Source organism: Oryzias latipes, chromosome 19 (genome assembly GCF_002234675.1).
Source record: "Oryzias latipes chromosome 19, ASM223467v1".
Classification (NCBI taxonomy): domain Eukaryota; kingdom Metazoa; phylum Chordata; class Actinopteri; order Beloniformes; family Adrianichthyidae; genus Oryzias; species Oryzias latipes.
The window spans coordinates 4,683,219-4,796,831 of NC_019877.2; the positions used below are offsets into that span (position 1 = coordinate 4,683,219).

The 113,613-nt window shown below is 39.2% G+C and overlaps 6 protein-coding genes and 1 long non-coding RNA gene across 9 annotated transcripts in view; all 7 read left to right on the forward strand.

The window, feature by feature from the left end:
• LOC111946448 (leucine-rich repeat-containing protein 3B-like) overlaps positions 1-815 on the forward strand; it is a 5,875-nt gene extending 5,060 nt beyond the window's left edge. The window contains exon 2 of the mRNA XM_023949775.1: positions 1-815. This exon is cut by the window's left edge and continues 667 nt beyond it. Coding sequence (XP_023805543.1) covers positions 1-209 — 209 coding nt within the window. The 3' untranslated portion in view covers positions 210-815.
• Positions 816-8,922: 8,107 nt separating this feature from the next.
• On the forward strand, positions 8,923-27,796 carry gpam (glycerol-3-phosphate acyltransferase, mitochondrial). The gene is made up of 21 exons (XM_023949385.1): positions 8,923-9,122; positions 12,808-12,946; positions 13,105-13,224; positions 13,456-13,529; positions 16,574-16,687; positions 16,909-17,052; positions 17,149-17,248; positions 17,368-17,504; positions 17,801-17,900; positions 18,606-18,818; positions 18,989-19,102; positions 19,740-19,825; positions 21,362-21,468; positions 22,962-23,032; positions 24,179-24,446; positions 24,541-24,698; positions 25,557-25,634; positions 25,713-25,850; positions 25,943-26,132; positions 26,225-26,283; positions 26,362-27,796. Exons 2-21 carry the CDS (start codon positions 12,863-12,865, stop codon positions 26,476-26,478), a joined length of 2,472 nt encoding a protein of 823 aa, XP_023805153.1. The 5' UTR covers positions 8,923-9,122; positions 12,808-12,862; the 3' UTR covers positions 26,479-27,796.
• A 108-nt stretch (positions 27,797-27,904) lies between these two features.
• LOC101174465 (FERM domain-containing protein 6) lies at positions 27,905-34,964 on the forward strand. 2 transcript variants are annotated; one of them, XM_023949387.1, is made up of 13 exons: positions 27,905-29,512; positions 30,149-30,239; positions 30,376-30,455; positions 30,533-30,591; positions 30,671-30,863; positions 30,933-31,088; positions 31,923-31,988; positions 32,083-32,151; positions 32,242-32,416; positions 32,530-32,652; positions 33,804-33,926; positions 34,001-34,023; positions 34,101-34,964. In XM_023949387.1, exons 1-13 carry the CDS (start codon positions 29,441-29,443, stop codon positions 34,140-34,142), a joined length of 1,272 nt encoding a protein of 423 aa, XP_023805155.1. In that variant the 5' UTR covers positions 27,905-29,440; the 3' UTR covers positions 34,143-34,964. The 2 variants fall into 2 exon arrangements, with proteins under 2 accessions (XP_023805155.1, XP_023805154.1); XM_023949386.1 differs by having other exon boundaries at positions 34,001-34,964.
• Positions 34,965-35,113: 149 nt separating this feature from the next.
• Positions 35,114-48,664, forward strand: ghdc (GH3 domain containing). The gene is made up of 11 exons (XM_004080236.4): positions 35,114-35,354; positions 35,513-35,803; positions 36,519-36,715; positions 36,778-36,972; positions 37,050-37,169; positions 43,718-44,015; positions 44,159-44,348; positions 46,777-46,848; positions 47,552-47,685; positions 47,767-47,855; positions 47,947-48,664. Exons 1-11 carry the CDS (start codon positions 35,270-35,272, stop codon positions 48,166-48,168), a joined length of 1,893 nt encoding a protein of 630 aa, XP_004080284.2. The 5' UTR covers positions 35,114-35,269; the 3' UTR covers positions 48,169-48,664.
• Positions 48,665-50,891: 2,227 nt separating this feature from the next.
• LOC101174955 (potassium voltage-gated channel subfamily H member 4) lies at positions 50,892-100,053 on the forward strand. 2 transcript variants are annotated; one of them, XM_011487937.3, is made up of 16 exons: positions 50,892-52,138; positions 63,753-63,986; positions 68,468-68,599; positions 68,959-69,092; positions 76,410-76,650; positions 78,643-78,800; positions 80,919-81,120; positions 81,860-82,054; positions 83,714-83,913; positions 84,141-84,390; positions 84,472-84,686; positions 92,592-92,630; positions 93,141-93,511; positions 95,007-95,098; positions 96,768-96,844; positions 98,224-100,053. In XM_011487937.3, exons 1-16 carry the CDS (start codon positions 52,063-52,065, stop codon positions 99,178-99,180), a joined length of 3,573 nt encoding a protein of 1,190 aa, XP_011486239.1. In that variant the 5' UTR covers positions 50,892-52,062; the 3' UTR covers positions 99,181-100,053. The 2 variants fall into 2 exon arrangements, with proteins under 2 accessions (XP_011486239.1, XP_004080285.1); XM_004080237.4 differs by having other exon boundaries at positions 93,144-93,511.
• Positions 100,054-102,170: 2,117 nt separating this feature from the next.
• LOC105358628 lies at positions 102,171-103,313 on the forward strand. The gene is made up of 4 exons (XR_912204.3): positions 102,171-102,293; positions 102,400-102,484; positions 102,570-102,680; positions 103,139-103,313. It is a non-coding gene; the product is annotated as an uncharacterized LOC105358628 (long non-coding RNA).
• Positions 103,314-104,975: 1,662 nt separating this feature from the next.
• On the forward strand, positions 104,976-107,128 carry LOC101170404. The gene is made up of 3 exons (XM_004085855.4): positions 104,976-105,070; positions 106,027-106,544; positions 106,611-107,128. Exons 2-3 carry the CDS (start codon positions 106,055-106,057, stop codon positions 107,027-107,029), a joined length of 909 nt encoding a protein of 302 aa, XP_004085903.4. The 5' UTR covers positions 104,976-105,070; positions 106,027-106,054; the 3' UTR covers positions 107,030-107,128.
• Positions 107,129-113,613: the final 6,485 nt, after the last annotated feature.

Sequence of the window (113,613 nt, forward strand, 5' to 3'; positions counted from 1 at the left end):
ACATTGACTTATGCGTAGTGATGAAGAAGACTACAGATGTTGCCATGCTGGTTGTAATGTTTGGCTGGTTTACGATGGTCATCTCCTATCTGGTTTACTACGTGAGGGCTAATCAAGAGGACGCCCGCAGACATCTGGAGTATCTGAAGTCTTTGCCCAACCGGCAGGGCAGGTCAGAGGAGTCTTCCACCATAAGCACTGTGGTTTAGCGCTAATATAACAACACATGTTACTGAAATTGTATCTCATAATGATGGGGCTTGCGACGCGGCCTGTACTTACACGGCCACCATCGGTGTCACCCAAGACGGAAACAAGTTCCTGCAGCGGAAGCTCCAGCATTTGCAACTTGTTCAGATGAATAATTCATCTTTCAACAGACCATCAAGACTTTTTTTTCCTTAGTTGATGGCCTAAGCTAGTAAAAGCAGTGGTGTGTTTCTGGTGAGTATGGGACACAAATGGGATTCATCCGGTGGTGCGTGCACTTTGATGCACCAACAGAGACAAGACACAGCTGTATGAACACCAGAGGAACGAGCTTCATGTACAAATGCCTTTTCTATTAATAAAATCCCTATGATATGCACACAAATGGTTTAAGTGAACTTAAGTTTTGCATGGACTCTTTTGAACGAGTCTGTTTATAGAATTGAGTCCACTTCCTCCTGGAGAGAAAAGCACAGGAATTCAGTTTTTCATGAAGGGGCTGTGTGTTTGATACTAACCCATCAGGCACAGCATGTCTATTAGATTACTCATACATCTATTGCAGATATCTACTGGACATCTCTGATTTTATTACTCTATAAGAGGCTTAAACTCAAACTCAAACTTTATTTATTTATATAGCGCCTTTCATTTCAATTAAAAACACAAAGCGCTTTGCATAAAAGCAGATAAAACAGTCATAAAAACCAAAGATTGTTAAAAACAGCAAACAAAGGACAATCACACAAAGATGGGACCCCTCCCTCACCCCCCAACCCCCCAACCCACCCACCCACACCCCACCTACCCAGTTCCCCCCGTAGAACCCTGAACAGAACCAAAGAACTGCAGCTTAAAGAAGGTCTGGCTTGGTACTGCTGCGAGGAAACGATATGATGGGGATCCATTTATTCCAAGGCCCAGCCCGACCACAGGGGTCAGTACCACAGCCCCCGCCCAGCACAGAGCAGCCCAGGGCCCACTCCATGGCTATTAGACCACAGAGCGGGAACCCAGCCCGCCCAACGAGAACGGGCACTGCAACAGCAACAGCACCCCCTACAGGTCAAGCCGGTGGTGCCCCAGAAAAGTGGATCCCCAAGAGGAAACACTGGAGTTAAAAACATCAGAATAAAAATGATCATAAAATAACAACAATAAAAATAGAAAAAAAGATAAAAAAAATAAATAAAATAAGATTTAACAATTTTAGTAATTAAAAAATAAAATACGTAAACTGATTAAAACATAACCTACGTATCATTGGTAAAATAACAATAAAAAGAATAGCATATTAAAAACAGAGATAATAATAGTCCTTACAAATAAATAAATAAATGAATAAATACGTAAATAAATAAATTAATTAATAAATAGATAGATAAAAAATAAAAAGACATAGGAAATGTTCAAAGTCATTTAAAAGCCAATAGAGTTGGCTTTTAACCAATAGAGTTCTCAAAAAGATCTGCATACCAGAGTCTTCTATACACCTACTTGTAGCCATCTAATTTTGGAATATTTTACAGTACTTTTTTAAAAAACATTTAGCCGGTTTAGCTCGTGCTGGTTTGCAGCGCCTTCTGTCCGTGAAACCAGGGTTTGACTCTGGGCTGCTCCCTGTTCCCTTCTCTACTTCTGTGCCAGTCCCAAGCCCGGTTGCTTTGAGAGGGTTGCGTCAGGAAGGGCATCCAGCGTAAAACATTGCCAACTTTACCATGCGACTCGTTCGCTGTGGCGACCCCTGATGGGAAAAGCCAAAAGGGAAACAACAACTTCAGATAAAATAAAACTCTGCAATTTTTAATGCTTTTTGGGGTCACAGGGTTGCTGGAGCCAACCCAGCTACTGCTGGTCACCTGCTTGTTGCAGGGCCACCTAAGGACAACTTAAAAATACCAATTAAACTAGGAAGCATATTTTTGGACTAAGGGAGGAAGCCGGAATCTCTGGAGAAACCGCCCACACATGCACGAGGAGAACATGCAAACTCCACACAGAAATCTCCCAGCTGGGATTTGAGGCGGGACCTTCTAACTGTGAGGCAAGAGTGCCAGCCACTGCACCACTGCACCACTGAGCAGCTCACAATTCTATTTAGTCAAGACCTTTAGCATTGCGAAACTTGCTTTCTCCCATTATCGCAAAAAAAAAAAAACTTTTTAAACTATTGACTCTAAGAGTTACTGTTTTTCTCATTTTAAGCCTTAATAATTGTTTGTTTTTTACAATCCTGGACACTTTCGTGTTGGGGTAATTTGTACAATTTTTGCTTCTGGTTGATGATGTCAGGCACCATCTTGTCTGGTCCTCTAAAGCCTAAAACCACCATTTAAGCACCTTCTAAATTATTCTTTATGTTATTTAATCGCTCTATTTAATTACCCTCCTCAAGAAAAACGGTGGCTTATTTACAGCATGCAAGGGATGATGGGACACAATTAACTTTAGGAAAGTGTTCTGCAGGAGATCTAGTGATGTGCAATAGTCCTCTATGAGTCAATGTCTACTGGATGAATAAGGCTCATCTATAGCTGTGAACATCTAAATAACCATGATTTATATATCTAATGGACACGTCCGTTTACAAGAAAAAGATACATGTCTTATAAAAAGATCAGAAACCTTCAGAACTAGGAAGTTTAAAAAAAAAGAAAGTGGTTATTAGTCACCAGATTGTGGGGGTTGGTGCATTTCATGACCAGACAAAGATGTTGATTTTCAATTTCCCAACACCTCCAAAGAACAGGATGCCTTTGAATCTCCTCGGATTATATCATCAGTCAAGGCCTTTAAACAGGACGGAATGGAGGTGAAATCGAATTGGTATCACACACAGCTCCTAGATGGACTCATTTCTCTCAGAAAATCCCAACTCCACCTGAATAATGTAATTTGATGTTTGAGACCAGGGAAAGGGTTTTTCAACAAGTGTTGCACCTATGCTTCATACACCATCGCCTGCAGAGCCAATGCAAACAAATAAGTTATTCATGATGAGCACGAGGAACGCTGGTGCTGAAAGTCTTGGACGGCACCCATCTTCTCGAGTGACCCAGATTTGGCAGAGAAATTAGGAGAGGATACCACAGGGGATCGTCTGCCACCGTCTTTCCTGCCTGAGTTGCACTTGTTACTTTAAAGCACTTTCCAAATGGCCTTAAGCTGCTGGCAGAGGGTCCAGAAGAGTCACAATGCATTAGGATGGCACAACTCAAAGCAGCGTACCGCTCCTTTCACAGCTTGGGTCCCAGCTTTTTAGGCTTTAAGTGTTATGTGACAAGCAGGGATGATTTAAATGATGTGAGTTCAGGTTGGTGCCTAATGTGGTAGCTTATCAAGATAATAGGAAAATGCTCGTTTAAAATCAGAGGAGGGGCAGCAATTCTATAATGTTTTCATTTTGTTTCACATCTGAACTTAACTTATTTTCTTGAATATCTTCTTACCAGAACGTTCAGTAAATATTTTTTTAATCAGCCAAAAACTACTGTTCCCAGGGCCCCACCAATTCACATTTGGTGTAATTGAAAAGCTCCAAATGTCCTATGTAGAAAAGAAAGGGAGTTAATTCAGTTGTATGCAGTAGTTGGACTATAATCAAAAGTTTAGAAATGTTCTCTACAGAGGACACATTTACTTCGCTGGTAATCAGGACGATAAACAGATATAGTAAAAGATCATTGCATTACTTTTTAAACTAATCTGCGACATAAGTTTTAATTTTGTACAGGAATAATCTGCGTCTTTCTTTTTGGTTTCTTCTCCAACTCAATTTTTTTCCTTTTTTTTTGCACTATTCAATTCAATTCAATTCAATTTTGTTTGTAAAGCCCAAATTCACACCAACAGTCGTCTCGATGGGCTTCGTATAGGTAATTGAAAAAGTTAAACATAAAATCAAAAGGATCATGAATACATAGAATTCAATAGGACAATACTAAATTGAACTAATTAAACAGCCTAAACTAAACTGGACATCCCTGCCCTTAGACCCCCCTTCGCAGTAAGGAAACACTCCTAAAAAAAACGGACTAGTTAAAATAGCACAAATGCAGGTTTAAAAGCAGGCTGAACGCAACTTTCAGTTTGTGTCAGTTTAGTTAGGTTTTCATTTCTTTAAATGTCGTAATAAATGTCCATTTAGGTTGCCATAGAGTGAAATAAAATGCCTCAAACAGTCTAGTTGGCTTAGAGTGCTTTAGTGCATTTCACTTCAATACATGACTTATGACGTGATGACAAGGGCTCACAGAAAGAAGGCCGGCTGGGGTACCTGAAACAGAACATCAACGGGGGACCTTTCTGTGTGGAGTTTGGATGTTCTCCCCGTGCAGGCGTGGGTTTTCATCATAGGTTCATTGGTTACTCTAAATTGTCCCTAGGTGTGAATGTGAGTGTGCATGGGTGTATGGTTTGTGGCCCTGCGACAGACTGGCGTCCTGTCTAGGATGTCCACTGCCTTTGCCCATGAGTGGCAGGGATAGGCTCCGGTAGCCCCGAGATATAATCCTATATCTCATAGAAAATGTAAATATCACTAAGTTTTATTTTGTGGATGTCATCAAAGAGTTATAGGAAAACACCTTACTTTTAAAAAACTTTTGCATTTTTTGTGAATTCTTTGATGTAGTGGACTTTACAGGGTTAAAACTAAATCTAGATCCAGACGGGATTTCAAATAAGGAGAATAAAATCTCATAAGGCAGGAAAAGTGTAATGTAAAAAGAGATGTATTATGAATTACTGTGTGACACCTTTGTTACTCATTCCTTAAAGTCCCACTGATCATCTTTTGATCTATTTAAATCAAATCATATTTATGCCGTTTTTTTTGCCAAATAATTTTCTGGGACATTGCAGAGCAGCAGGAGTTCACTAGAAATTTGGCTCTGAGTTGTGGGTGGGACTGTTGGTGCAGAGCAACCCCACCCCCCTTCCCTTCCCCATTGCCAAGGCCTTGGAGCAAGGAGCTCGTGGAACGCCCAGGGTTTTTTCTACGTCACAAATACAATCATTTTCAAGCAGCGTTTTTTTTGTCTGCTCCTGACTCAGAATGGTTTGATTCAGGAAATACTCAGAAATACTAATTTTAGCTTAATTTTTGCATAAAAGTCCTCCATCATTAGAGAAATGCAAGAAAAACATGTTAGAATCATCAAAAACACAATTTTCTAAGGAGTGGATCTTTAAATAAAACAGCTCAAAGTTCTACTTTTTGAGTTTGCCAACAGAAAACAAACTGTTGGTCTTGAGAAAGCTGAGGTGCGGCTCCCGTGACGAGCAGGAGGATCCGCCACACTGAAAAATAGATGGTAAACCTCTCTCTGACATTTCCTGCCACACACAGCTTTCCCCACTTTTCGTCCCTCGGATCCTCACATTCTCTGCTCCTCCACAAGAGGAGATAAACCGAAAACTAGCAGCAGATGAGCGTGTCAGTGTTTACTTCTGCTGATGTGAGTGAGCCCTTTCTTTTGTTCAGCAGTATGTACGACAGGTGTGTGTGAATGGCCGGAGCGAGGGTGCCGGTAATGTGACGCCTCTGCTGCAGCATGCATAAATGTCACTGAGGTTAATTTAAATTTCAGGCCAGCTCAGCTTGCTCCACCTGCTGTCTTGGACACGCTACACTGGTGTGAGCATTGCAACTGCTGGGTAATGGGACACAAAGTGGGGGATAAGGTAACACATCCAATCCCGCAGAGAACAGGCCAGTTTAGGGTTGCAGGTGAAAATGTTGCCGTGCTTGGAGGCCACAAACAAGAGAAGCCTCTGCCAATGTTCTCTGAGAGGATCAGGAATTCTGTTTCTCCTTCAAACAACAGGATTGATGTGAAAACAAATTGTGTGTCTTTGATGACTTCAAGTTAAGTAGAAACTAGACAACCATTTTGATATGATAATAGCCTGCCTAAACCAACTTTCAGACAATTCTTCACTTGAGAGGTTTCAACGCTCTTAAAGTAAATTTGTCACCTCTTTTATTCATTTCACCTTGTTTTAATCATTCCTGGTGGAAACAAAAGTGGGATAGACAAAGAGGAAAGCTTTTTATTCTTAAGTTTCCAACCACTTGGACGCACGAAGAAAATCATTTATATTAATTCACCAAAAATCCAGGATATGACAAATATTGAGCAAAAAAAAAGTTTTCTATAAGATTTTTATATGAGGTTTTAAAAACTGTATGATTGATGGCAAAATCAGAAAACTTGGAGTTTTCCCCCAAAAACGTTTTTTTTTATATGAAGTAAAATGAATATAATCAAGAATTGAATTTAATATGTAAAAACAAGCCTGATCAAATATTCTGTCAATGCAAAGAGTACATTTTCATAAGAAGTGAATTGTCTGCTACAACACACTGCTATTTAATCCAAATGAAATAAATACACTGGCTGGTTTAGAAAAATATTCATTGATTCGTTCATTTTCTTAACCGTTTTTTCCCTTTCAGGGTCACGGGGCTGCTGGAGCCTATCCCGACCACTTGTGGGCGAAGGCAGGGGACAACCTGGACAGGTCGCCGGTCTGTCGCAGGGTTAGAAAAATATACTGATGCTATTTTTAAACTGACTGTAAACAATAAAAAAGCACTTTTAAAGTTTCTTGATGTGCTTTTTTGCTGGATAAACCTGCGGAGCAATTGAAAAATGTCTTTCACTCTTTGGGTCAAAACACATTTAAATGGCAGTAGCCAAACTTCCTCCCTTTCTAAGTCCAAAAACAACAAGGTAAAGTTTGTTTATAATGCCCTGTTAAAAAGTCTGCTCATAACTTTATTTTTAAGTTATTTTTTTCCTACATATTTTTGTCACATGAGACAAACAAAAAATATTTCAATAAAAACAACTTAACAGTCTCACGCAGAAGCAAAACTTTTATGACACTAAAAATTTCTGATGAAAGGTTACAGGTTACATTTCTTGTTCAATTAATTAAGTCAATCTTAATAGTGGCATTCTTTAAAGCCAAACTCGACTTTAAACCACATGAAGTGGCCACAGTGCCACCTAGTGGACAAAAGTATGTAACATTTGAACGCCCTACGGTGGCCGAGAAGGACACTGACATCTTACAAAATTCACTTTTAGAGGGTAACATGGCTCTCTAGGCTGTTTACAAGAATAAATCAACAAAACCACTGCCTTAGAATGCAAAAAAGAAAAAAAATATTTGTAACAAAAACAACAATTTATTGACTGAATGATTTATTTAAAAAAGCGTTTATTACTAAGGTCAAGCTTGAATAATCCAAGCTCTACTATTATTTACAACATACTTCTTAAAATAGCCAACCGTTGCTAAAATAAACCTTCATACATACATAAAATGACTGACAACGCATAAAACATAAATTACTTTAATTAACTTAGTTAACTAAAGCAAAAACAACAGACCAGAATAAGTAAGGAGACAAAATAACAAAATAAAGTCACACAAACCTTTAACTTATTTATCCTCCTGACTGCTAGCAATGCAAGTTTGTTCTCTGTAGAGGACATTTCCAATGCTGAATATCAACCACTAAAAACTCTTTTTCCTATCAACAGAGCACATTTTGGGCTTTTAAAATGATACTAAATGTGAAAAGGTCAGGCTCTCTGAACTTTTTGTTTGATTTAAAAGAAATTTGGCTGAACTCTTTTTTGTCAAGAGGTCATGAATTGATTGACAACACCACTTGTTTGGAATAATTATCAAAAGTAAAAGAAAAAATGGTATAAATCAGCAAAAAAAATGTCTACTATAAACACAAACAGAATCACAGGGGATGCATCTGAGATGAGTAACCTTGTAAAAGGTAAAAGATCCTTTAGCTAACATACAAACATTACTAAAAATATATGCACATGAATCCTTTTAAAACTGATCAACTCTTGTTTGACACAATAACAAGTAAAACCTTAACTTCAGGGTGACTTGAAAAATTGAAATTGAAAATTGTAAATTGAAAACTTGAGCCAAATAATAAATTGTAACTTGAATTTCCATATGTTTATAACAGAAACTGAAAGAAGTTCTGGTACCCGGTTTTAGTTCTCTTCAGAAAATTTGTGTTTGTTTCAAAAATACAGTTTAAAGCTTTTTTGGCCATAACAAAATTAAAAAAAAGAATTTATGTTCATAAATTAAAGCATTTCAACAATAAAACACATTCACTTCACACAATTAACCATACATATTGTAACATAATTAACTAAATGTTGTCTTTTCATTTTACAGCCAATTTAAGAACAAACCACCCCACCGTAAACCATATGATACAAAAATGTATTTCAAAGAAGAAATTGGGTGCAAATGTTAGGTGCAATAACAAAAATGAAACCAATAATAAATAAACGAAAGAACAATTTTAAAACAAGAACATCTGACCCAACTAGTCCAAAGAGTTCAGAGCTTTTTTAAAAGATTTTAATAAAATAAAAATAATTCAAACATTCGTGATAAATAAATAAATAAAAAAATTGTTTATGTCACTAGCATAAAAAACTACTTTTTTTTATCTTTTTTTTTTTTTTACTTTTTTTTATCTTGAAGCATTCCATTTTTGCAGGAAGTCGTCAACTTATCTTGGAATGAGTTGTGGGGACTTTCTTTGCCCACACAAAACATTAATTTGAAAAACCGTGCCTATGGAGTAAGTTAACTTCCGGTGTAGGAGAACAACATCCGCTTGCGCGCGGGGTCGTTCCGCCATTTCTTCCCCGCAGTCAAGCATCATTGGCTCTCGGCTGGAGAAGGCTGGCTTTCAAGCAAGTGACGGCTCACCGCAGTGTCAAAGCGCTGTGCCGCTCCGTCCTCTGTCTGCTCGTCACTATTACAGCAGAGTTCAGCTCGCCAGCGGTCACGATTTTTGTCGATTAGCTTATTCCTGAGACACGAATCTGCGTAACATGAAACTGAAGGTAAGCGATATTTTAATTTTAGCAAGTCAAGCTAACGGTGATGCTAGCCGGCTCAGCGGCGGAGGAATGGATACATTTTTGCAGCCAATGGCAATGCGGCTCGCGTGCTGATATGATATGGTGCCAGTTTTTTACTGTAACACGAAATTACATGACGTTTTTAATAAAGTTATATAGAAGTTTATGAAATAGCACAACGTCACCCTTGTATAATTTTAGAAATATTGATATAAGAGTGCCCTTTGTGACAAGCTTGATATGCTAGTACTATCTTGTTAAATAAGTTAACTCGCTTCCTTGTTTTAGTTCATGACAGGCCGAACCAACTTTTTTTTTTTTTTAAGTTCAGTTCTGAAATAAGCCTGGCAGGACGCCACAAGGCAAGCCGCGACATATTATAACCGTTCAGGGCAGGCAGCGTTGATGATCTCTCTCTTGAAGTGCAGCTTTTCATGATCCGGCCACGGTGAAGATGTGTTTAGCCTGTGCTGAACAAAACAAAGTCAAAGCAGAGAAGAGAGAAAAAAAAGAGACAACAGGCTTCCCTGGTTTGTGCTTTTGTCTACTGGTATTCTGCACAGCCCATCTGTCACAAAGACTAGTCTAGTTTGACCTGGTTAGTTCAAACAGAATGCGGAGTGTCAGACAGATTAACCTAAATGTGAACTCTGGGAGCTAAAAGTATTGGTAGCATATCATCCACGTGTTTACAGTAAATCACAATATTAAAAAAATATGTTAATATTGTTTTTAATTTACACTATCTTGACCTTTTGTGTTCCAAAGTGAGATAACTAATTCACATCATCATAAAAGACATGCAACAGTTTTAACCCTAGATTTCAGTTAAATAAGTCAAACATATTTTTATTTTGAAAATACGTAATTGATCTATTACATCCACTAGGTTTTCTTCTGAAACAGTTTCTTGCTCTTTTTTTTTAAAATAAAACTGTTTTTCTACTTGTCTTTATTTGAATAATTCATTACTTCACTTCTTTGTTCACTTTAAACCACTAGTTGTGTTGATAAAGGTTTTTTTCGTGAGCAAATAAAATATTTAGTCGAATCATGAACTTAAAACTAAATCAAGTTTTGAATTTTAAATCAACTTGATTCTGTAGTTTGGCTTTGATACCCAACCCCACTAGATATATTTAGCTTCCTTTGCTTTAAAGACCCATTCTGAAATTTGACATTTAAAAGACCTCTGGGAAAACTTTAAATATGATTAAAAGATGGTCAGAGTGGCACTTTCATGTTTTTCTTAATCTGACACGAAAGACAACAAAAAATTGTTTTTTAAAATAAAACTAAAATGATAGCTATGCTACATCTCCTTATGACTCAAATCTAACTTTTTTCTCTCATTTATCGGGGTCTAAAAAAATAAAAATAACAATTGAAGACACTGCTGTAGTCCCTGACGCTGTTCACAGTCAAGTTTTCCTGATCTGTGTTTATATGATTTGTTACCACGACGTTTAACTAATCATTTTTACAAAAAACAAACCAGGGAATACAGTTAAATATCTCACCAGCGTTCGAAATAAGCGGTCATCCTGTTGTCCGAGACGACCAGATTTCACGGAGGACAACCAAAAATGAACCTGATGGTTGTCCGTGTGACATCCTGGTCTTTTATTTAACACTTTGGTATTTTTCGACTATTTTTCAAAGTTTTTGGGAAACCGACCTCCGACTTTTTAAGATAAAACCGAGTGTACACGAACGATCTCGCGTGACTTCCGAACGAACCGAAGACATCGCAGAATGACAACATTGCACCTGCATGTCTTGTTTAAAAGATCAGGGATATGAGTCTTTACTGCTACTGCAGCACACAATGTAAACATTGTATCATTTACACAGGTGTTTATTTAAAATAGATGTTATATCATATTATAACTTTTCATCACATATAAACATTACTTTATATTTGGAATGCTGTACTAGTCCCAAGTGTTCTAAATGTTAAAAATACTCATTAGGTTACAGTGTTGGTTAATGTAATCAAATTTCTGATATATTATAGGGTAAGATAAAGTATTTTCATTTGATCGTGACAGTATTTGATTTACATGGCAATACTTTGTGTAACCAGATGCTTCAATATTTAGTAAAATGGTTGTTTTGAATATTTAAAGAGTTTTTTTAAATGTCCATCATAAGAGGCAGTTGATATTAGATGTATAGAAGAAATAAAGATGTAATTACTGACATCTGAGTAGGTTTTGTTGCTGTTGAATATTGGTATCAAAGGACAACCAAATATTACATTTTTTTTCCTTATTTCTAACGCTGCTCACAGAATTTACATTTCCTAACTCCTCTCCTCCTTCTTTGCTGTGTAAACAATGTATTATCTCTTTGTTCCTTTTAAAAAGTTTATTATGACATTTTGACATTTAATATGTCAAAATGATAGACCTGTTTATCCTGTACAGTATGCTTTCTAAGGAACCGAAAAAAAACTTTGATATCACTTGATAATTGCATCAAACATTATGAAATCTTTGGAAAACTTGGATAAATCCATTCCACTCCAATCATCTTTTGATTTTTCTTATTTTTCAAATGGTTTATTTCAAGCAATCAAGGAATAATGCACAAAGCAATACAATACACATTCATACATTTTCAAAGTGTTTTTAGTGGTCTTTTAAATATGATTGCTGTTTTTAGCCAAATAAAAACCTGTGTAGTTTTCTAGGACATAGTTTCTGCAGAGTGGCAGGAGTTTTCTTCAGAAATTTGCTTCTCAATTGTGGGCGGGACCGTTGGTGCTAGATTTGGTGGTAGTTTGTGACAGAGTTTAGAGCCAGATTCTAGTTCAGACGAGGAAAACAACGACGTTTGTGGATCTAGTCGTCTACATTAGATTCACCAGAACGGACTCATTGGCTTCGCTGAGCGTATTTTCTACACGATAAATACAATGTTTTTCAGACGGCCATTCTTTTTTGTCTGCTCCTGATTTACAACAATTGAAGTAGAGAAAATACTCAAATACAATCTTATCTTATCTATCTTAATACATGTCATTCATCATCAGAAAAAGCCATAAGAACACGTTTAAAACACCAAAACACCATGGCTGTGTCCAAATTCCCACCCTCTCCCTAACTACAAAAAATCTAAATAGTATGGGACTATTTAGTGCTTTGGATTTTAAAAGCAATTCAGACACCATTACTGCTTTTTTTTCCTAAACAGGAATATGACGTCACTGATGTCGCAACATGATACAAGCATTTTATGACAACTATTTGAAAATCCACAGTGTTCTGATGATTAAAATGTTGATAGTTTATTAAAAAAAAAAATACATTTAAACACATTTTATTCTGCAACACTGTTCAGATGCAATGCATTGTGGTCTATATTCGCCAAATTCAGGGAGCAGTAATGCACACTGGTTTTTCACAGAGACTTCTGGGAAATTTGTAGGGGCCTGAATTTTGGACATTGGACTTTAGAGAAGATTTGTTTCCAAAGTCAGATGAGTAATCTTGTTTAATGTTTATAACATGAGTTTTAGTGATTTTTTTTTTAATTTTATTTTAACCCAAACACAAAGCAGCTTTTGACTTGTGAATATAAAGAAATGTGCAGACTTCCTCCTTAAGTGGATGTCCAGGTACTTGAATATTTAAAATCCTGATATTCTGATTGTTTTTAACAGAGCGTCAGCAATTGATGTGTGTGATCGAGCCGGAGTGGAAATTGAGGCCGAGACGATGGAGCTGTCGGATGGCTTGTTGCTGCAAGTCAGCAGTGGAGAGCAGTGGTGCAGCCGCTGGAAGCACCCCGTTGAAGAGTCTGTAAGTCAACAACGTCAATTAACTCTCATAACGTCTTTCATCTGCCGCATCAGCAACATTCGTGTTAAAAGATGAAAGGCAATGGTCTCAAGTTCCCTTTGGTGTGCTATCTGTTTTTCTTAATTGCGTTTTTCTTCTTCTTGTGCGTCTGTTTGAAGGACCGCAGCACCAGCCCCTCAGTTCTGCGCTCGGTCGCCAGCTCCTGGAAGGACGGCCTGTTAAACAGAAAACGGCCCTTTGTGGGCCGATGCTGCTACTCCTGTACTCCACAAAGCTGGGTAAGATCACTCCACCATGGCTAATCTCTAATCTGAAATCAGTAACTAAATCAATTCTAAAAAAAAATCCATAGTTATGTTAAAAAAAAACGAAAAAAGTAACCAGAAACTATGAAAATAATGCATGGGAGCAAAAATGTGAAAGATCTGTGGTTTAAATTGATAAGATATAAGAAGACATTTAACACAAAGACCAAACAAAAACTAATAAGTATCTTCTTTTCTTTGTAGGAACAGCTTTTCAATCCAAGCATCCCATCTCTGGGACTTCGCAATGTCATCTACATCAATGAGACGCATACTAGGTAAACAGAAAGAATCTACTTCCTCCTGCAAAATGTCACTTCTAGAGGATTTCTCTTTAAAGTAAACCAAGAGCCTGGAAAGTGGAACAATATTTTTTTTTTAAATGCAGCTGCTGGATCTTTAAACATCATCATAAATGGCGTTAAGTCCACAGGACGGCTGTGTGAAATAATGAAAGCAACAACAGTTGAATAATTTAAAATGTTAATGAAGACCAAACATGCTCCCAGTGACGGATCTTCCATTTACATTTGGTAAAATGCCATAATATATCAATAGTAAAAGAGCTAAACATGTTCAGGTGTTTGTTCTTTTTTAGTAAAGAAGATAATATATGCTAGTTTCTTTTTTGTTTTTTTGTTCATTTTGGATTAATTGTGGCCAAAAAAATATTAATTATAAATAAATACATAAATAATTTAATTAATAATATTTATTAAAAATAAATTATTTATGTATTTTTATTTAATTAAAAAAACTTGCCAAATTTTCCTTTCATGGATTCTTTATGGTTAAGGTTTTCAAATCGTTTTTATAAGTGTTTTATTTGGGACTAGAATGTATTTTTTGTTCCAGGAACTCAAACACATCATATATTTATTTTACTTCTCTCTGCTTCTACACCACCAAGTCGCTTCTGATTGGTTCCCTTGATCAACAGGGACGACCTTTTTGCTGTGTCATGGCTGTCTTCTATTTTTATTTATTTTTTTACCCCATGGGGATGGATGCTAACCATCTCTCATTAAATGGAAATACAGATGAGGATGTGTAAACTGTACAGCTGGGGTTATTTCACCTGGTATATAGAATAAGTGCTGTAAAAATCTCCATATAAAAATACAGATAGCCTATTGAAGGCCATTTCTTTCTTTTCTTGACATAAAAAGAAGTAGAAACGGTTTTTCTTTACTTGAGAAAATGTCAATGTTTTATCAGACCGGTGCAGGATGGGTAACCAGCATAAAGTAGAAATACAGAGAAGCAATGCTTGATAATTACAACATTTTGCACATCTTTTTGTGTTCATCTGACAATATTACCCATGGACTAAAGAAACTTTCATTCACTGCTGCCATATATAAATATCATTTGGCAATAAAAAGCAAACGATATTAGAAATTAAAATATTGTGGGGGAGAAAATTGTTGGTTATTTCAAAAAAGTGTAACTCATTAAAAATGTTAACTAAACTTTACTGTGTCAGAAAGTTATAGTATAACATCAGACCAATCAAAAAATTATTATTATGTTTTTAGTACAGTTCTCCGGCTCCTGTAAACTAATTTCATTTTCTCTCTCATTACTTGGTTGGTCGTCCTTTGACATACATTAGTGCAGTGTTTTTCAACCAGTGTGCCGCGGCACACTAGTGTGCCGTGGGAGATGGTCAAGTGCGCCGTGGAGAAATTGCCCTCATTAACTGATCTAAAAACATTTTCCATCTCCAGGAAATCAGCTCTTTGTTCATCCAAACAGGCCCTGATAAAACACTGAGTAGTTAGGAATATAAAAGATCTTAAAATTACTTTTTCTTTGTGTTTATTTAATTCTATTAAGGACATTTTGATAAGAATCACGGTACCGCGATTTAGCTGCAGCTATAACTGTGTAAGGAAAAGTCCCGCCCCTTTAACTGTCTCCGCCAATCATTCTTGAAGACTTAATCACATGTCATCAGTCTGACCAATCAGAAGTGGTTAAAGTCTTCACTTCCTTGTTCTTAATTCTGCTGATAAAGTCGCTCAGTTCTAACAAAAATACCAGCTAGAGCTCGTCTTTAGCTGGTGGTTCATCTCTTAGAAAAAAACAGCCGCAACTTCCTGCTTTTTCTGCCACAATTATCACAAAAATCCACGTGCGCGCGCGGGGGGGGGGGGGGGGGGGCTGTCGATCAATACAGACCATGAATTTCTGCTTCGTTTTTTTTGGATGCTGGTGTGCCGCGGGATTTTTGTCAGGGTTAAAGTGTGCCGTGGCTCAAAAAAGGTTGAAAAACACTGCATTAGTGTGTCAAAGCAAAGAGTCAATCAGCATAGATGAGCTGCCTTCAGGTCATTTGCATTGTTTGCTCTGATGTTCGTCATCTTCGCCCATTGATTTGATGGAGTTCAGGTCAGGCGAATCTGATGGTCAACCAGCATCATCGTGGTCATCAAAGCAGCGTTCTTTTAACGGTGTGGGCAGCTGCCAAGTCCTTCTGGAAAATAAAAATCAGCATCTTCATCATTGACTGTACATAAGAACTGGACTGCTGGACTCCTCCCCCTCACATTCCAAACAGGAAGTACCCACAAGCCAACATCCTATAGACTTCTATAGAGAAATAAACAGCCATTACTTATTCATTCTATTTGTTAAAAAAACATTTTTTGCTCTGCTACCTTATTTTTAAATGTTCTTGCTAATCTTCATTTGTTGTGCAAGTTATTGAAGTTATAAACTGGCCAATCAGATGTATCAGTAAAAGAATGTGGTGCCTTCTGGCCCAGACATCCGACATTCAAAATTTCAGATTTCAAGTAGCCTGCTTTCAAGTGGGAGGGGCATGGATTTCTTCACTCCTGATTGGCCAGGATGATAGCCATAGAAACATTGACTCAGACCGACGTGAAACAATCGTTGCTCACTGGCTCCAACATATCTCGTATCGTGAGAAAATGCAGACTCAATTGACTTCATTTGGTTAGAGCCAGAAGTAGACCATTTTCTATGGGTGATCTCACTCAGTCCAGTTCTCATTTACAGTCAAATATTTTCGTGCAGTTCGTCAGCAGAGGAACACGAGTTGATCTAGAAGTTCTAGTCCTGTGTGTACTGTTGTTAAGTCTTGTGATGAAACATTTTTAGTGTATTGCATTTTTTTTCTCCATGTACCTTTATGAGATCTGGATGATTCCACTGTTCTGCCTTGTTGGAGATTAGTTCATCCCAGTCCGACCTTCTGTGGCTGAAGGCAAATTTACTCTCACTAATGGAACAAACTTGTATTCTTTTCCGTTTAGTTTCTAATCTTTATCGCTGTGGGTTTCTTCCATCGCAGACAACGAGGCTGGTTGGCCCGCAGACTGAGTTATGTGCTGTTTGTCACAGAGAGGGACGTCCACAAGGACATGTTCACCAGGAACGTTGTTGACAATGTGTTGAACAGCAGCAGGTAGGTGTCAACGTGACATTTAAAGAGACTTTCAAAATATTTACAATCACTGCTGATTTTTCTTTTTGGGAGGAAAAAAAACCCCTCTGCAGGGCTGATGGGGAAAACCGCTTCTGAGGAAAAATGATAGTGATTCAGCTGTAGAGCCTAAGGGGAAGAAAGGAGGAAGCAAATGACATATTTGAGATGGTTGTTAAAAGCTCTGGTTTTATTGATGGCAGGGTGGAGACGGCTATTCTAAAATCAGCTGCAGATGTGGAATCTGTCAAGCCGGGTTATGAGTACAAAGCTGTCAACAAAGTGAAGCAGAAAGCCAGGAACGTCCTCCAAGAGATGGTGGCCAACATTTCTCCAGCTTTTATCAGGTGTCATTGCCTTTACATTCCCAGGAAATCGTCATTTGTTAATCTAGTGTGTGTGTAAATATAAAACCTTTTTTATTTTAACTCGATCTGGTTTAGGCTGACAGGGTGGGTTCTACTGAGGCTGTTTAATGGCTTCTTCTGGAGCATTCAGATCCATAAAGGACAGCTGGAAATGGTCAAGAAGGCAGCAACAGAGGTCAGTAGCAGCTAAACAGACAGCCCCGTTGGACATCTCATGCATATTCAGTGCACTTTTATGGTCATTTCTTAAGTTTTGACCAATCCTTATTGTTTTTTTTTTCTTCTTTTTTTCAGCAAAATGTACCCATGATCTTCCTCCCTGTTCACAAATCCCACATTGACTATCTGCTCATCACTCTAATTCTGTTCTGTCACAACATCAAAGCTCCACACATTGCTGCTGGAAACAACCTGAGCATCCCCGTCCTCAGGTAAGAAGACATCAGGCCTTTCAGGAAGTTTCATCTACAAGATACTTCAGATAAAAAATAGAACCTTTTTTATTTTATTTTTTCATTTTCATTTTTTTCAAGCTTATTTCTCATCTCATATTGTAGTTACTTTTAAGACTAAAAGTATCTCAATAAGTTAAACATGTCATTTATAAAAAGAAATCAGAAATGACAAGATTTTCATAATTTTATATATTTTTGTAGCTTCAAAAATAAGTACAGTACTTTTAAAAGATTTCCTAAATTTTTTGTTTTTTTGTTTTATGTTCCTGCAGTGTCCTCATCCGAAAACTTGGCGGCTTCTTTATAAGGCGGAGAATGGAGGAGACGGAGGACGGGAAGAAGGATGTTTTGTACAGATCTCTTCTGCATTCTGTAAGACCTGCTTCTTTCTGTTCAGTGTCTTTTATTTATTTTTATTTTTAGATGGGGTCAATACTCGTCACACATTTAAAAAAAAACAAAAAACTTTTGACCATTTCTTTCTCTATATCTGCTGTTACATTCTGATCCCCCCCTCCCCCCATTATTCTTGCAACAAAATTAAGCATTTGTGTCAAGAATCCTTGGAAGAAATTGGTTGCATTTCTAATAGGTTTAGCAAAGCTTTAAGGCTAATTAAAAAAAAAATTTAAGCCAACTTTTGTAAAATTAATAATTACTCTATGTTCCTTTTCTGCTGTAACCAAGAATAAAACTCTTGTTTTGCTAAGAATTTATATAAAATTTGGGTCCATTGGGTCAAAATGTGTCACTGAAGCATGTTGGCCTCCCTAATGAGAATATTAGTTATGTTCTTGTGTTGCTAACTTTTAATTGGTCCCACACATTTGTTGTATTTTAGGCCTAACCTCCTCAACCAAACATGAACATTTAAAACAGTTTCTAATAGGTTAAAAAAGGCATTCATTTAGCCTTGTTGACAATGTTGGAAATGAATAATAAAGTTACATTGAACAGAGTCTAGACCGCATTAATTCATTTGACAGCAATAAGGCAGTGAAACCCATCTGTACTTACTACAAAAAAACCTCAAGTGAAAAATCAAACCTTTTTGTAATTTCGGTGTGTTTCTCGCAGTACGTAGAGGAACTGATGAAGCAGCAGCAGTTTTTGGAGGTTTACTTGGAAGGCACTCGCTCCCGCAGTGGAAAGCCGTCCACTGCTCGTGCTGGCATGCTGTCCATCGTTGTTGACACTTTGTGCACCGGCGCCATCGGAGACGTGCTGGTGGTGCCAGTTGGCATCTCCTATGATCGGATCATTGAGGGAAACTACAACAGTGAACAGCTGGTGAGCTTTCAGATGACTTTTGTCAGTCAGATGTCTCTGTACTTTGGGAAAATATGAGTTATGTTGAATCATTTTTTTCTTAGAGATATAAATCTTGGGTGTGTTGTCATAGATTCTTTTAATATTTTAATCTGGATACACTTTAACTTCTTAACTTCCTCATTCCTTAGGGAAAACCCAAGAAGAACGAGAGCTGGTGGGGAATAGCATGTGGAGTTTTCCGAATGCTCCGAAAAAACTACGGTTGTGTTCGTGTTGATTTTAACCAACCATTTTCTCTAAAGGTATTTGATAACTTTATTAGAAAGTTTTTCTTTTAACTTATTTTACATCAGAGTTGTACCCTGCGGCAGGAAATTACACATGATTTTCAAATGATCTTAACCTTTCTGTCTGATTATGCAATCATCGGAATCTGAAGCCAAGAAAAGCAGCTTTGCGCTACTTTTACGCACAGTTGCTTTTTTATCGCAACTATTTGGCCGTTAACACAATATAACCTGATTCCAACAGATTCTAAAGCTGAGAAAAGCAACTTTGCGCTATTATGCGGAACTACTGAAAGAATTACGACGACTATCCTTTCACCGTTTAGGTAATTAGCATAAACCAAAGAGATTCTGAAGCTGAGAATAGTATCTTTGCATATCGACACAAAGCTGCTTTTCTCATCCTTTAGAATCAGTTTGAACTACGTTAATTGCGTTAAAGGTTGAAGAGTTAGGATAACTCAAAGAACATCAACACTTCATCTACTGAGTTAAAGGGTTAATTGCAGGGGTTTTCTTATGGTTTAAAAATTAAAATGGATTTTATAATTAATGTTTTTTAGTTCTATTAAACTTTAAAAATGTTTTTATGACTCAGAGGTTCTGGAAAATCCCCACAAAGATTAATTTTTTTGGGTTTGTTCATCTGCAGGAGTACCTGGACACCCAGAGAAACCGTCATCTTCCACCACCGCTATCCCTGGAGAACACTTTGATGCCCACCATTATCTCTGAACAGTGAGTGTCTGAGCGTGAGGGATCTCCTCAGCCCAGATGTTCCTCAGTGTTAAAGGCGACAGGGTTCATGGACCGGCTGGCCTCGCCCTTCCTGCTGCCTCACAGCAGTGTCGGTCATCTGACATCGGAGAACGGGTCTTGATTTTCCTGCTGGCGGGGGTCATTTTAGTTCAGAGCTGTCCCTTTAATAAAGCGACGACGCTTCAAGGGTGTTTTCTCTGGAGCAGCTGCTCTCTCTGGGGTTGCACACTCCAACCGGCTATTATCAGAGGGGAATAAAAAGAACAGCACTTCTTTCTGGCCTTGAATACCAATTCAACACTTGCAGCCTTTTCTGGTCCTTGAATGTGGTTTTAGGTTTGAGATAGGCTGAAGCACAAGGCTGTGATCCTGGAAATAAAAAATAAAAGCAGCTTTAGGATTTCATTCTTTTTAAAATTAATGTTGACATGTGGAAAATGTTATCTCCATGCTGGATTAGTGTTTGTTTAAGTGACTTCTGGTGGAGAAAGGTCAATTCTGTCTAGACTTGTAATCTTTGATGCATCAGAATCCCAATGAAACACAGATTGTCAGTTTCCTGTTTCGTAACTCATCATTCACCTTCTTTCCCACCCAGTTTCCAGCCAGAAATGTGTTTGAGTAAAGTGGTTGCCGGTAACTGCACGCCCTCAAACCTGCTGTTTTGAAATCAATTCCAAATAATCAGTTGAAAATGTTTATTTTTCCTCATACTTGTGGTATTTAGACCTAAATCTTATGTCTGCTTTACGGGGTGGAGTGTTCTTTAGTCAAAATATGCAACAAAGAAAAAGATAAAAACCTTTTAGGTTGAATCTAAATTAGTTTTAAGTCAATATCAGTCACTTTTTGTAGTGGGAATGATCATAATTGGTACTCTAATTATGATGTGCAGCAAGCCTTAATTGCAAAATCCAGAGTGTTTTGGCATTTTTTCTTTCTTACTGAGCCGTTAGTGAACACTTAAAAACTCAACAAAATTCGTACGCACCTTTTACCACGTAAAAAAACCAACCGATTTTTCGACATAGCGATAGACCGCCACCCAAATATGATGACCTCACAACGGGCAAACCTGTAAAAAAAAGAAAAAAAAGAATGCTGCCAACATTTCTTATGAGGCTCCAAAATTTTTTAAACCACATAATGAAATAAAACACAAAGAAGTTTTAAAATTATTATGGGATGGCCACAGCAATGTTTTGGCTATGTGTGATATTTTGCGATTTTTGGCTTTGACGTCATGAAGAAGCCACCATTTTTATATTTATATAACTGGTATAATGCTGCTCGCAGCTTTAATTAATCTTATTTTTAAAGTCCACTTATTGCGTTGATATTTCAACATAAGCAACTAAAAGGTGGCTCACTATCTATACTTTTTATCCATCACAGAAATAAATAAAGAATAAAGAAAGAAAAAAAGAATAAAAGGAACAAAAAAAGCAATGGCCTGTTTTTGTCTTCAAATTAAAAGCTTTGATAAATCAGGTTTTGTTGTGGTTTGGTTTCCAGGCCGGAGCTGTTTGAAGGGCAGGAAGAAGAACAGGCCGACAGAGAACTGCCTGAAGAGATCTATCGACGACAGCTCATCAACAACCTGGCCAAGCACGTGCTCTTCAGTGAGAAACCTACACACTCTCCACCTGCTTCAAACAATATTCACGCCTAAACCAGTCGCTTTAATTCACACACATCTAGTCATCGTCCTGCACTGACTTGGACTACCTGAAGGTTGAAGGTTCGACTCCGGTTAACATAAACTAGTGATGAATACTCATCATATTGAAGCTATAACAACCATTTTGAAAGAAAGTAATTTTTAACTACATTTTTTATATAGAGATATGAATTGCATTATCAAAAATAAAGGTACAGTCACCAAACTTTCTTACATGACTAATTATCACCCATTTTGCTAGTTAATAGATTTTTTTCTAGTTGGTAGTTGATCTATTTTTGCTTAATTATCTAAGCTTCCTCACAGAAGTGCTCTTTTTAAGTGTTCAACCATAAAATAAAGTGAATGAAAAACAAATATAAAAAAACCTTGAACTGTTTATTACATTTTTTTAAATGTTTTACAAATGTATCAGGCCAGTATCTGCAAATGTTTGTAATCAAATGAATTGGATTGGGGCCAAAAAAACTTGATCAGGCTTAACTACCCTCTTGACCGTAAAACTTTACAAAATAGGAGAAAGCTATAAGTTTAAATTTCCAAACATCAAGCACAAAACCATAACCTGAAGAAGCCTCCTGATAAGAAACGTCTGACTTCTTAACCAAACTTTAGTTGTGGTTAACTTACTATTTTCTTTCTTCACTTATTAAGATCTCAGTAAATAATCTACAATTACTTTTCATTGAAAGCACTGGAGGTCATTTTTATTTCCTTCTGCTCTGAGCACAACAGTCTCCTTTCATCCTCTGCTTAAAGGTGCTCCTGTTCACCAGGAAAGCACCAATGAAACGCTATCCTCCTTTCTTCCATTAGCTGAAATCCAACACACAGCGCAGCATCAGCCCATCTGCATCCGTCAGGGCGCTTTGCCCCCGAGTAACACGGAAAACAAACCAGTTCTTCCCAGCTCATTCAGCTGCATTCTCCTACAGCCGGCTTTTTCCTTTTTTTTTTTTCTTTCTCTCTACACGCAGCCAATTACAGAGCCTTCTGCTGGATGGCATGTTGTTTTCAGCCAATAGGGAGAGGGGGAGGATGGAAGCCTGAGAGAGGAAGAATGCAGTACCGGTTTAGGTGTACAATAATCTTTCGGAACTCAGGGACGCACTGTGCTTGAGATGTCCTCCAGTAACCTTTCTACTAAAAGCCTGGCTTTTTATCAACCCAATGTGCGTCCATTTCCGGTTAAATCAGTAAAACATTTTGGTAAAGAATGGTCCTACATGAATACATTTTGTGACTAGATAGAACACTACAATTGTTTTTTATCTTTCTGTGTAAAAGCAGATGACACAAGGGACTTTTATTAACAATTAAAATGTTAATTTCTTTATTCATCTTCATCCAACGTTACATTAAACATATTAAATCTAAAAACAGTTCATTCCTGATCTATCATTGCATCACAGTTTGTTTCTCATCTCCCCTCAGCGGCTAACAAGTCGTCCTCGATCATGTCTACTCACATCGTGGCCTGCCTGCTGCTGTACAGACACCGACAGGTAAGAAAGGCGTTTTCTTTTGTCATCCTCCGCCCACACATCCAGTGTAATATTTTCTTTATGCCTGCCTGTGCAGAACTTATAGCTGATGCGTTTCTCCTGCCTGAAGGTGACTTCATGGTGGACAAAAACTGCTGCCTTCTAAGACAGTGTGTGCAAAATAAACTGCATAAGTAAGGCTTTCCAGAAGATGTTGCTGCATTTCTTTTTTCTAAAGTGTTCCCAGTGGTCTTATGATAATGCTTTTTTTTTTTCCTGTAATGTTTTTAGAACATAGTTTCTGCAGAGCGCCAGGAGTTCATTAGAACTATGCCTCTATAAGTTGTGGGCAGGACTGTTGGCACAAAGAAAGGTGCATTTCTATCGAACTCCTGCCGCTCTGCAGAAACTATGTTTTAGAAAACAATCAGGTTTTTTGGGGGAATTTTAGCCCAAAACGGCGTAAATGATAATTAAAAGACCACTGAGAACGCTTTGAAAATAGATCAAAAGATGATCAGAGTGGGTCTTAAAGTAAAAAAAAAAAAAGACAATTATTATAACTGAACAAAAGGAAGCCATAAAATACATTTTATAGACGGATCTTTTTTAAAAATAAAGTTAAAATATTCAAAGTGATTCATAGCACAACATTATTTAGCAAACTGCCTCAGAACATTGTCTTTCTTTTAAATCTATGTGATTTATTCTTAGAAATAATTCATGCTTTCTTATGTAACCTTATCCTTAATGTAGTATGTGACCTTATTTTGGATTAGATGTGTTTACAGGATTTAATTTTTTCAGGATAAGATCAAATTGTTGGCGTGAATGTAAACAATAGCTTGTCTCATTTTCTGAGATATCCAGCCTTTCAAGGTCATGAGGCTCTGAGATACAAAATGTTTCTGCATAGAAGCTGAAATCTGACCTATTTCTGCATTTAGATGTCCCTTATTTTGTTTCCTACTTTCTTTTTCCCCCACCATTTTTTCAAACCTTTGTAACTGTGGTCTGCTGCCCTCTACAGGCGCTTTGCTGCCACTACATGAACAGGGAAAACAGTTTATCATGAAAATGTTACAGTGGTCTTATTTTGAAAGATTAATTCATTTAAATATGGTTTATGTTTGAAAATTAAATTGTTGATCTTCACGCATCCTCCAGGGTGTGGTGCTTTCCAAGCTGGTGGAAGACTTCTTCAACATGAAGGAGGAGATCTTGTCTCGGGACTTTGACCTGGGCTTCTCGGGGAACTCTGAGGACGTGGTCATGCGGGCCCTCCACCTCCTGGAAAACTGCATCAATGTAACCAGCAGCTCCAGCGGCAACGGCGAGTTTACCATCGCACCGGGCCAAACGGTGCCGGCGCTGTTTGAGCTCAACTTCTACAGCAACTGCCTCTTTCACGTCTTTATTTCTGACGCAGTTATTGGTGAGTTGAACAAATCGGATTCAAAAACACATTTTGTATTACTACTTTCTTTTGTGTTTTAAATTCACACACTTTTCTTCATTTTTGCCTCCAGCCTGCAGCATCCTGTCTCTGCAGAGGGAGCTAAAGTTGGAGTCCAATTCTCATAACCTGAACGAAGATCCTTATGTCTTCCCCCTGGGTCAGGAGAGGCTCATACGCAAAGCTGCTGGGCTTGCTCATTTTCTCATAAATGAGGTGGCCGTAGCACCAGTAAGTCCTTGAACCCTGTCGCCCCTTGCCCCCAGGCTGCTGACGGGTAGCGGTACAGAGCCACAGAGAAATAAAACACGACCTACATTTTCTTTTTGGAAAACTACATCCGACTCTTACTTGAAGCGTGTCGATTCGCTCAGTGGGTCACGTGTTGAAAATCCAACCGCTACTTTGTCAAAGCGGTTACACCCACTGCTAAAGTGAAACCCCTGAGCTAGTAAAGTTAAAGACCAAAACGTATTTGGAAAGTTTCTTTTAGCAGAGCCAGAGAGGAAACAGAAGAAGAGCCTTCGACTTCAAAATAAAAGCCATTTAGCAGACAAAAACCAGGAGTCTTTACTTCAAACATGGATTAATTGTGACTGTTCCTACACCCCATAATAATAGTGCAGAACATTCAGCAGCTGGCTGTCTAATATTGCAAAGATGTTGCTAATAAAGTTGTTCAAACGGTGGATTCATGTTTATAACTATGTTAAGCAAATACCTGTTTTAGGGACGGTTTTTCTTTATTCATCCATCACACCTAAAAGTTGGACGTGGCTGAAGTTGGGGTTTGACTTTTTTTATAGCCTTCCCTTTGACAGTTATTGGAACATCTATATACATTTTAATAGTTCCTACACGATATCTAGCATACAAATAAAGTTTAAGGCAGCTGCAGATATTTTACAGATACAAAATGAAGATAAACTGGAGACTTGAAAAAAACTATAAACATTTCCTGTGTGAAAGTTTTTCTGTTAAAAAAATAAAGCTTCAACTCTCCTTCGCTTAAACTGCATTTATCTGCATATTTACTTGAAGAACTTGTGCTGTAATGTCAACATTTGCCTTTTATTCTGTGTTTCTCAGCCTTGTCAGACAATTTACCAGGTTTTCCACGACGCAGTGACCCGGCTGATCCAGTATGGAGTCCTCTATGTGGCAGAGGTGACGTAAATGACATCAAATGTGAAAATCTAAAGTCCCAAAGTAGCCTTTATTATATTCTATGTATATGGTTACCAGGAGGATCAGGAAGAACTGAGCCCCAGCCCCGCAGAGGAACCATGGCCCAAGAAGTTTTCAGAACCGCTCTCCTGGAGAAGTGACGAAGAAGATGAGGACAGTGACTTCGGAGAGGAGCAAAGAGACCGCTACCTAAAGGTTTTTATCTCATTTTCATACCATTTAAAAAAAAAAAAATGGTATGACATCACTCGACATTTCTGATATGACGCGTGTTCTTTGGCCGCCAGGTGAGCACCTCTGCAGAGCATCAGGAGTTCTTCCTCTTCCTTCAGAGGCTGCTCAGCCCGGTTCTGGAGGCTTACAGCGGAGCTGCCATTTTTGTGCACAGTCTGAGTGAGCCCATGTCAGAGTCTGACTTCACCCAGAAGCTCTTCAGATACCTGCTCACACGCACAGAGAGAGGAGTGGCTGCCTATGGTAATAAAACATCTGCTTTCAATCGCAGTGTGTTAAGAACATTTCATGTGTTTGTTCTCTTTTGTACTTTTTTTTTTTTTTTTACTTTATAGGTGAAAGCGCGACTCATTATCTAGTTAAGAACACGGTGAAGACTTTCAAAGAGCTTGGGGTAAACTTCTCTTTAACCGTAAGTGGAGTTTTAAGGTGGATTTTACATGTTCATGGTGCGTTTGTGATCGTTTTGCAGGTCCTGAAGGAGAGAAAAGAGGACAAAGTGACGACTCTGGAGCTCAGCAGCACTTTCATACCTCAGGCCAATCGGAACAAACTCCTGCAGTACATCTTAGGCTTCAGTCTGCTGTGATCCAGACCCCCACCCCCTTTCACAAAGGGCTCCTACTGGTTACTCCTAAACAACCCCAGGTGCTACACTGTGGATCCATTTTACCAGGAAGTGCCTTCACGTCAAAGCCGCTAACTGTTAGCCGCTAGGTTGGGAGAAACTTGAAGGCAGTCTTTTGAGTCTCTGATGAACGCACATCGGAGCGCCACGCTGACGAAAACACTCGCGCATCATTTCTAACTAGAAACCGCCAATACGTGCACATCAACTCTCTAAATTAGACTTAAACGACGACATACAAGCAATTGATGTTTAAAATCAAACATATCTACTGTTCTAACAAGATTTCTGACTCTTTGTGCAAATTATTTTGAAAAGCCAACTAATTAGCAAATGTTTCTGGAACTGTAGAGACTCTGTTATGAAGCACTTATTCTTTTTACTCGTCTCAACTCAGTGAAAGCATTTTTTCTTCTCTTATTCCAGTTCCAGATTGAGAAGTTCACTTTCTAATTTGGTAATTTTCCACAAAAACCGACAAACCTACAAATTTAGTTGAACAAATCCAGCTCAAAATTCCTGCTGCTATAGATCTGTGTTACGGAAGCGTCCAATACTTTTTTATCTTTTTATTTTCTTTTATTTTTTTATCAGCTACATCTGACTTTATTGTGATGAGTTTTAGAGACAAACAAACTTGAGCAGACCAGAGAAAAAGGCAATGATTTATGTTCAAATGAACTGGGAAACGATGCAAAAAAAATTAATGAGAAAATTTCAAAACGAAAGATTTTTTTCTGACTTTTAACATTTTTTTTAAAAATGCGCCAGTGTTTTTTAATTTATTTTTTTTATTAAGGGCACTCAAGTACAACACACTAGAAGATTATGTAGCTCACAGCTTTTTAGCTACAGCTGAATTTACCATACAGTGCATAGGTTACAAAAGCCAGTTGTTTTAAAGCGCATGTAAATACACGTGTGACGCATTTTTAACTATCTGACTGAAAAAAACAAAAAAGTGGATTTTCCTCCAAATTCCTCTATACGGCACACCTTGCTAACGTTAGCAAAGCGTTTTGGTTCGAAAATATTTACTAACCTAAATCAGTATTTGGCCTTCAGAGGCCCAGCACTAGAATTAGATGCTCACAACAACAGCCTTCACTTTTTAATGAATGTTACATCTCACTGCTCTTAAACGCCACAGCCAGGACATCAATGTGCACCTATACGACAAAGATCCACTCTGATTACCTTTTAATTTATTTTCAAAGGGTTCCCAGTGGTCTTTTAATTATCAGCATGACGTTTTTGACCCAAATCAAAAAACCTGTGTCGTTTCCTAGGACATAGGTTCTGCAGAGCAGAACTACTTTTTTTTCACCTGCTCCTCATTCACAACCACTGGAATAAAGAAATAGTCAGAAATGCACTTTAAAAGCCTAATTTTCTTTTATATACGTCCTCCATCATCAGAAAAATTCCACAAGAAACATGTGAAAAACGCCAAAAAAGAAGATTTTCACCAGAGTGGGTCTTTAATGGAAATGCAGAACAAATAATCGCTTTGATCCGGTAAATAAAAGTTTAACAAAGTGTGCAGTAAGCAGATGAAAAATGCATTTAAATGTGAACTGTGAAATGTGAAATTTCATAACTTCTTTCTTACAAAATATGCTAACAAAGTCGAGCTACAAATGAACAAATGTTGTTTTTTTTAATAGTAAACATCAAGCCTGAACATAATAAATCAAAAAGCAGAGCAGTACAACAACAAAGTGGGATCATACAGTACAAGCGCATTCACCAACAAAATGTTTTTATCTGTTATTTCGAGCCAGTTTTCTTCCATAATAAAAAATAATTGTAATAAATGAGAGTTTTGGGAGAATTTGAACTTGAATGTAAATGTCCATTTGGAATCAAGAGGTTTGAGTGAATAAAAAGAAAGTGTGACGGTCCTGAAAAGGAGGAGGAGGTGGTGTTGTGTAAGCAAACACAAATGCTGCTGTTTGCAGTCAGTTTGAATGTTTAGTTTTGAATTCATGTGGAATTGTACGAACTTTTTTGTGCCTGTATATGTTGACGTAATTTATCAGAAGTTACTTATAGCCCCCATTTGAGGAATAGTTTACGAAGGAGGGCTGCAGCATGTGGAAGAGTGAAACATGTTGGGTCTGAAAGCAGAAAGTTCCTGAGAACGCATCAAGATTTAGAACTTTTTTTCTGAGCCCGCAGCCTCACAGAGGTGTGGACTTCCAGCGAAACCTCTCCTCGTACTGCACTGCACGCTCTTCTGGCTGCCTTCAATCATCCACAAGGTTACCTGTCAATCTGAGCGACGCCGTGCAGTTTCGTTTCATAGAAACATATTTTTGTGTTACATTTATTTCTGAAAAATCAGTGTGTGTAATTGTAGAAATCTGTCGGTACAAATGATTTTTTTTGTTTTAAATCCATGGTTACTGAAGCTGCATTAACACCCCACCATGTACTGATGTGAAAACATGCCTGTGTCTGGGGAGCAGGTGCCTTTTTTTAAGCATTGTAGTTCTGTTTGTGTGTGTTTTTTGTTTCATATTTGTGCATGATAACAACTGTTTTATGTTGCATCCTAAAGAACTCTTTAGATTGTAACTTAAAGTAAATATGATGTGTTTTAAGAGGAATTCACCCGCTACTGAAAGAAAAAAAGAAAAGAAAAAAGCTTTGGGGGCAAAGCACAGTGGGCATCATTAGATATTTTTAAATAAATTAATAATAGATTAACAATGGTTGTGTCTTTTATTCACTTCTTTTTATTGATCTCTTAATGTTTATTCACTGACACGGTTCAGTTGTAAAGTTTGAAATCTTTGTCCCGGTGTGATGAGCTCAGTCAGGAGTTGGTAGGTGTCTGGAGGAGGAGGAGGAGGAGGAGGAGGAAGGTCTTCATGTCTAAGGAGGTGTGAGACTCAGACAAACGAACGCTTTCAAAAGAATGGCAGCGAAAAAGACTCGACACGTTTGTGTCCTCCTACCGGACAAGCAGCATCTAGACTGCACTGTGGGGGTGAGTAGACAACCATTTAATGATATTAAGTTCAGATTTTCACATTTTATTTTATTTTTATAAGAGTTTATAAAGTTTGGTAAAGGAAAACTGTAAAAATTGCTCAAAAATCATAATGAATGTGGAAGTTGTTAGGCTAACATGTTAATAAATGTAATTAAAAAACCAAAAGACAGAAATTATTGGTGCACAATTCAGTTGAGTCAGGTACTACAAAAAGAGTTCTTAAAGAAGCATTGTACCTATAAAGTATTACATGTTAATTAAAAGTAAATTAGAAAGATGGATTAAAAAAAATACTTTAAAATTGTTGTGTGATTTCTTTTTTTTTTAAGGGTAACAAGGTAAAAAATTTCATTAAAAAATAAGACAATTCAAATGGGTCAATCACTGCTATGAGTGTTTTTTAAAGAAACATTTTTTTAGTACTAATGAATTAATCTTAATTTAAAGTAACCCCCCCCCCAAAAAAAAACAACAACAACAAATTGTATAAATAGAAAAAAAAATCTTGTAAAATCAGGAAGAAAAATGCGCTCGTTATAAATACAGTTTGATTTGCTTTGAACTTGGTATTAAATCAGTCATTTCAGCATTTGTGGGTTGTATATTTTGTGTTTTTGCTGCTACTTTCAGGTCAAAGCCAGAGGTCGGGAGGTGTGGACCAGTATCCTGAGACAGCTGGGGGTCGGGGACCTCCAAGTGTTTGCTTTGGCTGTTCTCAGAGGTAGAAACGGGAGCTCCAGAGAAAATGTTTTCCTTTGTTAACTTCGGAATGCTGGGAATTGGGGAGGATTTGTATTCAAGGAAGAGGAAGCAGGGATGATTATTGTACCTGACAGATTCTTTTTTTCTTTTTGAAGATAATGAATACATCTTTGTTGATTTGGATGAAAGGCTAACCAAGTATTTCTGCAAGAGGTGGACCAGAGAGTCACCAATGGTTTGCGGATCCTTTTTTACATAAAATAATGATTATGATAATAAATGAGCACAAGTCTTTACTGTTTGTCCTTTTAGGTCCCTTACATTTTATTTTTAAGAATCAAATTTTATGTGGAAAGTGGCCTGTTATTAATGTAAGTTTATATGACATATTTTTTTAGATAGTTTAAATTGGGTGAAATTGCACATTAGGAGGCTTTTGGCTTGTTTCAGGAGCAGCAGAGTGCAGCAGCTGTACTATGCAGAGCTGAGGCAGAAGCTGTTGCTTTCACAGAGTCATCATGAAGAAGCTCTGTTCTTCCTGCTGGCAGCTTTGGCCCTCCAAGCTGAGGTTGGAGATCACAGAGAGACAAATGATGAAGACTTCCATCACTACTTTCTGCCTGAAGATTACTTCCCTTCCTGGGTAAGAACTCTCACAGATAGACAAAAAGATCAGAAAAAGTGACACAAATGTGGGATTTTTTTGTGTCAGCTCATTAAGCGCAGAGGGAGGGACTACGTTCTTCAGAACGTTGGGCTGCTGCACGCCGAGCTGAGGGGTGAGGCGAGCAGCCGAGCCGTCCTGCGCTTCATTAGAGAGGCCAACCGCCTGCAGGACGCCGCTTTGACGCTCTACAGGATGAGACAGGTCGGACCATGTAGATTTTGACCCCAAAATGTATAAACATAAACATTTTTATGTCCCACATTTGTTGTTTTCGTAATCCTTCTTTCTTATTACACCTTGGAGTAAACATTTCACCCCGTCACATACTCAAAACTCACCCGCCTATTACCTGGAGAAAAGGACTTTTTTGACTTTTTTTTTTTTTTGGCCGGTCCTTAGAAAACGATGACATCACGTCAATTTTTAAAAATCCACAGACACACATATCGGGGATATTCAAAGGGAGTTATACAATTATTATGGGATGGCCATCAAATTTACGACTTGGTGGCCATATTTTCACCAATGTGAAATTTGGCAATTTTCACTTTTTTGCACAATACGAAAACATAAATGATTTATTTATTTATTGTTTGGATCTTCACAAAATTTCACACGCAGTTTGTCAGTTGAAGTTTACCTTTGACCTTTGACCTCAGGAAAAGACCACCATCTTTGATTAGGAAAAAAAAAAGTTTTACGTAAATCTAGATATTTAAACTCTAGGAATTTTGATCACTCGCCTCCTATCACTGGGACAGAAAAGCCGCCATTTTGAAAAATCTTTTTTTTTTAAATTGATATTTTCATGAATTTGTCATGCGTAGCTCTGACCAGGCAGAGGGGGAGAGTGAAAGGGCCTGAAGCAGTCATTTAGCCAGTGAGGGCAAGTAAAAATGGGCAATATGGGTGGCAAGGGCAGTGATGGATATTGTCTGTGGGCCATCCAGTGCTCACAGCTTTAATGTATCCATTTTCTTCTGGCTGTGGGTTTTTTAAAATGCTGTTTTCTTTTGTCTCTCATATTACCTGTAGAACAAAAAGAGCAGAAAAAGCTCAATTTTTCTTGGTGTGGCAATGACAGGAGTCCATATTTATCAAGTGGGTCCTTCAAACTTTGTATTTGCATTAATATATACAAAAGTTTTACCTTGAAAAGAATTGCTTTTCCTGTTTTATGATCTGATTTTTACAGGAAATCAATGGGATTCATCAGATTCTTCTGGACTTTTCCTGGAACGATATTGACTCCTTGACGTTTCAGGTAGTTTTCATCTTTTTGAAGCTGGTGAAAGTATTTGATCATAGATTTAAAGGTACTCTTGGTTTTTTTTTCTTGACTGTTGATCTTCAGGGAAGCAAGTTTGAAATCGTCTCATCCGCCTCTCTGTGCATCCCCAAGCTAGTGTATCACTCTCCCTCTGCTTTCCACTCCAAACACATCCTGATGCATATCAGAGACAGCCACCGGCTGCACTTCAGCACCAGAGAGGCCGCCATCTACGTTCAACATTTGGAAGACATGGAGGGTTGATCACTTCTCTGCCTTCATTTATTCCAGCATTTCTTGGAATTCAAACTTTGGCTCGTCCTCAGATGTGTTGATCTGAGTTTCGTCGTCTTCTCATGTGTGTCTCCCCAGCCGGCTGCTGTTACAGAGAGTCCTACATCTGTGACACGACGGCCTTGAAGCAGAGACTTCAGAACATCCTGTCCTCCATGTCTGACTGTAGCGCTGCAGAGGAGGATGAAGGCACTCCTTCCGGTAAGATTTAAGCCGATGCTAGCAAAACACAAGGAAGAATTGGTTTGTTTAACTTGAATCAGAGTTTTAGCCAATAGGAGAACTGGACTGAGTGAGTGAGACGTCACTCACCGAAAACTGTTCACTTCCTACTCAGTCGCCATTTTTTTTTTGCAATGGAGACGCCGTCATGCTTCAGTCAGATGACATCATTAAAGCAGTGATTGATCCAAGTCGGTCTAGGTCAACATTTCTATGGCAACCACTCTCGCCAATTAGGAGTGAGATTGATGGAAGGCCACACCCCTTCCACTCGAAAGCGGCCTTAGGAGAATCTGTCAAATATTTTGATTGTATGTTGAGGCATCTGATTGGTCAGTTTATAACTTGAATAAGCTGCACTAAAGAAAAAAAATATTATGAAAAAAGTTTAGATTTGCAAGAACATGTTAAAAAAAGGTAGTATAGCCATTTATTTCCCAATAGACGTCTGTGGGACTTTTCCTGTTTGGAACGTCAGGGGGAAAGGGTCTGTCAATCAAGTTCTCATATACAGTCAGTGGTTGTAACAAAGTGTCTCCAGCTTAATTTTTAGCATGAGTCCCAAAGGCCAAGTTCCATGACCTGGGTTTAGTCAGTGGAAGAACTCGCCTTCTACTGCCAACCAAAGCACAATTTTCTCCAGGTGGTGAGGTATCCCACCTGGGAGGAGGTATCCCACCCACGCCATGTCTTTGGGCTGGACCTGACCGGGACCTGTGAATAGAATCCCGGCCTTCAGATGCTGGCCTGTGAGCCCCAACCCCAGACCTGGCTCTCAAACCCCTCCACCCCCTTAGGGTGGCACTCCTTAAGAGTGAGAAATGTGATCACACAGAGAGAGCTCGGAATAGAGCCCCCGAATCAAGTGGGAATCTGAATCAAATGTCTCCTGGGACGCCTCCCTGGGGTGTCCCACTGGCCATAGACAGCAGGGAAGACCCCGGACACGCTGGAGAGACCACATCTGTCGACTGGCGTCCGAATGCCTCGTGGTCCCCCCAGATGAGCTGGAGGAAGTGGCCGTGGAAAAAGATGCCCACGACTCGGTTCCAGATGAGGCAAAGCAAATGGGTGGATTATTTATAACCATACATTTTGTTGTGTTTTGTTGTCATTTGTCCACCTGCCAGAAGCGAAGCTGTGGATGGATGAAGAATTTGTTGATGACCCTGCTGATGTGCCGTGGTTGGCTGAGGTGCTGTTTGGCGTGTCAGTGGACGGGCCTTTGGTGCTGACCTCGTCCTGCTGGGCAGGTTAGTCTGAATAGAGACCATCTAAGCAAGCCTGTTGTGTGTAGGTGTAACCTGATGTTTTTCTCCTGTACCAGCTGTCACAGCAGAAATGAAACAGGTGAGCAGAACCAGATCCCTGCTTGAGAGCTCTGACTCTGATCCTTCATCACATGCCTGACAGTTTTCTGTGTTCAGGTTCTGTGGAGGAGGGCTGGGGAAGCGGCGTCTGTGGACTAACTACAAAGGATTCATCCTAGTTTTAAATATTGTCATGCAGAAGCTGAAGTTCTGACATTTAACAAACACGGAAACATTTTCAAATCAATTTTTTCTGTTTTGTTTTGAAAACCATGAGCTTGATTGTTTTTAACATCAAGCTCTGAGTAAAGTTTTTTTTTAATTTTCCAATTTAAGAACTGGATTATGATCAAAATAAAGGCAAGTAAAGCTAAGTAAAGCATAATAGAGGTGGGATTATAGAAATTTGCTTCCTCCCACGCCTTTAAAGCCATTATTTAAATATATTTAACAAACTTAATATTTGATGGATTAAATGTGTCAAGTACTGCATGTAAGTGCTTATATGTCTATAAGTATAATTGATAAGAATATCTACTTTTACTTTTTATTTTTCCAATCAAATTATAACTAATAATCTTACGAAAATTAAATATATCTCTGTATAGATGTATAATTCTTTTGTTTGCCTCCTTAAGGTTTTTGTTTATTAGTTTTGTTTTGATTTCTTGAAATAAACCAATTCCAACAAACAGAATCTATGTTAAAAACTGGTTGGAAAAAAATGTGATTGTAAAAAAGTAAAATTTTGTTTTAAATTTACAAAGATAAATATAAAGTTGGAAAAGGACCATTTATTTATTTTTGATCAAACCGTATTCTGTTCTAATAAATGGCATAAATGGAATCCATTTTAAAAGAAAAATGGAGCAAGAATTATACATGAAAACAATTTATACAACCTGTAGTAACAAATGGTGCACAAAAACATGTAAGTCAAGCTCATTCAAATAAATCTTTACAATTTGTTTTGCTACATATTTCATGTCGATATCGTTTTTTCAATGTTTTGTGAAGATGAACTCATCAAAATAAAGATTTATCTATATATCTTTGCATCAAACTTTATTAAAACACATTATTTTCCCGTTGACGTCACCACTTGAAAAACCAATCAGTGTTCGTTTTGATCCCAACACGGAAGTAGCCCGTGTTGTTGTGGCAGTGAGATCCATCCTCCGTTAAACAGCCACAATGCGTGTTATTTAGGGTTTTAACAGTAAAAGACAGCAGTTCTGGTTCTTTCATATTATTAGTTTATGATAAAATCCCATTGCGTGTCGTAAATGAGTTTTCCGTGGATCTACGCGGCCCTTGCGTTTGGTTTTGCGGTTTTTTCGGTTGCCATTGCCGTAAATGGAAACAATTTGGGTAAGTGGTCTGGTTAAAATAATGAAAATAGACAAATGAAAATGTCCAAGACTTGCTTCCTGTCTAAGTTGATGTAACTGAGCAGTACCGTTAGCCGCTAGCGCCCTCTTGCGGTGGCTACATGACATTTCTGGTGATATAATGTAGATTTTTTGCAGCCATGCCACCGGCTGCACCCGCAGTTGTCGGCGTTTGCGCTCTGACCGGGATGTTTCTGCTGTGGAGAGACATCAGCTCAAAGCTGAAAGGAGACCAGCGGACGTGGGGCAGCCTGCTGGGTCAGTATGCGGCCGTGAAGGCCGTGGGGCTGCTGGGGAGGCGGCAGAGGAGGAAGCTGGACCTCGACACCGTCAAGGTGAAGGAGGCGCAGGAGGAGACGCTGTTGAAGCGGCTGCGTAAAAACGCAGACACATGTTATGGAAGACAGTACAACTTCAGCTCCATAAAAGGTGGGAGTCAAATGGTTTTATTTAGATCTCATCTCCAAGCCTTCCTCTTTCCGTAATTCACAACATTTACAACTTTTTTTTTTTTAAGTTGTCACTAAAAAAGTCCCAAGTGAAATATAAATTACAAATATAAATTAGGTTGTATTTGCATTATAGAATTCCCATCTTACTGATGCTGCTGCACAAAATGAGTAAAGACAATAAAATGAGAGTTTGTTCCTTTCATGTCTTACACGCCCCTCAATCTCAATTCATAAATAAACTTTTTTTCGTCTTTTTTTTTCTAAAATGGCTGCTTTTAAGTTATTTCCATAGCAACCACTTTATTTTCTGGTCATATATTAAATTTACACAATAGTCGAGTGAAAAAAATGTTCGAGCAACAGGAAAACGCCACGCTGACGCCGTTCCAAATCTACAAATGTTAAAAACATTTTTTCTAAAGTAGTGCCCCAATGATGCTCAAGGAGTTGGAAGGCGATAGATCAACATCCTTGAGAGGAGTTTACATTTGTGGAATGTACTATAAAAATGTGTTCTTTTAAACTTTATGAAGGTCAAAGGTCAACAAAACTTCAGTTGTGGTTTTAAACTTAACCTGGTGGAGTGTGTTGGAAATTTTGTGAAGATCACTCAAATCAAACTTTCCCATATTGTGGAAAAAAAATGCGGGACAGAATCGGATACTGTTTGTTTGTCTGTTGTATGTCGTCAGACTCTGAGGCCTTCCGGGCTCTTCACCCTATAACCACGTATGAGCACTACCGAGAACTCATCCAGCGCATTGCAGCCGGGGAGCAGAAGGTGATCATTGCGGAGAGGCCGCTGATCCTGGCTATGACCTCTGGGACGTCCGGACCCAGCGCCATGCTGCTCAGCACCAAGGCCACAAACGCAGAGTTCTTCCTCCAGGTGAAGTCACTTCTTCATCTAGAACTTTCACATGTTCCTGGTAACAACAGTTTTTCCTCCAGGGGGTGGCTGTGTGCTTAGATGTCATGCGAGAAGCCTTTCCTGAGACGGACAGCCTTCAGCGCACCGCCAAACTCTTCTACACTCCCACGTTTCGCCAATCGGAGGCTGGCATTCCCATCGGACCAAACTCCTCCACGCCGGCGTCTTCCCGCCACATGCTCAACCTTTACACCACTCCGGCTCCGGCCTTTGAGGTGCGAGAAGGAGCGGACAGCTGCTCGGCCTCTTGGCTCCTGTTCTTCTTTCAGGAAAATCCTCTCTGCCCCCTCAGGTTCCCAGTGAGAAGGACACCCTATACCTGCACCTCCTGTTCGCTCTGAAGGATCCCACTGTGGGAACTCTGGAGTCCAACTTTGCCTCCACGGTTTTTTACGCTTTCGCTGCCCTTCAGGTACACAACTGCAAAAAATCTATCCACGTTATAGTTTGAAAAGAGCCCCACTGTGAAAATGGATCAAAAGATGATCAAAGTGTTCCCAGTGTTTTTTTTTAAAGTTCTGATCATACCTGTTTTAGCCAAAATCAAAAACCCGTGTCGTTTTCTAGGAAATTGTTTCTTAAAGAAAGTTTCTAGCTTCATTTCTTGCTTTTACTCAAAGTTTTTTGCATTAACAAGACATTTGGGTTCAGGAGCACGCCATGACTTCATTGGGTGTTTTTGTGGAGATTTAATATAGAGGAACACAAATTCATACAATCAGAATCCAGCACTTGGTAACTACAGCAGGTTATATCATGTGTGGCAAATTTTCCTTAAATATGAATTTCAATCCAGCGAAATCTATGGTTTTTTTTGTTTTTTTTTTTAACAGCAGTTTTCAAGTTTTTCAAAAATGTAAAAGTTGCATTCACATCGCTTTAGGCAAAGTGTATGGAGTGATTTTTGAGCCATCATTCTAAGTGCAACACTGAGCATGAAACTTAAAATATTTTGCTCTTGAAATTCAAAAATAAGTGCAATCCCAACAATTTTCACTCGAGAGAAATTCTCTCTTTTCTGCACTCGTAGCAGAAAAATGTGCAAATAAAGCCAGCCAATCACAAACATGGACATGAAAGTTGATGCTGAGTGGTCAGAAATTCTTCCAAGCATCAACTCATTTCTCAACAATATAAACCTGCCCAAGTTAAACGAAGATCAAATCACAAATTTAGACTCTCCGCTCTCGTTGTCTGAGCTTCATGAAGCTCTGTCACTTATGCCTAACAGCAAAGCACCAGGACCCGACGGCTTTCCTGCAGAGTTTTATAAGGAATTCTGGGAACAACTGGCACCAACGTTTTATAAAACGGTAAAATTCATCAATGAAAGCCAATCTCTACCACCTAACATGAACTCTGCCAACATTATCCTTCTTCTAAAACCAGACAAAGACCCCACGAGTCCTTCCAGCTATCGCCCCATTTCTTTAATTAATGCAGATGTAAAAATTATCTGCAAAGCACTAGCACAGAGAATAGAAAAAGTCACTCCTCACATAATTCACTTTGATCAAACTGGATTCATCAAAGGCAGACACTCGGATGACAATGTCCGCAGACTCGTTAACATAATAGACTTTGCCACCATCAAAAACCAGGAAATGACCATACTATCATTGGATGCTGAAAAAGCCTTTGATAGAGTAAACTGGAAGTTCCTCATTGCTGCCCTCCATAAGTTTGGGTTTGGAGAATCATTCATCAATTGGATCAAAATATTATATCACAACCCCAATGCATCAGTTAGAACTAATAAACAGACTTCCAATAGGTTTTTTCTTGGAAGAGGAACTAGACAGGGTTGCCCACTCTCCCCCTCTCTTTTTGCAATATTTATCGAGCCTCTAGCCGCAGCAATAAGACAGAATGAGAATATTAAAGGAATTAAAACCAAACACAGCCATCATAAAATTAGTCTCTATGCAGATGACATATTACTGTTTTTAAGTAATATACATTCTGTAAATGAAACGGCAACAATCATTAATGAATTCTCTTCTATATCAGACTATTCCATTAATTGGAATAAATCTGTTTTATTACCACTGAACAGTAACGCGGAGCAAGGACTCACAATACCAGTTAAATCAGGCAATATAAAATATCTAGGTATTTATTTTTCCCCCAAAATATCAGAACTGGTGCAGCTAAACTACACCCCATTACTGAAAAACATACAGGACGATCTAACACGCTGGACCAACCTGCCTTTGTCCCTTATGGGCAAGGTAGCCACGGTTAAAATGAAAATCTTACCCAAAGTTAATTATCTCTTCTCAATGATTCCCACACAACCGCCATTAAAATGGTTCAAAACATTAGACTCATCCATATCAAGCTTTTTATGGAACAATAAACCTGCAAGAATTAGTCTAAAAACTTTAAAATCTGCAAAAAGCTGTGGAGGATTAGAATTACCTAACTTCCACAATTACTTTCTTGCAAATAGATTACAATATATCTTAAAATGGTTAAAAAATAATCCAGAAACCAACTCATGGCTAGACTTGGAACAGGCGTTATGTGGAAAGATCAACCTGTCAGATCTTCCATTTATTAGCCAAATAGTTAAAAAACAGGATTGTTTCAAAAGTATTAATATAAATGCCACTTTAACAGCCTGGTGGGAATTTCTCAAAATATCAAAATCATCAATTCAACCGTGTAACATGACACCAATCTGGAACAACCCAGACATCCTCATAAACAAAAAAATTATCCACTTCCCAGCCTGGCAAGCAGGGGGCATAAAACAACTAGAGCACATAATTATTGATAGAAGATTCATAACTCCCCAGGAACTTCAAGACAAACATGGAATATATAACTTCTTGGAATATCAGCAACTTAAATCAATTATTACTAAAAAGTTTAAATACAGAGACAACGATTTAAAGCTACCAGATGTAGTTACCACTCTGATTAATTTCTCAATGAATAAAACTCTCTCCAAAATATACAAACTTTTATGTAATTTAGATAACAATATTTCACTTCCGACAACAAAATGGGATGCAGATTTGAGCATCAGCACAGATGAAAGCTTTTGGTCAGAACTTTGTCTAAACACCTTTAAAATGACAAAAAGTCCAAATCTGCAGCTAATCCATTTCAAAACTCTTCACAGAATTTACTACACTGGACAGAGGATGTTCAAGATGGGTCTCAGCAACTCAGACATTTGTCAGCACTGTGACAGTAATCTACCCGATAATTACATGCATGCACTATGGTTCTGCACGCCTGTCCAGGCTCTCTGGCGGCAGGTATGTGCCGATCTATCAGTCTGGCTTAAGGTTTCAATCACAGCTTCACCGTCACTTTGTGTGCTTGGTGACATGAGTGCCATCGATGTTGAAGGAGGATTAGGTTCTATCATTTTCATAACTCTTTGCATTGCTAAAAAAACTATTTTAATAAATTGGAAAAGCAAGAAAAATATAAATATAAGTCAACACAGAAATCTGCTGCTTGATCATATCAGCTTGGAAAAAATGTCAGCCCAAGGTTCAAGTAACTTTGAAAGAATTCAGTCTCTCTGGTCTCCCATGGCTAACTCCATGACTTAGGGGGTGGGGGGGGCCTGGTCGTCGCTGCTCCTTGCCCTTCTGCCGTAGGCCGGGGTGGGGGTCGGGGCCTCCGGGGCCTGGCGGGGGGTGGTGGGGGCTCCGTTGGTCGGGGGGTCGGGTCCGGCGCCTGGGTGGGGCGGGCTGGGGCGCTGCGTGGTCCTCTGGGCTTGGGTGTGGGGGTGCGTGGTGGGGGGGTGGGGTGGTGGTCTGGCTTGGCTTGGGGGGGTGGTCCCTTTGCCTGTGCTGGGGGGGGTTGGCGGGGGGCGCTGCCTGGGGGGGGGGCCCAGCGGCGCTGGATGGGCTTCCCATCTACACCTGGGGCTGGGATCGGCCCTTCCCTGGCTCTGGGGCGGGACGGGGCAACCCTCTTGGGGCCCCCGGTCGCTCCGGGTGTCATCCGCTTCGGCTGCGGGGTCTGGGGGGGGGTGGGGTGGGGGGTCTTGTCGGCCCTGTCCTGTGGGGGGGCATTCTGGGGGAGGGGGGGGGGCCACTATTGATACGGGGCAGGGGGGGTTGACGGGTCGGGGTCTCCGCTGAGGCCATCGGCGGTTTCCCCGGCCGGTTGGCTGCCTCGGCCCCGTCGAGGCCTGACCAGAGCTCTTCTAGGGCCGGCGTTTGGGGGTGGGGGCCGGGGCTTGCTCCGGGGGGGGCCAACGCTTTCTGGCTCCTCTCTCTCTGTGTGGGGGGGGTGGTGCTGGGCCTGGGGTGTCGGCGCCTCCGGGGGTGGGGCCCCTGGGCTGGGTGGGCCTGGCCCCCTTGTTGGGGGGGGGGCGGGGGACGGCTGTTTGACCACCGGGGGACAGTCTATCAGCTGTCCCCAACTTACCCCCTTCCTCATATAACCTCATAATAGGATGAGGGGGTGGGGGGCTTAGCCTGCGATGGGCCTTGGGGGGGGGTTACAAGGCAGTGGCCCCCCTCCTATGGTTGCCGTATGGAGTGGGCCCCCCCTCTTTCGGTTTTATTTGCACCTTAGACATGTAGGGCCCTTGGTAGGGGGGGTGCTTGGACATCACTGCCAGCAAGCAGCAGATGTCCTCCTAGCACCCTACCCGCCAATTTTAACCGCACCTTAGACATTTAGGGCCCCTTGGTGGGGAGGGTGAGGGGACGTCACTGTGAGTAATCAGGAGATGTCCCCTTAGTGCCCTACCCGCCAATTTTAACTGCACCCCCCCTTAGTACATACACCCCTCCCCCCTCAATATATACATCCCAACATAAACGCACACACATGCACACACACACTCTCTCAAACACACATACACGCACACACATTTTGCAAGGAAGGTGGGACCTGGGACCATCTGTCCCCTGCCTCTTCCCTGGTGGGGGGTACGGGCCCCTTTGCAACGGCGGCCGTGTCCCCGGGGTGCCGGCTTCCTGGGCCCGGCGGTGCTCTCTCCGCGCGGTGGGGGGGTTCACATTACATCTGAGCCGGGGGTGTTCGTGTCCCTGGGGGGTGGGTTCTGGTCCTCGCTCCTGAGTGCTGGGCCCCGCCAAATTTCCAACTGTGGCCGAGCCTGGTCGGGCCATATTTACAACACCCCTTGTGGGCCCTCCTTTTTCCCCGGGGTTCCCCCCTCCTGGGCGGGGGCGGCGGGCCCCTGCCTCGCTCTTCCCTGGACCAACCGTGGGCCGGGCGGATGGCTGCCTGGAGTGCGGAGCGGGTCTCCCTTGGGGGGTCCTGGCTCGTACCTGGGGTTGGGGCGGGGGGATGCCCGGAACTCCTGGGTGGTGGTGGGGTGCTCGTCTGGGGCTGTGGGCGTCCTTCTCCGGTGGTGCCCTGCGTTGGGTTCTCCCGGCGCGGCGGGGGGGCTGCTCTCCTGGTCGGGCTGGGGCGGCGCTCTCTTTCCCTCCGTGCCTCCCTGCTCTCTGGCTCTGGGGGCCTTGCGGCGGCCCTGCTGGCCCTGGCCTGGGTGGCGGGCTTGGTCGCCCGGGCGGTGGTTGTTCCCTGTCGGTTCCCGTGTGGCGTTGGGGGGATTCCGGCTGCCGCTGCTGGTGCGGTGGGGGTCTTGGGGTGGGGATGGCTGGGCACTCTCCCTCCTTCTTTTCACGTTCCACCATCCATTTTAGAAGAACATAAACACTCACCTGGGCACAGGTGTTAGCTCACCTTTGTACTAACAGTTTGCATGACTGAATGACTGAAATATTTCACATTAGTTGGATTTAAGGCATAAGTATGCGTGTGAACACTATCTGTTTTGTGTACATGTCGACAGGTGGACATTTTTGCAACTAACAGGTGTGTTTATAACATTTGAGTGTGTGTGTGGACAGGCTCCGCCCTTTTTGTACTACATTTGAACCTTACCGTAATGATTAACAACCAGTAAACTTGTTGCTTTATGCTGCTTCATGGTCTTACCCCCCTTCCCCTCCTGTTTTCACCCTCCTACCCCCCCCTCTCTCTAACATCCCTCTCTCTTCTTCCCCTCTTTCCTTTTCCGTCCGGTCCAACACCAAAGATTTTCAGACATGTTTGAAATTAATAAAGGTTGGCCTCAATTACAAAAGGGGTTTATTCAGGCATACCTTTGGTTTGTCTGAAGATTAATAACCCCTCTTGTTAAAGTAAAATATGTCCAACCCAAGAGGCCCTCAGCTCTCATCTGACTGCCCAGTTGTTGGACAGGACAAGTTAAAAAAAAAAAAAAAAAAAAAAAAAAAAAAAAAGAAATTCTTCCAATCAGCTCGTATACTGGATCCAGTTTGTGTGCGATTGGAAGAATTCCTGACCAATCAATATCATGTCAAGTGCAAAATCCTTTTTTACCGCACAACATTTTTACACCCAAAACAGTGATTGTTGCACTTCCACTTTCACTGAAAAGTTCACGTTAAGGTGCGGTTCGGGCTTCCGGGTTAAAAAATCTTGGATTTAGACAAATTTCTGCAACCTTTTTCGTGCTCCACGTACAAAATGTGCGGCCAATGAACGCTCGCTGCAAGTTAAACCAACTTTGACCAATCAGGGACTCCCATTTGGTAGCAGAATCGCATCTCTTAATTCACGGAAGTGCCATTCATTAGAAAATTGGTCATGGAGTAGAAATGAATAATTGCGGTTTGGGTTAAATTATATTAAGTCTTTCATATGTTGGAATAAAGCTGTGAAAGAAAAAACCTGGAGGTAGATTGAAGACATTTGCACTGCTTGGACATTTCGGACCAAGGCTCTTCCAACTGTAGGTGGCGGACATGCGCTAGTAAACAATAGAAAAAGAAGAAGAAGCCCCTCCCTGCTCGTCTAGTGTGAACACCGAGGTCTATACTTGTGCTCAAGAACCCGCGTTTGTCACGTTCTTGTCCGTAGCTTTAAAGAATTGAAATCTGAAGTGCGAATAAACTGCTAGAAACCCAGAATTCTCCCTGACCCACTCAGGAGCGCTGGCAGGAGCTGGTGGAGGATGTTCACAGCGGCACAATCAGCAGCTCTTTGTCTCTGGAGCCCAAAGTGAGGACCAGCCTGGAAGCTCTCATGAAGCCAGACCCCCAGAGAGCTGCACAGCTGCAATCCCACTTCCAGGGGGGCTTCAGCGGGATCGCCAAGCGCCTGTGGCCGCATCTTCACCTGGTGCTGGCGGTGGACTCGGGGTCGAATCAGATTTACGGGGAAATGCTCAGGGAGCACTACTGCAAAGGGGTTCCTTTCTACTCACCCTTTTATGCAGCAACTGAAGGTAAGAACATCCATCACAGCTAAACTATGGGCACAAAACTCTAAATTATTAGTAAAGTAAGTCAAATTAGTCCCGTTTTAACTGTAGCCAGATTTTCATTTGAGCTGATATCGAGCACATTGGTGCGTGTGCGCCTCCTGCAGGTCTGATAGGGGTGAACCTCTGGCCTCAGGAGTCCAGGAGACGGTACCTGCTGTGTCCACGTTCCATGTTCTGCGAGTTCCTGCCAGAGAGCAGCCTGGAGGAGGAGACGCCACGAACTCTGCTGATGGAGCAGGTGAAGCAAGGAGAGAGCTACGAGCTCGTCATCACCAACGCCTCGGGACTCTACAGGTCAGCCAATGAGAATTCATTAAAAAAAAAAACTTTTTTTTTTTAGATTTAAACAGTTGAATTTTAAAATAAAATGAGTGACTGCTGTTAAATCTCTGACTACAGACCGTGTAGAGTCAGACAGAACAGGCAGGAGAAGAAAAATGTGGTTCACAAACTTTTGTTCTCAGTAAAACTATCGTAATTGCCGGACTCCAAGCCCCTACTTTTAACCCTGCTGCTTAAACAATCGTGCAGCTAATTTATAGATTTTTTTTCGGGGTTATTCTGATGGAACAGATGGACGCCTGAGGGGCGGGGGTCCTGCCGAGCAGCTTTGAGATCAGCGTAATAAAACTACGTCTAACATAAATGTAACATTCTGTGATTTTAATGAACGAAAGGGAGATTATGGTCATTATTTGTTGTTTCTGGACAAAAGCGATGTTTTATTTTAAAAAGTTAGGCGGAAGATGATCATAAATCAGACGGCTTTAGCTTAAGGTGGAGGACCCGCTGTGGCAGGTGGAGCAGAGCTGTCAGGAATCCAATAAGGAGGAATGTTGCAGCGGGAAAGTCCTGCAGGAGGAGAGCTGTTCACCCTGAATACAGAGTCGGACACGCCTCCACCTGTTGGTCGTGTAAACATCCCTTGTTACAGCACGGACATTCGGGGCTTATAGAGAAGTGTGGCCTATATTTGTACAATAATAAATTTAGTTGGTGGGGCTTATATTCATGTTTGCTTTATAGTCAAGAAATCACGGTATTTTAAAAGTAAAATTTAGCTTCGACTTGAAAAAAAAAAACTCAGTAAAACCATAAAATATTTAAGAAGTTCTGTTAAAAATAGATCTTTTAGTGCATTTTCTTTTTCCCCATGATGGAGGAAATGCAGACCGACTTCCTGAACTGACCTGGCTCCGCCTCCATCAGTTTTCAAACCAACTTAAACAGGAAGTCTGCTGTAAAAAGCAAATCAACATCTGGCTTCAGAAGCTCGGTGGTTAGGTTTTCATCAATAAAACCGGATTCTGTTATCTTGAGTTTGTTTTAAGACGTTGACACCACAGAACTGGAAACTAATCTCAATTGAGGCAAATCGACAAACGACCTCACACACAAGTAAAGCAGTTACCAGGTTTTATTAACTTTAGCTTTAGCCTTTTCTAAGACATTCAAGTTAACCAAAAGAGGTTTTTAGGACACGTTAACACAGGGGTCGGGAACCTATGGCTCGCGAGCCATATATGGCTCTTTTGATGGTCACATGTGGCTCGCAGACAAATCTTTAATTATACTTTTTTTTTCATTAGACCAGTCCTTCTCGGGCGCGATGCGATGCCAGAGGCGCGCAGTAGTAGCGGTGCTTAGAGAGAGAAATCTGCGCCAGCGCTATCAGTTACTATTATCTATTATTTCACAGAGTTTGTACCAGCTGGAAACCTGTGAATTGCCGTGCCTAAAACTACGCGCTCCCGTCTCTGAGGAAGAGCGCGCAGTTGCGGGGACGGGATGTGTGAGGGAGAAACCAGGGGGGTGGGGCTGAGGTGTTGTGGGGACAGGCAGCAGGTGAATCGCGCAGGGATTGTAAAAACGTAAAACCCGCTTCCCGTCACTCACTGCAGTGTGAGTATATGTTTGTCTCCACGTCTGCATGTGAGCGTCTGCCTCACATCTACAGAACATTCAGACCTACGATGACGTTTAAAGTCTCAACGCCTGCGTGAAGCAGAAACTTACCACGTATCAACCAGACTAGACCATCAGCAAAACTACCACGAGAAATACTCATCATTTATTAGCAACAGAATAACAATGTTATTAAAAAGAATCCACAGACTTATTGTACTTTAAAAATGTTGAAATTAAATCAAATGCACACATTCATTTGTATATTTAGTTTTAAACAAATTGTCGCGGACTGAGTTGGATGGCTGTTGGGCCGCGTTAAAAGTTCTGGAGTTCATGGAACGCATCGATCAAGCAGAGATCTGATTGGCCCTCAGTTCTGTCGCTCAGCCTGTTGTTAGGTAATCTGGACCAATGGGGTTCAGCTATGGGCCGAATAAGGGAAATAGGAGGGCTGCAGCGGGAGGGGGGAATATAAAGTTGGGAGAAGCGCTCTCATGTCGGCGGGAGAGATTCAGGAGTTGATGAATTAATTGAACGGCGTTTGTTGCGGTCTGCAGTAATCGGAATAAAGAACTTTAAAAGAGGTTAAGTCTCCGTGCCTCAGTGTGGGGAAGGGACACTACATTATTGTATGGCTCTTTCGAAATTACATTTCAAAATATGTGGCATTTATGGCTCTCTTGGCCAAAAAGGTTCCCGACCCCTGCGTTAACACAACAGAGCGGTTTGAGATGCAGTTTCACTGAATTCAGACAAAATGAGCTTCATGATTCATGAACTCATGATTATTTCATTTTTTATTATTTTCTTACAGATATCGCATGGGTGATGTTGTGAAAGTTGTTGGATTCTACAACCAGTGTCCCATGGTGGAGTTTCAGTACAGGTACCATCACTGTGCAGAGCTGGTCTGAGGTGGAGGCAGTCCTGGGGTGTTGAATTAAAAAAACAACTGAATTATTTCAATAAAAGTAATATTTACTCTAGAATAAGTAAGGGAGTAAAGGGAGGCGTGAACCGTCTGAGGCGAAGCATTAAGGCATTATCTCGCTGATACCTCGGTCACTTATGAAAGAAAGGAATATTAAATCAATTATTAGAACTTTAATCTTCTTATTTTGTAGGTTTACGTTTTTTTTCACAAGAAGTGAGCTATTTAATATGCTGTGTGACATGTCGTCATGGGAACCGCTGCATCCAGGGAAGTGATTTAGGAGACAAACGTCCAGATTTGTTATGCGAAGCGTCATTCCAGAGGGAAAGTTCAGCTCTTGTTTTTGTCCAGACGATGAAGAAAAAGTTTGCTTCAAAAGAAACAAAAGTCATTTCATCGCTTTGATTGAAGAATTATCCACCATTAATGAATAAATGTTTATCATCAAGCAAACAACTTCTTTCCTTAATTACTAATACGATCAATTATGAACATGTATTCACTTTGTGTCGAGAAATAAAGGAAGCAGGACAGAAAGACGGACTTTTTTAAAATGAAAGGCGACATTTAAAACTGTTTTAAGAACTGAAATAAACATATTTTTGGCAGTGATGCGTTTCCCTAAATGTAGATCTTGTTCCCTCTGTCCCGTAAGACGCGGTCAGATGCTGAGCGTTCGAGGGGAGAAGGTGTCTGAGGCGCTGTTCCTCGGTGCGTTGAAGAAAGCTGTGGATCAGTGGCCTGGAGCTCAGCTGGTTGACTACTCCTGTGCTGAGAGCGGCATCTTGGGTAAAAAACCAAACAAAAACTGTACTTTGATTCCAGATTTTAAGTGAGATTTTTCGAATGTTCTTGGTTTTCTGGTTGCAGGAGACTCGATGGGCGGCTCAGACCCTCATTATCAGGTGTTCGTAGAGCTCAAAGGTGTGAGGAATCTAACCGAAGAGCAGCGTCATAAGGTTAGGGGAACAGCCTCCATTTTTTCCCCCTTTTTTAAGGAAATCCTTCCTTTCTCTTGGTGCCATTGCTGCGTCTTCTCCTCCCTTTCAGCTGGACGTTTGCCTGCAGCAGGACTCGGCGGTGTACAGATCTTTCCGCATTAAAGGCAGCATCGGTCCGATGAGGGTGCAGCTGGTGGCGGACGGAGCATTTAGGGAACTCCGCAAGCGGATGATGGAGCACAGCATGACGTCACCCAACACATTTAAAATGCAACGAGTGCTGCGCAGGAAAGAGTTTGTGGACTTCCTACTTGGAAAAACGGTGTCCTGAAACCCATAAAACACCAGATTTACAGATTTGGACATCATTATGCCGTGCCTATGAAGCACGAGAAAAATATTTTGTAATTATAGCGAAAAATTTCTTCTGAAAAGTTGATAAGGATTCACATAATGATGGACATAATGTCAGCGGCTCAAGAAAAAACGAAACATTTTTTGATGTTGTTACGAGCCACGCCCCCATCTGAGGACAAACAATAAACAAAAGCTAAAAAAGTTTTAAAACTTTTGTTTTAAATTTATTTCTGTTTATGTAAGTTTTTAGAGTGAACGCCACCTAGTGGCTATATGGTCAACTGGCCTGGTTCCACTTGAACATTGAGGGTGAACGTTTTTTTTATAAATATGCAATTAAATTATTTTATCAAATAAATTTATTGAATGATGTGAGGAAAATGTATTTTCATTGCAGGTTTGTAGTTTAAACTTGTGATGTAATTTTGTTTTTTTTAACAAATACTGTAATACATGTTTTGACTTTCATATTTATTGCTCTGTTTTATTCTTGTCCAATTTCTTGGAAAGCATAATATTAATTAATATAAACTCACATTAAAATGGATTATCTAAAAAGCAGAGGTTCACACACCTGTAATAGCACGATGCACCACTAGGTGGCACCAGTATGACATAAAACAATTTCATTTCCCAGGGATTTTCTTTTAATTCTTAAGGTATAAATTACATTTTTTTTAAAACAAAATTTCGTAGAAAATCATTTTTAAATGAGATATTTAACATTTGTTTATTTTTATGGGGAAAACCCCCTGCAAATAAACATTATTTTAAATGTATTTCATGAAGAAAGTTGAGCAAAAAGTAAAAAATGAAGCTGTAACGTTATATTTCAGCAAAGATTTCTCACTTTTTTCCACTGTAGCATTGGATTGGTTTGGGGAAGTCGGGGCTGCTTTCTCCGTGGGTTTGTTGAGGTTTGGGTGTTCTTAATCAAGAGCAGAAATGCTGCAGGCGTCGCAAATCAGCACTAAAATACTAAAAATTACTGTTGGATTTCGTTGAAAAATGAAATCAAAACAACCCCCCGCCATTTTTTTCCATGCTCTCCAAGTAAAGAACTAATGTTGGGCTTAGCATGTCACCCTGCTTGCTGCAGTCATTTTTATTTCAAGCTGGATTACCTTCACTGATTACTTGTTGATTCATTTCACTTTTTCAATTGAAAAGCCATAAAAAAAGTCTCTTTCCTCCGCTATTGAACGTCAAGCTTCTTTTTTGTGTTTTCTCTAAAATGACACAAAATGGATCTTTGTTTCAGCAAAGTTTGCCTGAATAATGTCGCAAAGTGAACTCCTTCTTTACTTTTCTACCTGAATTACTGTAGTGTATTTATTTTATTAACTTGTAGATTGTCACACTTTTCATTTTCTGACTGCCGTAAAGAATCCCTCATCATCAGGTTTCTTGATGTAGCTCACAATATTTAATATTTAATGGCAATCACATTAATTTAATTAATAGTCTGGGGTCATCTTACAGAATCGAGACACTTTGAATGAGATCTGCTGAATTTTGTCTTCACTGTTTGTTTTTCTACGTTTATTTAATCCAAATCCAAACGCTTTCACTTCTACAGATATTTGCTGCTTTATCACTGATTAGCCTTCCGGTTTGTTCATCTTTACACATATTTTCCGTGTTATGTTCATCTGTTTTTACGAAAGTAATAAAAACAAAACAAAACTATTTTTCTATTGCAGCCTTATACTTAATGTTCCCTTTGCCTTTTAAAAATGATAACTTTTACTTACAAAAGGGACATTTTGAAGCTTAATTAATTAGTTCTTAAACCGATGTGAAAGATGTTGCTGATGAACTTGAGCTATATATATATATATATATATATATATATATATATATATATATATATATATATATATAGTGTCTGAATACAAAACTATGATTTCAGAGTATTAAAATTTTTTAGAAACCTAAAATTGTTCCAAATAGTAGTCCTGATGTTTTCACTGTACACGACTTTTTTGTCGTTTTGAAATAGTCAAAGTTACACTTTTTAAAATCAGATTGAAAACAAAAACGTGGCATGAAAACATACTTTTCTTTTGCTAAATCTTTTTTTAGACGGTGAAGCTGCAACAGAATCTTCTAGATTTTAACCGCCCAACTTTTTAAGATTTAAAAAAAAATATAGATATGACAAAATATGCAGTTTTCTGTTATCTCTTAAATTCCAGAAAAATAATTTTAAATAAATTTCTGTTGCAAACATGATTCTAATTCAAAATGAAATTACATTATTGTACTTTTGGTTTATTTGCTGGACAAATCAAATGCAAATACTGTCATTAACTGAAAAAAATGTTACTAAAAACATTTCCTTTTTAAAATTTCATGGGTGAGACTGGAAAAGCTATCAAACTTTAAGAAAGACATAATTTTGGGCTGTTATGATGTCAACATGGTCCAATTTTTTTTGTTTTTTGGAGGGATTTACATATTCTTGAATTGAATAGATGAACTCCAAATCAAATATTGAACACTTTTACCATGGATTAATGCAATATGGTCATATATCAAACTAAAAACTCAATTTTAGCAAATGTAAAGTAAAGTCTAGCTCATGTTTACATTTTCTTGGTTTTTTTATGGCTATATATAAGATCTGTGTACAATTACATTTTTTTTGTCTCTTCTCATGACGTCATAGTCATACAAATAAGGGCTTTCACACTTTTGTTGTATATGTGGTTATATATAAATCTGCACTGTTCACTACTTTTCATCAAACTTCTTCCTTTTTTGGCACAATATCGCCACCAGAGGTGAAAGTTGAAACTGCAGCCTCCATAAATAAACCTAAAATGTGATGGCCAGCAAAAATCCACAATTAACTGAAGAAATAAAAAAAAAAAATTAAAGTTTCCAAAAACATAAAATAAAATACAAAAAATTTAAGGATGAATGAACGGTGTCCTGCTTGTGCCGGTCCCAAGAATGGTTAATGTAGAAAAAAAAAGACGATTGCATTCACATTTCAGAGAAATGTCTTTTTGAGGGATTAGGAACCATTTTCTCAAACAATCAAGTGAAAGGGTTGAAACATACATTTGAAAAGCAGCCAATCCAGCTAAAAAACCTTAAAACCCTTTGGTTAAGTCAGGAAAAACAGTTTTAAAAAGGAAGATTTAGCACTTCATCATACCTGCAATAAGAAAGCTGAATATAATGAATATAAATTAACCCACCTTAGTAAACATAAATGTCTGATTGACGTACAGACAATCCACAGAGACACTGCAGGGTGTCAGATGCTCCAAAAAAATAAAAAAATAAACTACCTTTCTCTGCCTGTCTTCTTCTCTACAGCCTCGGCACAGAACAGGTCCCCAGAGAGAATGCCAGCGTCTCATTGGCTGACACGTTACAGGACTGGATGGGAGAGAGATAGAGTAGCGAGGGGGCGAAAAAGCTCAAGAAGATGCAACTACTGTGCCGTGGCAGTAGTATCACACCTCACGGAGCGTCAGGATGCTAGAGCTTGGTCTCATTTGGGATGGAAACAAAAGCTCCTGTGTGCTGCTGCTGCTGCTGCTGCTGGGATCAGCTCTGTGACTGAAAGATGCAGACGAGCAGCAGCCGTGCCGGCTGGTCTCAGGATCTCACCCAAACTTGATGTCTTCAGAACAGAGCAGCCGATTTCATTTTCTGGATCTGCACAGAGAGAATTTGCACAAAGGGGAAGGGGGGGGGTTCATGTACTGTAAATGTGCAACTCTCTGCTTTGTACCAGCCTGTCACCCATAAAGTCTCCCACACCGGCTGAGACACCCTGGAAGCTTCCAGCCGTGCTTCTGAGATGGTGTGAAAAGCAGCCAGCCTTTGGCTGCCCCACTTCTGGGTCAAGATGCCCGTCATGAAGGGCCTCCTGGCCCCACAAAACACCTTCCTGGACACCATTGCCACACGCTTTGATGGCACCCGTAAGTACCAGAAGATGATCTGAGTTTCTTTTTTTTTGGGCACATTTATTTCGGGGGGGAAAATGTAAATTAGTGAAACTTTTACTACTAAAAATCAATATTTAATAAACACTTAGATATTTAGTGATCAAAACATTTGTAGCATTAACTAAAAAAAGGTGATTTTTTTTTTTAAAGGACTTTTCCTCGCGGTTTGTCTCCTTAAAGCTCGCCGCTCCACTCTGCCAGACCTGCTTGTCCTCTGTTTCTTGTTTTGTACTTTTTGGCTCCTCATGGGAGGTTGTATCTCACCGCAGAACGATGCCGTGGAGACGTCTGTGTTTGTTTAACCTGTCCTCCCTCAGCTGACTGAGAGTCAAACATTGTTCTAAAACCAGAGTTTTAGTCACACCTGGGGAGGAAAACGGAGCAGTTGAAAGTAGAGCATGCAGTTAGGGGTTTGACAGGTGAGCTGTGACCTTTAAGATCCTAAAGCAGACTAACACACGGCTCTCGATGAGCTGTGAACAAGCTTGGTTGGAGGTGAAAAACGGTCGTGTTTTTGTATTTTTTGGCTCGTCAAGGTCAACAATTCAGCAGAAAATGCACCAAAAAAATGGAAGTGTTTTTGGTCTGTATTATAAAAATTCTGCAGAAAGAATATATTTTCTCAATTGTTTACCCAAGTGGATCCACTTTTGTGAGCAGGTCTAGACGAACAAGTGGAGAAACAAATGCAAAATATCCTGGAAATGCAGATGCAAAGATGAAACTAATAAGAGAACGCAGTCTTTTTGTGTATTAAAAACTGCACACACACAGGCTGGTGAGCACCTAAAACCGTTTCTTCAATCAAGATGAAGTTGGTGCAATAAATGCAATTTTTATGTCCTGCATTAGTCCTGGAGTGCAGGCACCAGATTGGTTTAGCAATTCTTCTCATTTCTTTTTATGTGCCTTTGAGTGAAAATGTCACCCCACCATATACGTCATGGATATTCAAAGGAAGTTTTGAAATTATTATGGGATTGCCACAGACCCAAGGCTTGGTGGCCATGTTGTAGCAAAGTGTAAAATTTGCCAATTAGTAAGTTTTCCCATAAGGTGGTCATACGAAAGTCTTTTTAAAATTTCACGCACTGCCAGGTTCTAACCACAACTGAAGTTTGGTTGACCTTTGATCTTGATAAGATAAAAAGTAACTCCTTGAGCATCATTGGGAACTCGCAGCGTACTGTGAAAATTTAAAACATGAAACGTTAGTTCAAACTGAATGAAACGATACGGCATATGATAGGAACGTTTTAGGAATGTGGGAGCAGTTACGGTAACAAAAAACCTCTGTTGCCAAGGAAATCCAAAAGTTTACTTTTGCAGATTCTTCTCAAACTTACACAGACCTGTGCATCTCACCCAGATGACCAAAAAACGAAATGGTTGCTATGGAGATAAAACTATTATAGAAGCTGCCATTTTGAAAAATAGTCGCTGAACAATCTGAACAGAGAGGCAAAATGAAGGGCAGGTGCACAAGAAGATAATGGGCGTGAGGCGAGGGTGGGTAGTGCCTGCAGACCCCTACAGTTCATTCCAGTTTAGCTTATATATTATATTTTATTTATTTTTTATCTGTAGCTGAATTGCTTCACTTTTACACAGAGTGCAATCTGACTCATCAGTTTTGTTTATAATATTGTTTATTAAACTTTAGATTTTCCTTCAAATGCAAAACATCCATAATTTATGCATTAAAACGTTTTATAAAATAAAATAATCACTTTTTAAACAAGTAGAACCAACTACACTTTATGGATGATTTATTTATTTATTTTACAAAATGTGCAAATGCTTTTCAAGCCAAGTTTTATTTTATTTATTTTATGTGGTTTCTTTTTTGGATGAACATGATGCTGCCACACTTAAACTGTTTAACATGCACCAATGAAAATCAACATTCCTATACAGTATTTATATTACGTTACATATTTTTCCAGGTATTTCAAATTTATTTTTATCTAGTTTTATTTCCTTAAAATCTAACTTTTCTCTGAATATCCGCGTTGTGAATTCCATAGCCTCGTGTCTTAGTTGCAGGTGAAGCTGCATTGCATGCGGTTCTGCATCACAGATGTTTTTGAGTTCAAGATGCACTCGATCCTCCTCATGCATGTTCAGCTTTGTGATGTTTGCATTTGTTCAGGGTGCATTTTTCTACAAAAAACATTCAAATCTTTAGTCAAATAAAGAATCCCATCTTCATTTATTTATACGTATTATGCCTTAGTATTAAAATATATATATTTCATAGTTCTGGTTAAAAGACACCTAGAACCTACAGCAGATGTTGATTCAGACGTGGGCGAAAAACACTTGATTAAAACGCAACAATATTTATACGCAGAAACACTTAAAGAAACTCTAGAATCTGTTTCAAATGCTTAAAAGGGTTTGTTGACAGTATATGAAAGGCCAAATGCTGGTTCAGGGTAATGCAGAAGCTTTATTTAAAAGGTGGATAGAGAATGCGGATCAGCGATCCTTACTTCTGCAGTTTGAAGAACAATATGAACCAAAAATGTATTGTTTTAGCACCAAAGCTTTAAAAAAGAAACAATGACAAAATAAAAGATTGATACAAGGCTGTGAATTAATAGACATCAAAAACAAAAAGTTTTAGCCCTAATTGTATTCGATATTTATTTATGATTGTACTTTGATGTCCCTTGGGACATCAAACCCTGGGAATGCGAAGGAATTGAATTAAAGTGAATTATTTTTGGCTTAATCTTTTCTCTGAAATCTACACTGCAAAAACAGGCCCCTTAAAAATAAGTCACAACTTCTTTAAAAAAAAGTCTGTCGCACCAATGATTTTTTTCTTTTCTTAAAACAATTCTAGTCACGAAGACATGTATTTTCTTAAACCATGATAAAGGTACTAGGATGCTAATTTGACAAAAAATGGTGTAAAAAGATTTTGAACTACACAAAAAAATCTTAATCAATTCTAAATTTAACACTTAGCACTTTTAGAACATAAATCTATGTTTTTGCTTCCAAAAATATTGACAGTGCAGTCTTTTTTTTTACTTTAATAGAAACTTTTCAAAATTTAGCTTTTTGAGTTTTAAATCGAGTTTTTCTAATGTCAAAAGTATGGAGCAAACTGGTTTAATTTTTTCTCCCAGATCCTAGCTCTTAATGACAGATAAACTTTATTGCGGAGTCGTAGTTCATAAAGCAACAAAAACACACATGCACCAACAACAAACTTGTTATCCTTTCAGTAAACACTCATGTTTCCACAGCTGTGATGTATATTGTTTGACACTATTTGCTCTGTTAGTGAGCAATACAATAATTATATTTACAGAAGCATTCAGGTGACACAAATTTATACGTTCGATTTCTCAAAACAGCCTGCAGTGTGCTGGCTTGGGACAACACAAAAAGCTCACTAGCATAAGTCTAAAATCATCGTTGTGAGTCACTTTTAGTCTCTGAAGGCGGCCAATGAGCCACAAATTCTTGACCTTTGATTTTGAGAAAAACTTGGAAAGGTGTAGAGTAAAGAAGTTAAAACAACTTGGTCAAATGTACTGAATGTCTAAAAACAAGTTTGAAACCTTTGCAAGGATCAAATAGTTTGCATTGTGTGTTATTGAAGTTGCTCACATGTTGCGGCATCTCAGCCCTGTGGCAGTTGTTGTTCAAGCTCTGGAGCCGAGCCAGCACCGCTGCAAGCGACAGCCTGCTGTTGTACAGAGCTACGTCACACTTCAATAAATAAAGAAGTTTGTTTTGATCCTAATCTAAATATCCCAGTGATCTGTAATTCTCCAGTGGGAGCTTAAAAAACGGAGAGGTTGTTGTTAACAGCGTGACACACGTATTTGCGGTTCTCAGAGCCACCATAAGGCTGTGGCTCCTCGAGGAGTGGCACGCTGCCCATTCTCAAAATAGCTTCCTTCCTGTTGCCCCGGTGACCGGGTCCCACCACTTGACGTGAAGGATGCTGGAACACTTGGGCCCTTTTAGAAAAGGGTTGTCCACTGAACACAAAACCCTTGAACTTGCTTTATAATCAAGCACTTTTAGACAACAGCTGGTCTCTTGTTTCGGAAAGGCACAGTGGCTTTCCGCCTCAGTGCCATCAGTCTGTCAGGCTTATCAACCTCCTTTTTTTGTTGTTTTAGGCTCTAATGGATTTGTGAAAAAAAAAACTTTAACATTATTTGGCATTTTAGAATGTCAATCAAGCCAGTCATTGTTCAATTAGCACTAAAAGACATTGCAAAAAAAACCTAAAAAACATGATTTAAATGTGATATCTTTACACATAAATGACAAGTCCTGCTTGTCTTCATCATATTTACATTATTAACCCTTTGATAGGGATGTACATAATTGAATTTTCAATATTGTCGAAATCTATTGAACTTTAAAACAACATTGTTAAAATTAAACTGGTGCAATTTTAGGTTTGTTGCATCTTAAATCTCATTTTTCTGTCAGAAAATCAATAATTTACGGGTCCCAGCACTACAGTTTCTAGGACTACAGTTTCTAGATTGTGAATGGCTGAATCATTTTAAAAGGCGTAAATATGTGGCAAAACATTTTACATTCAGGGCCACGTTGGGGTTGAGATCTGGAGACTTACTAGGCCACTCCAGGACCTTGAAAGCTTCCTACGAAGCCACGCCTTCGTTACCTGAGCAGGGTGTTTGTGATGGTTGTCATGTTTAAAGACCCAGCCATGTTTCATCTTCAATGCCCTACCTGATGGAAGGAGGTTTTCACTCAAAATCTAACCATACATGGCCCCATCGTTCTTTCCTTTACACGGATCAGCCGTCCTGGTCCCTTTGCTGAAAAACAGCTCCAAAGCATGATGCTTCCACCCGCATGCTTTACAGTGGATGTGGTGTTCTTTGGATGAAGCTCAGCATTCTTTCTCATCCAAATGCACCGAGTAGAGTTCTTACCAAAAGTTCCATTTTGGTTTCATCTGTCCATAGGAAATTCTCCCAATCCTCTTCTGGATCATCCGAATGCTCTCTAGCAAACAATAGACAGGCACTGAATTTACTGAATGCACTGAATTAAGCGGCAGGACACGCCTGGCACTGCAGGATTGAATCCCTGGCAGCGTGGTGTGTTACTGATGGTAGTCTTTTTTACTTTGGTCCCAGCTCTCTGCAGGTCATTCACTAGATCCCCCGTGTGGTTCTTGGATTTTTGCTCACAATTCTTATAATTATTTTGACCCCACGGGGTGAGATCTTGCAGGGAGTCCCAGATGGAGGGACATTGTCAGTGGTCCTGTATGTCTTCCATTTCCTAATAATTTCTCCCACAGTTGATTTCTTCGCACCAAGCTGCTTACTTATTGCTGATTCAGTTGTCCAAACCTGGTGCAGGTCATCAATTTGGTTTCAATGTTTTTTTTATTTTGTTTTTTTCCCCCATTTTGCCTCTGATATACAGTACACCTATGATGAAAATAACAGGCCTCTCTCATCTTTTAAGTGAAAAACTTGCACAATTGGGGGGCAGACTAATTTCTTCTTTTTTTTTTTGCCCCACAGTACATTGGTCTGGTATCTCATTTGTTTCCTCATTTGTTTCCATTTAAATCTTATTCCCCAACGTACCCTGTTGCACCCCCACACAATTCAAATTCGTATTCAGAAAAATTTACAAATCTAAACTGGTTTATTTTATTGTATGTCTTTGTTTTTTGGCATGTGAAGAATTCTGCTGTGTTTGCAGCAGAAACAAAACAAGCTGCTTGCATGTTGTGCTTGTTTCCCGTCTTAAAAGATCTGCATCAGTTTAGGCTGCAAGTGTGAGATGAGGAGAGGTTCTTTATTAGATTAAAACAAAGCAGGAACATTTAATTCTCAGAAATAATGTGTATTTTACACATAAGTCCATGGGTTTTGATGAATCGTTAGGAAAAAATTGTTTTTAAATTTTTAAAAGGCAAAATTTCCCCAACTTTGCTAAAGTTCTCACATTTCTTTTTTGTGTTTCAGCATTCTCTTTTAGCAAAACAGTTGTTTATACTTCTAGTAAAAAGTTCTAATCCGATCCATTTTTAAATCCATTTTTTAAAAAGCTGTTGGCGTGCAGCAACCCCACCCTCCCTTCCCATCCCCGTTGCTGAGAGCTAAAAGCGAAAAGCTTGTGGCCCGCCCAATATATTTTCTACATAACAAATGAGATGAAATTTTTTCATCTGCTCCTATTTAACAATGATTTGAATAAAACAAATGCAATTTTAAGCTTGTTCTTCTTTATAAATGTCTTCCATCAACAGAAAATGCCACAAGAACACATTTAAAAACGGCCAAAACACAATTTTTACTGGAGTGGGTCTTTGAATATTAAAATCTATTTATGTCTTCAAATAACTTTATTTTTTCTATACTAATTGAGTTATTTTGACTAATTTAACACTACAGTCAGTTAAATGCTACAAATACATATTTATTTCTTCTATTACAATACAAATCACCCGAGACATAAAGGTTAATTCCTCATAGACTACGCTTATACCGCTTGCTCTGCGTTTGACCTTCACTTTTATAGAGGAGAAAGTGATTGCAGTGGGATTTTAATTTAATACTTCTTGGACTGTGGAAAATTGTGGCGCTAAATCATGATCTGCAATCAAGATGTCACAACAGGTTATCAGAAACCTTTGACTGAGCATTTTGTCCTGTTCTATGAATGTAGAAGAACCTGATTTGTCTTTTCCTTCCCCGTTTTGCACGTAAACAGTTGTTTGGATGTTTGCCGACTCTCATTGTGACACAAAAGCTCAGTTTGTGTTGTGCGTTCATGCCTGGCCTGTGCATCCATTCCTACCTCCCATGGCTCATTCTAACCCCCCCCAAAAACAAACACATAGGTGGTTTTTCTCACAGCGGCGCTGCCCTGTGGGGCAACGCAACCACAAAGCAGCTGCAGGCAAAGATAAGAAGCTGGTTTATTTTCTCCCTCAACCCTTCTGTTAAAAGGCTACCAAAGAACCTGAATGGGGGGGGGGGGGCACTCTGAAAGATTTGGGACTCATTGTTGCTCAGCTGATGAGAGGCTTCCTAAGTCCTGCAGACCATACCTTTTATTTTAGGAAATCAACATTTCTGTAGCTGCATTTTCACTTTTAAAAATATTTTTTTTTAAAGATTTTTGAAATGATTTCTGAGTTTTTTTTTGAAAAACCTCTAAAATCCTCACGCGAGTGCTGTTGAGACAGGAGAAGTCGAACTTTCAGGTTTGCACCTTGCATGGCAGCTTTGATCCCATTGGAATGATTATTTAGGTGAGTGGGCGCGAAGCTTTCTGCAGTGGAAAACAGAGCAAAGATTTCAGTTTCGTTGCTGGACTCACTTCTGTTTCCACTCAGCTATAAAGTAAACATTTTCTCTGTAAATTTAAAGGAATTGAAAGCAATCAGCACAGATTCTAACAAGTTACTTTTTGCAAGTCTAAGTTAAAGGTCATAAAATCTGGATGCCAACAGTCCTTTTTACAAGTCTTCTTTGAAGATATTATTGGTGACAGAAACTCGTAGGTGTCACGTTGTTAGACCCCCTGAAGTTGTGTTTTTGTTTTTTTTAAGCTGTTCTCGTGGCATTTTTCTGATCATGAAGATCAAAATTGCATTTCTGAATATTGCTTTATTGAAATTGTTGTGAATCAGGAGCATATGAAACACGCTGTTTGAAAAAAGATTGTTAACAGTATGCCGGGCGGACCACGAGCTCCCTGCTCCGCTCCATTCTGATGCATCCACTTCCAGACAAATAGAACCATGTGCATCTTTGTTTTGCTCGTCTGACCTGACATCTGGCCCAAAACTGTACGGCTGGATAGCTACAATACTGCTCGTCATTTTTGTTGTACTGGTTTGGGCGTGAGGGGCAGTAAGCTAGCGCTAGACCGTGCAAACAAGGGTGACAAATCCAAGCCTTGAGGGCCGGTCTCCAGCTGGTTTTTCACAAATCCTGCCTTAGCTGCTGTTGCATACCTGGATCAGGTGTGTTTAGCCAAAAAGGAGCTTAAAATGACAGGTTGGCTGGAAAACATGTAGGACATGTTGCTCATGTGCGATTCCAGGCCCTCGAGGCCTGGAATCGCACATGAGCTTTCTGGTGTTAACAGAAAGCTCTCAGCAATAGGAAGTGGAAGTGGGTTTGCTCTTCGTCAAGAGTCCTGCCCACAACTCAGAGGCAAATTTCTAATGAACTACTGCCGCTCTGCAGAAACTATGTCCTAAAAGCCAACCAATGTTTTTTTATTTTGGCTAAAAATGACAATCAAAATTTAACGACTCCTTTAAAAATAGATCAAGAGATGATCAGAGGGGGTCTTAATCTATGTCAAAATGTTGTTAGGAGTCCAAACCAAATCTCAGGTGTTTTGTTTTTAATCCAACTCAAGTTTTTTTTTGTCACATATTCAAGTCAAATCTCAAGTTCTGGAACATTAATGCAAGTCGTGTTTACAAGTCAGAGAGTGCTCTGAACTTCAAATCAAATCAAGTTTTTGGTTCTTAATTCAAGTAAAGTCTCTCTTTTTAGTAATAACTCTGAATCAAAGTGACAATTTTTTAAGACTTTAAAATTAGATGCAAATCTTGTATTAAAATACCAGAACATCCACAACAAATTCGACCTCTGATCAAGTCAAGTCCCAGGTCCCTGTCTGCGAGGCTGAAGTCACCATCTCTGCCAATCACTAACTTTTTCCTCCATAACTGCTCATTTGCCTTAATAAGACGATCCACACTCTCAGGGATTATTCATCTTGACATAAATTTAATTCAATTGTCATTTTATGCAGAATAACTTGTCACAATAACCGAGAGCATTAGCAGGAGCATCGAGTAGCAGCATCATGTCAGATTAGAGTTTCAACAAGCCAACACAGATGTTTAATTAAGGAAGCTCCATAGCAGCAGAGCGGCCACTCCAAGCCAAACGCCTCACAGGATTAAAGCCTGAGAAAGAAGGCTCTGTCACAACAGCATGAGCGCACACTCGCACTGTTTGTGGTTCATGAGGGAAGCGTAGAATCTACAGGAAATGAAAGGAGACACTTTTAAAGAATCAGTATTTCCTGACATATTATGAGATTCTTCAAATAAAACCGTAAATTTAAGGATTTCCTTCTTTATCATGACTCGAGATGCCCATGGGAATGTTTAAATGATCCAAGTCTGTCCTATTTAATCTAAAACTATAAAATCATTAGGATGTACAAAAAATGCACAGTATTTTAAATGAGTATTTTAACAAAGTAAATTTATTATAGTATAAACACCAAATGTGTTTTTCTAAAAATTGTAATGAAGTCAAATAAAGTGTGATGGCGCTTCATGCAGAATTTAAAGACACCAGAAAAGTCTTGCAGGCTGAAAAAGGAATGTAATGCAAAAGGTGAAAGAATAAACAGAATAAATCGACTAAGAAATGTCAGATAGCTGCTCCTTTAGTGGCAGTACTGACTGACACAAGTCAACAATACAAAAATCCAAACTTTTTCGTGACGAGTGCTTGTTCACAGATTGTTGTCGATTTTTAACCGATGCTACAGTGTTAATGATCAAACTTTGTACAACTCCACAGCTGAGAATTTCTTCTCCTTCTGGTTTAAAATATCCTTTCAGAGTGATTTATGACTGCACCTGAACTTGACCTGTTTAAAGGACTGATTTAGGGATGCTGAGTATGGATTTACCTATTCTTAGGGAAACATTACATAAACCTCAGATATATCCGGCGGCTCTCCAGCTCTTGCTGCCTCACCAAGTTGGGGTGTCAGGAATTTATAGACCATGAAAAAGAGGGCAGGTCTTTCTGCTTCGACAGAAGGTTGCATCTTATTGAGCTTCTCTTTCTGGGGCAAATTTTTTTTTTCCTTAAAGCCTGTTTTTACAGAAATCTGCTGCAGGCCAAAACAACAATTATTGCAATTCCTCCTGCAAAAGTGTGGAAAAAAGGAAAGGCTTGGTGTAAGCAATAACCAGCTCTGCCTGTTGATGGATTCGACTAATGCCCATCTCTTTCTGTAATTCCATGGTGACAGTTTAGTTGCTGCTCGCTGCACACTCACGAAAGGTTGTCACCGCACAGAAAAGACATCCCGATGGACTGCTATGGGCTCACATTGGCCAATTAAAGAGCTGCATTGTGGGAAGTGCAGCAGCAGCTGCTCATAACTCTTTGTCTTTGGGTCGCTCTGTGGAATGAGAAAATTACAGAGCAATCGTTATTTCTCTGTTGCTTCTCTGCTCAGCACTTAGAAAATTTACATTATGATGCTTTCACTTAAGCAGTTGTTTTTTCTGTAGAGTTACAGAAATGAAGTAGTGGCCTGCAGTCCTCTAATAAAGCCAAATATGAAGTCATAATAACGCAACAAATGAATGGCTACTTTTATTTGTCATTGCACCGTGTACAACAACATTTAAAGTACTCTTAGCTCAGTATATAATTAAAAAAAGAAAAATAATTTACTTCTAGATCAGTTGCAACTAATAAACAATGCATTATTGGGTCATTTAAAAAAAAGAAAAAACATCTAAATAATTTGCATCTTAGAAATAAAAGTGCAGTATTTGGTCATTAAAAACAAGAACAATTACAACTAATTAGTCTAAAACGACTAAAAGGTGCATCAATCATTAGAATCAAGGAATTACATTTGAAAAAGTATGTTTATAATTGTTAAAACAAGTGTAATAATTATAAATATACCTTACATAAAATCTCAAGAACACAATGCAGTGAGTATTTAAAAAATATTAAACAGTTTTAGCTGCTGTACATATCACATATACACACATACAGATCTACATATCACTTTCAGGTAAATTGACCATATTTTTCCAACAAAAATACTAAATTGTTCTTTCCTATGCATCAAAAATTATATTTACTTCAAGTTTTTTTTTTTTACCTCTTCTTAAATGTTCCTCTGAATTTGTAAGGTATGGTCTTTTTTAATGTGATGAAAAATTAGAACACAATAGAAGTGTTTCCATATGCTTCATCAACACATTTCTTTAGCTTTTGACCTTCTACTTCTCACAAAAAAAACACTTTTTAGCCACCTTCTGCCACATAAAGTCCTAATGCTTGGAGCAGATTTAAAACTATAATTATTGCAGCTGCTCAGCAGAAAAAGTCCAGAGAACTGTCCAAGGTGCTGAAAACAAGACTGCTGAGATGCTGAAAACTGTTGGAGAAAGATATTTTCAAATTAAAAGCTTTTTTGCCATCTTACATTCCAACTTCTTTGACCAAGGGCCTTTATGGGTCCATTAGAATTAGATTTCTATTTTATTTAAGTATGACATATTAGCTGAGATGGGCTCCAGCAACCCCTGTGACCCCGATAAGGTTTCAGAAGGTTCAGAAAATGGATGAACTGATGGATGTTATGACATGTTTGAGCTGCTAATTACATATCAGTTCGGATTTAGAGTGGATCTGTTAAAGTTTGATTATTCTTGTAGATTATTTAACAACAATAATCTAAAAAATAATCAACCACAAGATGAGCTTTTTTGATTAAAAATTGAACTCTTCTAACATGACCTCTTCTGCTTCTTTCACAGATAGTAATTTCCTGTTAGGTAATGCCCAGGGCCACAGAGGATACCCCATCGTTTACTGCTCCGACGGCTTTTGTGACCTGACAGGCTTCACCAGAACAGAGGTGATGCAGAAGAACTGCACCTGCCATTTTCTGTACGGCGCTGACACCAGTGAGCACGTGGCCCAGCAGATGGAAAAGGCTCTGGAAGGTCGGGAGGAATATAAGACGGAAGTTCACTTCTACAAGAAAGATGGTGAGGATTCAGCAGAAGTAGCTACACCCCTTTTTTTTAAGAGGTTCAGGCTTTAAAAAACATTTTAGAGTTTAATTAGCAGTATTTTTCTGTTTTTATCAAGCTGTGAATATAAACAAGTCTTTTCGAATTCTTTTTTATCCCTCCACTATGAAGAGAACATTATATTTTTAGATGAGAGCTGCCTGTTTGGTTAAATGATAGGGCTCAAAGAGTTAACACTTTATTCATGCTCATCAATGGAAAAAAAAACTATCACATAAAGTGATAGTAACAACTGGCAATAATTTCTGTTTAAACGGTACGTTATTGTGCCCTAAAATTTGAGTTTCAGCTTCTTTTGTAACCTATTCCACAGCTAAACCATTTTTTATGGAGGCAAAAGTGCGGTCTATAATGTTCTGGCTTCTCTAATCTAAATCATGTTAATCCCTATGGAAGTCTTAAGATGAAAGTATGTTGTCATGTGTGGTGGAAAAAAAACACTGCAGTGCTTAAGCCTTTTTGACTGGCACACAGGATTATCTTTATTTAACAGAGACCCAAGCCCAAGGCTTCTGAGTGTGTGAACCACTAATGATGCTGATTGACTGCCAAATCTCTGCCAGGTACTCAGTGCATCCAGAGTTCTTCTACATGTTTTTCAAAGTACAGGAAGTAGCAGTAAAGGCATATTGCTTTCACTGAGCTTTAACAGATCCTCAGAAATATTGTAAAGTATATTCAAAAGGTAAGAAACCAATGACTGATGATGATTCTTGGTCAAACAACACAAAGAACATTTCTTCTACTTTTTTTAAAATGGTCTCATTATGCGTGTAAATAATAGACACTCTCCATAATCAAAAAATGCCCAGAAATTGATTTAAAATGCATTTTTTAAACATATTCACCTTCAATAAAGAACAAATGAACTGTATTGTCTATGACATGTTGTAGAGTCCAATACCTGATGGAGGAAAGGCCTGCAAGAGCTCTCCTTCCTGCAGCAAGGGTGTTTTAAACACATCTTCCATTGCATTCAATCTGATTTCCATTGAATGTATCTCCACTTCCTTCCTTTTGAATCTTTCCTGTTCCTGGGCTTTTCCAACCAATTCTATAGATTTCCATAAGTGTAATGACAACAAAATGTGGGGGAAAAAGTCAAACAACGTTCCTAATCCCTTTGACTTTTTCTAATACAACTGAAAAATGTTATTATTGAAAAGCACAGAAATTTCACAAGTAATTTTGTTGCATATACAACTGTTTATCACAGAACTAGACTGGATTTTTCCAGAAATTTCTAATCAGCCAATCGCATGTCAGTAACTCACTTTATTTAGGCATGTAGACATGGTCAAGATGATCTACTGCAGTTTAAACTGAGCATCAGAACAGGTAAGAAAGGTGATTGAAGTAACTTTGATGGTTGTTGGTACCAGACGGGCTGGTCTGAGTATTTCAGAAACTACTGTTCTACTGGGATTTTCACCCACAACCATCTCTGGGGTTTACAGAAAATGGTCTGAAAAAAAGAGAGAATATCCAGTGAGCAGCAGTTCTGTGGGCAGAAATGCCTTGTTGATGCCAGAGGTCAGAGGAGAATGGTCAGACTGGTTCCAGCTGAAAGTAAGGCTACAGGAACTCTAAGAACTACTGGTTCCAACCGAGGTCTGCAGAAGAGCATCTCTGAACGCACAACACATCCAACCTGGAGGCAGATGGGCTACAGCAGCAGAAGACCACACAGGGTGTCACTCCTGTCTGCTAAGAACACGAAACTGAGGCTACAAATCACACAGACTCACCAAAACTGATCAAAAGGATGAAAAAATGTTGTCTGGTCTGATGAGTCTCCATTTCTGCTGCAACATTCAGATGGCAAGGTCAGAATTTGGTGTCAACAACATGAAAGCATGGATCCCTCCTGCCCTGTATCAATTGTTCAGGCTGGTGGTGGTGTGGGAATATTTTCTTGGCACACTTTTGGCTCCTTAGTACCAACTGAGAATGGTTCCAATGCCACAGGCTACCTGAGTATTGCTGCTGACCATGTCCATCCCTTTGTGACCACAGTGTACCATCTTCTGATGGCTACTTCCAGCAGGATAAGGCCCCAATGTTATTAAGCTGGAATTATCTCAGACGGGTTTCTTAAACATGACAAAGAGTTCACTGGACTCAAATGGCCTCAACAGTCACCAGATCTCAACCCAATTGATCCCCTTTGGGATGTGGTGGATCGGGGGAATGACATCACCAACAAATCTGCAGCAACTGCGTGATGCTATCATGTCAATATGGAGCAAACTCTCTGAGGAATGTTTCCAGGACCTTATTGAGTCTTTGCCATAAAGGATCAAGCCAGTTATTAAGCAAAAGGGGGTCCAACCTGGTACTAGCAAGGTAATAAAGTGGCTGGTGAGTATCATCTACATTAAAGAAGTCTAATAAAACAAATTTAAGAACAATTTGGTTCCCCAGAATATGTTCAAAAATCCACTGTACATTTGATGTATTTTTAAGTAATCTTAGTTGTGATTGGTTAATAATAACTCATAGTTTCTCTTTGAAATGCAGTTATCTTTACCATTGTGTGCCAGTTTCTCACAGAATAATGAGTTTAACAGTATATAGGGGAAATGGAGCATCAAACGAGCTGTAATACTTGAGTCATTGCAGTGAGACGTTTTGCTTTGTGGCTCCGTATGTTTCTCATCCACCTCTATTTTGTTGCGAGGCTGAGATGATGCAACCCATTTCTACATGAATGCAGAACACCCCACTGTCTTTGCAGCTCAAAAGCAGCCTTCAGTCACAGTTTTCTCCGCGCTCCTCCGTCTTTCTCCACAGCACACACCGGGGACACTATAGGAGACATAAAACATCTGTTTCATGGCAGAGTGTCATTTTGGCACATCCACTAATGAGGAGTCTGGCTTCCTGTAAACTGCTGCCTCCCCGTCTCAAACGTTTGAATCCTGTGACTTCCCTTTAACTTGTGCACAATCCTTCAGAATTTTATCCTTTTCTAGATGCTTTTTAAGAAAGGTTTTTCTTTTTTTTAATACACATCAATGGTTCAGATAAGACCTAGTGTCTGGAAATCAAAGCCCACTATGCCTACACAAAGAAGCCCCTCAGAGGAATGCAACTGATTCATGGACCCATAAAAGGCTTAAAGTATCAGAATAAGAAGTGCTTATTTTTGTGGTGTTGTCAAATAATTTTGACCACACCAGCAAACTAACAAGACCCTTTTTTAACAGCTGTAATGCAGCAAAGGTGGGGCCAAAGTCTACCTTTGCTCTCTATTCAGTCTGCCTATATTCTGATTGTGCTTTGTGTTCTCTCTGAACTCATTCCATGTTTGTTCCGCTGTCATTCCGTCTTCATTTTGGTTCCACTCTCACAGTTAACTTGGCACCCATGAGGGCAGATTCTACCTGTAATTGCACACACTTAACATTTCACTGCTACAGAATACAAATGGGAAGAATTTCAACATATGTAAAAGAAAAACATCGCTATTTCCTCAACAAAACAACAGCTTACAAGGTTGTGTTTGGGATTTTGAATACACTTCTACACCAAACAAAGGGAAAGAGTCTGAATGTTGTTTGACCATGGTGATGCAAACACTGAAGACCTGAAAGGTGTCACCTTGTTTGGATTCAGACCTCCTGCAACAGAATATTTCCTCCTGACTACCAGAACAAAATTTTGTCCAATTTTTTAAAAATCCATTGAAAACTACAATTCTCATTTGGTATCATTGAAAAGCTCTATATGTCCTCTCTAGATAACAAAATGTGTTAATTCTGTATCATGCAGTGGTTGGGAGATATTTAAGTTTATGTATGTTCTCTACAGAGGACACATTTTCATTGCTGGCTATAATCATCATCATCTTTATTTACTGTACAATTAAAGTTGAAACAAAAAGCTGCACAATAAAGCTAAAAATAATGAAAACTTTCAAAAATAAATGTAATTTAAAGTGAATAAAACACACTAAAAAATTGAAGGTAAAAAGACATAAAACTCAATAATAGAGCAAAGCCTCAAGTGTGACCAAATGCCTGGATATAAAAATGAGTCGAGTTTTGAAGGGAAGAGGCTTGTCTGATATTTAGCGGCAAATCATTCCAAAGCTTTGGAGGCTCGTTCACCCCGATACTACCTCTCAGACCTTGGTACCTCAAGGAAAAGCTGATCAGCTGACCTGGGACACAACGTTAGGGTAAAGGCATTTTACAGAGGGAGGAAGCAGGCTCATGAAAGCAGCAACAAAATTATCCAAAAATAATCATTCACAGCAAAAATGGAATGGCAAATAATGCAGGAGAGATCAAGAAGATCCCACAGATTGTGACAATTTCTGATTTGTTTTGATGCTTTGTAGACATTTGTCTTGTGTCTCTCTGGGTTTATAGTTAGAATGAGCTGAAAGAAATATCTTCATCAGTATTATTGCACGTCTGTATTTCTTCTAGGTGTGCCTTTCTGGTGTCTGCTGGATATTGTACCTATAAAGAACGAGAAGGGGGAGATGGTCCTCTTCCTCTTCTCCTTCAAGGACATCACTGAAACATATGGAAAAGGACACCAAACAAATAAAAGTGAAGGTAGGCAGCCAAAGGAAGTTTTGCATTGAAGAAAACATCAATGGTGCATATATTTGTCCAGCAGATGATGTTTACTCTCAGATAGTGTTTTAAAATGTGGAGTTTGATTTGAGCAGCTGTGGCTCAGGCAGCAAAGACAACATTGATTTTCTGCTTATTGTGACTGATTTTCAAATGGAATAGAAATGTATTTTAAACAAAAAGAAGTTCATAAAGCAGAAATTGATGATCAAAGGTGAAAATAAAGTTTTGCAGAGGGTTAAATAAAAGAGGAAAACTGTGAGTTTTACAAACCTATTTAATGTGACTCTGTCTTCGGTAATATTGCATCAATAATGACTGATGTCTCTGTGGAACAGCTGCAGAGGACAGGAGGCAAAGGAGGAGGAGCCACTCTCACTTCAGTAAGGCGAGGAAGCGAGGACGCACCATGTTGTACCAACTAACTAGTCATTTCTCCAGAGGGGGCAAAGGAGATGTCAACCTTGGTGGAGTGAGTTCAACTTTATCATCCATTCCTGTCCTTTATTTCCAGTCATTAATATTTTTACTGACAACCTGCATTCAGGAGGAAATGAGACACTTCATCCTGAGTTTGAATATTTGATTATTATCAAATAATTGTCAATTTGATAATTGACAATTATAGAAATTGTCCACACAGAAAGTCCTGTTTCAGGTTTTGACAACAGCCAACGATGCAGTTATTGAGCGGGAATAGTCGGAAACAGAGAGTCAGGATCTCAAAATACAAGGACCCCATACAGTTACTGTTATTTCTCTACACCTCCAGTTTTCCTGTTTGTCACTTTTCGAGCTGTCGCTTCCTGTAATCCTCCTGGGAGAGCAGGAAGTCAAGTGCAAATTTGAAAAACTTTCTTAAAGTGATGTCCCTTACCTGTCTTTCTCAGTGTGGTTTAGCAGATGTTTCTTCTGAACAGAGGATTCTCATAAACAGTAATCCTGTTATTATTCAATTTATTCTAGGACCTTTCTAAACTTACTCACCAGTGTCTTTTCTAGGTATAATGCCTGCCTAAATGCTTAAAGCTGATGGGAATGAAGTTGATTCAAATTATTCAAAATATTAAAAGAAAAAATGAGATGAGGAAACTAAGGAACCTCTACCATGTAATATAGCAGTAAATCGTGAAAACCTGACGTAAGATTTCTTGTTTCCTTGTAAATAAAGGCTCCAGTTGCAGGCCAGATAGAAGCATCCATTCAGGAACTGCCATGACTTTAGCTTAGCATCCTAACACAGATGAAAACTTCAGCTATTAAACAAACTCAGACAGAATATGGAGAACAAAATCAAGACTGTGAACTAACAAAAGCAGGAAAACCAGAAGGGACTTGGCAGTGACAAAGAACAAATCTATTGATTGACTGAAAGTGTTAAGAAAACAAAACTAAAAAGGCACAGAATCTCACAAAAAACAGTCTGTTTAAAGAAAGTTTAACTAAAAAAACAAAAATAAAATAGCATTAGAAGATGCTAAATTTATTGGTCTTTAGAACATTTATCATTGACCAAACTTTAGATCAATTAGGGGTTTCTGTTAACACATCTAATATAATATGTGGTTTTGGTGTTTTTAACATGTTTTTGTGGCATTTTTTGAATGATGGAGGACACACATGAAGAAAATTAAGCTTCAAATTGTATTTCTGTGTATTTCTTCACTCAAATTTTGGTGAATCAGGAGCAGAAGAAAAAATGTTTAAAAAGAGCTACACAAGTTTTTTGATTTTGGGTAAAAACTGCACAATCAGGAGGAAAAGACCTCTGGGAATGCTTTGAAAATAGGTCAAAATATGATCAAAGTATTTAACCAATTGCTGAAATAATGATTTTTTTATATGAAATGGTTTATTTCAAGAAATCAAATAAGAATAAAACACAAAAACATTACAATCATCAGTTAAACATTCATACAATGACCTATCAAACTTGCAAAGGGAGTGGAAGGAAGAGAATTTATATAATCTCACCCCTGTTCTACTGTACCATTTTATTACATGATTTATCATTATCCGGTTCCTAACTTTTATCAGAAGAATCCTTAGGTTTCAATAAAGCACATGACAAAGATGAATTACTTAAATTATAATGTAAAAAATAACTATTTTAGAAATCAACATGGCAAATGCAGATCAGTTATCTAAAATATGTGCAGATTTGGTAATTATAAAAATTATGTACATGATCAAAAAAATAATGCTATATTAGTAAAATAGACATAACACTGTTTTAAAAATTTTCATAGCAAAAATTGATCAAGTATCAAAAGTTAAAAAATATGTGCAAATTATGTTTCATTAGGAAAAATCATGGATCAATTTTTGGAGCAAATGAAGTAATATTTTAAGAAATCAGTCAATTTAACCATCTGCAATAATTGATTATGCATTTATTTTAATTATAATAAGGTAATGCTGTGAAATAAAACAAAAAAGGGTCAATAATCTGTCGAATGACCAAGGTTGGTCATTCGACAGATTATGGAATAATGAATTTGCTTTTTTAGTTTTCAGTCAATTTTCATATGCTGTTGGGGTTTATCAGTTCACATCCCAGTAAAGCAGAAACACAAAGATTCAACGCATTCATCACCTGGTTTTTCAACCCGTTTTCTTCAACAAGCTCACATTATTTTACACTTTCATCCAACCGTGCACATGCCTCAGTGGCTTCACCCAGACACAGCCTTAATTATCCTCCTACTTCACCTTTGTCTCCAGAACTGTTGATCGTTAAATTTGCACAGAGCTGGGATTTTTTTTTAAAGGTGGTTGGTGTCAGGATCTTCCTCACAGGCGACAAAAGAGAGAAAAGCAAGAATCTATAATTCACAGTTTCTTTAAAAAAAAGTCCACCAGCAGAAATCCGAACAGTGCTGTCAGAGTTTAGCTCAGTTCACTGCTTTTGTCTGAGAAATTAACAATATGCTATATATATATTATGATGTACGCATCTGATAAATAGTGGTTAAAAATTGTTAGTAACGAATGGTAAATTTCCAAGATATAACCATAGAAGCGCAGAAATTCATGGTAACAGTTACAATGTTCTAAAATATTTTAGAGAATGTACACATAATACAAACAGAGGCACATATCCCACAAATTTTTCTTTTGTCCCCAACAGTTTAGGAATTTGATCCCATACAGATCAAGTAGCAGCAGTTCCTGAAGTCTTCTCCGACAGTTTTGCCTCCTTTATAATAACCATATAAACAATGGCGAATCCTCAGTGTTCACACACATTTCTGCTTTCCTCAACAACAGAGACCCTCCCCTGACTGAATTACAGTCCCATCAAATAAGAAGAATGGCTCTTAAATGCAACACTGTACATTCTTGCATTATTGCCATTACAGACAATGAAAATCTCAGCGAAACGCAAAATCATTAAAAAAAATAACACACAGCTTGGAGCCATTCTTCTATGTGGTTTATTGTTTTTATTTTTACAGGATATTTGGACAATATGAGAGGGAAAGAGAACTTTAGAGCATTTTACTCTGAGGAGGACCCCCCCCCCCGCGACTGCAGCCACATTTGCAGCCAAATTAACTGTTTATAATGTATCTGCGTTAACAGAGTCAATCGTGTCCATTAAGTGGTGGTATGGAGAAAACTGTATGAGTGTGGTACGGATCAAGTACACCCCACCATTGTTTGTAGAAGAGAACTGGACTGAGTGTCTCCTCCCCCTGCCATTCCAAACAGGAAGTACCGGTATTGAGAAATAAACAGCTGTTTAGTCATTCTTTTGGTCAGAATAATCATTGTTGCTCTGATACCTTTATTTAACTTGTTCTTATTAATCCTGATTTTTATTTTTACAAGTTCTTCAAATTATAAACTGGCCAATCAGAGACCTCAGTGCAAGTAGGTGGTGGTCCCACACCAAACGTTCAAAGCTTTAGATTGACAGATTTCCCACTTTCATGTGACAGGGGTATGGACTTCCAAGAAGCTCACTCCTGATTTGTGGAAATGGTTGACATAGAAACGCTGACACAGACTGACTGCTTACACATGATGTCTGATGACATGGGGGCATTCATACCGCGAAAAAATTGCGTGTATTGCAGTTCTAATTTTTTTTACAATAGAAACATTTCATTTTTTTTACATGTCAGTAAAAATATAAACCGTAAATTCCGGACTACAAAATGCACCCGATTACTAGCCGCACCCTCCTATTTTCACGTGTTTAACTAATTTTATACATACACAAGCCGCTTTGGAGTACAAGCCGCATGAATTAGGCAATATTGTCATCCTGACGAATCACGTCCTGACTCACAGAGCAAGTGTGATTTATTAGCACACAGTGGGTGGAGTCAGTTATGCCTCAAGCTCATGAATTTGAGTATATCTACATCTGCCAAACAGTATGCACCTCTATTCTGTTCACAAGTTCCTCAGTTATGGTTTTTTATTTATTTATTTTATTTACTTATTGACAATCTAGGTATCATACATAAAATTACTAACAGTAACCATATAATCAACATTACATCCCTCAGTTATGATGAGGAAATTTACATCCGCGATCCCCCATTTCCCATGAGTCTTAAGGGCTAAAGACGGGGCCAACGCCCGGCTCGCCATTCTGTTGTAAGTGTTTAAGAATGAGCAAGTATCAGCAGTGCATGGAGGGGTGAACGGGAACAGCTCTCCTTCCGCTTGTGTCTCGGCAGCGTTATGGGAGTAACAGGGCTGGTTAAAAAACACACCGGTAAAATAAAGCAGCGACGACTGAAAAGCGCGCGCCTCAGCGCGATACGCGCGCCTCCTCGCGGCGCGTGGGTCAGAAGTTTCCTTCCACAACAAACACTGTTGCTCCGCGGACGCCTCGAGTAAGCCCTGGCTGCAGCCTGCAGAATGGCTCGACGCCTCTGCGCTCCCGCGCGCTCCTTGTCTCCCCTTCCTATCTACTCCGACAGCTCTGGCCAGGGCGGCTTCAAGGAGGAGCGCTTCGTCCCCATTGCGCCGTGAACGGAGCAAATCGTGTCTGTGCAGAGCAATCGGACTTAATACTGTACGTTTTGTGTATGAGGGGCGGATGCGTTGTTACGTGTGGGAGCCTTCAGACTGCCATCGGCCCCGCAGCTCAAACGACACGCAGTATCCAGCTCACACGGAGGCTCGCCTCGCGTTTCAATGCAAAACTCCGCTCAGTCCTTAATAACCGTTAAAACGATCACGTCAATTTGTGTTTCCAGTCGTGTCCCGACAAAATAAAGGCTGATATTATTCCCACATATTTACGTGCAGCCAGCCGAGTCACTATGACTCAGAGGTAAATTCACTCCATGCGCTGTTGTCTCCGTCACGCAGCTGACCGGCTTTTCCAAACCCGTTGGTGATGGTGGGTTTTTTCACGCTGCTTTTAACGATTGCTTTTAACTTGAAAGCTTCATCATATTGTAGCGGCGATCACGTGCACGTTGGGTCTAATGGCACCAAAGGATTCTGGGATGCGGCTGGGCATGCGTGTTTCGTTTTGTTGAACCATGACTGAAGTGTCTAAGACCTGAAGTCAGGTCCATGCTGTTTAGCTGCTTAGAGGTGTGTTGAAAAACAATTGACTTGTGTTTGGTGTTAGAGAATTCAAACCATTCGCTGTGTCAGAAAATACGTACACGGCGGCCGCCGCCAATGAAATTTATAAATTAGCCGCGTCACTGAATAAGCTACTTTTGTAGCGGCTTATAGTCCGGAAATTATGTTATATATTTTACTGAAAATGAGAACAGCATATGTATTTCCATTCTTCGAAAATTTAACACTTCGTCATTCTTTAATGTTTATATTATTACCACAATTGCTCATTTGAAATCATTTCAGATTCCCTTTTTTCAGAACGTGCACACTTCTCATCTCAGTTGCACAAAAACAATCTAAGATGCCGTTTATGGCTGTTCTGCCAGAATCGATGCTGTCAGCCTGAGACTGAATCAGTTATTGTGAGGGAGCCAAAGCGTTCAGACCTTTGACCTCAAGCTGCTTCATCTCTCAGTGGAGATGGTTTGCTGTCTTGTCTTTTTCACAAAAGCAACGACACGGCAGTGAAACTGCATGATGTATACGTCTCTTTGTCTTTTCACGTGTTGCAGAGCTGTAGATAAATGCGGCACACGTGAACCGTCTTACCTCTAGTTTCTCACCACATTTTCACACCATGTCTGTTGGTGAACTTTTTGCTTCATGACATTTTTATTTTCTCACCTAAAAACATTATGAAATACATTAAAAATATACTAAAAGTGGCTTATTGTGCTCCAGAAAAGCCATTTTTTGAAATCAAAAGGTGGCAACAAGTTACATTTATTTTCTTTTAAGAACCTTTAGTTAAATTGTAGTCTTAAGAGTACTTTTACTGCACAGAACTTTTTATATATTTAAGTGACGAAGAACTACTAATTCAGACATTTACCTCAGCCTTGGTTTGTCTTATTGTTACTCTTGTTTACCTTGTTTAATCTACACAAATTAAAGTCCTATTGTTGGCAAAAAGGACAGACGTATATTTTTATTTAATTTATTTATAAACTCCTGAAAGAGACATAAATTGTACAAAAAATTAGTGAATTAAAAATATTATTTTGAAGTTTTTGGTTTATTTGGTTCTTAACATACCTTGCTTCAAATAATTTTGTTGTATTTTCCATCTCGCAAGAAAAATAATCTTATCAAGAAAGCTTTTTAAAAGGCAAAATAATGTTAGTTTAAGTCTTACACTTTAAGAAAACATAACGTAGACCCTGTCATGCAGTCGCTACGTACATTTTGCGCATAGTGCATTGATTAAAATTGGTCATACGTAAATATACATGGAAAAAGTGAGAACAATTTTGGTCTTTAAAGTAGATTTTCACAGTTGTATCACAAATGAACCACATTAATACCACAGATGAAGTACTACTAAACCATGCAAAGAAAACGTAAATCAGCATAGAACATGAACTGTGTGTGATTATCGCGCTGTTTATACTTGTTTATGTTTAAATGCTGTTTATGCAATTCAGTAGTGATCTGTGCATCAATTGCATAATGTTACCATTGTGGAAAGCCACAATTTTGTGTATGCATCTCGCAAAATCATTCAAAATGGCATACAATTTATATGATAATTGCATATAAACTATGCAAAATATAAGTAAACTGCGTAATTCTCAAGGTACCAAACATTTTTAACAGCTACAAACTGAATGAACATGAAAAATGACTTTAAAGAACCTTTTTTTTTTATAAACATGTATAATTAACGCATTTAAACGATTACTCAAGATTTTATAGTTCTTTTTACCAGTTGCAGTTTAACTCTTTCATTATTCCTTTCGTCATTACTTGGTTGACTACATTTTTAAATGAATTTATTTTAAAGTAATTCTACTTGTATTCGAGTACAATGATTTGTTACTATGTTAATAACCTTCTGAAATGATCAAGCACAAATGTTGGTTTAATAAAATGGTTTCTTTAAGTGTCTGTCATGAAGAGAATACTCGAAACATCTTCATAAGTGCTTGTTATGAGTTGCTACCATATAGTGACTCATTCAAAAGGATGCTGACAATTACATTGTCTGTTTCGGAAAAATATTGGCACTGCAGCCTCCATCTGACTACCATTTACGTCCCCGTCTCATGACCATCTGCTTATCAGCATATTCATTTATGCATATGTCTAGTGTTCTCATACAATTATCATCATGAGCTTAAAATTCTGGAGGCTGTTACTACTCGACTCAGCAACCGCTTTGTCGTTCCTGTTTCACACTCTCTGATAGAACATGGTCGACAAGCCATCCATACCGGAGTACAAAGTGGCGGCGGTGCAGAAGTCTCGCTTCATTCTGCTCCACTACAGCGTCTCCAAGGCCCTGTGGGATTGGCTGATCCTGCTGGCTACCTTCTACGTTGCTGTCACCGTCCCCTACAATGTCAGCTTCACGCCGCACGATGACTCTGTCACGGCTGCACGCTCCACCATCGTCAGTGACATAGCAGTGGAGATGCTTTTTATCATCGGTGGGTGGTCTAAACATTTTTAATTGAGATGAAGTATTACTCCCAACTATAATAATTCAATATACTGTAAAACACTGGTCCTCAATCCCCAGGTGGTGGACCAGTATTGGTCTGTGGGGCAGTTAGTACTGGTAAACTGGTGTGTAGCCTGATCAAGATTGGGGACCACTGTTATATGTGTCAGCACCAAACCACAGTTCAGTTTGTGAAGCACCATCGCACAAATGAAGTTTATTCAAGGTTTTACAAAGAAGGAAATTAAAACATCAAACCAGGTAAAACCTGTGTGGTAGTGAAAGGGGGAAACTACCTCCTAATAGAGGAACAGGATGAAATCTGTGTCAGCGCCCAAACTAGTTTGGATCAGAGGTGACAGGAACAAAACAAAAACACTGGAACAGCTGTTGTACGATAGAGATAAGTTTGTAAAAGAAAAATGCGGATGAGAGAAGAAAAAGCACATGTAAGAAAGTCATCAACAATTCCTTTAGAAAATATCCTATTTTATTTTAAAAATCCCCTTTTGTTGTGCACCATCTCAAATTCAGTTTACACTCATGTGAATGCTTAACTGGAAATTTGCTTTAATAGACAGCTGGAATAACAGACGAGGTGTTACTGTGTCAGACCTAAAGATGTGTTGCTTGTTTGTGCTCACTGCAGTCTGACAGCTGGGTCAGATGATCCTGTCAGATTCTCTTCCCGATCCATAAGGACGCCTGAAAACGACAACATTTTCCATCTGTTAAACGATTCTACATGTTTTAGACGCAAAAGCTGCTTTTCTTTCCCAGTGTTCTGATTCTTTCACACTAGTTGACTTTGGAACGCGAGCTCTAATCCGCCTAAAAAAAGGCTCTTTGTTCACCTGTAAGTGAACTTTGGTGTGATTCACTCCAGCGTCAATGCAAAGGGACCAAAGAACAAAAGGGAAAAAAAAAGTAGAAATGTTTACTGCAGAAATTTAAAGGAGCACAGATCTCAGATTGGTTGGAAAAAAGGTGCAGGTGACTGCCACAAAGGATTAGTGCAACTTGTTGGTTTTCTTTACTGACTGAATAAGAACTGGACTAACTGACTCCTCCCCCCGTCATTCCAAACAGGAAGTGCTCACAAGCTCCAAGACGCCAAAGTCCCACAAACGTCCATAGAGAAAAAAACGGCTACTACTGTCATTCTATTTGTCAGAATAACCATACTTGTTCTGCTACCTTTTTTTTTAAAACATTTTCTAATTTTTTTTTTACAATATTTTTTCTGTAAGACACACAGTCCAATCAGATGCACCAATAAAAGTAGGTGGTCCTACATTGAACGTTCAAAGACATTGACAGATTTTGTGTGACCCACTTTCAAGTGGTAGGGGTGTGGACTTCCTCCAACAAGCTCACTCCTGATTGGCAGCAATGGTTGTCGTAGAAACAATGACTGACCGATTCGGACCAATTCTTTTCTTCGTCTTGCTCTAACATTGGTGCAACCTTATTGCAAAAAAATGGTGACGGAATTGACTTAATTTTGACGTAGCCAAAAGAATACCATTTACTACTCATTTACGTACTCGCTCCAGTTCTGATATGCAGTTGATAACTTTCTTCCGTGCCTTTTAAACTGTTCAGGTTTTGCGGTGGGTAACCTCAAATGGGTAGCTGTTGCAACTGCAAAGTATTTCAAAGAAATTAGTTCCTTTGATTTAAAAAAAATTTAAAGTGGAATTTTAATGTAGTTTAAAAGAGCTGTAAGTGTAGGTTATAGGTTGGCAGCAATGTTAGGCAGAGAAGTGTGTGAATGTGTGTGTGTGCATGGGTGAATGGGACTGTGACCGTAAAAGAGCCTTCAAGGAAGATATAAAAGCGCCATTTAAGTATTCATCATTCAAGTGAACCACCAAAAAAGGAATGATTTCTTCTAAACTTTACATTTTTGCTAGTTTTGCTCCTTCCTTTGAAAAATCAATGTGAAAACTTTTGCTGCTTTTCCTTGTATTTACAGACATCATCCTGAACTTTCGTACCACCTATGTGAGTCAGTCGGGCCAGGTGGTGTACAAAGGCCGTTCCATTTGCATCCACTATGTCACGACTTGGTTCTTTGTGGACTTGGTTGCAGCTCTTCCCTTTGACCTGTTATATGCCTTCAACATCACAGTAGTGAGTACGACAACTGTTTACGACTCTATGATTCATCTCAATGGCAACAACTCCATTGTACATGAGAGAGAAAATGTAGATTACAACTGGAAAAAGATGCTGTAGCTGGACTTGTGGCAATTTTAAAAACAAACACACAATCGTGAAACAGAAAAGAATTTTAAAAAGAAAAAAATTAATTTTAAAAATCCTTTTTGAAAGCAACACAAGCTGGAATACCTTTTTAGAAAAACTGATAAGTGGGTTGTCATGAAAAGTACAACCTCTTCATTATAGTTTAGAGACACATGTAGGGAAATAATTTAAATAATACAGTGAAAAGGCTTAATGTAGAAGATGTCAAAAGAAACTAAAGCTTTCAGGTAAGAGAAGGAAGACTTAGAATACAGTAGCACATTCATTTTAACCAACACACTCAAATGTTTCAAAGTTGTTGTTTTTTAAATCAAAGTATTGCTGGACAGTATTTTATGCATCATGTAACTTGATTCATTATTCAGGATTAGCACGTAAAACCTTAATTTGCTTTTTTATTTATTGCAAATAAGGCTGAAACAAAAAAAGAGGATCAATCCAACTCTAGATGAGGGATCGTTGTTAGCAAATGTGCTGATATTATTTAAATTGATGGTCTGGAAACTCTACAAATAAAACATTTCCAGTAAATTACTTAAAATTGTCTAAGTTTTGTCCCTTCCTGATGTTGCTTTGTTACTATGTGACTAAATATCTTTTAATTACAAACAAATACATAATTATTGATAGAGACAACAATATTTTAAAAAAGCTATAAACATTCAGATTTTGCCCATAAAAAAAAAAAGTTAAATTCAACATTGTTGGACAGTTATGTATTTCAAAACAGAAGTCATGTCTTGGAGCAGACAAAATGTTTGTCATTAAACTCCAGTCACATTGAATTTTAACGAAAATTGTTCAAATCAGATTTTTTTGTTTAAACCAATTCTGGTGATGCTACTAAACCACTTATACTCCCAGAATGCCAAACTGAACTAAAGAACAACAACCAAAAAACACTTATAGAAATACTTGAGGTCAAAGTAGAAAACAATACCAGTAATCCCTTTTAAATAAATGGAAACGCGCATGAACAGGAACATCTTCATACATGAGGTCTCCTTTGCATTTACCATTGTATCATTTTGGGATTAAATATATATTTCCAAACAATGTACATTCATCTGACACAGGTTTTTGATAAAAACATGGCCAGTTTTTGCAATATTTCAGTCCACTTGTGTGCTTCGATAGTATTTACCTAGTAACCATTTTTAAAAAGTGGTTGCAAAAAATGGCACAATGCCAATCAAAGAAATCAACTTTTACACATGCTTCGGACCGATGGATAATTAAGATAAGACGAGGCAAGATGTCTGTATTAATCCCTCAGAAGGGGAAATTGCACTGTTCCACAGCAGGGGGTGGGTAAGAGTAAATTGTTCTTTTCCTTTCGGCTTTTCCCTTCAGTGGTCGCCACAGCAAATCAGCTTCCTCCATCTAACACTGTCTTCTGTATCCTCTCCTCTAACACCAGCTACCTTCATGTCTTTGTTCAATGCATCCATAAACCTCCTTTTTGGTCTTCCTCTAGACATCTTGCCTGACAGCTCTAGCCTCAGCATCCTTCTTGTCGCAGGGTGCCAGAGGAAATTGGACTAATGTTGGTCGAAGGAGAGGAGGAAGGCGCGTTCGTACGAAAAGAGAACATAGAAAAACCTTGAGTGTTGGACTGAGAGTAGGGACTTTGTGTGTTGGAACTAACAAGTAAAAGTAGAGACTTGGTTGACATGATGCAGAGGAGAAAGGTAGACATACTGTGTGTCCAGGAGACCAGGTGGAACGTTAGCAAAGCTAGAAGCTTGCGAGTGTATATCCATGAAATAAACAATCCCAAAAACATATGAGCAGTGTACATACCAGGGATACCACAATTCTTGATTTAAAACCCAACTGTATGTTACACCATTAAACTGAATAGTGGGGAAAGTGAATCATTGCATCCCTAGTACGTACATACATGTGCAGTTAAATATCAAACATATTAAATGTACTCATATATTAAAATGACAAATTTCTTTTCTTTGTGGTTGTGTTTAGACCTCATTGGTTCACTTGCTAAAGACCGTGCGTCTGCTGCGCCTCCTTCGTCTTCTGCAGAAGCTTGACCGTTACTCTCAGTACAGCGCCATGGTGCTGACCTTACTGATGTCTGTGTTTGCCCTGCTGGCGCACTGGATGGCCTGCGTCTGGTACATGATTGGACGCAAGGAAATCCACACCAATGAGACCTGGGAAATAGGTAAGTCTGACAATTCTGGTGTTGTTAACTGTCTTCATGAGGTTAACCGTTTGTGTTTTTCTTTTTAAGCTCACAGTTTATACAACTTGTAGAGTTTTTCTGCCAGTGCAGCAAACGGATGTTTGTTTTGTCAGCTATAAATAGTTCTGGCTCACCTATTGGGTCTCTGGCTGTGTTCAGCGGTGGTGAGCCACGTACTCGTCAGCCGTAATGAGAACTGTCTAAAACCAGATTACGAGCTGGAAGCAAGCAGCCTTTTCTTTTTTTTCTTCTGTTTAAAAAAAATAAAAGCTCATCAAATGACAGCACGCCTCTTTTTTGATTATCATCCAAGAAAAATCAGAGATTATCCTCTTGATGCTTCTCATTTAAGCATGTTCACATACTACTGCAGATGTTGACAACAGCAGAACATCATGTTGCACAATGAGATGCAGTCAGCATGGGTTTTTAACAGCTCATGCTTGTGTATACTTCTTTGTATCTCAAAGGAGATTAGATCATTCCTCCTAACACACGGCTGTTTTACAGCAGGAAATGGTTGTAGCATGTCCTGCATCAACAAACCGCCTTCCTCACTCTGCATACAGCCTTTTTTTCTGACACACAACCAGAAAGACATTGTTCTTTGTCAGACACCACATCCAAGGACGATTTTGTCTCTAACATCCACCCCTGTGTTGGCTGACATGCTGCTAACAAGATCCTTATTGTTTGAACACTGTTTCTTGTTTTGGAGGATGGCTCCACGAGCTGGGGAAGCGACTGGAGACTCCCTACATTAACAGCACAGCAGGTGGTCCGACTGTGCGCAGCTCCTACATTGCCGCCCTATACTTCACCCTTAGCAGCCTGACCAGTGTGGGGTTCGGAAACGTCTGTGCCAACACCGATGCAGAGAAGATCTTCTCCATCTGCACGATGCTCATAGGCGGTATGTCTGACACCAGGTTGTCATCCTCGCATGCCGGTGCAGGGAATTCAGCTGGGATTAGGTGGAATTTAGCTGACCTTTAAATCACAGCTTGCTGCCATCTTTCAGAAAAAAAGATTATTTAAGCAAAGGTGGAAACGATGGGTGCAACAACCCAACAAAGACTTGGTAAACCTTTATGTTTTTGTAAAAAAAAAATGTTATGTACTGTGCAAGGTGACAAACCAATTAAAGATGGGATTTTATTGATGCTGAAAGCTCATGGTTCTATGGGATTAAAATCTACCTGGAAATAAATGAGTTAATATAAAGGGACTAATTAAAAAATAATGGTGTCCCACCTGAAACTGAACTATAGTTGTAGCACAACAAAAATATTTTACCACAGAGAAAGGAATCTGTAACCAGTAAAAATTGCCAAATTAGCTCTAATTCTGAACTAAAGTTACATCTGATTTATTTTGTCTTTTTGCCAATTTTTTACTGTCTAACAAATTTAAGAGGACAGTTTTTTTTATTTCAATCCTTTGACCTTTACTTCTTTTTTCAAACAATTAATTAATTTCAATTAATTAATTACTGTAACCAATTTTGTGCAAGTCATTAATTAATGTACATTTCTGAACAAAACCATATATATAAGTTGACCAGAAGGCTATTAACTACCAAGTAGTTTTATATTTGTTCCCTGGTAGGATTTTTGTGCCAGTGACCAATAACTAGTCATCGGTTTCCCAGAAAGACTCAGGTGTACTCGGGTACTGTTGGTTTTTGGGTTGTAAGGGCTCATGAAGGGTCTTAGAGAGAAGCCGCTACATCTTAAGGGGAACACAGATGCCAGCGGTAATCGGCTAAAACGCATTTATTTTAAATGCACCATTTGCACGTCCGTCTTCGCAAAAGTTCGGATGTTGTTTGTTTTCGTGGGTGAAACGCAGACATACTGCCCAGGCCGACTCTAGGTTGACGTTATGAAATGGGCACACCCTACAAAGAGCGAAAGGCGATGCATCAAAGATCGAGTCGTCTTACTTGCGAGTAGTAAAATGAGCTGCAAAAATAACTGTCATTACAAATCGTTCTTTTGGAAATGAGTATAGTTTACTGTGAAAAGCTTGAAAAAGCAAGGTACGTTGTGACCATAGAAAAATTGTTGTGTGTCTGTGTAATAAGTGTATCATGGAGTATTCGTAAGGCTAATGTACGTTGCAGGCATTTATGACGTTTGGTTGTTGTTATTGCACGGTGCCCTTCTGGTTCTGGTTAAGGCTTAATCAGTAAACAAGTCACTAGTTCATTTCCCAAAGCCTGATGTTGCTTTCACATTGGTTTTTGTTTGGTTCAGGCCAATTTGTTTCCTCATACAGTCTGCTTTGTTTGGTGTCTATAAAACTCATCTAAACTGTGGTCCGTTTAAAACAAGTGTACCAGTTCACACACTAGTGAACCCCCTAATGCGGTTCACTACAGTGTGGATGCAAAACAAATTAACCACAAAATGAAATTTGTCTGCTGGACAAAACACCATTAGCAACCATTTCTAGATCTTCTTTTTTAATTAGGACCAACTTTGCACCCAGAATTAATAAACTGATTGTAAAAACTTCAGTACTTTTTTCATTCCTTTCTGCTGTTTTTTCATGTATTTGGCTCTTGCAGCTCTGATGCACGCCGTGGTTTTCGGTAACGTCACCGCCATCATCCAGCGCATGTACTCCCGCCGGTCTCTCTACCACACACGCATGAAGGACCTGAAGGACTTCATCCGAGTGCACCGCCTGCCTCAGCAGCTCAAGCAGCGCATGCTGGAGTACTTCCAGACAACATGGTCTGTCAACAATGGTATAGATGCTAACGAGGTAGGAGTCCTCTTCAGTGTGATAGCTTTAGGAGGTGAGGCTCTCTGTCCTTAAGAGACTTCAAGGTTTAACAACCTGTTGGGAGATCCATCACTTATCCATTTTAATGTGTTGTTTTGCCAAAAGATAAAGAGATACCCCGCTGAAGTTGAGAAGAAGTGGTGATGCATTTTGTTACATGATTATCAGTGTGTGTCTGACTTGATTACATATCCTTTAAACAACAGCTCCTGCACAACTTTCCTGATGAGCTGCGGGCCGACATCGCAATGCATCTGAACAAAGACATCCTCCAGCTGCCCGTCTTTAAGGGGGCCAGTCGTGGCTGCCTGCGCTCGCTCTCGCTTCACATAAAAACCTCTTTCTGTGTACCGGGGGAGTACCTGATCCGGCAGGGTGACGCTCTGCATGCCAATTACTTTGTCTGCTCTGGCTCTCTAGAGGTGTTGAAAGATGACATGGTGTTGGCTATATTAGGTGTGTATCAAGGGGAAATACCAGTGAAATGTGTATGTTATAAAGTGAAGCCATCAAGTGATTCCTTATTTGGGATTTTAGGAAAAGGAGACTTAATTGGATCGGATTTGCCTGGGAGTGAGCAGGTGATCAAGACCAATGCGGACGTGAAAGCGCTCACCTACTGCGATCTCCAGTATATCAGTGTGCGCGGTTTGAGAGAGGTGCTGGAACTGTACCCCGAGTATGCCAGCCTGTTTGCCTCAGACATCCATAACAACCTCACCTACAACCTGCGTGAAGGCAGCCAGGGCGAGGTAACCAGCACACATCTACACAGAACCACGATGAAAAGACGCCATATGTGAAATTGTACATTTAAGATTTAGCTCCAGTGTCGACATTCTTTTGGCTATCTCAAATGAAAAAAAATACAAAATTAACCTAAGTCCAGTGGAAAAAACTGAATGCTTTTAAGTGGGCCTCGTTGTGTGAAAACTACGTTAGTTTTGGAGATTTGTAAAAAGTTTGAAAGCTGTTTTGGTTGGCAACATAAAATGTGAAGATATAGGTTTATTTATTAAAATGATGGTTTAATACAGAGTTGCAAACGCCTTTATTCCGACCTGTTTATCTTTTTTGTCCATTGTGCCATAATTTGTACAAAACTGGCAAAGAGAACATGAAAAAATAGACAAAAAGCTTTTAAACTGAAGCAAACTCTGTATTTTCTCAACACTATAGTCTGACAGTAGAATTGTGCACAGAAAATAATAAACAACAGTCATGCTGCCCCTTAAGGCACCTTTGTCACTCTCCTTGACATTGGTGCCCCCTTAGGTCTTCTCATCACTCTCCTTGACACTTGTTCTGTCACAGCAACCAAAGGCCAATTACAATGAGTGGGTACCACTGTCAGGCAGCGTCTCACCCCCCCCAAAGCACAGCAGGATGACATTACACCCACACAACCGACTCCCATCAGCAGCCGCTGTTGTTCTGAACCCTTGTTTAACAAATAGGTTGCAGAGAAGAGCAAACAACAACATGACAGTAATAAGGGTAGATACAAAATCTGAAATTTTCTATTGAGAAGTTTTGCAAAGACTTTTCAAAGAATATACTATTAAACTCTATTCTCAAATTTATTGTTATATTAATTCGTTGGCAACTACATTAGAAATATTTAATTCATAGTTTATGTTATCCAAAAAGACATTTTGATGTTTGGGGTTGTTAGTAATAAAGAATTAACATTGTAATACACTCAAAAGCTCAAAGTTGATTTTGCATGATGTAGTCCCTTTAAATAGGTTGAAGACCAGACCTTATTGTTGTTCAGGTGACAAGTGACAGTTTGAGGATTTTATTAAGATTTTATCTATTATAAATCTTTTTTTTTTCATCTGCACATGACCCCCTCATTCACATAATATTCATGACATTTTAATGTAAACTTACATAAACTGATGTTTGGAATAGTTGTTTCTTCTGGTTTTGGGCCTCAATTAAAAACCCACAACCCTACCCGCCAATTTTAACTGCACCCCCCTTAGTACATACACCCCTCCCCCCTCAATATATACATCCCAACATAAACACACACACATGCACACACACACTCTCTCAAACACACATACACGCACACACATTTTGCAAGGAAGGTGGGACCTAGGACCATCTGTCCCCTGCCTCTTCCCTGGTGGGGGGTACGGGCCCCTTTGCAACGGCGGCCGTGTCCCCGGGGTGCCGGCTTCCTGGGCCCGGCGGTGCTCTCTCCGCGCGGTGGGGGGGTTCACATTACATCTGAGCCGGGGGTGTTCGTGTCCCTGGGGGGTGGGTTCTGGTCCTTGCTCCTGAGTGCTGGGCCCCGCCAAATTTCCAACTGTGGCCGAGCCTGGTCGGGCCATATTTACAACACCCCTTGTGGGCCCTCTTTTTTCCCCGGGGTTCCCCCCTCCTGGGCGGGGGCGGCGGGCCCCTGCCTCGCTCTTCCCTGGACCAACCGTGGGCCGGGCGGATGGCTGCCTGGAGTGCGGAGCGGGTCTCCCTTGGGGGGTCCTTGCTCGTACCTGGGGTCGGGGCGGGGGGATGCCCGGAACTCCTGGGTGGTGGTGGGGTGCTCGTCTGGGGCTGTGGGCGTCCTTCTCCGGTGGGGCCCTGCGTTGGGTTCTCCCGGCGCGGCGGGGGGGCTGCTCTCCTGGTCGGGCTGGGGCGGCGCTCTCTTTCCCTCCGTGCCTCCCTGCTCTCTGGCTCTGGGGGCCTTGCGGCGGTCCTGCTGGCCCTGGCCTGGGCGGCGGGCTTGGTCGCCCGGGCGACGGTTGTTCCCTGCCGGTTCCCGTGTGGCGTTGGGGGGATTCCGGCTGCCGCTGCTGCTGCGGTGGGGGTCTTGGGGTGGGGATGGCTGGGCACTCTCCCTCCTTCTTTCCACGTTCCACCATCCATTTTAGAAGAACATAAACACTCACCTGAGCACAGGTGTTAGCTCACCTTTGCACTAACAGTTTGCTTTACTGAATGACTGAAATATTTCACACTAGTTGGTTTTAAGGCATAAGTATGCGTGTGAACACTATCTGTTTTGTATACATGTCGACATGTGTGTTTATAACATTTGAGTGTGTGTGTGGACAGGCTCCGCCCTTATTGTACTACATTTGAACCTTACCATAATGATTAACAACCAGTAAACTTGTTGCTTTATGCTGCTTCATGGTCTTATCCCCCTTCCCCTCCTATTATCACCCCCTACCCCCCCTCTCTCTAACGTCCCTCTCTCTTCTTCCCCTCTTTCCTTTTCCGTCCGGTCCAACACCAAAGACATGTTTGTAATTAATATAGGTTGGCCTCAATTACAAAAGGGGTTTATTCAGGCATACCTTTGGTTTGTCTGAAGATTAATAACCCCTCTTGTTAAAGTAAAATATGTCCAACCCAAGAGGCCCTCAGCTCTCATCTGACTGCCCAGTTGTTGGACAGGACAAGTTAAAAAAAAAAAAAAAACCCACTCCAAGAAAAATTGTGTTTCAGACGTTTTCAACATGTACTTGTGGGATTTTTGAGGATCGAGGAGATATATCACGACATAAAACTAAAATCAAAAGAGCCTTTCTGATAAAAAAAATAAATTAAATTGTTGTGAATCAGAAGCAGACGTAGAAGATACACTGTTTGAAAAGGAGCGTAGTTATGACGTATAGACTGGGCAGGCAGGCCACAAGCTCCCTGCTCAGTCCCCCCCACAACTTGGAGACAAATTTCTAATGATCTACTGGAACTATGCAGAACATATGTCCTAGCAAATGACACCATTTTTTTTAAAACTTTGATTAAAAATGTCATCATTAAAAGATTACTGGAAACAAAATAGTTAACAAGATGACCGGGGAGGGTCTTCAATCATCTCAAAACAAGTTCATAAGGGGAGTTTTTTTTGCTTTCATTTAAAGAACAATGTTTAATCCATTCTGCAACGTGACAGTTTTCCATCTTCACAGCTGCCTTTACCCCCCCGTAAGCTAAAAAACACAAGTTGGTGTTTCACTGTTACACGAAGACCACATCTCTGACTTACATGTTAAAGAAATACCGATATTTCCGTGTTTTTAGTTTATTTTTTGACCTTCAAAATGGCTCAAATGTAATGTTCAGAAGATATGTTGGAACTTTTCATGTATTTCCTCCTCTTGTTCACTATTCTTTGCAGCATTTTTTAGATGAATATTTTTGTAGAAAGAGCCAAAATGAGTAATTGTGAAGCTTTTTGTTCAATCAAAACTAATTATTTGTGTGTTGTGATGTGTGACTAAAGAACGACACTCCTCAAATTCTTTCACTCGTTTGTGTTCATTTGCTACCTCCAGCTTTTTGTTTTTGGATCCCACAGGCCTTTGTTTGTTTTGCCAATTAATTTAATCAATCGTTTTTAATTCAAGTGCGTTTCTTCTGTGTCACATCTGTTTGTTTGCAATTTTTTTGGCTTCCAGGAGTCTGAGATTGAGCTACAATTATGAAGAAATTGAAATCAGGATGGGTTTAATGGCACGTCTCTCACAGCTCACAGCAGGCATGCATATTTAAAATAACCTTTCATCAGTGGAGGGAAACTCACATGCGACCTCGGTGATGGACGAATGTTTAATTGGCCCACAAAAGCCATTAAAGAGGCTCATTATGATGTCCTTTTCGGGTTTGGGTTTCTGAATGACCTAATTGTCGGCTGCAGAAAGTTCACGTTGGTTTGATGCAAAACCTGGGAGAGACGCTTTTCATGATTTTCACGAGATGACGGGCGACTGTGCTGTCATCAACGAACGTGACATCCGATGCCCCCCCACAGGGATGAGACAGCAAATGAACATTTGCTGTGACTCTAATGGCCACGTCGCCACAGGAGGTTAATGAGGCACGGCATGTTAGGGGGTCCCTGGGGGGAGTTATGAGGATCAGCAAGTTTCTAAAGGCTGTCAGTTGTGGGGTTTCAACCAAAACACAAGGTGTTTTGGATGGTTCGATTGGGTAAACATACAAACTGTGAGTGGGCTCACCGGTTACAGAAAGTGTGACAGCAATCTGTCAAGGGAACATCCCACAAAAGCCGCCCAAATAGTTAATCAATGGTTAATTAGCAGTAATAATCATCTCTTATTTGTTACTTATCGTTTTGAATGGAAGTTCAAGTTTAAGGCATCTTTATTTATATTAAATCAATTATTTTTGAAGTTAATCAGAACAAAGTATAAAATAACAAACTCCTTTTAAACTTTATTAGTAACCAAAGAAGAACAAACATGAGTTCTCTCTTTTTTTCCCTCAAATATCAAGAAGAACTAAAAGAAAAATGAAAGAATGGGGAAAAAAACAGAAATAATCCAATGGTTATATAGGGTTAAGTTTGGAACTTTTCTATACAGCTGAAATGAAATAAAAGCTGTAAAATATTTTGTAAGAAGATCATTTATAAAAACATCCTAACCCACCTCATCGTTTAACGCTGGAGGGGCTCTAAGGGTTCTCTTTCTAGGCCACTGTGTCAGTCAGCGAGATTAAGACGAGAAAAGAAAAATGAAGAAAAAGATTATTTGTGTCAAAGATTTAATTAGCTCAGAAAAACTGGCAACTTGAAAGGGAATGAGTGTTGAAACAAAACAAGAAAGGGCCACGCCGTCTGCTGGATTCTTAGCATTTGGTCCTTTTGCATAAAATAACTTCAACAGAATATGAATTTCAATTGGCTCAAAGTTTTGATACCTCTGCCTACTTAAAGAGCAAATGTGGCAGCAGCATGAATAACATTGACCTTTATAGGGTTTGAGAACACAGACAATATACTTTGTTTATCTAAACTATGTGTTGTCCCTCAGTTGTTTGGTCCATAGACAAAAATGCACCATAATTAAGGAGACCCATTGACGAATTACCCATCCTTGCAATATAGTTTCCCTTTTGGGGCACATTTGGATTTACTGTATATTTATTTTAGTTGTTCAGATTTCCGTCTATCATTCTCTGGTGTTTCTCTTTTAGTTCATTCACCCAGAGCAGTTGTGACTGAAACAAACAGAATCCTAGAATCTTGCCAATCACACACACTCACAGATACAATTTTCTTTATTCCTAATATTGCAAATATTATATTATATATATTTATATATTATTGACACTCTCAATCGCCTAAATAAACTGTAAGAACTGTAAAATCCTCTTTTGGCAAATTCATGTTTAACTTTCAGAATAGAATAAAAATGTATTGATCCCTTAAAGGGCAAATTACCTTGTTACCATATAGATCTTTTAAATAAGAGCATACATGTCAGAAATAACACTAAAGATGCACCTAAAAAAATCAATACCAACAGCATTTAGTGTCTGGTGTCTATGAGGTGTTGTAGAGTCTAATAGCTGACAGGAGGAAAGATCTGCTAAAGGAACTCCTCAATGCATTGAGGGGTCTGGCAGAGAATGATGATGATGAGGAAGAGGATTGACCATGTTAGATTTGAGATTCCGTAGCATCCTTTTTTCACCCCCCACAGTCACAGACTGACGGAACGTAGCCGGATCTCCGCCCCAATCTGTCGGTCCTTTTCTTCTTCCTGTCCATATTCACTCCCTCAATCCCCCTGTCCCCCTACCAGCTCACCCCGCAGAAGTGGGCAGATGCCACAACGCTATCTTGAAAAACTCGTTAAAAGTCCTGCAAACTCTGAATGACCTCAGTCTCCTCGGCCTCTCCTGCGATCCCTGATCGCTTCTCCAGTGGCATTTTGTTGTTGCCAAGCTACAGCAGGCGGTCGTGTAAACCGGGGCTGCCCAATCCCGGTCCCCGAGATCTACCACCCTGCCTTTTTTTCCAGTTCACTCTGCACTGCTTTCTCCTGACTTGTTGACTCAGGTGTCTCCTCATTTTGATTGACTAGACACACCTGATCCAGGTAATTAGCTGCATGAAGCTGCAGGAAAATAGGCAGGGTGGTAGAACTTCAGGACCAGGGTTGGGCAGCCCAGGTGTAAATGTTGCTCCCACAGACCGCTTCAGACCCAGAAGTGGTGGAAATTTGTCCAAAAAAGAGCAGCAGGCACTCGCTGTGTGCAAAACAAGTTCATGTTTGTCAAAAACAGGTTAAAAATAGTATTAAAAAATAAAAACAGGTAAGCTAACACAGAGCTATGGTAAATGGCAGCCTTACATGGTGCCAGTTGAAAAAAGCATTTCTAATGCTTAGACTAATAATAATAATAACAGTAAAATAAAACTTTTATTCACACCTGTCCTGTTCTTTTATTATGGTCTTTATGAACCACAATCACTAATTAGTTTGCAAGTTAAACAGAAAACACACTTTGATGTTATCTACTGGTCACTTATACAGGCTGTCATTGAAAAAATTTGGCCTTATACATTTATTTATATTTGTCTTACTATTTGTATCTCACCTCAAAACCTCCGTGAGTGGAGAAAGACACTCAGGAGGCTTTTATTTGACTATTCTCACTGTTCTTACAAAGACTCATTTTAAATTTATAAAAAGGGTTTTATAAATAATGTTTTGACTGATTGATTGATTGATTGATTGATTGATTGATTGATTGATTGATTGATTGATTGATTGATTGATTGATTGATTGATTGATTGATTGATTGATTGATTAACTTATCCTTCGTTGTGGATTTAAATTTTTTAAAAGAACTGAATAAAATAGGAAGAAGCCACTTTTGAACCCTTTAACTGACCACTTGAAAGAATTGAAAGAAGTCCCACTGAAATATCCCAGCAAACCTACTTTGCTATGTGGGACACCTGTAGAAGCAGCGGCTCATTAATTGGAGGGGCTCACATATAGCCGTTTGGCACCAATGCCTTCCATGCTGGCTCTAAAAGCATTCCAATATGCCTCAGGGTTCGTTTTCCTCGTCAGGAGAATTTGACCTTGTCTGAAGAGACTTGCATTTTCCAACTGAACTGATGTCACGCCGAATTTCCCTCCATTACTACTTTAGCTAAGGTCTATTTTCAATGTTTCATCAATTGTTTGGGTGTAATATTGTAATATTGGGTGTAATTTGAGGCATTTTCTTCACTCTAGGAAGCATTCCTACTGTCATCTTGTAATCTGCCAACCAGCTAGCTTGAGTCCAACACTCCAGTAATTATTAAGTATAAAATTAAGTGTAGAAAAGTTTTTTTTTTTTTGGAATTCAATTTTAGCAGAAGAAACTTCAAACAATTGACTCAAAGACTTAAAAAAAAGGTTTATTCAGTAAATATGTTTAAGTTTTGTAAATATACACAGGTGTGACGGAGAATTATATAGGGTTAAAAATAGTAAAATATTTATTAATTTTTGTAATTAATAATAAGTTGTGATTTTCTTGGAATAAAATTGTATATTTACAAAAAAACTGATCCCGCAAAACGTTTGAGTTTATCCAATTTGTCTGAATTGTCTGCAGTATCAAAATAACAGTTAATATTTAATGTCATTTTAAAAGTTAAATATAACACCGTTTTCACAAATGCATGACTGTTTGACATAGGAATTTATGATTTATTTTTTCATAATTGTGTGACTTTATTCCCTGTATAATTTTGAATATTTTCTTATTATTTTAAGACCTTATTATTATTTGTTTATTTTTCTTTCCTAATACTCCGTCATACACAGGTGGCTTACTTATAAAGAAACTTGTTTGACCATCTGCTTGTTGTTTGAAATTGCAGGGCTTTAACAGATTTTCCAGGTCACCAAGACTTTACCATGTGAGTACCTAGCAAATTTAGTGTTGATCCAGTGTTGTTTCTGTGCAAATAAACTTTTTCTACGCATGTGGCTTGATTTCTGCCTACTCTAGCTAATAGAACATGAATACAGAAGCCACTGTGCAGCAGGAAAGCTTCTTCAATGTCTTCCCGTACAAGTTGGATCTCATATAGAACAAACTGTTCTGTCCCTGGAGTTTCTTCACTAACTGGGTCAATAGCGCTCCAAATGGAAAACCTTGTGGGCTACTTTCCTCACAACGAACTCTATACTTTTGCTCTTACTATGCTTAAAAAAAGGTTCACGGGCGTAACTTTATTAGTTATTGAAGTCAGAGCAAAAATTTATGATATTGGGGAATCTGAAGGAGAAAAAAAGTCAAATTATCTGACAAATTAGAATAATATACATATAAATGCAAATAGTTTGATCAGAGTGGAACTTTTTTGAGTATAAACGTGTTTATGTTTGCCATTTACCCAGCAAATGTTAATTTATCTTCTTTTCAGCAGGAGCCCAGGCTGCCATCTATTGTGGAGACCAAAGGTGGCAACTTAGACGACTCCTTCCACCTTTCTCCAACCACGCGCTCTCGCCGAAACCTCCTGCTCCCAAACTTCACCAGCCCCGTCCGCCGCACCTCCCTGGGGAACCTGCTGGGGGACGAGCTGCGGCAGTTTAGTGCTCTAAGACGCTGCCGCTCGCCAAATCTTAGCCGAGGTTTCCTGGGTCAGAGCCCTCAACCACCTTCAAAGAAAGAGCACAGCAACTCTGGGTCCGCCTCCAATTTATCCAAAGGACAGTCAGAACCTGAGCAGAAGCCTTCCAAGCTGCTCATCCCCACTTTGACCTGCTCTGCACCCCCAGAACTTAGCCCAAGGTTTTGTAAACTCAAACATAACATGACAATAATAGATATACTTTTGCACTGCAGTGAGTGGATTCTTGCTGTTTGTTAAAGGCTGTGTCACACTTCCGTGATACATGCGGAATTTACATAATTCATAAGTGTTTCTTGTGTTCGTCATTCGTCGATGTGCGCAGATGTCCATAGAGGGTTTCGGCCGACGGGTCTTTACGTGATATCGGTTTGAGCTGTTTGAAATTTTTGCCAATCTTATACAAATGTGTGTAAATTTTGCTAAATGCAAACGCACATTTGTGGCATTCCATGACCATTCCACGTGTGTTTAACAAACTTTTCAGAAGGTGGATTGTGGGAAGGGGCCAGGTATGGTGGTTCCCGGATGCGACTATGCACACGTTTCTAGTCCTTCTCCCAGTCTTGGCGGGCCGCCTCGCCTGGTGCCTAGAAGCTGACTTAGAACTGGTGCAGACAGGGGAATCCAACTGTTTAATCCAGAGGTGGGCACTGAGGGCCGCATTCCTGCATGTTTTCCAGCATACCCTGCTCTGGCATGTTCTAATTGGCTGGACACACCTGAACCAGGTAATCAGCCATGAGTAGGGCAAGATTATTGGCTGGACACACCTGAACCAGGTAATCAGCCATGAGTAGTGCAAGACTATCTGGAAATCATGCAGACACACCGGCCCTCGAGGCCTGGAATTGCCCACCCCTGGTTTAATCAAAACAATGCATCGCCCACGGTGGGTGCTGACCATGGTGCTGAATTCAATGTGAATTCTGCTCAGGGCTCTGGATGTCAAAGTGAAGGAATTTAATGAAGCGTGGGTTTACGTGCTCTTTGCATGGTTCATTCATGATAACTTTTCATACTTTTTCCACGTATATTCACATATCACCAATTTTCATCCGCAAATTGTGTGTAGCAGAAGTGTGACATGGTCTTAAGTAGTACTTAAAGCTGCACTAAATTGATGATAATCAGGTAACAATCTAATTTTATTTCTTTCTCTAAACCATCTGAAACATTTAGTAAGGATAACATAAAAGATAAACTTTACAATAAAGTTTACATCCTTACAAAAATAACTGGTTCACCTTAATTCCAATAACTTCTTTTTTTTAATAAGTTTTTTCAGCAATGAACTTCTCAACTCCCGTCACAGTAACCTGCTTGGTTTGCTGAATGGAAACGGGATGTATTTGCAATGCATATTTCAGCAGATGTTGCTGCATGTCATTACCGAAGCACCTTATCCTCCAGGACCAGCCATCTGTGTTTATAATGTATCCCTAAGTTATCCAGTGAGCTTTGGACATAGGTAAAGGCAGGTTCATTCAGCTCAAATTTCACTCTCTTGCCTCAACAGTCTTCTCCTGACGTTTAAACCCACATGGGGTTCCTAAGCCACAGTGCTGAGCTGTCTTACAGCTCTTATGATAATTGAAAAAGCTCTACTGTTACATTAACCTGCGTTTTCCTTCTGCTCCTTGTCACTCCTGCCAGGGTTGTAGATGGCATCGAAGACAACGGGCACACGTTTCAGTTCACAGTGGAACACGGCGGGCCTGGTGCCAACGCAGGCAGCACCACCCACGGTAAGTCAAACTGCCTCCAGCTGCGAAGGTCACATGCCTGCCAGGTGGCTGGGAGGACGCTCATGAGGTCAAACAGCGAGACAAGCCTGCCTCCTTCTGGGGAAATCTGAGAACGAAGCGGGATGGAATGACAGGAGAGTGTGGAAAGACTCAGAGAGGTCATTTAAGGACTGGGAAGGTCAGAGGGGCTGAAAAAGGTAGTCATCCAGGTTGGGTGGCCCTGAAATGCAAATCACAGCATCACTAGTGCAAAAGCATAGTAAAGATCACATTAAAAAACATAATATTTTAGAAATTAAAACAAAATTCCAGAAACTAAGACATTTGGAAAAAAATAAAGAAATTTCCAAAACTAAAAATGAAATATTAAAAAAAAGAGAAATAACATAAGAAACCAGAAAATTTCGGTATTACCGGACATCACTGATTGGACAATGATCATTGAATTTTGAAAAAGGGGAAAAGCAGACCGGTGTTTTGCTTGAACTGGGCTATAGAGTCTCTTATGCAATCCAAAGCTTAAAGAAATATCTTATTGCCGTTTCAAATGCCTTTCAGTTGAAAAGGTAAACAAACGTCACCATCCAATTAGTGATGTCCCATAATACCCACATTTTCTGGTAGATACAAGTAAATTCTTTAAATTACTTTTGTTTTTCCAAATAGTTTCCTTTTTATTTTGTTTCATTTTTTTGGAATGATGTTTTGGTTTCTGGAAATTTGTTTTGATTTTTTTATTGTTTGTTGTCATCTTTAATGTGTTTTCGCATCAAGTGATTTGTTGATGTGATTTGCACTTCAGGGCCACCATAGAAGATTCTAATGCTCGCTGACTGATTAGCAATCAGTTTGCAACCAGTTTGTTTCTTTAATTCCTAACCCACCGGTGCATTGTGTAGGTCAGATCAATAATTGGGGCCTTCAGGACTGAAAAACTTAGAATTACTTTGACCAACTATAATTTCAATTACCGAGGTGTCATTTTTTTATAAATAATTTAGCTTGCATATGTTGTTTGGGGTTTTTTTCAGCATTAGAGGCTGTTGTTGTTTAGCGTTCCTTAAGTTTTGTATTTATTTATTTTTTATTTATTTTCAAGAACCCTCTAATTTTTTTTTTTAGTATTCAGTCATATTCTGGAAAAGCGGATGATTTCAAACGAAATGTTTCATGTTCTTATAGCTTAAAAGGTACTAAAGTGCAGTTTTAAAGATTGTCACTTTTTATTTCTTTTTATGAGTGCTGAATTCTTTCTAGAGAAAACCATTGGTTGAAATATTTGCCGCAGAAAATCTTGCTGCACTCTGCACAACATTTTTGTAAAATTGTTACATTTTTACTGGGACTACAGTTTTGAAAACAGATGACGTCAATTGAAATATATTTCTTAGAAATCCCTCAATTGAACACAGAATGTTTAAAAAAAGCAGGGGAAAAGTAGAACAGCCGTCTAAAAAGGTCAAACTTTTACAAGAGTTGCATGATTCTTCAAAAATAATCTGATATTTTCTTTTAAAATATTTTTATTGTAGCTTACCAGCATTGAATAATGTATGATCCAAGGAAAAACCATCTGATTTTTAAAAAGTATATAAAGACACTTATTAGGATCAAAAGGAATAAATGTCTTTGTGTTGCATTTTCTAGTTTCTTTCTCTCGTTTCTCCAGAGTCCAGACAAGCCAACGCTGCTCTGCTGTTGGAGACTGAAGAAGTCAGGCAAAGCATTAACCAGCTCAACCTAAAGGTACAGCTGACGAGCACAGACTTAAAACTTAAGGCCAAGTTTGCTATGATTCTCCATAGAATAAATGTAAAAATATGAGATGATTCATAGAAATGCAATCATTTGTGGGCCAGATTTAGTTTTAAAAAGTGGCATATTTAGGAAAGCAGCATTTTGTTTATAGACATTTTGATTTGTCTAAATCGATGTACTTGTAGCTACACAATGTTCTGGCCTGTATCTGCACTATTACTTGGTGAATGAAGTGAAAGCAGATGCAGAAGAGGATCCAGATGGGTGCAGCTAGATGCTGTCTAAAGGCAATATTCATTTATCAGCAGGACGTCCCCTGCAATGCAGAGGACGACTGAAGTGCTGACTCGACAAACTCTCAGCTTATGATGCTTCTAAATCTACTTCCCAAACGTCTATTTTTTTATGTTTGCCTAATTTTACTATATTTTCTTTGATTGCTACTCTAAGGGGAAACTATCTTGTGATATAAACAATCATGACGACTTTTGATTTCTTTCGTAAATGCTGGTAAATCCACAGAAATGTTGAAAAACAACAAAGCTACAACAAAACTGGTTAAATTACCTATTTTCCAGACTTAGAAGGCTTTTCCAGTAGAATAGTTTCACATATTCAGTTTTTATAAGGAAATCAAACTTCCTTGAGAAGGAAACGAGAAGGTTTTTTAATTTTGGGTGGTTTAGGAGTTTTAGGAGTTTAAGTTCATTATCATTTAAAACACATTACTTATGTTGCTTTCACGCTGGGAAAGATTGACATACTTGTCTGAGAATGTATAGAAAATTCATTTTAAACACATGAGGCACACACTATGTTTTGCTATGATGTTGTGTTTTAGGTGAATTTTTTCACTTTACTAGTTAGAAATGATATAAAGAAGCCATAAAAAGAATGTAAAGCTATTCATTTGACTTCCCTGTGGTCAGAAGAGTAGCATTAGATAACAAAATCAGCCAAATTGGCCCTGGGAGTCCAATTCTGTGGCAATATGTGTTTCTCAGGCTGGAAATGGTGGCCATCTTGGAAAATTTTCCATGTTTTTTTTTAATTTTCCAAGTAGCTCACAGGCAAAAAAATTGTGGGCATGCCTACTCTACACATATGGTCACAGGGCACCAGTTAAGTAGAATTAACTACTTTGGTAATATAGACCAAAATGTGATGTCCACGCATATGGACGCCAGGTTTTGAGAGATTGTCTTTTTTTAACTTTTATTCTACCCCACCTTTGCCCAATTACCTGGGACAGCCTCCGGCAACCATGTGACCCCGCAAGGGATATAGCGGGTTAAGATAATGTATGGATATATGTGTGTTTTTTGTGATTCTAACATCATCGACCAACCTGTGCTTTGTTCACTCAGATGGGGAAATTAAACCAGGAAGTATCAGAGCTGACCAAAGGCCTGCACCAAATGATGAATCTGCTACAGGGCCACCTGTCTGTACGTCAGTACGGGACACCAATACCCTCCTGCTCATGTTCTGTCAAATTGGTTTCAAGTCATGCAGTACTCAACAAAACTTGCAAACCATCTAATTCTTCTTCCTACTGCCTCCAAAACGACCCTAATATCCCTAAAACCCTGCTGGATCAAAGTGAGTTGGGTGGAGAGCCTTGGAGCTGCAGTGGTACAGCGGACTCCCAAACTGAGAGTCATCAACTGTTTTGTCAATTAAACAACTATCAACCACTTTCTAAAAACTCTGTGGGTCTATGTCATAGCTGTGAGAAGATGACCTCACATCAATGGATGAGTTCACCTCTACTTAGCATCAGCCCAGATTACCAAACAGGAAGTCCTGGCTTTGCCCCTCACACACCGAACAAGCTATCAAGAGCTCCCAGTCCTGATCCAATGACCAGCCAGTCCCATCCCATTTTATGCTCACAGCCTCCCAGTGATGATGATGATGAAAACTCTTGCCTTTTGCCCAACACAAGTACATCCACACTATTGGAGCCGCCAGTCGCTTCTCACTCTCAGCTTCTTCAAGCCGCAAATGACACTCTGACTCAAGATACTGCAATTTTACAAAACGAGGACTTGCCCCGTACCCCACACCCTGTCCCCACCTCTGCACCTTTGCTCCATTATAAGGCTTCTGTGTCTTCACTGGATAAAGAATTACCACTGGAGGTCTCCTGTCTCCCACTCAGTGACACATCCACTTTGGAACACAACAGTTTGGAGTGTTTACTGGGAAACAGAGACTCCATGGAGAGCAGGGACAGCGGAAGTGAGTCCTCTCGAAGATCAAGCATCGGTGTCCAGACTCAGAGCTCTGAGCAGTCCTGCTGCTTGGACCTCACAGAGTGAGGGTGGACTGGAACAAAGCAGGACTCAGAGATGCTTGTTTTGCTAATACAGTGTTCAAAAATTAGATTTAGCTAAAGATCAGAGAAGGGGCTCTGCGTCCTGCTCTTTTTACATCTGTGTCCTTCTATGCAAAAGCATGCATTTGAGCATCATCTGGGCTGCACTTGTGTTTACTTAACTAAATCTCCACACCGACAGTTGCAGTATGAGTTGTATATTTTCTATATAGAGTTTTGCTGTCAATGACACCTGTTACCTCTTTGCACGGTAAAGTATTTCTACTGTTTTGTTTTGTTTTTCCTAAGGAAAGGCTTTTCAGATCAATGTGGAAGCATTCTACATGGGCAACGTATTGATTGTGTTCACAGATACTGCATTTGTATGGCAGATAGGTCAGAGTTATTTCACTGTTTTATTATTCCAAAGAACAAAAATGACTATTTCCTTTACTTCTTCGAAATATCCACAAAAATCATTTGGAAAATTGTCTTTTTTCCTATTTTGAACATTTGGCTCTTTCAGTTTGGCAATTTGTTTAACTATTTTAAGAATTTAAGCCCACACTTTATCAACCAGTGTCATAAATATAATCAATTCAAGCTATAAGTCCAGTAAAAATTCCTCTTTGAGGCTTGAAGTATAAATGAATGTCTTCACTCTCTTGTTTCTTTAGATTAGAAACTTCATATATTTTTTAAACACCTGTGATGAACAAGCTGCTGTTAAATTAACATCTAAACATTTAAGGAAATGTCCTTTTAGATATTTAAGGCCTGTATGTTTTCAAAATGTGAATGAAAGACATATATTAATATATATAAGAATCTTTTTAAATGAGTTTTATTTTGGCTGATAAAGTAAATATGAAGGAAATGTGTAGTCTCCTTTATGTGCTGTCACTCTCAACATACAATCTCTTTTAAGACAACTGAAAATTTGGGACTTAAGGACATAAAGTTGAAGCTGGAGCTTCGTCAGGATCAGGACTGTCCATGCTACAGTTAGCTGTTCTCACAGTTGGATCAGTTGTGCTACCAGACACTCGAACAGTGCAGTGCTTTGGTAGACTTTTGGGTGTGGCGCCTGTCCAGATCTAAATTATCCAGGTCCAAACTAGAATGACTCTTTCATTATGTGCGTCACCCAAATCAGAGGAAAAGGTAAGATGACGGGATCTTGTGCAGCCAGGGTTCATTTTTTCCACAAATAAACACTGTGTATGTTGAGATTTCATGACAACATTAAAGAAAAAAATTATTAACAGTTTATTGACTTTCTTAGATTAGGGAGAAACAATATAGATCTAAAACATTATTTCTCTCATTTTCTTCCTGGTGGTCTAACGTGTGGACCTACTAAAAATGAAAGCGACCAAACTTTTAATTGGTTATCCAATAAATTGTTGGTATTTTAGACAACTGTATTTTTTTTTAAAGCTTTAAAAATCTCTTTTCCGTTATATGGTATATTTTCCATTTCCTCTGTCTGCAGCTGTCAGTCAGAACATAACAGAAGGTTTAGTGAAAGGACTTCCCTTCCCAGCAATCATTGTGTTTTCCTGTAATCCTTGACTTACTTTGATAAGTCTGTCTGGGTAAACCTATGCCGTCATTTTACGGTAATCAGAGTTTTGTCACCTTGTAAATAGAGACATAGTGATAAGCACATTCAGGACAGGAGACACAATACTCAAATTGACCTGGTCTGGTACTGGTACACTCCAGCCCTGCCCTTTCTTTTTCTTGGCTGCAACATCCAGGTAACTTTTTTTAAAGAAACATGCAATAATACTTGGTAAGCTACTGTTACTCTAGCCTGTAATTTGTACACTGGGGATATTCTGAGGGACTTTTTGGAATTGCACAACATGAACGACAATGATTGTCTGTTCTTGCAACAAGAAATGTGCAAATAAATCATAAAAAAAACAATAAAAGGCTTTCATACCAACATTAGCTGAAAAAAAATATGCTCTGCAACAAGCTTAAAAAAAGCCACATTAGGGAGAAAATAAAACATTTCTGAAGCTATTTCCTGTAACTTACATTACAGAAATTAGCTGTATTTTCATTTCTTGTCAATGAATGTGTTGCATTATCCAATTCTTAATTAAATTAACTGAAAGTTTTAGTCATAATGACTATAAACTTTTGAAAGTACTTTCTTTCAGCTTTTATTAATCTTGTACCGCCATTTAATTGTTTTATTTTTTGGCAGTTTTAAACTAAACTGTAGCTTTCTGTCATTTCTACTGAAACGGTTTCTGTTTCAAGCATGCTAACAATACAAATGGTAAAAAAAACATAACAAATGTCACCCAGGGGCCCGAAACCTGAGGCGCTCAAGAAAAATAACCATTTGTTTCAGTTAATTAAGTTATGTCATTAATGTTTACATGTTTTACAAGAGATTTAACTGAGCAAAAAGATGGTAAAATGTTTAATCATCTTATCATCAAAATAAGCTTAAAAAGCACATAATCTAGATACCGTTCAGAAGCAGCTTTTATTGCATTTATATTTATATTTCATAGTAAAAGGAGATAAAGGATAAAAAATTCTCAATAAGGATAGAAAAGGCCACATTTGATTTGGCGTTCTTGCATTTTTGATTTAAGTATATCTGCTGCAGCAAAAGGATCTTATTTGACTTAGGGTGTTTTATTTTGAAGGGAATTTCATTGTTCTGCCATCAAAAATAATACGATAAAACTATTATGCTTCAATTATTGTGGATGTTTAAAAACTACATTTTATAAATGCATGGCTTCATGGACATTTTTGTTTTTTTCTAAACGGTAAAGCAGCGTACCTTTCAAACCAAAATTCCTACCAAACTGATAAATATTAACAAGAAGTTGAGTATCTTTCCAACTTTTTTAATAGATTTAGTTTTGAACTATGCCGTTCGTGTGTGCATGTTGTCATGTGTGCATTTTCCCATCTGTAAAGTTGGGGGGGGGGGGGGGGCGTGAGACGAGCCAGATGATCATTTTGATAGTTAATGATTCTTTTGTAGTTCTTTTATGTTGCAATAGAGCCACTATAAAAGCTGGCTTCAAATCCGCTTGTCACTCATTCAAACTTTCAAACCTCAGAAGCAAAGGTTCTCAGGTAAGATTGGTTTAATGTTGAAATTAAAGAATCATGCTCTCATTAAGCTCTAAAATAATTTATTTTAACCTTTTCCTTTCTCTTTCTGTCATTTTTTTGTATTCAGATTTCTTTTTAGAAAGGAGACAAAGTGTTCATAGACATGAAGCCTGCTATTCTGTTTGTTTTGGTTCTGGTGCTCATCAGCCAGAGTGAGTCCTTCTGAAAAAGACTTTTTGGAAAAAGTTTCTAATATCTGTGAATTAAATTTTAAAAAGTGATATTTTCATTTTTAAGGTGATGGTTTAAAATGTTACTGTCATGGATGGGAGGGTTGTCCCGGTGAAGTCCACGACTGCAAACCTGAAGAAACTGTGTGTCTTGGGACTGTCTTTCTTCAAGTTCCTGGTGAGTTTGGCTCTTCTTTTGTCTACAATTTAACCCACTACAATGAAAATCGTGTTTTTGGTGTTTTTAACATGTTCTTGTAGCATTTCTCTCATGATGGTGAACTCATATTAAGAAAACTAATATTAAGGTTGGATTTTTGAGTATTTATTCATACAAATTGTTACGAATCAGGAGCAGACGAAAACATGAAGCTGGAAAAATCTTGTCACAGTTACGCAGGTAGAACCAGCAGGCTAAAAACTCCTTACTACTGTCCAATCCAATAGATCCACTTCTAAACAAGTACATCCGTGTACCTCTTTACTTTCCTCGTCTGAGCTGGCATCTGGCTCTAAACTGTACAGCTGGATGTTGCACTGGTAATGTTAGGCTGGGGGTGTGAGGGGCTGTAAGCCAACAGGAGAGAGTGTAAACCACAAAACTGAAACAACTAATTGACAGTTAATCTTTCACAGGTCGATACTTGAAGAGATGTGCAGAACCCAGCGCATGCTCAAACCTGAACGTACCTGGTGTTGTGTATTCCACTTGCTGCAGGACTGACTTGTGCAACTGATGCGCTGAAGTCAGTCAAAACTGCTTTGTCATTAACTGATGTCTTCCACAATAAAACAGTGTTTTACCCACATTTGTCTGTTGTTGCACAATTGTTTTCAAAGAAATTTCATATTATTTGCTTTTGAGTATATAGGGTTAATTTGGTCTTACATGTTTAAATGCAATCAAGTTGATAAGCAGTCAATAGTCAGTTATTTGTAAGCATTTTTATTAATGTGGGACACATCCAGATGGACACTTTGAAGTTAAAAGTAGCAGACTTTGTGCTCATAAATTATAATTAAAAGATAAAATCTAAAAAATTAATGTGGTATCGGCAGTAAGCAGTTTTATGAACCTAATGTAATCATTTTTAAACGAGAAACATGTTTCACCCTTGTGCTATCCTAGGCACTTTAACATTGGGAGTTGGGTCATCTAGAACCACTAGACAGTGCTCTGAACCTTTTTTCTTCAATGATTTGTGAACCTCACTGGTGTCCATGGATTACATGAAATTTTTCCACCTTTATCCAGCTTTGTCATGGTAGGAAGAACACGTCAAAGTAAGGGTGGGGTCATCTAAGATAACACACAAGGGTTAAGATTGAATTAGAAAATAAGGGTGAAAAATACTTGGACTTATACCATGCTACGGGTGAATACTCAATTCTGATTGGCTGCAGGGTGGATTTAAAAAGGGATACACATACCTCAGTGATATACCACACCTAAAAAAGAAGTTATGGCCACATAGCCCAAATGTTCTATATCACTGCACTGGCTTCTTTGTAACAGACTTTTTCTTTATTATCTGAACAAAAATAAGTGGGAAATAGTGACCTTTCTATCTGAACTGATGCTTAATTGAACCTTTTTTATTTATTTATTTTTGCTTGTCCTGTCCAACAATTGGGCACACAGACAGCAGCTGTGTTGGATACATTTTACTGTTACAAAAAGGGGTTGTGGATCTTCTGACACACAAGGTGTATATTTGAATAAACCCTTTTGTAGTTTAGGCTAAACTTTATTCATATTGATTACATTTGTGTCTTTTCTTTGTTGAACTGGACAGAAAAGAGGAAGAGGAAAGAAGGAAGGATGTTGGAAACTAAACAGTCATTAAGCAACAAAGTGCTGGAGGGTTATCATCATTACTGTCTGGTGTAAATGTGAGTCAAAAGGGGCGGGGCCTGTCCACACAGACACTGAAGTGGCTCCAAAAACCTTCATATAACATGCTGAACAGACCTATTGGTTTGATCATACAGTCAGTTACAAAGCGGCAGCTACAGTTCCCAGAACAGATAAGGGTTATGGGATCTGGACATAAACAGTTCCTTTTTTTTTATTATTCCTCACCAGAAACTGTGACTCGTCTTTTTTGGTATTGCATTCTCACTCAAACATTTTGGAAAGATTTGACACATTTTATAACAACTTATCTATGTGAAGACTATAAATTATACTGTGAACATATTATTTTTTTATATATTTTACACAAGGTAGATTTAATGCAGAGACAATTTATATTATTTTATTTATAACATTTGAAGCATGGTCACTTTTGACACTTTAACAGATTCCTTTACCTTAATTATTTTTGTTGTCTTTTTGTTGCTATTATTGGGGCTTTTTTTGTTCATTTTCCTGGCAAATATGAAAATTTTGTCTTTTACACATAGTGTGGAGTGTTAATGTTTGGTATTTTGTATTTGCAATATTTGTCAATAAAGTTGATTTAATAAAAAAAAAGAAAAAGGGCGAGTGAGTGAGAGAGAGAGAGAGCACAAAAGCGAAAGAAGCTGCAGATTCCCGGTGACGCAAAAGTGGGTCAACTTAAACCTGTAAGTATTTTAGTCCACTTTTTCAACGAGCACAACGTTGGATAATATTTCAGCAAAACGCTCTCTATTAGTCAATGTGTCCATTTCTACCTTTGACGCCCTTAGTTTGGAACGATTCGGCACAGAGCAGCGCGTGCATGGAGGGTAAACGGGCCTTCAAAACACAAAATAAAACACCGCATGATTTTCAAAATAAAATGGACCATGTTTACAGCAGGTTTATTTTTCTCTCTCGCTGCAGGCTTGACGTTATTTATATGTCCATAGTTTAAGTAGACACAGGTGACTGGCGCTTTACAAATTTAGTTTACTTTAAAATTGTACTGCCACATCTATAAGTAATACTAATAAGTATTATTAAAATAAAATACTTATTGTTATTGTTGTAGTACTGGAAGTGGAACAGCCTAATAGTAGAGTGGATATACGTTCTTCACAGTTACTGTGCAAGAATCAACAGGGTGGACATTTAATGGTCATCGCTACTTATGTGATGAACAACCAACAACAAGGGGACCACCAGTGAAGATTTTTGGCATGTTTTTAACCTATAATTTAAAAAAAATGAGAGTGTGCAACTATAAGTAAGGTTAAAAGGGTGAGAAACATTATGCTTTGTCACATCAGGAAACCATGTTTTTCCTGGGATATATTAAGATCAATAAAAATTGATCATGAAGGAATAATTAATAATTGCAGTTTGTGCTCATCTGGGCACACCAAGTTTTTCATATATCGCTATAGGGCTGTAAAAGGCAGAACAAGATTCGCAAGCTTTACACCGCTTTGACATTTTGCACCAACCCTCTTCCAACAGTGGTATATGCACTAGCATCAGGTAGTGACAGACCTGTGTGAACACTGTATGCTAAAAGCGCATTCTTGAACATGCATCACATGCCCGGTGTGTTTGTCGCATAAGAGCTCATTCCACGACCTTTTTTTTCTCCTCCCAGGTTCCGACACACCACCACATCTGTGAGGATGGAGCGATCTGATCTAATGTTCTTGCAGGCTGTCATAGAGCCTCTTGAGACTGGGCTGTTGTCCTTCAACCACCTGTCAGAGATGGTCCTCAGTGTAGATGCAGACATTGTCTCCTCTGAATGTCAGACCTTTGATGACATCAGACGAGAGATTGAGAAAATAGAGAAGCACTTCAGAGAGTCAGAGCAGATAGCCGATGTGGAGCTACATCGTCTAGATAACAAAACTGAGAGTCTCACTGCTGATCATAGCAATATAATGAAAAAGAGAAAGGAGCAAGACGCCAAGTTAGCAGACTTGGAAACCTGTCTGGACTCATATGAGTCCTCCTTAAAGAGTTACAGTGAAGCTCAAGAGACTGAGCAGAGAAACCTGGAATCTGCAGAGCAGACCCTGAAGGAAATGGAACAGAATAGAGATTATGCAACCACAATAAGGAATGTTGGAGCTGGCCTTTTTGCTATACCAATTTTTGGATGGATTGCTGGTAAGTAAATTTAATATGAAATCAGAGCTGGTATTTGCTGCTAAAATCTCCTTCACTGTTTTGCAGGTGCAGTCATGGTTGGTGTTGGCCAAACCGACTTAAACTCAGCCTGGGAGCTAATAGAAAAAGCTCGTCAGGAGATGGAGAAATGTGACGCCCAGGTGAAGGTCTACAGTCAAAAAGTGTCCGAGTGTAAAGAATCGATTGCTAAAGCTCAGGGAGAAATCCAAGAGGTCAGTAGCAGAATTAGTGAGCTTGAGGCAGAACTGCAGGACTTGTCAATGAAACGGGAAACTATTGCAGACGTTCAGAGTCAAACTAGAGAAGCCGTTCATCGTCTGGGGCTTCTTTCTGGGGTGGGGAAGGCAGCTGAGCGACAGACCAGAAATCTGATTCTGGTGGAGGCCTTGGTGAAGGTGGTGAACCAATTGACACCAGTGCTGACCCAGATAGGAGGTGATCTGCTGCCCTCCCTAGGCTTATAATTAGGGATGGGTACCGTGCCCCGGTATTGAACCAGCCCCGGGGCCACATTCTTCGGGACCGTAGTATCGTTAAGATCTGACCTGATCGGTTCTGCTATCGGTACTGGAGAAGTTACTTTTTCTTTTTTTGTGTGTCCCACAAGCGTTATCTGCCATATTTAACTCACCAAGTCAGTCAATTTTCCGTTAATTAATGATGATATTAATTTCGGTATTCTCGTTGAAGCGGAGAGCTCTGTCTGTCTATTTGTGTGCACGGGGGGCGGGGCTGTTGTTCAGACAGCACGCGCCGCGCGCGCACGCACACAAGACAAGGCAGCGCACACACAGTGGCGATCTTGTAGGGGACACGTGAGCGCCCTAGACTAAGAACACCCGTTTCTGTGTAAAATTAATGAAGTTTGTATCAAGGAGCCCCTACCATCCTGTCACCTTGCTGCTACGATGACCGCATGTTACGCTGTTTGTGTAGAACGCGCTGGAGCGGCGTGTTGGCGTGTTCTACACAAACAGGTTGAGAGACGGGGTTTAGATTCACCGCTTATGATTCCAGACCCGTGACACACTATCAGCTGCTTCCTAATACTTAATATAATATATAATATAATATATATATTAATAATAATTAATGACTAATGATAGTTGTCATCTGTAAAATTAATATAATTTATTGGGTTTACTAGATTTAAACAAAAATAAATAAATATAAAGAAGTCGGCATCAACGTGAATTTGTTTCCATCATCTCACTTAACTTAGCTCTGGGTGTTTGACAGTTAGAAAAGTCTATTCAAGGTTGTGGAAAATGGACAAAAGATCAAAGGAAACATCACGCTCATAAAGAATAAAAATAATTAGATTAAATAATTAAATGAATATCCCATCTGGAACATTCTCATGTATATAAAGTAAAATCTTTTGTTAAAAAAAGTGTTGTTGCATAATGAGGAAATAAAATACTTTATGTTCTTCATTTGTTATTTATTTATTTTTCGTCCTCAAAAAGTATCGATAAGAGTACCGTTAAAATACCGGATCGATAAGCAGTATCGATAAGAGTAGTAGTACCGTTAAAACCTTAACGATACCCATCCCTACTTATAATGGAGGATATAAAGACCAACCTCAGAAAATTAAAACCCAGTTTAAAAGATGTACATTTTCACTCACATGTTTTCCATTGTTTCTTATCACAAAATCAAAAAAATATCTCTCTTGGTATGATTTTTTTTTTCCTCTTTACATGAGATATTAGACAAAAGTCAATATCAGCTGATGATGATGATAATGATAATACTCTGTTTAACCCTATATAACCATTTATATCATATAAGATACATATATTTCTGAGACTTCTATCTCAGCATGATTCAAACTTTCCTCAAAAAGCCATTGTATATAACTTGATCCATGTGTTTTGCCCTGTAGTGCATTATCCCTCCACTAGGGGGAGTAGAAGGGCTTTTTCTGCTTGTTTCAAAATGGCTTCATCATTTGATCCTCAAAAACACTTTTGGTGGGAAAAAGTTCCGCTAAGTTGAAATCTTTGTTGCAAGAATAACTAATATTTTGTTATTTGCTGTTTTAAAAAGACTCTTTACTGTATTGAAGTAATGTAAAATTTGGTGATAACTATTTATAATACACAATATAGTACACAATGTTAACCCTGTATTCATTCATTGTGGTGTTATGGCATTGCTTTAAAAGGAATCTGTTACACAACTACGGGGTCGCTATTGAGTGACGTCACGCCTGTGCCCGGCAAGCATGAAGTGTGGCATGTTAAGCAGTGTTCAAATAAAGCACTCTAGCAAGTCAGAGGAAAAGAAATGTCAATGATTTTTTTCGTTTAACATTTACCTTATTTTAAATTTGCAGCATTTTGACAGGATTTATTTTTTATTTAGTGAAAAATATAAGTTATATAAGATAAGTTATTTGAGGTTTACATTGATTTATTGCAGAATAATATTTTCTGTCTCTTATTTTTCTTATTTATGTTAAAAAAAGTCTTAAAAGTTTTGTTTGAGTGTTCAACTAAACTGTATTCTGTTTGGTCCGCGACCTTCAGCGTGTTTTGGATTTTGGATTCCTGTGCGATCGAGTTTGACACCCCTGATATAGGATATGTGCATTTCTGAGACCCCTATCACATCAGCATGATCCAAACTTCCCCTAAAAACCATTGTATAGAACTTGATCCATGTTTTCTGCCCTGTAGTTCATCATTATTCCACTAGGGGGAAAGGAAGGCCTTTTCCTGCTTGTTTCAAAACAGCTGATTCCATGAAATCTCAAGAAGAATTTGGACCGGAAAAGATTTAGCTAATTTTTAAAACTTAGTGGTGAAAATGACCCAATTGTTATTCTATTTTTTAAATGAATATTTATTTTATTGAAAGAATTTTAAAATTGTTAATAAATAATACAGTTACACCATGTAAAAAATTATATCTATCAAATTTGAGTTAGGCAGGTGATTTTTTCCCCTGAACACTTGTGAATATATTTGCTTCTTAAACTAACATGGTTGTCAAAAAAAAACTTACCAAATCACCCAATGTATCATAATTAATACTATCTATAGATCATTACAAAATTACATTTCAATTTTTGTGGATTATATCGTAGTGTTAAAAAAACATTAGAATAAAAGATGTTAATTTTCTGCCAATTATTTGATGTAGTAGCTTTCCAGTGTTAGGTGCCTTTTGCTACAATTTTGTCACCTGAGATGGATAAAACAAGAGTATTTGAATGTATAGAGGTACTGGTATTTAAAAAATATATTGACTGTGTTCTTTCTTTTTTTATATAATTTCTTTGTTGAGTTTAAAATGAATACATTCAACCATGAAAATAACTTAATCGTGTTCGCATTCTGATGTGTCAGAACCTAATAGCTCTTTATTAATAGTAGTAGTACACTTCTCCACTAGATGGCAGCATCACACCTCAGATCAATCAATTGGCAACACCATATAGAAGTATTTTTTTTCTTCAAATAAATGCAGTATACCCACAATATTAGTGTTAATTTACAGAAATTTAAACCGTGTTTACTTGATTGCACATTAAAAATGAATAATCAAAACTACTTTTTAAGAATGGATTGTTTGGGTTTTTTGTGGTTTTATTCAAATGTTTAATTAAAGGAATCTGTACATTCAATGTAAAAAAAAGATGAACTATTAGATTTAGTATTTTGTTTTAACTGCAGAAAAAAAGAACGGTTAACATGTTGAAGCAGAACGTAGAGATGTATCAGTCTGGTGCTACTGCTGAAAAGCACCACTTGGCTGCATTTTCTATTGTACAATTGATCATCAGTAACTCTGATTGTATCCATCAGAGCAGAAATGTAAACAGTCTGTCAAGTTTGTCAATTAAACAACTATCAACCACTTTCTAAAAACTCTGTGGGTCTATGTCATAGCTGTGAGAAGATGACTTCACATCAATGGATGAGTCCACCTCTACTTAGCATCAGCCCAGATTACCAAACAGGAAGTCCTGGCTTGGCCCCTCACACACCGATTTTCTACACATATTTTCTATATAAAGTTTTGCTGTCAATGACACCTGTTAGCTCTTTGCACGGTAAAGTATTTCTACTGTTTTGTTTTTCCTAAGGAAAAGCTTTTCAGATCAATGTGGAAGCATTCTACATGGGCAACGTATTGATTGTGTTCACAGATACTGCATTTGTATGGCAGATAGGTCAGAGTTATTTCACTGTTTTATTATTCCAAAAAACAAAAATGACTATTTCCTTTACTTCTTCGAAATATCCACAAAAATAATTTGGAAAATTGTATTTTTTCCTATTTTGAAAATTTGGTTCGTTCAGTTTGGCAATTTGTTAAACTATTTTAAGAATTTAAGCCCACATTTTATCAACTAGTGTCATAAATATAATCAATTCAACCTAGAAGTCCAGTAAAAACTCCTCTTTGAGGCTTGAAGTATAAATGAGTGTCCTTACTCTTTTGTTCCTTTAGTTTAGAAAATTCATATATTTTTAAACACCTGTGAGGAACAAGCTGCTGTTAAATTAACATCTATACATTTAAGGAAATGTCCTTTCAAATATTTAAGGCCTGTTTGTTTGCAAAATGTGAATGAAAAACGTATATTAATATTGTAACGTACAGCAGGTACGTCACTTGCAGCGGGAACGACGGGAGCCAAGCAGTCGACCAGTTGAGCTGTCAAGCGACCAGTTGAGCTGTCAATCAATCTGGCTGCGCTGTAGAACTGTCTGTCCCATACACCGCACGACTCCGAACAGTCTCAGTGAGGAGGAGGCAGAAAGAGCAGCTGAGAGTGCAGTCTCCTTTCTGGCATAACAAGCCCATTTATTTTTAACACACACAACATTGAACATTACACAGGGGTCATCAACCTTTCTCCCTTCCACACTCAGGGTTCAACATAAAGAAACAACATAACAGGAAGCATAAACGAAGGTGGAACAACAAAAACTGCCATATGAAAAGAAACGTGGGCAAAAAGAAACGCTCCTGCTGAGCCCTAATTAGATCGTGGGACCACGTCCCACAATCCCCTGCTGCTACAGACCTACAATGCAATGCACTACATAGCCCCCTTCTGAAGGGTCAGCCGTCCTCGGCGACCCCATCTACCACAAAATCATCGAGGTACGTGGGGCGTCTGCGTGAGCGTAACGGTCGTGTGCGGTCGTGTGATGGTGCCACGGGGTCTGGCACATTTGAGTCCATGGTAATAGGTCCACCTCTTTCGATAGTCCGTGGAGCAAGGGGCTGGTAAGGGGCCAGCCGGTCCTGATGGAGTACCACAGCCCGTCCTTTGCCCGGCACGTGCACCCTATAAACCACATCTGACAGTCGTTGCAGCACTTCGCCTGGCCCCCGCCAGTGGCTGCTTAGCTTGGGAGAGACTCCCTTTTTACGTTCAGGACAGTACACCCACACTCTGTCTCCTGGTGCAAACTCTCGATCCCAGCACCGGCTGTCATAAGCCCTCTTCTGCCGCACCCCATTCCCAGCCTGTGCTCCACGAGTGAATTCGTGGATTTCATGCAGCCGGTCCTTGAGTCTGCGGCAGTAATCCATTTCTTTTCCACCGGAGATCTCGGGTTCAGGTGGTGCTCCAAACACCAAGTCCACCGGTGTACGGAGTTCCCGCCCAAACATAATCACTGCAGGTGTGCACCGGCTGGACTCTTGAACTGCAGTACGGTAAGACCATAGAACCAGGGGCAAGAAACGGTCCCAGTCCCGCTGGTGACGACTGGTCAAGATCGCCAGCTGTGTGGCCAGGGTGCGGTTAAAACCTTCCACCAACCCGTCACTTTGAGGACGAAGTGGGGTGGTTCTTGTCTTTTGTATCCCCAGGCGACGGCAAACCTGACTGAACACCTGAGACTCAAAGTTCCTACCCTGGTCACTGTGGAGCTCAGCTGGTGCCCCAAAGCGGGTGAACATCTCCTCAACCAGTTTTTCTGCAGTGGTAGCAGCGCTTTGATCCGGCACCGCATATGCCTCTGGCCTCTTCTTCCACTTTCGGCTTCTCCCATCAGGGGTCGCCACAGCGAACGAGTCGCATGGTAAATTTGGCAATGTTTTACGCCGGATGCCCTTCCTGACGCAACTTTCTCAAACCGGGCTTGGAACCGGCAGAGGTAGAGAAGGGAACAGGGAGCAGCCCGGAGTCGAAGCCGGGTTTCACGGACGGAAGGCGCCGCAAATCAGCACGAGCTAAACTGGCTCCCGCATATGCCTCTGGCCACTTCGTGAAATAATCCACTGCCACAATGACATAGCGGTTCCCTGCATCACTCACTGGAAAGGGGCCCAAGACGTCCACGCCGACCCTTTCCATTGGGGCCCCCACCAGATACTGCTGGAGGGGTGCTCGTGACTGCTGGGTTGAATCTTTTTAAATGAGTTTTATTTTGGCTGATAAAGTAAATATGAAGGAAATGTGTAGTCTCCTTTATTTACTGTGCTGTCACTCTCAACATACAATCTCTTTTAAGACAACTGAAAATTTGGGACTTTAGGACATAAGGTTGAAGCTGGAGCTTCGTCAGGATCAGGACTGTCCATGCTACACTTAGCTGTTCTCACAGTTGGATCAGTTGTGTTACCAGACACTCGAACAGTGCAGTGCTTTGGTAGTCTTTTGGGTGTAGGGCCTGTCCAGATCTTAATCATCCAGTTCCAAACTAGAATGACTCTTTCATTATGTGCGTCACCCAAATCAGAGGTAAAGGTAAGATGACGGGATCTTGCACAGCCAGGATTCATTTTTTTCCACATATAAACTCTGCGTATGTTGAGATTTCATGACAACATTAAAAAAAATAATGCATGAACAGTTCATTGACTTTCTTTGGTTAGGGAGACACGATATAAATCTAAAACATTATTTCTCTTGTTTTCTCCCTGGTGCTCCAACATGTGGACCCAATAAGAATGAAAGTGACCAAAATTCTAATTGGTTATTCGAAATATTGCTGGTCAAACATTCATCTTTTAAAAGGTTTTAAAAATATCTTTTCCGTAGTATGGTATATTTTCCATTTTCTCTGTCTGC

Excerpts from the sequence above, each read along its gene's own strand:
- gpam (XM_023949385.1), top strand. The coding sequence starts at position 12,863 with ATGGAGCTGTCGGATGGCTTGTTGCTGCAAGTCAGCAGTGGAGAGCAG. Across the intron at positions 19,103-19,739 it reads ACCAACCATTTTCTCTAAAG|GAGTACCTGGACACCCAGAG; the intron begins GTATTTGATAAC and ends GTTCATCTGCAG. Across the intron at positions 24,699-25,556 it reads ATGAGGTGGCCGTAGCACCA|CCTTGTCAGACAATTTACCA; the intron begins GTAAGTCCTTGA and ends TGTGTTTCTCAG.
- ghdc (XM_004080236.4), top strand. The coding sequence starts at position 35,270 with ATGAGTTTTCCGTGGATCTACGCGGCCCTTGCGTTTGGTTTTGCGGTT. Across the intron at positions 35,355-35,512 it reads CGTAAATGGAAACAATTTGG|CCATGCCACCGGCTGCACCC; the intron begins GTAAGTGGTCTG and ends GATTTTTTGCAG. Across the intron at positions 44,016-44,158 it reads CTTTTATGCAGCAACTGAAG|GTCTGATAGGGGTGAACCTC; the intron begins GTAAGAACATCC and ends CGCCTCCTGCAG.
- LOC101170404 (XM_004085855.4), top strand. The coding sequence starts at position 106,055 with ATGGAGCGATCTGATCTAATGTTCTTGCAGGCTGTCATAGAGCCTCTT. Across the intron at positions 106,545-106,610 it reads AATTTTTGGATGGATTGCTG|GTGCAGTCATGGTTGGTGTT; the intron begins GTAAGTAAATTT and ends ACTGTTTTGCAG.
- LOC101174955 (XM_011487937.3), top strand. The coding sequence starts at position 52,063 with ATGCCCGTCATGAAGGGCCTCCTGGCCCCACAAAACACCTTCCTGGAC. Across the intron at positions 81,121-81,859 it reads CAATGAGACCTGGGAAATAG|GATGGCTCCACGAGCTGGGG; the intron begins GTAAGTCTGACA and ends CTTGTTTTGGAG. Across the intron at positions 84,687-92,591 it reads GTGAAGGCAGCCAGGGCGAG|GGCTTTAACAGATTTTCCAG; the intron begins GTAACCAGCACA and ends TTGAAATTGCAG.
- LOC101174465 (XM_023949386.1), top strand. The coding sequence starts at position 29,441 with ATGGCAGCGAAAAAGACTCGACACGTTTGTGTCCTCCTACCGGACAAG. Across the intron at positions 31,089-31,922 it reads CGCTCTACAGGATGAGACAG|AACAAAAAGAGCAGAAAAAG; the intron begins GTCGGACCATGT and ends TATTACCTGTAG. Across the intron at positions 31,989-32,082 it reads CAGGAGTCCATATTTATCAA|GAAATCAATGGGATTCATCA; the intron begins GTGGGTCCTTCA and ends TGATTTTTACAG.